The sequence below is a fragment of the Rissa tridactyla genome, chromosome 1 (genome assembly GCF_028500815.1).
Source record: "Rissa tridactyla isolate bRisTri1 chromosome 1, bRisTri1.patW.cur.20221130, whole genome shotgun sequence".
Taxonomy (NCBI): Eukaryota; Metazoa; Chordata; class Aves; order Charadriiformes; family Laridae; genus Rissa; species Rissa tridactyla.
In genome coordinates this window covers 29,597,655-29,741,833 of record NC_071466.1, presented here as the reverse complement: position 1 = coordinate 29,741,833, position 144,179 = coordinate 29,597,655, and the positions used below count along the sequence as shown (strand labels likewise).

The 144,179-nt window shown below is 39.5% G+C and overlaps 3 protein-coding genes and 1 long non-coding RNA gene across 9 annotated transcripts; 2 read left to right on the top strand and 2 right to left on the bottom strand.

The window, feature by feature from the left end:
- Nucleotides 1–51,281: 51,281 nt before the first annotated feature.
- LOC128915832 (uncharacterized) lies at nucleotides 51,282–60,222 on the bottom strand. 3 transcript variants are annotated; one of them, XR_008468767.1, is made up of 4 exons: nucleotides 59,891–60,222; nucleotides 57,560–57,675; nucleotides 56,314–56,365; nucleotides 51,282–51,364 (listed from the first exon to the last, which is right to left on the bottom strand). It is a non-coding gene; the product is annotated as an uncharacterized LOC128915832 (long non-coding RNA). The 3 variants fall into 3 exon arrangements; XR_008468765.1 differs by lacking the exon at nucleotides 51,282–51,364 and having other exon boundaries at nucleotides 55,951–56,365; nucleotides 59,835–60,222; XR_008468764.1 differs by lacking the exon at nucleotides 51,282–51,364 and having other exon boundaries at nucleotides 55,951–56,365.
- Nucleotides 60,223–60,386: 164 nt separating this feature from the next.
- Nucleotides 60,387–95,972, top strand: SUPT20H (SPT20 homolog, SAGA complex component). The gene is made up of 24 exons (XM_054188199.1): nucleotides 60,387–60,508; nucleotides 62,019–62,116; nucleotides 63,362–63,397; nucleotides 64,550–64,608; nucleotides 64,693–64,759; nucleotides 70,985–71,111; nucleotides 71,850–71,953; nucleotides 72,476–72,592; nucleotides 72,717–72,770; nucleotides 73,679–73,818; nucleotides 74,890–75,046; nucleotides 75,133–75,189; nucleotides 76,237–76,308; nucleotides 77,253–77,410; nucleotides 79,721–79,753; nucleotides 81,840–81,957; nucleotides 84,132–84,240; nucleotides 84,472–84,633; nucleotides 86,405–86,717; nucleotides 87,817–87,971; nucleotides 90,374–90,429; nucleotides 91,874–92,173; nucleotides 94,096–94,201; nucleotides 95,725–95,972. Exons 2-24 carry the CDS (start codon nucleotides 62,114–62,116, stop codon nucleotides 95,829–95,831), a joined length of 2,610 nt encoding a protein of 869 aa, XP_054044174.1. The 5' UTR covers nucleotides 60,387–60,508; nucleotides 62,019–62,113; the 3' UTR covers nucleotides 95,832–95,972.
- Nucleotides 95,973–96,214: 242 nt separating this feature from the next.
- EXOSC8 (exosome component 8) lies at nucleotides 96,215–108,060 on the bottom strand. 2 transcript variants are annotated; one of them, XM_054189335.1, is made up of 11 exons: nucleotides 107,978–108,060; nucleotides 106,644–106,680; nucleotides 105,493–105,556; nucleotides 103,032–103,105; nucleotides 102,404–102,449; nucleotides 101,269–101,374; nucleotides 101,136–101,181; nucleotides 100,787–100,883; nucleotides 99,670–99,790; nucleotides 96,925–97,031; nucleotides 96,215–96,427 (listed from the first exon to the last, which is right to left on the bottom strand). In XM_054189335.1, the coding sequence occupies exons 1-11, from the start codon at nucleotides 107,992–107,994 to the stop codon at nucleotides 96,312–96,314; spliced, it is 831 nt and encodes a 276-aa protein (XP_054045310.1). In that variant the 5' UTR covers nucleotides 107,995–108,060; the 3' UTR covers nucleotides 96,215–96,311. The 2 variants fall into 2 exon arrangements, with proteins under 2 accessions (XP_054045310.1, XP_054045312.1); XM_054189337.1 differs by lacking the exon at nucleotides 96,925–97,031.
- ALG5 (ALG5 dolichyl-phosphate beta-glucosyltransferase) lies at nucleotides 108,061–140,036 on the top strand. Of its 3 annotated transcripts, XR_008464586.1 has the most exons (11): nucleotides 108,135–108,215; nucleotides 109,293–109,464; nucleotides 110,618–110,664; nucleotides 111,342–111,410; nucleotides 112,654–112,746; nucleotides 114,317–114,430; nucleotides 115,737–115,796; nucleotides 119,109–119,260; nucleotides 128,604–128,689; nucleotides 129,891–135,582; nucleotides 136,219–140,036. XR_008464586.1 is itself a non-coding variant. In XM_054189334.1 (10 exons), exons 1-10 carry the CDS (start codon nucleotides 108,150–108,152, stop codon nucleotides 130,001–130,003), a joined length of 972 nt encoding a protein of 323 aa, XP_054045309.1. In that variant the 5' UTR covers nucleotides 108,061–108,149; the 3' UTR covers nucleotides 130,004–134,313. The 3 variants fall into 3 exon arrangements, 1 of the variants encoding a protein (XP_054045309.1); XR_008464585.1 differs by lacking the exon at nucleotides 112,654–112,746 and having other exon boundaries at nucleotides 108,061–108,215; XM_054189334.1 differs by lacking the exon at nucleotides 136,219–140,036 and having other exon boundaries at nucleotides 108,061–108,215; nucleotides 129,891–134,313.
- The last annotated feature ends 4,143 nt before the right edge of the window (nucleotides 140,037–144,179 follow it).

Sequence of the window (144,179 nt, the reverse complement as noted above, 5' to 3'; positions counted from 1 at the left end):
CAGCTGAACAGGTTTAAGTTGTGGCAGCTCAACAAAATGCTGCCCCCTCCTGCCCACCTCACCATCATGCCAGAAGCTGTAGCAGGTGCAGAAGGAAATAATCACTGGCTGCTCAGCCCCTGTCATTCAAAAATCTGAGGTTTAGCCTAAACCATAAGCCTTTCACTGGCTCTCACAGACTTTCAAGTGCTACTGAAGGTTACATAGAAAAAGTTCTCCTGGGGAAATGGTGGACTTTTTGAGTGTCATTAGTTCCTGCTGGTTTTATAGTGACCAATCCCAGAAGCTTGTAAGTGCCTCTGGTGGAAGAGTCAGGAAGATGATTACAAAATCTGTGAGGCTTTCTTTGGAGTCTCACATTTTCCTTTTGATGTTGAAGGCATGACTTAAAGAAAATTTTTTCTCCGTTTTTGGTAACAGTTCATTTCCATCAACTGAGGGAAAACTCTGAGGACTTTTTAGTCACGCTTTGTAGCCAACAGCATATAATCACAGTTTTATTTCTGGGTACATCTGCCATATAATTGTTTTAGAGCACTGATGTCCTGAACCCCCAAAGAAGCGTGTAACAGACGATGCAGGACTGATTTATTCCAGTGTTCTAAGAAAGGCTTATTTCTCTCTAGTTTATCATAATCTGTTGCCTGAATACTGGCAAGCGACCAGGAGAGTTCTGACACATGGCAGTCTTTTATGCTGTCATATTTGAACATAAATAAAGGACTGAAAAGGAGAACAAGGAGAACCTAAAGGATGGTGCATTTGGTTCTTCTTTTGAAAAAGTTCTCTGGCAGCAATACAAGAAAAGCCTGTGCCTGGATCATGAGCTGCAAACTCTGAGTCATTTGTCAGATGAAAAAGTCAAAGGGAGGTCAGGATGGAGCAAGAGTCAAGTTCATCAGAGCCAGTTGCAGAAACACAACCCAAACCCTACTGCAAGCAAATACCTGAAACAGTCCAAAATGCCTAAACCAGAAAATGGAAACACTGTGTAAATAGTACAACAACCAGAAACTTGTGTTCACTGGTCCCCTGGCATGTCTGGGCAAACTGTACCTGTTAGGAGCTGTTGCTAAACACAGCTGACCTGCACTGGTGTGGGACTTGGATGTTCCTGTGTCATGGGGTCACAGGGACAGTTGAAGGCAGACCTGAGTGTAGCCCGACTCTACAAGGCTCCATGAGATTTGGAAATAGCCTATGTTTCTGGAGGTAAAACTAAAAAAAATAATTCTCTCAATAGAAATGAATCCTGCACAAATGTCTCACTGCCCAGTCTGGACACTTGACAGCTATGCAAAGAATAATTGGGAAAGGAAACCCTCCACCTGCGAACTAGGCAAACTAGAAATGCTGAGCTAAGGGAGACACTCAGTCTTCCCTAATGCTTATGGAAAGTGTTTTATGCCTGACTACCAGGTACATGACAAGTAGTCCAGCATACTAAAAGTAAAGAGACTTGAGAGTACACAGTACACAAAGCTCAAAATCAGAGTCCAGAACAAACAACAGTTTTACATGCCGTGGCAAATAGCAAAACCAGGAATGGCTCAGTCACTGCGAAAACAAAAGGAAGAATCACAACACTGCTTGCAAGAATTTGCCAATGCCATCACAACAAGACAAAAAAGATGACAGGAGAAGCACAAGAAAAGGGTGGAAAATCTTTCCTAGTGCCAAAAAAAAAAATTACAGCTGGGAAGGAATAATCAATATAACCACAATTTTAACCTGGGCATATATGCATCAGTCAGTGAGGCAAGAGAAAAAGGAAAATAAGCAGAGAAAGACAGGGCAAAAGCAGAAGGTATAGAAGTAAAGCTATGGACTTAAAGCATCCGTTTGGCCCTACTAAAGGAATATAAGAATTATGTAAAGGAGTAAATAGAAAATTAGAACAAATACAACGTCTAATAGTATCACTAAACTGCTAAGAATATGTTCTGCTTTTGTTGCTGTCTAGAGGGAGTACTAGGGATGGAGACAACATTTTTAAGAAAGAGCTTTACACGTCTTCATGATATGGAAGCTCCCAACAGAATACAACATAGAGTAGAAAAACCCAGTAGCTCCAGGTAACAACAAGAGGAAAAGATAGCACTAAAAGAAGAGTTAAATAAGCTGATTCCTCCAGAAATCACAGCCAAGCAAAACAGCCCACAGGTTTGTATTCTTCCATGATCACTGTAGGAAATAAATACATGAAACCTATCATATAACACAGACTGTAAAAGTTTAAAAATATAGAAAAAAATAGTGTTTTCCACTGAGGCAATAAATGTTTGCATATTTGATTTTTTATATTATATTGATAGGAAATGTTTCCATGTTTCATAAATTGAAAAGGTAGTAGAAGGCACCTATAAAAAACAGTGATCTTGTGCAGTCAGAATACCCTTTAATATATACCCTTTCTTTATATTGTATCTGAGGAACTAAAAAGTTTCCCTGAAAAATATGAAAAATGTTCCAGAGTAGACAGTAAGTACTACATACAAAAGCATGACTAAGTCTGTGTGTTGCTTTCAGAGGACATATGCCACTATGATCTCACGTCATCTTAAAAAAATAAAAATCTATAGAAATAAAGGCACAGTGAGTAATGTTGGGCTTGTTACCCACATTCTATGGATTGGACAACATTGCTTCAGATCCGTCTTGCTCAGACAAGGATCTGGGGTTGTGTGTAAGGTATGAAAGTTATGTGACTGGTCTGTGAAACAAATGCAAACAAAAGCATATACATTCTCACCATACAAAAATGCAAAGTGGAAACGAATGCATCTAATAAATTACCATTAAAAATACAACCTATTTTTCAGCTGATTGATTGTAAATGAAATTCAGTATATTGTACAAGACAGCCAGAGATTTCTTTTAAGAAAAAGTTAGGTTGCTTCTCATTAAAAAAAATATTGATTAAGACATCTCTAGACTATTTGAATGCAGTGAAGCAGAGAAAAATTGAGAGCTGTAGGGGGAAGACTTCAGATTTAAAATAAAATTTGTGTTTTCTTGAGATTCTTCTGAAGAAACGTGAATAGAGTCATTCTGCCTGAGTCCTCGACTGATAAGGGAACAACTTAATAGGCCTCTAAAGCTTGTGAAGATAATAAATGTGAATGCAAAAGATGTTAAAAGCTCACATAAGGAGCCAAGATAGGACATGCCCTGGCTCTAGATTCCACTGTGCCACAGAGCTGCACGCATTGCTGACTTGCTGGGGGTTAAAATATCTTTCCTTAGTGTTCTGTGATTATAAAATCGGAGAATAAATTAACCATTAAGCATGGTGAATCAGCCCATCCTTCCCTTAGTAATGTCATGTTCAAAATCAGTTGCTTACAGTGGTAGCAACAACACACCTATATGATGGAGGTTCATTCGCTTCATACAGAGGTTGCTATTCATCTCATAGTTAGGTTTTCCCCAAATATTTGAGCTCACATCTCACAAGACAACTCATCATCTGGGAATGGTGCTGATGATCTCCCCCACATACATACAAATGTATTCTAACAAATACACTGTAGAACCTGATGCAGCACTTCAATTTATTCAGTTAGCATATTTATTTATATTTTAAGGATAACAAAGGCCCCAGCTGGAAGAGCTACTGTGCAATGATATGCCTTAAAATAGCCTAGGTTTTGCCTCCAACTGGCCATTCACACACCATGGTGCTGAGCAACACTCACATGAAACCCCACTTTGTTGAACCATTAAGGAATTTCTGTTTTAAAAAATAGTAAGAAAACAGATAAAAACTTCATTCACTTCATCCTCCAATATGGATATAAAAATAACATCTAAGTATATATGGAGCCATAATCCTCTGAATCTTTGCACCTACTCTAATTACTGAGGATTTCTATGGTTAATATCTACAACTGTTAATTATTTTTTATTAATGTATTGAAAACAGAAAATGTTATTGATTTCTTAATAGCATATGTATGGTTCCGGTCCTGACTATTCTTTTTCCACTGGTTAGTTACCTGGTATTTAGTTCTCAAGTGCAGTGGTTGATTTCTTATTGCATATGCCTTGTGTAATTATTTTGGATATTTGTCCATATTCACACCTTTGACCTTCTGGGATTGAAGGAAACAGCAAAGATAGAAATATTGTCTGAATAAAGCTGAGAAGGCCAATCTTATCAGGCTTGTGGATGTGAACAGAAAATGATGCCATGACACAGGAAAATCACAAATTTTCATTCTAAGCATTACTAGGGGAATACTAAAGCTAACAGTCTGGTGACACACTAGTTGGGATAACAACTGTCTGAGTCCTCAGCAGAAAATTAACTTTCCTTCAGGTAATTCCTTCCCTCCTTCAGCTGGACCCCATTTCCGAGACTATTACAGAGCACTCATTCAAGTCTGTCTTCTCCCATAAGCAGCAAAGAATGAGGCATGCATGGTCCATTAACTGTCATACATCAACATTAAACATTTGGAATTGCTACTAAGCTTATTAGGTCTCTGGCCATGCCTAGGCCCACAGCAAGAGAGAAACAGATGCTTCTCTTCCTGTTCTCCAACTCTCCTTGCACTGATAAGAAACTTGGACACATTTCCCCAGTAAGAGCTACGAGGTCTTCCAACAGATGAGTGTGGGTGTGAACTATGCTATCTAATCCTCTGCTTAAAGTCTCCAGCAATGACCTGTGCTGTTTATGCTCTAACTGGAAGGATGATAGAGAAAAGTTGAATCTAGCCCTTGGTTTTACTTTCAGTGAAGGGAAGCTGCAGAGAGCAGACTTTAATTACAAATCTGGCATGTTTTTATGGACAGCGGGAATATTCTTTAAAATAATGGATGTGAATATAGCTGACAGGAAAAAAAACCTTGAGATAAACACTGGAAAGACCTTTAGCTACTAAATATTTTATAACCTGTGCATTCAGCACACCTTCATTTAATAAAAACTGCAATGTAAAAAGGAAAGGGCAATTAAAAGCAAAGTCTAGTCACCTCAAAAATGGCCAAAATCCATCTATGGCTATATCTTCATCTACTCTCCAGGAAAGTTCAGAGCAACTACTTAAAATGACTAGTCACGATAAAAAGAATAGAAAGTCTGACCAACATATGTATCTTACGCTGTTTGGAAGGTCCTCAGCAACGTGGAGATGCGATGTACCAAGTTAATGCAAAGTACTGGTCATTAAAAACAAAGGACACATTGCAAAAGTTGGAACCAGGTGTCATAACCAAGGAGCAGGACAAGCTCTTCTAGTGCTCTAAAAGTACGTAAACACCCGCGAGCTCATACTGTGTTCACAGTAGAACACTTTCAGTGACAGCAGAATTTGTAATAGGAGTAAATGTAGCCATAATCATAGGCAGAGCCAACAACAGGGGAAATTTTTTTTTTTAATTAGCTGCAATAGAGCATGAAAAGAAATTTTTCTCCCTTGGAAATCACTTCTTTAAATAGGAGCAGGACCAAATACTGACACTTCGTTTTTCGCCTGCCTACACCAGAGTTCATTCAGAGTAAAACAGAACTGAGCACCAAACCTCAAGGGACCCTGAAATTATTATTTCCTTTAGGATATAATGTATCCCAGAGATAATTTCAAAACATTGTGCTTTCTTTGAACTTTTACAAAAAGACTGCTAAGTTGCTAAAGTTCTTGGAAATTGATAAACCAGAGAACCCTAGAGCCTACATCTGCTGTCTGTACAACTCAGGAATTACTGAATCACTGAAACTGAGATCATCAGACTAGCAGAGGTGAACAAGGGCCTATGTTGTCCATTCTTCCTCCTTCTTTCACTAAATCAAACCTATATTGAGGATAAGGGCATGCATATAAAAAAAAAAATTACTTGGTCATAATGACTTTTCAAGGAAACAATGACTTTCCAACAAAATACTTTTTCGCTTGTTTCTTTTTTTCTCTCTATGTGCATACTTATTTTGCTCTTTTTTTTTGTTTGGCTTAGTCACAATTCTGCATTTGCCTAATAGTATGCAAGTTTGAAAAACAGCATGCTAAGACACAGGCAGATGTTTTCAGAGGCAGCCTGTTCTTAAGTAATTCCAGCAGATAAAGGTAGCGAAACTGTATTCCTTCCTGTGGTGGGAGAAAAGAGCTGGTAGTGGTTTTGACAGGAGCTAAAGTCTAAAAGGAGTGAGGGACATTTCTGAAAATATCAGGGAAAGACAATAATTATGAGAGCCCTCTATTATCAATTAGTTTTGAATGACCAAGAAAAGGTGTGAGACTAGGGAAAATACAGGAGGTCTTTCCCTGGCATTTTCATCGCTGATCAGCTGAGCTGGGCCAGGAGGACCCACACAATCCGTTTCAATTTACCATCTGTTCCTGAAAATACCTTCATTTACACAGGCACAATCACAATTGTGTGTATGACCAGGCACACATAGCTCCTCTTCCCACTGTTAGTCAGGCCAATCCACACATTAATTTCACATTTGTCTTATCAAGTTATTATAGTGGCTATTGCAGCTTTTCTCTCAACTATTTTTTTCTCCAAGATCTTCAGGACTTATTATAACTCTTGTGTTCCTGCTTTGCTATATTAACTAAGTCTCCATGGCCTCATGCCTGTGTCTGCTGCCTTCAGCTCCACAGAATTTAGCCAAGGACGTCTATAGAAGGCAGACAGAAGAATAAATCATCAACAACATTTCATTTCATATAGTGGAGTTAAATTATTTAAAGAATCCCTGTACTGCTACCAGAACTATTAGTATTACTATTTTAAACAAGCAAAGAAACAAGGATTTACAAATAAAGCCACTTAGTTTCTCTTAAAAGTTTTGATGTTGACATAAACCACATGCTTGGGCAACTCATTCATTCACACGTTAAATTCAATTGCCTATAAATTCTGACATTTTACAATGCATTTGACTGTTGTGTCCCTGTGACCCATTCAAGCCATTTTTATGACTCTCTGGGTTTTATATTGCAGTCTCAAGTTTGTCATGGCACACTAAAAAATGGGGGGTTTTGTGTAATGCACAGAGAGGATGTCCTTTGGCCCTGTCTGAGTCAACATCTGTTGCAGGCCTACACACAGATTATAGCACAAAAATATCCCTTTGCTTGCAACTCCTCCATTCATTCACTTAGTATGGTAAGTCGCTGAATAGCTGATATACAGTAGTGGCATTCAGCAGTGAAGAGCACACCATGAAGGGAACGAATTTGGGAGGATATTGTGATGGGAATAGATGCTCACTGGAAGAGATGGAAGTGTACTTCCATCTGCAGGAAAACTGCAGAGGTGGGGCTCCTGAGGCATGGAAAGAGAAGGCTGTTGGAGGATGCAAGCAAAATAGCCCACTACACACAAGGATCTGTCTGTATTTTCATAGTATTGGAGCAAGTATTATTACTCCTATATAGTGTAATATTGATAGAAGAAATAATAGAATACATACTTCATGAAAACAAAATGTAAGTATCAGAATTATTCGAAACCATATGGTTTCCATTGTGGTTTCATATGAAATCATAATGGTTTCCATTAGTGAAGCATGAGGTGGAAATGCACCATATTTCCAACATGCCCTTCTAACCTTGTCAGCAGAAAACCCCACCAGGGCTTTAGCTTAAACTCAGTGAATTAATTTCACACTCATTCAACTGCTACAGAAGACTTCTCAGCTTTGACAGTATTGGTGTGCTTTTTTTTTTTTTTCTTCATGTTTCACAGTGTTCCAGCATAATCATATACTTCAGGCAACTGTTCTTGTACAGAGAGAATACAGCTCAAAATGCTTCAGAGGAACTGTAAGGAGAAAAAGCTGCTGATTAACTTTAGGTTCAACAGAAATGCTTCACAATGTTTTTGGGTTAGTATGTGGTGAACATCACACAAATGCACGCATGCCACGGATGAAGGTAGCTTTCTCACTTTCTTCAGGCACATACTTTCACTCACACTTATAACAAGAATAACTTTGAAAACTTCTGCCAGATTCCCTCAAATGCATTCCTGCTATTCCCTGACAACATATGGGGGACCACATCTCCAGCTGGTCTGAATCATAAGAGGTTCACCGAAGAATATTAATTTTAGAATAAATTAACTCTACAAGTTCAAAGTAGCACATAAAATTTTAAAGGCACTTTCCCAATTTTCCATGGCATTTAATCTGCTAGAAACTGTATCTGTACAGCATACCCTATTACTCCAATCTACTGTGTTAGATTTGTGGCCTCTTTTGTGTCCTTACCTTGGGGAAATTTTCACTTTCTGATAGCACTGTGCTACTGATTAAATTAGTACAATATTTTAACAAGCCCTTGAAAAACTTATTCATGGATTTTCTCCCATTCTGAAAAACCCATCAGACTATACAAATCACTTCCAGAATCTGCTATGATCAATGAAGAAACTTCTTGTGAGTTCAGGGAACTTGAGCAGGCTCCTATGTGTGTACCAGCCTCTTTGCCAACTACCGAAGAGCGTGTGAAGATGGCTCCTACCAGGCAGAAGAAGGGTGTTTTTGAGGGACTCATGAGGAATTCAAAGAATGCAATCTTCCTCAGAGAATGAGAGAAACGTTTTGTATGAGAAACCAGAGAAAAGCCACTCCTCTGATGAGAAATAGAAACCATCTCCTTGTTAAATTAAGTAGGTAGTTTTGAGACAATTCTTGTGAGTTTTCCTGGTTGTGATAACACACACACACACTCACACACACACACAGTATGGAGCCCAAGAGGATAGAGGCAGGACTAATAAATAGCATGGAGTACATGAGCGCCTGAGCAATGCCTAATAGTTACTGTAAAGGAGTGTCAGCTTCCCAACTATTTTCAAAAACTCTGACAGGCTCAAAGCCTTTAACAGCTTTGTTTATGTTAAAAATAAAAACACTTTCTCTCAGCTGAAACTGTTCAGGTCAAGAAATACAAAAGCAAAGAGAATGGAAACAAAATCAAAGATCTTCCCAAGTCAACAGATTATGCATTAGTTAAAGGGACCTGTTGCAGGTCTCTGTATTTTCTTTCTTCTCCCTATAGTTGTAACTGAAATCCATAATGTATGTTTCTGTAGACCATGTGCCATTTTTTGTGTAAGGTTAGTCCTCCCAAATTGCATGGTCATAGAATGATAACCAGGACCTTTTGTGTGAAAATGGGATCTTTCTAAGAGGTAAGTTTTGAAAGAAGTCTTATGCAAAGAACTCTCCCATACAAGAAGGAAAGGCATGAGTAATGAAACTGAAAAGCAATATATTTTACAGAGGGGCCTTTTACATGACATATCATTAAGCTGTGTGGGTCATTGGTACTGGCATTGGCCAGCAATAAAAGTAGAATTAGGCATTCATATAGATAATGAGAACATCCAAGGCTCTTTTTGCAAAGATAAATTTTAAAGACATATATTATTCTTACCTTAGCTCACAAACTAGTGAAACAGCAGGCAGGAGGAAGAACCTTCTGAAATGCAGGTTTTGCCCTTAGCTATCTGTCTGACCTTGCATATATCTTTCTAAGATGCTGACTCTGCTAAGACTGGATACTGAACTGAATGAGCAATTCTTCTTAGCTCACAGATAAATAGAGTTCTTGCAATTATCTCTGATGTTCTCAGGTATTTTCCAGAGGCCCCTTGCACATATATTACATACTGTTACTTACTGCTGCACCACGCCATTCCATGTGGCTCCTGAAGACTATGTACGTCCAAGGGTTTCTCAATCTGTCAGCTGACCCTGGAGATTCCAGTGAGTGGTCCATAACACAGAGCTACACCAGTTGTTATCAACTCAGTCTGCAAGAGCTCATCCTGTTTCTCCCCTGAGATCTCAGAGGGAAGCACTCAGCAAAGCAGTGTCTGCAGCTCTGCTCGGCATGGACAGAACTGAACTGCATGGCTGCTCAGAGGAGCTTCTCAATGTCTGATGGACACCAAAGCACACCACAGAGCTGCAGTCTGACAGAATATATAAGCATGTCCATGTTAAGGAAATGGGGCCAAACCAAAGCTCATTTGCAAACCACCACTTGTGGAAAAATAAGCTCACGTGCAAATGACCCCTCTCTTTACCCCAGACTGAATCCAAGTCTCGCTGTAAGGACCTCTAAGAGTGGAAGTTGTTCAAACTGGGATCTGAACCAAACGTTGTGGGTTTATGTTCAATATTTAGTCATATTGTGCTTACTGTATCATGGCTTGAAGGTCAATACTACCTTAGGGAGTTTCTTTTTTTTAATTGGTCAGCATCACACTGTTGGATGGAAAACAATATTTCTATATCACTGAGATCTCTGGTTTTCAAAATATTTTTTTCTTTTCCTTTTTTTTTGAAATTAGAATGACCAAGCAAAAGGCAATGCTTTCATTAAGCAAACAATCAAAATGCTAAGTTTTTGTTTCCTAGAGGAACAGGAGACTGGAAGCCTGAAAGATGCAGTCACTAGTAACTTAAGCTACTACAACTCCAGGAGTATAGAGTTTTCCAGCGAGGGAAGCATGGGGCCTCTCTGTACACACACAGGCCATATCCTCCAGAGGAGCTTAAACTGCAAATGCCAACAAGACTTTCCCAGAAACAAACTGTGCTTCATAGCAGTGTTCCAGACTGCAGGAGGGACAACACCAGAACGCCAAAGGAAAATGAGCATAATGACCCAGTGAAGTATAGCATTCATCGAAGGCAGTGTTATTACAAAATGAGGAAAATGTCTCCTTTTTCAGCACTCCAGTCACTTGGTACAATGTAGATGCCAAAACCTCACACCTTTGTATGCAGACCTATGATTAAGAGACATAAAGCAGAGGAAAGAGAGTTACAACTGGGCTATGACGAATGCGAACAGTTACGTCCAGCAAAATCTCTCACTAGTTATTTTGAAGAATAGGGAACAAAGTAAACTTGTTCCCAATCTATGCAAAGCACTTTTGAAACTTTTCACCCTGCTGTGGTATTTAGCAATACAAATTTCTCTCTCCCACTGGCATAAGCAAGTAGCAGCGCAATAGTACTGACAGGAGCAATGAGATCCGCAAATACTTTGATTTCTGCTTCACTGCCTGCTTTTTCTCTGTTGATCCTCTCCTGATAGTGGGAGGATTCTTATCTATAAACGCTGTTAATGCTGTGAGGTTCTGTATTATTTTTTAATTGCTTTCAGTGCCAATTCAGTAACTCTGCAAAGCAGCCTTATGAAAAAGATTCTAGAAACGTCCCCTAACCAACGAACTGTGCTGCTCCCTCAGGTGTTCCCTCTTGCTTTCCTGAATAGGAATGTACTGACTGTCTACACCAAGTTAGTTATTTTGGGCTGAATGCACTCAAAGTAGGTCTTCTTGCCTACTGAGACTTGCATAAACAAGAAAGCAAATCACTGCCAATGGTCAAAATGGGTAACAGGTAAACCGAGCTCAGGAGTGAAGGACAAAGAAAAACTCAAAAGCCCACAACTTGCAAAGCCGCAGAATCCACAGACCCACATCCAAACAGCTGGATAGACCACAAGAAAAAGGAAAATTATTGGTATATAAATTCATGCCCTTCATGTTAGAAACATAATAAACCACTTTATTTTCTAATCACTTCCTTTGGCAGTGAAAAAGCCACTCTTGGCTGTGTGTGTTGCTGTTCAGGCTACTGGCTGGAACTGAAAATATGGATGGGGAGTATCAGAGCTCACCCTTGGAAATGCCACTTTGTGCTTCCAGGTTTGTTCTGCACTTGATACTTAAAACATAAAAAGAAATGGATTGCCATATCAGAACAGAATGCTGATCCAACTATCCAGTAAACACTTGTGGGATAACCTATCCAGAGAAGGAATGTCTTGCTCACTCCAGACAGACAGTTCTTGAACTACATTCTGAAGTCCAGGTATTTATCCAAAACTAATTCAATGTTCCCACTATATAAACATGCTTAATCTCTTGATGTCTGCCAAATTTTGTTCCAACAGCTCATACTACAATCAGCTAAAGTAAGAATTTCACCATAAATTTGGATGTTTCAGATCCTGATGGGTTGTCCAGACTCAGATCCTGATGGGTTGTCCAGACTCATCTCCAGATGAAAAAGCCTATGAATAATTAGTTCCAAAGCATGAGTTAGCATGTTAACATACAACAACAGCATAAGAAAGCCTGCTAAAGAGGCAATAGGTAAAGCATTAACTCTTAATCAAATAAATGTTTCTTAGTGAATCTGAGCGTCAATGGAGTGCAGAAAGAACAAGTCCTGATTTGCACTTCACTTCCAACAGAAAATGGGTTACTGCAATTACGAATGTGTTTCAGACATCTGGTATCACGGATGCAAAATTGCATAATAAGAACTAAAGAGATACTCAGCTTGGATTTCAAACCAAGAAATTCTGGCAAGGTTAGTATATTAGTATATATTAATGCATATATTAACAAATATATATATATATATATAAAAAAGAGAATAGAGCTGATCGCCTCTCACTCATTAGTCCAACTACTGCTCAAATGAGTTATGAGAGAAAGCTGTCTCTCTCTCATAGAAAGTCTATTCATTATGTAGGATAGGATAGGATAGGATATTTCACTTTATTTCACTTGGAAGGGACCTACAACGATCATCTAGTCCAACTGCTCGAACACTTCAGAGCTGACCAAAAGTTAAAGCATGTTATTAAGGGCATTGTCCAAATGTCAAGGCTTGGGGCATCAACCACCTCTCTAGGAAGCCTGTTTCAGTGTTTGACCACCCTCTCTGTAAAGAAATACTTCCTAATGTCAAGTCTTAGCCTGATGTCAAGTCAATATGATACAGCACACATAATCAGGCATCTTGGATTCCTCCGCAAAAGCCAAGTTTTCACACCACATTGAACTTGGTGCTATATATCAATACTGTGATAAGCAGAAGAGACCATCAAGTCATGCACATAGCAATACTGACCAGATAGCTCAGCTGCCTATGTAAAAGAATAACCACTCCCCCTAGGTCCCCTGGGAAGCTCTCTCCGAGGCTGGGATTTACTTGATGGGAAAGGAATAGGATCCGCTGCAACCTTCCACTGCTTTGCAAGAGGAAGTAATGTTCCAAGCTTTCCAAGAGACCTTTTATATCCATAAAACATGCTTTTAGAGGGCAGGAGATGCCAAAGAAAATCTCTGAGGTGCAGATACAATGTTTGAGTGCTGCCATATGTCTGTGGGGTGAGATTCCTCAAGAGACACAGTGCCAGCAAGTACAGTAGTCTGGGTAGTTGATTCCAGCAGATCTACTTTGTGTTTACTAGTAAAAAGCACAGTTTATTTTTTTAGGAAGCAGTTTTGCCTTCCCCTAAAAAATAAAAAATAGGTTTTCTGAAGATGTCCCTCCCTTCCAGTTTGCATCTCAGGAGCATTTTCATAGGAGGGGTGATCTGATGCTAAGAAAAAAAAATACCTAATTAGCACTTCTGCTAGCAGGCAAAGCAAAGAGGCCAGCAGCCAATCAAACACTGCATCACTCACCGCTCTGGGCAGAGCAGCAGCATGGAGAACAGAGCAGTTCGTGGGTGAAGAGGCACCCATTCCCCCTGGAGCTGCCAGTCCTGAACCTGTTTGGACATTCAAGTCCCACCATCTAGGATTAGTCTTCTGCACCTATTTTGCATTTTCAACATCTCCTTAGCAGTTTGTCCAAAGGAGCTACAGAACCCTGTAATTTTAGCCCACAGCATATGCTGTACAGATTTTCTAAGACACGACTAACAAACCCCCAAGAGCTGTGGAACAGAGGTGAAAAATGCCACCATCCACTTACAAATAAGTAGATAATGGCTACCCTTTCCTGTAAGGAAAGCCTTACATGACGTTATTGCATTAATCCAAAGACTGGGGGTCCAGACTTCTCAGAGGAGACATCTTTCACAGCCATAGTGGGCAGGCTCTACTAAGGAAACTCTCCCATCCATGACAGACAGAAATAAATACATTAACAAATTAAAAAAACACAGTCTTTTAACTGGCAGTTAAAAAAAAGATCCTTTAACCGCCTTTTCCAAATGCTCACTTTGGAGCTGTATACAGGGAAAAAGAATAATCGTGTGCTATTTAGCACCACCTTGTGCTCACTTGTCTGTTGGAAAGGAATGCAGTCAAGGGACAGAAACACATTCAGTCTTACTAACAAACAAATGCATAAGGTACTGGGTAGAACATTTTGGTGTTTGGGCTGGGTTTGTTAGATTGTTTTTTTTCACGCCAGCATTTTCAGAGTATAATTATTAAGAGCAAAAATTGCCATTCATTACATTATAGTATTTAAAAATGAAACCAAGCAAACAAAAAAACCCCATACCTATACAGGCAAGAGTACATTTAAGTGTGTGTTGATCAGAATAAAAGGCATTTTTAAAAGTTTATAGTTAATTGCTACAAAGTAACAAAGCAAACAGATTATTATATTTACTATACTACAGATAGTCTTGCAAAGCTACCTCTAGCCTAAACCATTACAAGAAGCAACTAGTTAAATTAGAAATATTAGCTGTGTAGAAAATATGACTTTACTTAAATTAACTGTATTTGGAAAAATGTGAGAGGGAAAAATGTGGTTTTTAAGTCTGCGTGCCATAGGGTTAATTCACGAGGGCTGCAGCTGATCTCCCTGTGGCCATAGGGTTATAGAGTCTGCCCACCTCTACCACAGCTCTCCGAGGTCTTAATACTGGTGCTTACAACCCTGCTCACAGACAGACATGCGCATCTGCTCATCCTCAGAGCACCTCTTTGGAACAGGAAAATGCTATCTCTCCCTGTGCCAAAGAGGGTCCTTTGCTTTAGCCTTTGCCCAAAGTTGTGTAGCACAGGGCTTTTGGACGCAGAACTAAGGTTAGATTTCACCTCCACGACCCCTCCTGCATATGCTGCTGGTATTGAACCCATTTATGGACATTGTGTTTAGATACTCCCAGCTCAGGGTAAAAGGCCCAGTCTGAAGCCTGACAAAACCGTAGTAACATTTTCCAGCTGCTTTCTGTGGTTCTTGGATTAGATGCTATGAGAACAGGTGAGATTTCATAAAGAAAAATTTCTCAGTCTGCCAAAAGCTCTTCTCTCCCACAAATAAACCCAGAAAGAAACCATTTCAGTGTTTTCCAAGACTCAACTGACACCTCAGATCTTGGATTTTCTAATAATTTTAACATGCAACCTTTACAAAGCCTGTGAGTAGTTGTGAACTGCAGCAAAAAGAAGCCTTTTCCCTTATTTTGCTGCATAAAGTCTGCACACTGCAAGCCGTCCCTCTGCAGAGAGCCCTCGCCCCGCAGTGGCCCCACCACAGCACCCCCCTGCTCCCCAGTCCCAGCTGGGAAGGGCAAAGGAGTGCTCTCCTGGATAAACTGTAGTACAGTCCCTAAACAAGTGCGTAAGTAATGTGTAGGTTAAACAAATGTTGATCAAGGCCTGACAGTTGAGGCGGCTTGCAGCTTCTCCGCTTACCTCCTGGAGGAGGTAGCCAGGGATTTCATAGAATCATAGAATCATAGAATGGTTCAGGTTGGAAGGGACCTTAATGTTCATCTAGGTTCAACCCCCCTGCCATGGGCAGGGACACCTCCCACTAGACCAGGCTGCTGAAAGCCTTATCCAGCCCGGTCTCAAACACTTCCAGGGATGGGGCATCCACAGCTTCCCTGGGCAACCTGTTCCACTGCCTCACCACCCTCACAGTAATGAATTTCTTCCTAATATCCAATCTAAATCTACCCTCTCTCAGTTTGAAACCATTACCCCTTGTCCTATCACTACACTCCCTGATGAAAAGTCCCTCCCCATCCTTCCTGTAGGCCCCACCATGGTCTGCCTCAGAGAGAAAATTCACTCCTGGGACTGGCAGAGGTTTGTGGAAGGAGAAAGCATAATTAAATATTCTCCTGAGAAAAGTTACATTTTCCCTGTACATTTGTAAAATGAGTGCTGCAATGAAAACTGCTGAAGACAGCGTGTGACTTCTGATAACTGCCTGTCTCCTAGAAAAACAAATAATTTCGTGTGCTATCAAAAACAACTGGCATGCACTGCATCCCTCCTCATGAAAGAATACAGCGCCTCTTCAAAGAACAGTGGGCAAAGCAAAAAGAAAAAAAAAAACACACCTTCACCACGATGAAACAAAAAGCAACTCGAATTCAGTAGCATTTACATGGGTGTCCTTGCAACCTGCATGGATGCAAAACACAATCTGTTTCGGAAAGCAGTGGTAATAAAAAGGGATGGAGCAAATGGCACTTTACTTGTTGCACTGCTGTGAGTCCTTGACTGTGATAAAATACACCTGTGAAACTGTATTGTTCAGGATGCTTTATAAAAGGAAAAATGAATATCATCTTCAGTGTATTCAACAGTCCAGAACAGATTGGTAAAATGAAGAGGTTCACTAGCAATTAATTCACAAATTGAACTATAATCATAAATCATTGATAAAGATAGCAATACAGGTATATCACTCATTATCACACTTTGGTTGTCTTCAGTTACATAGCTGACCTTATCTAGGGGGTTTGTACCTGATAAGTGTCAAAGAGAAGCAGTGAGACAGCGATTGCTCTGAGACTATATCTAAAGAAGTTTAGACACCACAACAAAGAAAATGGTTTTGTGATCAAAATTTATTAAAGTAAATACTTCCTTTGGTATTTCTACCAATTAAATTCTGTCTTGCAAAATCTACAATGATCTGAAAACAGCCTGTGCAAAATGATAACCAAATAAAATAAAAAGAAACAAGTAAAGGAAAGATGGATTAGCCTATAATTAGTTTAAAGCAATGTCTCTGCATTAGGTACCAGGCTGTAAAACAGGTTCAACGCACCATTGCAAGTGCAAGGAGATAACTGAAGCTGAAACACAAAGTTTCTTCGACCAGATGAAACTGGGAAGAATTATGTAAATCTACTAATTCTGGCCTGCATAAACTCCATTAAAGACAGCCTTTTGAAAAGAGTTTCTTTTAAAGCCTTTATTACTCTTGGGTGTAATTCACAATGCACATCTTGACTGCCTGTCTTACACATTCAGTTCACTTGATGTTCAGTGATATCCTCTGGGAAATGAGTCAGACCTCCTAAAATTAGTACCCAATTATGCTGGAATGTCAGGGAAGAGAAGCAACAGCTCCTGAAGATCTCTGGAGGGAGATCCTTCTCCCCTGTTCTGCATTCATAGAAACTGATACTTAGATTCATTTTGGATACAGCCTACCTATCTTTCACCTGAAGGACTAAGGACTTGGCGGCCACATCTCCCACCTTCTGCAGAGTAACTAACTAGGAAGAGCACTTGTGATGAACTGGCTTCCTTCAGTCAGAAAAGGTTCAAACCTACACCTTCCACAAGACAGCCCTGGACTTCAGGAGTGCAGATCACTCAGGAGTGGTGATCTGCTCCAGCTGTGTCAGGTTCCTGTGAGGTAGGACATTCAAGAGCCATCAGGCTTTTGGCCTGATGAGCAGATAAGGGGGAGTGTGATTTAGAGGCTGGCAATAAGGACACTCAACTGGGAGACAATGAGCGTGGAAAACTCTTCTGAGGGTCAGCAACAGAACTTTTGGGTTAGGTTCCCCCCTTTCCTTTATCTTTTAAATCACAGGTTGCCCACTGTACATTGGTGAACAAATCTCTCATGGTAATATCTTTCTCTTGGAAGCCATCAAGTATCTTTGTTGATACAGAGGTTTTAAAATTCTTAGTATCAACAAGAGACTTTATGCTTGAATGTTTAATTAAAGAGGTATGTACTTTCAGCGGAGTGATTCCCAGCAGATTTACCTACCAGTACTTTTCCCACAGCACACCCAGACCTATTTACCAATGCTACTCACTTAAGAGTCACCATAGCCTTCATTGAGTGCAGTACTTTAATGAAACAGCTAAGATTTCCTAAAATTTAAGTACATACATGACAATCTTCCCTCGTACTCCAGTAAATCCAGGCACGCTGCAACTTTTCCCCTGGTTTGCTGAATAAGAGTTACATCTTAGCAAAGTTACATCTATCAAAGTATTCTGCAACAGCCTTGGGATGTATGACAGTAAAATGGAATGAAGAGCCTGATTCCTTGCCTGCAGAGCCCCAGGATCTGAAAAATATTTGTTTTGTTGCTCCTGTATTTCCTGAGTGCATGATGCCCTTAGAAATCAGTGTCAGTCCACTACAAGGTGCCAGGACAAGTACAACTTATTTGGAAAAGATAATTGTTTAATTAAAACACAGGCTCTCTCTGTACCAGCAATTATCCATCCTGTGTGTTTGCATGATGACTAATGTAATGGGAGCTAGACTCTAACGTAAGACCTCAGGCAACTAAGGAAGCATAGAGATAAAAAATTATTATCAAGGAACAGTCAGTATTAAATCACTTTCTGTGTTCTTTCTCTTTAGTTCAAATTCCTCTCAAGTTTCCCAAAAGGAAAACTGGTCTCTCTAGTATGAAGTGTGTATTGTTCAATCATAAGGCTTCAGCTCATTTTTGAATGATGAGGTTTATTGCAGTGATTTGCTTCTGTGTGATAAGCTGAATTGAAACAGTTGTCTTTACAACCTTTGTAAAGAAATTGAGTTGCATGGTCTGAAGCTTGAATATAACCTGGAATTGGTGGGTTGGGGAGTATGGGGAAGAATAGCTTATTTTTCATTTGAAAAATGTGTTTATGAACATAAAAGTTCTTACATATGCACAAACATCTTCTTCTGCTAGGAAGTCTGCTGCCTCCCTGGGGCACGGGTCAGGGATGTGTTGGACAAACTTCTGGCCCTAGTAAACTCCTCTGACTATTACCCCCTCTTAGTATTTCAGGTAGGTAGTGATGAAGTGGGTAGAAGGAGCCCAAAATCGATTAAAAGAGATTTTAGAGCCTTGGGGCAGCGGCTTAAGGGATCAGGAACACAAGTTGTATTCTCCTCTATCCCTTCAGTAGCAATCATGAATGAGGAAATTAACAGGAAGAGGCATCAGGTTAACTCGTGTCTCCAGGACTGGTGTTATCAGCAGGGCTTTGGGTTTTTTGATCACAGGCTGCTATATGAGTCACCTGACCTGCTGGTGGCAGGTGGGAAGCACCTGTCCCAGAAGGGGAAAAGAATTTTGGGGCAGGATTTAGCAAGGCTCATTGACAGGGCTTTAAACTAGATGTGAGGGGGGAAGGGGAGACAACTGGGCCCATCAGGAATAAACCCAAGGGAGGCATGCCAGGGCTTGAAGGATGGTTGACTAGTGAGGACTCTCACTCTGCCATTTCATTTGAGAGAAGGGACAGACAATTAGAAATCATGGAAGCACCTGAGAGGGGTCTGGTGGGAAATGGGGCCCACACTCACAAAAAGGTGTTGGAATCGTTAGCACATCTGAAGTGCATCTATACCAATGCATGCAGTATGTGCAACAAACAGGGGGAGCCTGAAGCCGTGATGCACCAGGAAAACTATGACATAGTGGCTATCACAGAAACGTGGTGGGATGCCTCACACGACTGGAGTGCCACAATCGATGGCTACAAGCTCTTCAGGAGGGACAGACAGGAAAGGAGAGGCGATGGAGTGGCCCTGTGTGTTAGAGAATGCTATGAGAGCTCAGAAATCAAGTATACTGATGATGGGGTGGAGAGTGTTTGGATTAGGTTAAGGGCCGATAAAGCTGATATCGCTGTGGGAATCTGCTATAGACCTCCCAGCCAAAGCAGTGAGGCGGATGAAGCTTTCTATAAGCATCTGGGGGAAATCTTGCGGTCACTTGCCGTTGTTCTTGTGGGGGACTTTAACCTCCCGGATATCTGCTGGGAATACAACACAGCAGAGAGGGAACAATCCAGGAGGTTCCTGGAATGTGTGGAAGATAACTTCCTCACACAGCTGGTAAGTGAGCCGACGAGGGAAGGTGCCCTCCTGGACCTGCTTCTTGTGAACAGGGAAGAACTTGTGGGGGAAGTAAAGGTTGGTGGCCGTCTAGGGCACAGTGATCATGAGGTGATCAGATTTCTGATTCTTGGAGAAACAAGGAGAGGGGTTAGTAAAACTGCCACCTTAGACTTCTGGAGGGCAAACTTTGACCTGTTCAGAAGACTGCTGGACAAAACCCCTTGGGAGGCTGCCCTGAAGGATATAGGAGCCCAGGAAGGCTGGACATACTTCAGGAGAGAAGTCTTAAAGGCACAGGAGGAGGCTGTCCCCGTGTGCCAAAAAACAAGTGGCCAGGCTACATAGGGACCTTTGGCTGGACCTCAAGAACAAAAGGAGAGTCTATGACCTTTGGAAGAGGGGGCAGGTCTCTCATGAAGACTATAAGGATATAGCGAAGCTATGCAGGGAGAAAATTAGGAGAGCCAAAGCGCAGCTAGAGCTCAACCTAGCTACAGCTGTTAAGGATAACAAAAAATGTTTCTATAAGTTCATTAACAATGAAAGCAGGATTAGGGAAAATCTCCCTCCCTTATTGGATGCAGAGGGAAACATAGTCACAAAGGATGAGGAGAAGGCTGAGGTGCTCAATGCCTACTTTGCCTCAGTCCTTAGCAGTGGAACTAGCTGTTCCCTGGGCACCCAGCCTCATGAGCTAGGAGACAGGGAGGGGAAGCTGAACGAGGTCATCACAATGAAAGAGGAAGTGATCAGTGACCTGCTACGCTAAACTATAGGCCTGTCAGTCTGACCTCGGTAGCAGGGAAGGTCATGGAGCAGATCATTTTGAGTGCCATTACAAGTCATATAATGGACAAGCAGGGGATCAGGCCTAGTCAGCATGGGTTTATGAAAGGCAGGTCCTGCCTGACGAACCTGATCTCCTTCTATGACAAGATGACCCGATTATTGGATGAGGGAAAGGCTGTGGACATTGTCTACCTAGACTTTCGAAAAGCATTTGACACTGTCCCCCATAGAATTCTCACAGAAAAACTGGCGGCTCATGGCCTGGATGAGCATACGATCTGCTGGATCAAGCACTGGCTGGATGGGCGGTCCCAAAGAGTGGTGGTCAATGGAGTTAAATCCAGCTGGCGACCGGTCACAAGTGGTGTCCCTCAGGGCTCGGTGTTGCGATCATTTCTGTTTGACATCTTTACTGATGACCTTGATAAGGACATAGAGTGTATCATCAGCAAGTTTGCAGATGACACGAAGCTAAGCAGGAGTGTTGATCTGCATGAGGATAGGGAGGCTCTACAGAGAGACTTGGATAGATTGGACCAATGGGCCAATGCTAATGGAATGAGCTTCAAGAAGGCCAAGTGCTGGGTCCTGCACTTGGGCCACAACAACCCCATGCATCGCTACAGGCTTGGGGAAGTGTGGCTGGAGAGCTGCCTGGCAGAAAAGGACCTGGGGGTTCTAATTGACAAGCGGCTGAACATGAGCCAGCAGTGTGTCCAGGTGGCCAAGAGGGCCAATGGCATCCTGGCTTGTATTAGAAATAGTGTGACCAGCAGAAGTAGGGAGGTGATTGTCCCCCTGTACTCAGCACTGGTGAGGCCACACCTTGAGTATTGTGTCCAGTTCTGGGCACCTCAATATGAGAGAGATATCGAGGTGCTGGAGCGAGTGCAGAGGAGGGCAACGAAGCTGGTGAAGGGCCTGGAGAATAAATCTTATGAGGAGCGATTGAAGGAGCTGGGACTGTTTAGTTTGAGGAAGAGGAGGCTGAGGGAAGACCTCATCACTCTCTACAACGGCTTGAAAGGCCATTGTAGAGAGGTTGGTGCTGGTCTCTTCTCACAGGTAATTAGTGATAGAACAAGAGGGAATGGGTTCAAGCTGCAGCAGGGTAGGTTTAGGCTGGACATTAGGAAACAATTCTTCACAGAAAGAGTGGCCAGACACTGGAATGGGCTGCCCAGGGAGGTGGTGGAGTCACCATCCCTGGATGTGTTTAAGAGTCGTTTAGATGTGGTGTTAAGGGATATGGTGTAAGGGAGAACTTTGTAGAGTGGAGATGATCGTTGGACTCGATGATCCCAAGGGTCTTTTCCAACCTAAATGATTCTATGATTCTATATAACCATCATTTTTTTTTCTATAAAATTGTCAGAACTGTAGTTTTTTTACCACATTTAGCAATTATATACAATGAAACATAAGAGTTCATTTCATGTCCACAAATCCAGTTCAAGGCTACCTACCCCCAGCAGTAGTAAGACTGCCAGATCACCAGCAGAGCTGTGAAAACTGCCATACTTGAGAATTTTCCATTATTAATTTATCCTGAGGCAGCTGGATTGGGGCTACTGATTCAGGATCCCTCCTGCTCCACCTGGGCAGATTTCAAGCTTCCCCCAGCCAAAAACCTAGTACTTTTTGTTAGATCATGTCTAGACCATGCCCAGTCCCCACAGACAGGTACACAGTACAGTTCCCAGGCCCAGATGTCCATATCCCATCTTCTCATCCAGGTGGATGTGCCCCTGCCTACACCCCTCATCCTCCCACGTGCCTTGTTTTTCTTGCAGAGGAAACCCATGCACCTGCCTTGGACAGGCACCATGCAGCCTCCACCAGCTGCTGCAGATGCATGACTGAGAGGCCAGGACTCTGGGGAGAGTTGGTGTGGTCAAGGTCAAGGTTACCAAATCTGACTCATGAGATGCAGGGAAAAAGCAAGCCAAGGTGATTCAGTTGTCTGAACACTGATACCTAGTGTCATTTTCGATTATGTACAGTATTGAAGACACAAGGCAGGCAGGTATGACAAGAAGCTATGGATGACCCATGCACTTCAGGAAAGGCAGCTGGAGACCAGGCAGCACACATTAAGGCCCCTGCCACGTTACTATAAGAGTCATATCATAAATGGAGAAAGGTGACATGCCACCTTTTTTTTGTTTTTTTTTTTTGAAGACTAGCTAAAATGTTTGCAAAATGAACAGTGAGTGCAGAAGGCATATCTGAAGTAGTTTATCTCCTCTAGCTTGAGCTGACTTCCATAGCTTATTCTTGGTTTCTCAAACAATCATACCTCAAACATATCAGTAAATTTTTCTCCCATACTTTACCATAACTAACATGCACATAATGTGCAACCCAGACACTTTTTTTTTTTTTCATTCAGTAAGTCCATAAATATCTATCTCCCAGTGTCTTTGTAGACCAGCCAAGACACACCAGGTCTTTATATCCAGCTCTACACAGACAAAGAGCAAAGCATTCAGCATCACATGTACTCCCTTCCAGTAAAAATGACTAAGCATCAATGCCCAGCTTGACTGTGGTAAGATATGTGTAAAGCACAGCACCTATGATGAGTAAAATTCAAATTCTGTCCCTCTAACTTGCAACAAAACAGTCTTAACATTTTTCAGAGTTGTGTGCATAAATAGGGCTACATTCACAGACCAACCCCAGGTGCTTTCTGCTACTCCACCAAAGTAAAGAGACCAAAAACTGTCTTAGCCATCAATTACTTGCACTAGATCAGATTTATCAAATGTTACTAATCAGAGCACAGTGGAATCTAGCACAAAGTGTAGAATGGTGTTACTGGTATTTATCATTAGGCTTCTCCTGCTTGAGCCAGGCATCTACTCTTCTTCTTTCATACTGTCAGAGCACTGTCAGTTCAGCCCTAGCTGTTGATCATTTATCCCCTGGGAGTATGCAAAGCCTTAGCAAAATACACATACTTTTTAATCAAAATTTGAAATGACTGAATCCCAACTTGAGGCTATACTGCAGATATTTAAAGCAGGGTGTTTTAAATTTAATTAACTGTGTCACAGCTTTTTTCAACATAAAACAGAAGTCCAAAAATCTATACAATACATACTGTTTGCTTTATCTTATCAATGACAGTTTTTTATTAGAAATGTTTTCTACCTGAAATACATGCAGAGAATCATAGAATCATCATGGTTGGAAAGGACCTTTGAGATCATCGAGTCCAACCATACGCACACAAAAAAACCCCAAACCCTACAATCTCTGCCACTAGAGCATGCCCTAAAGTGACAAATCTACATGTTTCTTAAACACCTCTAGGGATGGTGACTCAGCCACCTCCCTGGGCAGGCTGTTCCAGTGCCTGACCACTCTTGCAGTAAAGTAATTCTTCCTAATATCTAACCTAAACCTCCCCTGCCGCAACTTCAGACCATTTCCCCTGGTCCTGTCATTATTCACCTGGGAGAAGAGGCCAACACCCACCTCTCTCCAACCTCCTTTCAGGTAGTTGTAGAGGGCAATGAGGTCTCCCCTCAGCCTCCTCTTCTCCAAGCTAAACACGCCCAGCTCCCTCAGCCTCTCCTCATATGACCTGGTCTCCAGACCCCTCACCAGCCTGGTAGCTCTCCTCTGGACACGCTCCAGCACCTCAATGTCCCTCTTGTACAGAGGGGCCCAGAACTGAACACAGGACTCGAGGTGAGGCCTCCCCAGTGCCGAGTACAGAGGCACCATCACTTCCCTACTCCTGCTGGCCACGCTATTCCTGATACAAGCCAGAACGCTGGTGGCCCTCTTGGCCACCTGGGCACACTGCTGGCTCATGTTAAGCTGGCCAGCCACCAGCACCCCCAGGTCCTTTTCTGCCGGGCAGCTTTCCGGCCACTCTTCCCCAAGCCTGTAGCGTTGCTTGGGGTTGTTGTGACCGAAATGCAGGACCTGGCACTTGGCCTTATTAAACCTCATACAGTTGGCCTTGGCCCATCGATCCAGCCTGTCCAGGTCCCTCTGTAGAGCCTTCCTACCCTCAAGCAGATCAACACTCCCACCTGGTTTGGTGTCATCTGCAAACTTACTGAGGGTGCACTCAATCCCCTCATCCAGATCATCGATAAAGATATTAAACAAAACTGGCCCCAAAACTGAGCCCTGAGGGACACCGCTGGTGACCGGCCGCCAAGAGGATTTCACCCCATTAATCACAACTCTCTGGGCACAGCCATCCAGCCAGTTTTTAACCCAGCAAAGAGTACACTTGTCTATGCCATGATTTGCCAGCTTCTCCAGGAGAATGCTCTGGGGGATGGTGTCAAAAGCCTTACCAAAGTCCAGATAGACAACGTCCACAGCCTTCCCCGCATCCAGAAGGCAGATCACATATTCACAGAAAGAGATCAGGTTGGTTAAGCAGGACCTCCCTTTCTTAGACCCATGCTGGCTGGCCCTGATCCCTTGGCTGCCCTGCACTTGCCGTGAGAGCTCACTCAAGATGATCCTCTCCGTGATCTTTCCTGGTACTGAGGTCAGGCTGACAGGCCTGTAGTTCCCTGGATCCTCCTTCCGACCCTTCTTGTAGATGGGCGTCACATTAGCCACCCTCCAGTCATCTGGCACCTCCCCTATTGACCAAGATTGTTGACAAATGATGGAGAGAGGCTTGGTGAGCTCTCCCGCCAGCTCCCTGAGCACTCTTGGGTGAATCCCATCCGGCCCCATAGACTTATGTGTGTCTAGGTGCAGAAGCAGATCATTGACTACTTCCTCCTGGATTATGGGTGGGTTGTTCTGCTCTCCAGCCTTATCTTCCAGCTCAGGAGGCTGAACACCCTGGGGATATCTGGTCTGGCTATTGAAAACAGAGGCAAAGAAGGCATTAAATATCTCAGCCTTCTCCTCATCCTTGGTTGCAACTTTCCCCCCCCCGCATCCAGTAAAGGATGGAGATTCTCCCTGGCTTTCTTTTTGTTGATGTATTTATAAAAACTTTTTTTGTTGTCCTTAATGTTAGTGGCCAAGTTGAGCTCCAGCTGGGCTTTTGCCTTCCTAATTTTCTCTCTGTATAATCTAACAAGATCTCTGTACTCCTCCTGAGTTGCCTGTCCCTTCTTCCAAAGGTGGTAAACCTTCCTTTTATTCCTAAGTCCCATCCGAAGTTCCTTATTCATCCAGACTGGCCATTTTCCCCACCCTTTAGACTCGCGACACTTGGGAACAGCCTGTTCCTGGGCCTTTAAGACTTCCTTCTTGAAGAGCGTCCAGCCTTCCTGGACCCCTTTGCCCTTCAGGACTATCTCCCAAGGGACTCTCTCAACCAGTGTTCTGAACAGGCCAAAGTCCACCCTCCAGAAGTCCAAGGTGGAGGTTTTGCTAACTCCCCTCCTTACACCGCTACGAATTGAAAACTTGACCATTCATGATCACTAAACCTGAGACGACCTCCAACCACCACATCTCCCACTAGTCCTTCACTGTTTGTGAACTGTAGGTCTAGCACGGCACTTCCCCTGGTAGGCTCACCTACCAGTTGTGTCAGGAAGTTATCTTCCATGCACTCGAGGAACCTCCTAGCCTGCCTGCTCTCTGCTGTGTAAACAGCAGAACTCTCCAGGTAAAACCAATGTTTCAAAATTACATCTCATTGACACACAACCTTGAATTTTTTATTCATTGCTTGAAGATGAGAAAATTAAAGCAAAAGAGTAAACATGGAAAGGATGTAAGTATCAATATAAAACATAAAAAATCTAATGGTAAGAATGCTTGGTATTAGACCCAATTCAAAATTGGCCCACCAGCCTCAGCAGATTCATAACTAAGCATTTGGAGCCCCAAATAATCTACATTATTTCATTAGTCCTATCGAGCAGTGAAGAGATGTGATGTGAGCGCCCACATCTCACATCCCCACATCAGGCCACACATAGGAATTCAGTTCCTATTTGCTTCCCCAGACTGGGTCTGGCATTATGGCTGTGAACATAGTCTGAAGCTAGAGACAAGTAAACATTTTCCATGCACTCCTATTCCTTCTTTCTAGTGTAGGAGGAGCCGGAGAGACACTATAATGGCATACAGCTGTTAGGAGACTGTGAGCTGCTGACACAGCAGTGTGAGAGCTGGAGAAGGTTCGAATAGGGACAAAAGACATCTTATACCTGTGGTAGACCCACATCTGTTTCCAGCACTTTTAAGGAATTTAGAGTTTAGTTTTGAGGTGAGATCTCCACCATAGGAATGGAGCAAAATTCCCTGTAAAGATCACAGAAATTCATTTGAAAGATGGCAATGAAGAAGAGAAGGTACAGAGATACTGCCATAGTGTTCCAGCATAAACCCTTTCCATTGCAAACTATCCACGAGGGACTAGGAGATAAGGTGTTAAATAAGCTCCAGCTGACAATTTACTCTTCTAAAAATGTGACTATCCTCTGTGAAAGCTATTGTAAAATAGCATCACATGGTTCATGATTATTGGGCCAAGCACATTGCACATTGACTGCGTACCGAATATATGTAAGTATTTTTTTCCTATCACAAATGCAAACAACTGTGCAACTGTTAATCAAGCTACATTAACTGGAGACTGGAAAAAGGGAAACATTGCACCCGTTTTTAAAAAGGGTACAAAGGAGGACCCTGGGAACTACTGACCTGTCAGCCTCACCTCTGTGCCTGGGAAGATCATGGAACAGATCCTCCTAGAAGCTATGTTAAGGCACACGGAGAACAGGGAGGTTATTTGAGATGGCCAGCATGGCTTTGCTGGCCTGACCAACCTAGTGCCCTTCTGTGGTGGAGTGACTACATCAGTGGACACGTGGACTTCTGTAAGGCCTTTGACAAGGTCCCCCACAACATCCTCCTCTCTAAATTGGAGAGATATGGATTTGATGGGTGGATTGTTTGGTGGAGGAGGAACTGGTTGGATGGTTGCATCCAGATGGTAGTGATCAACAGCTTAATGTCCAGGTGGAGACTGGTGATCAGTGGTGTCCCTCAGGGGACCATACTGGAACCAGTACTGTTTAATATCTTCATCAATGACATAGACACTATCCTCAGAGGAAGCTGATATGATGCAGATTGTTGCTTTTCTTTTCATGTTCCAGCAGTGGACTATATACTTATATCCTCAGAGTAGAGTCATTTGACACCATGTCAATTCATTTTACTTGACTATCTGGCCAGATAGTATTAAGACCATCCTTTCTACAAACAGAATTGGAAGATAAAATGGGTTCTGTATTTATTTCACAATACAAAATCTTGAGATATATGCTCATGAACAACATTGTAAGAATGTAAGGCTCATGAGTTACCATAAAGAAAAGTTAAATGGCATAACGAACTACTGCATTTGCATTTTGTATCTGCAGTGGACTTCCAAATCTCTCTGCTTATTATTGCTTAGAAATGAATGAAGGAAAAAAAGTTATTACTCTGTTTCACTGATTTAATATCGTGTAATATGACTTGTTTTGGCATAAACTGTGACATCTGTTTGGTTTTATATTTATTATCCTATGTGATTATTACAGTACAATCTGAGCGACTGTCATTTGGACAGAAAGGGGAGCATAATACTATGCACTGTTGTGTATTTTTCTCATCAGTTCTCCAGGACCAAAAAGATAAAGGAGCCAGAAACAGGACAGCTTTGTCCTATTGCAATTCAGGTTTTATTTGGTTTGATGTTTGAGTTTTACGAAGGGGTTATTTGTTTTCACATTGTATTAGGTTATTCTTTAAAACACATAGTCACATGTATTTGTCTTAGAAAAAGCCAGTATGAAAGAAAAAAAAAATATGCTGAGATTTGTAATGATCCTTAGTTCTCCAATGACTTCTTTCCAGATCCTCAGACTTTGCCAGGAAAACTTAATGAGTATTGCATTGTGCAAAGAAGAAAATCATCAACCTAGAGATTTAGGACTGCTTTTAGATATCCTTGACCTGAGTCACTTGGTATTTTGATGTGCTCTTGAAACTGATGAAAAGCACCGTAGGAAGCCAGTTTGTCTGAAGGACAAGTTTAGGGACACAGTTTAGTGATGGTTTTGGCAGTGTTATGTTGATGGTTGGATTTGATGATCTTAAAGGTACCTTCCAACCTAGACAATTCTATGATTCTATGATTCTAAGTTTGATGTTGGCACCTGTGTAACTGAGAAGAGATGCAGTAGTAAACTGCCTTATTTCAAACATCCTAAGAGCTAAAAGACTCATGCCTAGCTAAATTACATTACTTTAGTGAATACAAAATATTACAAAGGCATGATTAAGTACATTAACATTCAACTACCTTAAGGTTATTACATGATGTAACAAATATGTCTGATGCAGAGAGATTTTTCCCCTGGCACATCTGTCCAGCTGCTGGCAGTCAATGGTTTAGTGTCTCCCTGAACCAAAAGTCACATCTAGATTGTGAAGTTTACTTGTCAACTATGGATGTATCCTCTACAAAGTAGTTGAACTATTTTTGACTACTTCTGACTTAGGCTTCTGCTGCCACAAAAGTTGCATGATTTAGCTGTTCATTATGTAAAAGGCACTTCCTTCTGCTTATCTTATCTTCAGTTTATCAACAACTATCTCTTTAAAAAACCTCATTAATGAAATTAATTGTGACAAGTCGTTAATAATCATTCTTTATTCACCTTCTCTTTAACAGTCAGTCTACGGATTGCTATCAAATTCCCTTAGTTAAATCTGTTTCAACATTAAGAATTTTAGTCTTCTGTCTTGGCATGGATGCAGTTTCATATCTTTCATCTTCATTCTTCTCTGTACTTTTACCTGTTATAGTTGATAGGATGACCTACCTTAACATAACAGAAGAAACCATAGCTACTTCTAAACTGCAGACTAAATTGACCAGACACATCTGTGTCAAAATCTTCAGACACATAAAAACAGTCACGGTGATTCTTTCAGTGGTCTTGGCCTCTCATTCATCACTGACTTGTTTTTCCTCAGCTTCAACGTGCTGAGTGCACCAACAGGTTCTGCAGCCTCTTTCCTCCTGCAGCTTTGGCTGCCAGTGCTCAAGACCAGCTCTGGCATAGTACAGCTATAACCTTGGGTGCAGCTGCTGGGAAAGAGCTGTGTGAAAAAGAGCCAGGAGAAGCCTTGTTGGGGGTCTCCCCCAGGCTCAGGAGCTGCTTTTGTGCTCAATCCTGGCCGTGGTCCTTGTCTGAGCTGTATTGTAGGGATACTTGTGCCTGGCCTTGTGCTATGCTCACCTGCTGACTTGCCTTCCTGTCTTGGCTTCAGACCAAGTCCATCACCACAAACTTGTCTAGCAATCATGGCCATTGGCTGCCCTGGTTATCCCCCAGACCTGTTCTGCTCCTCTTGTTTGGGCACCATGGGACAGAGCTCTTGTCCAAAGGTCTCTGCCCTTCGCTCTGGGCTCACTTGCCCTTGCAGAATAGCCCCACAATCACTGGTCCCTGAGAGGCATGAAGATGTTGAAAGTGAAAAGATAACATCACAAGTGCAAGATCAAATGTTGGATCAGCAGGCCTCTTTCACTCCTCAGAAGATACATCTTTCAAGGAATTATTTTAGTACACTACCCTGGATATTACCTCTCCTTCAGACAAGATACCTCATCACCAATACTGTTGAAAGCTTCTAAGAGATCTGACAGATTAGCATGGATATCTGTCCACTGCTCATTGTTAGGAAAATCTATCATACTTTTAATGACAAAAAGATGGAATCAATTCCATAAGCCAAAGTGACAATGGGGTAAAATATAAACAAATATTACATGGACATGTAAATGCCATTTAGCCAGCCACTCTGTTATAAGGCTCATCAGATGGCTAGAACATATATAACTAAGATAGGTTTCCATAGCATTTTTTAAACAATTCCCAGTCTTGCCACTTTTTAATCTTTCAGCGGGGGAACCCTACTAATAGAAGAGCTTTTGAAGGAGTTCTTATAAAAAGTTAAAGGAAAAACTCTTGCTGGAGAAGCTAAATTATCATAAATTCAAGACCCTCCATCCTGATATGGAACTTTATCTAAGTGAATAGTTCCACAATATAATAAAAATCCAGTGTAAGGCCAGGAGAATTGTCTTCCTTTTTTGGTAACCCATCTATAATCCAGGTGGAATATAGCAGATGCAAAACAAGACCTAAATACTTAAGCCCCACAAGAATCAGTACAAATATATACAGTTTATCATATATTTTAAGCAAGGCAAAAAGGACTGCTTTCAAATTGAAATTATTCATCTCAATGCCCAAAGCTCCATACTCCACATTGCATCATAAAAAGGTAAGGAGGGGGGGTGGGTCTGTGTTTTTTGACAGCAAGTTTCCATTATTATTCTTAGCAGCACAGAAGCAGAAAAAGAACATTGTTGGGGGGGGGGGGAGGGGGAGAGGGAAAAATCACATGAAAATATTCCCATTCACATTAGCTTGGATGTCTAGACAGAAAATGTGATAAGTTATCGGCAGCATATTAACTTAACACATGGCCTTTAAAAATTCACATGCAAGCAATGAACTTGTTTTATATTTGTTCCTGGCACCACTCACTAGCATTCTAAGCCAATAGCTGTAGATACACATCAGGTTTGCAAATATATTTAGCATTTTCACTTTACTTTTATTGCTTGTCTGCTTTTTATCCTGCTTCTCCCGTTAGGAATTCTTTATGCTTGTGGAAACTGAGAACTTTCTCCATGAATTCTTGCCTTAATTCTGAACCAGGTATAATTTAAGAAGCTACAGACTATACTTTTCAGGTGAGACTTAGTGGAGAACGTACAGGTTCTGGATATCTGAAATAACAGGAAGCTTGCCTAAGTTTGGTTTTGGAGATTTTCTGTTGGTAAACTAGCCATTGACAGAATTTATGTATTGTAACTTCCCTGGGTCCTGAAGAGATAGATAAACTAGGAAAAAATTACCCAAAAGGAATTTTATAAGTAAATGAGGTAGAGTATGCTGAGCTGGAAATAGCTGTCATAGTAATATGGGGAGAATATGGCAATACAGGCTCTTTCCATCACATGAACACACACAATGCATGTGGCTTTGTGAAAAAACAAGGAAGTGAGTTCTTTATAATAAAGCTAAAACTTTACATAGAAGTACATGGAATATAGTAGGGCTAAAGGAGAAAAATTACTTGCTGCAAACATCCCTTACATTTATATGAAACTAATATTTTCTTCTCTCTTGAGAGAATAAACATAAATCCTTCAAACAGACACACATACTAGTAGGCTGTCAGAAAAAGCAGATCACAGCATATATAGAACCTTTGCTCACATGATGAAAGTAAACTGGAAAAGGAAGCGCATAAATTAAAGCTCCTGTTCATATTGATGCCTATGCCTGAAGTGTAGGCCAGGACATCAAAGCTTCAGCTTCTGACTTTCTTTGCCCTCAAGACACGATACTTAACCCCATAGAAAGGGACTTACATACATGCCTTATTTTGAAGGAAGCTGAAATGTGGCTATCCATTTAAAGACTTACTCAAATTGCAGCACCCAAACAAGTTCTGTTTCCCTTTATTTCATTTGCTCACATAATAAAATGTTGTTAAAAACATACTTACATGAGTTAGTAAAAATCAAAGTTTAATAAGTGAGGAGTATAAAGTTTTACTATTACAGATTCTCTCTGCATATTTTCTAAGGCTTTATAGCAGACTATCTTAATGGTGTTTTAAATGTCTTAAGCAAAGTGGTAGTCCAGATGCCTTAGTAAAAGGTTAACTGCTTTTGGATTCACTGCTGTAGCCTGGCTAGGCCCCAAAGTAGTTTATGTAATACTGAAGGAGACAGGCATTAACTTCATAATTAGGAATCAAACTTCTTAGTCAGAGCTTCATGTTTTACTGGAAAATGTGGGTTTGAGTTCATAAGAACTGGAATCTGGATTGATTCTGACATCTAACTAACACTGACCAATTCTCATGTAAGTATTTCACTCCCACCTTCCTTCCCCACCTCACCGCCTTCACTATTGACTGAATTAGTAACACAGTCAGACTGTTGTCTTACCACCACAAGTAAGCAAAGTTTTTTAGCTGTAAAAAAGAATAATTGAAATTATGGGGGCTCATTAGGTTTCCTCCCCCCCACCCCACCCCCCCAGTTTACTTAGGCATATAAATATTTTAAGAATGCAGACATTTGCTGGGATTATTTTCAAGGGCATAAAATGCAAAAGAAATCATGCAAGAAAACAAATATATAAGGATGACTCACATTAATTTGGAAAGATCTAGGAAGTCATGAAACCTCACTGTTCCTCCCTGATAAATATTTTGTGGTACTTCACACTCATCTGTCATAGTAAAGTCAAAATATTATAACTATGAGCCACAACCGCTTCTTAGATGCAACTTATTTAACCTGGAATTAGTCAGTATTTGAGACCAAATACTTGCTGCAAATATCCCTTAAATTTATATGAAACTAATATTTTCTTCCCTCTTGAGAGAATAAACATAAATCCTTCAAACAGACACACATACTGGTAGGCTGTCAGAAAAAGCAGATCACAGCATATATACAGTCTTTGATCACACAATGAAAGCAAACTGGAAAAGGAAGTCCATAAACTAAAGCTCCTGTTCATATAAATCCCTATACCTGGTATATAGCTCCCATTGCAGGATACACATATATGCAGCTGTATTCTCTGCCTCTTTAACACCACTTTTCCACAAAATTATGTTAGCATCTCCCGATGGGTCTTCTGGGGATGACCAAAACCGGGTGACATTGTCTACAATGGGGCATATCCCAAGCCACATTGTTCCACTCTATCCACAACTGGAAGTTGAGCATTTGGAAGACGTCCTCCCATTACAGAATAAACCCAGCTCAAATTTTGACGGTGAAAGTCTTCACGTGTGAGTCAGCTTTGCAGAAAAGGGTCACTCCCAAATCCTGCACTTATGCTTGTTCTGAAAATAGGCTAATGAAATCTCTTAACAACTACACAGTTATATATTGTCTTTTCATAATTGCCTGCAGATGTTCACTAGCTTGTTATGATTCGTATTATCACAGTGATTGGAAATCCCAGGCAACGTGAAGTGCCTCTCATGGTAGATGACACACTAAAATGCATTATGAGTCAAAACACCTGCTTTGAAGAGCTAAATTAGGATAGAAATGTTCTGATTCCTGAATGGAGACATCATAAAACAGGGCTGTGGATGAAACTTGCACCCTAGAGGTCCACCTTGTCTCCAGTGGAGGGAAAAAACACATGTGCTAAACTTGTTACAAATCACCCTCTGAACTGGTCTATTAAAGACTGTGGTATTTAAGGCAGACAAAAACTGGTGGCATTTTATTTAAATCATGACACTGCAATTTTGTCGCTTCACCAGTTGATAAATAGCAAGTTCAGCTGTCCTAACATGAGAGAGGGTGAAAGGAGAGGGAAGGCAACATCATTAGCCATCCCGCTTTCTGCTCCTTTCCTCATGAATTGAAGCTCAAAGCAGAACAGACTGACAAACAATGGGATGGAAGGTGGTTTACCTGCAGACTCACAATTAAAGATAATATTTTGAACCCAGATTTTTAGACTGAAATCTCAGCTTTGTAGCAGAGGATCCTCCTTTAGCATATGGCATCTTTATAAATCAGTTGGTGAAAATCTAAGTTCTGATCTGATTAGAATTATAAATAATACGAGGACATGATGTGCACTGTTTCAAACTACTGAATATGCTTATACTGACTTTGGCTGGACAGAGTTAATTTTCTTCATAGTAGCCTGTAGGGGCTACTATCCCCACACGAGGGGAGAGTGGGCGAGCAGCTGTGTGGGGCTTAGCTGCCTACCAGTGTAAACCACAAAATACTGTAACTATACTCTTCAGCTCAATGTTATATTGCCTTTTCCCCAGAAAACTATGCCAAAAAACCCCAGACAAACTAAACGAGCAGTAGGAGAAAACCTGATGGGATAAAGAAAGCCCTGTGTCTCAGGAAGGAATATCACTGGGGTTACAACAGTTTAAAATAATTTTGTTGTAATATTCAAAAAAATTCAATAATGTTTTTGTTTAGCAAGGTGAAATGCAAAGTCCTGCACCTGGAGAGAAACAACCCCAGGCACCAGTATATGCTGGGAGCCACCTAGGTGAAAAGCAGCTTGTCAGAAAATGACCTGGCTGTCTGGTGGACACCAAGTTGAGTGGACACCAGCATGAGCCAGCAGTGTGCCCTTGCTGCAAAGAAGGTCAATGTTATCCCGGGCTGCATTAGACAAAGTATTTCCATCAGGTCAAGAGAGATGATCGTTCCCTTCTGCTCCGCACTAGTAAGTACAAGACAAATCTGCAGTTCTGTGTCCAGTTGTGGGCTCCCCAGTACAAAAGAGATATGAACATACTGGAGAGAGTCCAATGAAGGGCCATCAAGATGATGCAGGGACTGGAGCATGTCTCCTATGAAGAGAGGCTGAAAGAGCTGGGACTGTTCAGGTTTCAGAAAAGAAGGCTCAGGGGCATCTTATCCATGTGTATGAACAACTTAAGGGAAGGCTGAAAGAGGATGGAGCCAGGCTCTTTTCAGTGGTGCTCAGTGGCAGGACATGAGACAATACACTCAAACTGAAACATAGGAGGTGTCATCTGAACATCAGGAAACACTTTTTTTACTGTGAGGGTGACCAAGCATTGGCACAGCTTGCCCAGGGAGGTTGTGAAGTCCCCATCCTCAGAGATATTGAAAACCCAACTGGATGCACTCCTGAGCTACTGGGTTTAGGTGACCCTGCTTGAGCAGGGCAGTTGGACCAGATGACCTCCGGAGGTCCCTTCCAACCTCAACCATTCTGTGCCTCTGTGAAAATAAGCAATTATATAAATATTTACAAGTGCATGCTCATCTGTAACTTGTTTAGTTATTTTTTTTTATTTCATCTTTTATAAAGTAGCTGCAAAGAATGAAATGCAGAAGAGACTTATCGCACTACACTATTACATAGCCCATCTTGTAGATACTTAAAAACTTTCATTTTTGTTGACCATAAGTCTTGAGTACAGTAAGACTCTAAGATACTCTTTAGTACACTAAGACACTAAGGATTCATCTTACTTAACTCTATTTCCCTAGGTAACTAACTTAATTATTTGTCTGGGCTTCTGCTACAGGGCGTTCAGTTCATTCCACTCATTGTTAACTGTGGTTAAATGGGTGCTTTTACGCAACAGAAACCTGAACTACCACCAAAAGGGTTGTTTCCACATTCCCCATGCTCCTGCATCCCTCTGTGGATACCAGTAGTATGCTGGACTGTGACCCTGCTTATTCCAGCAGCTGCTGAAAGAGACACAAAAGGAGCAATGGGTGAACAGGGCATGAGGGGACACTTCCTTCAGCAGCAGCCCAGAGGCATGGTAGCTTAAAGTGGGCCTCTGACCATGACTTCAGTCTTACTTCTCTCCACTAGCTGTAGAGGAATTTTAAAAAAATAGTTCAGATGAGGCTGTCTGCTAGACAGAAATGAATCTCTTCCGCTGTAATTAAATGCATTTCAAATTAAAGCTGATCAACTCAGCTACGCCCCAGCCACTGGCAAAACCCTACAACCTTCAGTCGTTCAAAATCAAGCCTTGTATATCTGCATGCAGTTCCCAGTGATGAAAATATATGCACAAAAGAAAGGTAGAATTCTATTTTTGTTACTTTGATCAGACACCTTTAGGTCAATTGTTGGTATTTTAAATTTACTGAGAGTATGAATCAAAACTCCAGTTACTGAGATCTGCCTAGTGCTATATCCAAGTGAATGCAAATGATAAAGCTTCAAAAAGTACCTACCTAAAAGTTCCACTTACGTTCATGTAGAGCATGATAATAACAAAGAATAATTATCAGGAATTATACTAAAACAGAAACACTTTGTGATAATAAGTGATTCACAAAAACTGTCCCAGAAGGAATGAGATCAGATTCCAGTCATTTTCAACATTGTCATTTTTCATCTATTCATTAGTCTAATTGCTTCATCATTTACAATTACATTTATATTAAGGATTTGCATATTTAACTCATTGGACATCTGTCTGTTGTTTTCAGTCTAGCTTGTCTGACACAATCATATAAATGTTCCCATATGTCAATGACTTCATTCTAGTAAACACAGAAAAGGGATGAGGATGCCAATGAATATTGCTAAGCTTCTTCCATAACTGAATCACTGTGGCAAAAAAACTCAAATACTATAAAAGCATTACTAGGAATCAGTCATGAGAAACAGCTGCATAGTTCTCCAGACTGGATTAAAGCAACATAGCTAACGTTGGAACCTCTGGGGCTATGACTCAAAGGAGAAACAGACTGTTTGTGAATATTGAGGCTACTTCTCAGTCTTTGCTTTCAGTGTTACACAGCAATACCCTGCCATCCTACTGCTCCAAGCAATGACCTACTGACTGTTGTATGTCCAGAAATTCTAGAGAAGTGTCAGCTGCACATGTGCAAATCTGTTAAACATAAACACAGTCAGTCTAATGCAGGGGACGCAGGAAAATATTAAGCTTCTCCAGGTTTCTAAAATTTTCTATCCAAAGTTCATTCCTGTTCAAAAAGCAGGCAAAAAGTGAGCCTAAAAAAATCCTACCAGAAATGTTAACACTTGTCTGCCAGAAATATAAACATCTGCATTAACATAAGCGAAGAAAGCTGCAGAAGCTATGCAATACCTTTTTGAATACTAAATTCACTGATTCATTACAATGTTTGGCAATGTTCTCAATCTATGTAAGCCACTGTGGACTTTTGTGTCACCAGCTTACTCTAGCTTTCCTTATTGAATGTTAATTTTGTAACAAACATGATCGTCAGAAACAGAGGCTAGACATGGGATCCATCTCACCTGACTTTAGATCTCTATACAGAAATATTAACATTATGGTTAAAAAATAGATACTTCTATGGCATGGTTCATTGCTCTATCTTTGATGAACACTGCAAAATCACTTGAACCCTTTCAGGATTGATTGTTTCATACCATTGAGCAGAGATTTATCTTATTGTCTTTCATTTACTCAAAAATTTACAAATCTGAACTGAACAGCAAGGCCCCCTCGACAGTCACCAGGGAATCTCCAGATGGCGATCCAATTCTGATATGGACATCTAAGACAGGGACAATGGCAGGCCATGGAAGAAAGTCACATCATTTGTTAGCTTCATCATTCCTCCTAGGAGCAGAGCAGCCTAGTGTGAGAACATCTTTCCATAGTTATATATGAAGTCAGGTCAAAATGCAAATTATTCCACTACTTACTTATATCAAAGGCGAACAAGCCTGTCTTGTAAGGTTTTCCTCTAAATGTAAAGAGGAGATAAATATGATAAATATGATGAGCAAGACTTGCAAATTGGTAACAATAGACAAGGCTGAGGTACTCAACAACTTTTTTGCCTCAGTCTTCACTGGCAACCTCTCTTCCCACACCTCTCGAGTGGCTTGTTTAGTTCAAAAAAAGACTTTCTCGTGATCACCCCGTGCCTGTTTGCTGTTTTTTCACATCATGTTCCTTCATCATACATAATACAAAGAAATACAGAAAAGTATGTCCTGCAGCCAAAATAATTTCCCACTAAGCAAGAAAAGACTAAAACATGAAAAGTCAGGGAGAAAGTCATACAGTGACTCAGCAAGAAACATGTAAGACACAGATGAATGTGAGTCAGAGGGTTTATTGACAGTATTGACTGCTACGCATGTCTCTGGGAGATGTATGTCAAACAGTGGACTCTGAAACAACCTACTCTCACACTGGAAATCTAAAATAAAGAATGATATTTCATTCATAAGACAATCTGCATGGATTTGAAAAGAAAAGTGTAATGCTAGTTAAAGCAGGTATAAATGCATAAATAAAGTGAGGACAGTGTGGGAACCTAAGAACATAAGAACTGCCCTTCCAGCTACAAAACCAAGTTCATTTGATTCCGGCAGTGGCCACTAGCACCTGATTTAAGAAAAAGAGCAGGGAAATGTAAGTATAGATGGGTCTTCTTTTAAAAATATTTCCTCTGTTCCCCACAATCATCAGTCCAGGGACATGATAAGCCAGAGTTTGTACCTAGACCACCATTTCTAACTGTTATGCAGACCATCTTCCACCCATTTGACTGATCAGAAATGCCCGTTTTTGCTTTCTTTGCATGATGAGAAATTGTGCAAAGTCATTCTCTTACTCAACCTCTCTACCAAAAGGTATTCAGAAAGCATGAAAATTAATGACTGGAAATGTCTTTCCCTCTTTTCACTACTGAATACAAATGAGTTAGTAAAGTTCAGAACTTTCCCCCTGCATATCAATATATTTTCTCTTTCTTCCTTTTCTTTTTTGCCATTTTATCATTTTTCCAATGAAGAGGTTATAAACCTTACAGACAAGTAGAAGGGGGAAAAAAAATAATAAAGCAACCAAAGAAAATAAAGAAAAGAGCACAAATCTTAAATGTTATTCTATTTCATTCTAAGACAAAAAGGAACAAAGGAAAAAGTAGTGGTGAAAAAAGAACCCTAAACCACTCTTGCTGGGTTTGCAAGATAAATGCAGTTGGAAACCCTAGCTAGACTATCTTCCAAGCTATGTGGTTTTATCATTTATCTGTCCAAAGTATATCTACTATATCTGCTGTGCAACCCACGTGCCATTTGCACTGTGTTATTTGAGGGAGGCAGGAAAGGAAAATCTATCAGAAGCAGTTCAGACATATAATAAGGGAACGACATAATCTGTTTTTTAATGAAATCTCTCCCATTCTTTCATGCAATTTTGGGCTTTCCATTTAAGTGCTTGGCTAACTGTCTCCACCTTTACAGAGGTTGCTCTTTTTCTTAAAGTGTGACTGATTGGAAAGTATGGGTTCTTTTCTAAAATAACAACTGGAAATATGAAACAATTATTCCTTACTGGGTACATTTTCAACTGCTTTTTCTTTGGATAATCAGAACAAGTCTGAAGCAATGAAATTAAGAGGAAAGCTTAACTGGTCAATACTATTAATTATGAATTTATGTGCCATCAACCAGTTACAGTAATCATATTTCTTTTACCTTGTATTTCAGTGCAGGCATTTCAGTATCGCTCAGCTGTAAAAATAAAATACCTTAAGCTAATAAAAAAAAGGTCCTCTCTATGCAACATTTTTCTTACACAGGACTAGCTATGTCAGGACTAGCCTAACAACCTATGTGAGGAACAACATGTGACATTGATCCAAAGGAGCTCATGGAAAAATTATCATGAGGATCTCCAAATAAGGAAGGAAGTATTAATGATAGCTGAACAACTTTTTCTCATGCAGTCACATGGGCAATTGTTCCTGACTGTAATAATTAATACTGATAAAATTAATAAAGTACCAAATAAATTAAAGTGTGAGGAAATGTGAAAATAGAGTCATAAAATCACAGAATGGTTTAGGTTGGAAGGGACCTTAAAGATCATCTAGTTCCAACCCCCCTGCCATGGGCAGGGACACCTCCCACTAGACCAGGCTGTTCAAAGCCCCATTCAGCCTGGTCTTGAACACTTCCAGGGACGGGGCATCCACAAATTCTCTGGGCAACCTGTTCCACTGCCTCACCACAACCACAGTGAAAAATTTCTTCATGATATCTAATCTAAATCTACCTTCTTCCAGTTTGAAGACATCACCCCTCGTTCTATCTCTACATGCCCTTGTAAAAAGTCCCTCTCCAGCTTTCTTGTAGGCCCCCTTCAGACACTGGAAGGTCGCAACAAGGTCTCCTTGGAATCTTCTCTTCTCCAGGCTGAACAACCCCAACTCTCTCAGATGGTCTTCATAGCATAGGTGCTCCAGCCCTCTGATCATCTTCCTGGCCCTCCTCTGGACCCGCTCCAACAGGTCCATGTCTTTCTTGTGCTGAGGACTCCAAAGCTGGATGCAGTACTCCAGGTGGGGTCTCACCAGAGCAGAGTAGAGGGGCAGAATCACCTCCCTCGACCTGCTGGCTATTCATCTTTTGATGCCGCCTAGGATATGGTTGCCTTTCTGGGCTGCAAGCGCACATTGCCGGCTCACGTTGAGCTTCTCGTCAACAAACACCCTCAAGTTCTTCTCACAGCTGCTCTCAAGCCATTCTCCACCCAACCTGTATTTGTGCTTGGGATTGCCGAGACCCAGGTGCAGGACCTTGGACTTGACCTGGTTGAACTTCATGAGGTTAGCATGGGCCCACATTGCAAGTCTGTCCATGTAATCCATGTAATATTCACCAAACAATACAACATGTAACACTTTTCAAAAAACTTCTGTGGAAAAACATCTGTGCTTAAAAGTGCATTGGATATACAAGTGAAACCTGGCACTTGTTTGAGGCTGGTTTGCTGACATCTGGAGAGCAGACTTTCCTTAGCCAGAGTTGCCATCTTGCAGGAGCAATGCTTTGAGATAAAACCCACAGTCAGTGTGGCAGTGAAGATGACCTCAACTACAACATGATTTCTGATGACCAGATCATGTAACCATTCATTTTCTATCAAATCCAATGTTACTCACTCCGCACACAGACCACCAATGTGCAAATGACCAGCTGTTTAATGTTTTGTGTACTCTGGGTTCACTGTCATGCATTATTCATTTTAGGCTATTCAACACTGCTCTGAAGACAAAACTGTATGTTTCTGGGTAATTTTTCATGGTTACTTATGGCAATTGAAATTGTATTTGTCTCCCGACTGTATTGAGCATTACGTGACACTTCATAGGACAGCTCCCATTGACTTCCATCCAGCTGCAAGTCCTTAGCACTTCTACAAATGTAACCCTAAGATCTCAGACTGGGCAGCCATTTATTGAATATTTATTGGCCACCAGAAAATTACTTTTCCAGAAACATAGCACAGCCATGACAGAAACACAGGATTCTCCAGGGCTGCAGTCATACATATAACTAATAAAACTAACTCTTTTCTTGCAAATATTTACTAAGAGAAACATTCCTATTTCAGTAACAAGTTGTAGGTCCTGAAGGTTCCTGCAGATAAATCCAATTCATGTCCAAAGTAGGTGTATTAGTTTTGTATGGCAAGGTTTTGGTACCAAGGGGACTGCAGGGGTGGCTTCTGTGAGAAGATTCCAGAAGCTGCCACCATGTCAGACAGAGCCAGTTCCAGCCAGCTCCAAGATGGATGCACCACTGGCCAAAGTTGAGCCGACCAACAATGTTGGTAGCACCTCTGCAATAACATTTAAGAAAGGGTAAAAAATGCTGCGCAGCAGCAGCTGGGAGAGAAGAGTGAGAAAATGTGAGAGAAACAACTCTGCAGACACCAAAGAGGGGGAGGAGGTGCTCCAGGTGCTGAACCAGAGATGCCCCTGTAGCCTGTGGTGAAGACCATGGTGACACAGATTGTTCCCCTGCAGCCCATACAGGTCCATGGTGGAACAGATATCCACCCTGCAGCCTGTAGAGGACCCCACACCACAGCAGGTGGATGTGCCCTGAAGGAAGCTGGAGCCCACACCAGTACAGGCTCCTTGCAGTACCTGCGACCTGTGGAGAGAAGCCCCACGCTGGACCAGGTTTTTGTCGGGACCTGTGACCCCATGGGGGACCCACGCTGGAGCACTCCATTCCTGAAGGACTGCACCCTGTGGAAAGGACCTATGCTGCAGCAGTTCTTGAAGAACTGCAGCCCATGTGAAGGACCCACATTGGAGAAGATCATGAAGAACTGCATCGCATGGGAGGGAACCCACACTGGAGCAGAGGAAGAGTGTGGTGAGGAAGGAGTGGCAGAGCCGAAGTGTAATGAACTGACTGCAACCCCCATTCTCTGTCCCCCTGCACCGGTCAGGGGGATGAGGTAGAGAAGTCAGCAATGAAGTTGAGCCTGCAGAGGAGGGAGAGGTGGGGGGAAGGTGTTTTTATATTTGTTCTTATTTCTCATTATCCTGCTCTGTTTAATTGGCAATAAATTAAATTAATTTCCCCAAGTTGAGTCCATTTTGCCCATGATGGTTAATTGGTAAGTGATCTTCCTGTTCTGATCCCAACCTAAAAGTTTTTCACCATATTTTCTCCCCCTGTCCGGTTGATGGAGAGGGAGTCATAGAGCGGCTTGGTGGGCACCTCCCAGCCAGACAAGGTCAACACACCACAGCAGGACAGGAAAGCATTGGAAGATTAGGCGTATATAGCATGTAAAGTCCCACAGCTATTGAATAAACCTTTATTTCTTGTGACTTAGCCACAAGAGCAGTGTCCCTTCAGTCTTCCTGTTTGCCCTGTCAGGAGTCTTCCTACAATATCTTGGACTGTGAGTGATACAGCACTGAGACATTATTTGAGTGTTATCTGACATGAGTCAACCAGTACTGAACCACATCTTCAGTAAAAGGTTAAAATCAAACCTGAATCTAAAGGTTTCTCTTCTTTATGAAGAAACACAAACCTAGGCCCCACATACTTTGACCACTCATTGTAAGTCTCTGAAGTCCAGGAAGGCACCCCTAACACCTGGATAAACTCTAATTGAGGTATTTCTATTTGTTCCTTAAAATGCATTCTCACTCATTTACTGTAATGAAATGTTGTATACTTTTTCATATATTATGTAGTAAAAGCTGCATTTGAAAGAGGTAGCTGTCTGAAATGATATAAAACTTAGTTACTGTAGAAGACATTAGTTTCAGACAGAAATCGCAAAAGGCAATGCCAGAGAATTCTCCAGCTTACAGCTGGACCGACTTCAAAAACTGATTTTTTTGTCTAGCAATTCAGAATATTTTCTGTTGAGAAGAAGAGTGAGGTTTTATAATTAAGGCTGTTCATAGCATCTGCAGAACTGGATAGTTGATGTCTACATCAGAATAATGATGGAGTTGCTTAAAAGATGAGGTTATGGAGTCAAGAGAAAGGACATCCAGTATTTATAACCCACATCATTAGATAAATTGCATTGGTGGTAAAACCCTTATTTAAAGTAAGTAACAACGACACCAGTGACACTAAATCAGAAGGATCCCAAAATTGCAATTAAGAATCACTTCACAAATAACTGAAATACAGCACAGAGTTACACTTGAAAAATTAAGTTCTACTATTCATAAGGCATTTTGTAAAGAACATAGTTACACAATCTCTGATTTAAATTAAAAACTTTATCAGTAGGTTTAACTGTCTCAGTAGTATAGTGAACTTAAACGAGGATAATTTACACGACATAAAATAAAGGGTAAAACATTAATGCCCAACCAATGCCCAGTACTTTGGGCATGACACAAAAATCTGAGGTAGATTAACAGAAAGGTGATTAGCAGGACAGTGAAGGACAAAGGCTGGAATCAGTTTCAGATTTTGATGATGACATTTTGATGTTCCCTTATCAGGTTTAAGGTGGGATTCAGTGGCCTTAAGAGAAATTTCCAGTGTCATGGACGATCCAAAACATCTGCATAGAGCTAGCAGCTATGTCACAGGACTTGTAGGAAAAATGTGGGTCAGCAGCTGAAGTCCAGGAACGTACCCCTACCACCAAAACAGACACTAAACTCACTAAATCTTCCTCCAGCCTATATAACCAAAGAAGCTAATAGAGTTATCAGTTTATCTCAAAAGGGGCACCTACAAGTGATCAGCTGAATAATCTTAGAAGACTGTTGGGCTGAATTCAGACAACTAAATCCCACCTTGTTCCCTGTATTGATCTCTCTCTACTGTATCAGCATCTAAGGCACCTCGTGTGAATGTGGAAACTTCTATTGAGACACAGAAGCTCAGGTGTGTGGACATGATCCTGGACATGAGTGTGTGTATACACACGCTTCCAGGACTGAAATGTATGCCGTAGGAAAAAGTCCTTAGAATCATGAGGAGTAGGTGTTAGTATTGATAAAACATTTATTTTAACACATAAACAGAAATTACAAACCAACTTTTCATTACCATATGGAACAAATTGGCTCTGTTCATGTAAGAAAGGGCCAAATACTCTTGATTTCAGTATCAGTTCAAAGTTTTGGATTTATTTATCATTTATAGCATACTGTATAACAATAATAATACATGAAAGAAAGAAAATAAAAAGCCAAAATGAAAAGGAAGTAAACTCCCATGGGAAAGCTGCCTGGATTCTCTACACAAAAAGAAGGTGCAGTGACTCTATTCTATCTAGAAAGCAACAAAAAGAAAATGGCTTTGAGTCAATGTTCTTCTTAACAGACACACTTGAGGCCCAATAAAGCTGAAAAGCAGAGGCTGCCAATAGCTGGAAAGAAATATATATTCTCAAACAAAATTATGACCTGATATATAAGATAAAGTTACATCATAAGGATACTTGGCCTTCTCAACAGGTGATTTTTTCCATGCTATGTCAGTTTAGCAATATTTAATCTGACTTCTTTTCAGAACTACTTCTTCATAAAAATAATTTTATTTATACTGAATAGCATTTTAAATTGCCTTAAACCAGACGCATATTGAAAATTTTAAAATTTTGAGGCATGCAAAGAGAAGTATAATGTAATGGCATTCTTTCTGGCCTTGAGAAAAAAACCAAAAGGCCTTGCTTTCAGATATTTCATTGGTCAGTTATTAATTTTATTACAGTTAAAATTAGTATTAAATAACTTAATCCAGATTTCCCTTAAGTGCCTGAGTCTCACTGTAGATGAGTCCCAACTGCCACGTTAGGTGTGTTAATTCCAAGTGTGGCCCAGCAACATCACCATTTGGTATGTGTTCAATCCAGAGGGACATAAACTGTGCAGCTGGCCAAGTTTCTGATACCAGAGTTCACCTGATGCCTAGAATGCTGCACCTGGGAATTCTCAGAAGAAATGTACTCCTGATAGCTCTGAGAAGCTCAGCACCTGTTTCATGCATAAACCAGATTAGGTGTTCATCCAGTCCCAAGCTTGTTACCTTAAGACCTCAATTCCAGAGGCATGTTCAGAGCATACGCAGTATATCAATCTCTCTGTAAAGGAGAATGAAGTGTCCGTCTTTCTGACGCTAGTGGTTGTACAATGTTTACTGTGATTACCAAAGATGCAGATGATGGGCATTTAAGTCCACTCTTTGCTTGAGTGATTAAAGATATTGTTCCTGCTTTCTCAAGGAATCCCCTCCCCACAGCTTTAGGATATTCAGAAAAATGCATCTTTGTAGTATAAGACAGCGTGAGGGAAGAATGAAGGATATTTGAACTAGTTTCGATAGCTCCATTTAAATTGGGTCATTCATCATGGATAAGAACACGTTCTTCAAACTAGATAAAAGAAAAGAACATGGAAGTGAGGAAAAACTCCAGAGGAAAGACAGATAAAATGCCTTTTCACAGATTGTCTTTTGAGAGAAAGGACTGGTGCCCCCTCAGTTTTGTTACAAGGGCTCGACCTTCAAAGGAATTTCTGGGCAGTGATTCTGCTACGGAGAAAGGTGGGAAAAGTTATGACTAACACTGTTGTGTTAGTTTGCTGTTAGTTAGCAATAGCTAAACTATTGCTGTTTTCAACAGTTTCAACAATGTGGCATATATGATTTCCCAAACAGCATGTTGGCATTCATGAAACATCTGTAGGTGCTTAGCTCTGCCTAATTTGGGCATGACAGTATGTTTCCTCTAGTAAAATGAACATGCCAAAGCACTTGTTCTGACCCTCTGGCAAGCTGGCATAGCATGGTGTGCATCCAGGCTAGTAAACTCACCACCTTCTAAAATAGACAAACCTTGTGCCGGATGCCAGTTAGGTGGCAGAGACCCAGGCACAGAATTTACCTTTGAGCTTTGAAGTTACATACACACCTCTCCAGAAGGTCGCACACACCCTCATCTGCCCCAAACAGTGGATAACTTCAGACTCAGAGATGATCTCACATTGAGCTCACTGTGTCTTACCATGCTGTCTCTGGACGCTTATATTCCCAAACCTCCTACTGCTTTGAGTTTTTGTTACTTGTATCCATATCAGACAGCCTTCCATGCTTTGTCGGCTTGTCTTCTTGGCTGGGGCTAGCAAAACTGTTAGCCAGCAGAGGCTCCACAATGCACTCATCCCATGTCTGGTTCTGGGACTCAGCAATACACAAAATAAAATTGTTATTGAGGCCCAGACTTCCCTGCTCTCATGGTTTAACCCCAGCCGGCAACTAAACACCCCACAGCTGCTCACTCACTCACTCCCTCCCCAGCAGGATGGGGGGAAAGAGAATTGGAAGTGTAAAAGTGAGAAAACTCGTGGGTTGAGATAAGAACAGTTTAATTAAAATAATAATAATATTATAACAATAAATAATAATAATAAATTGTAATTGAAAGGAAAAAAAAAAAAAAGAGACAGAGATAAAACCCAAGAAAAACAAGCAATGCAAATGAAAACCAATTGCTCACCACCAATTGACCAATGCCCAGCCAGTCCCTGAGCAGTGTCCCCCTGGCCAGCTTTCCCCGAAGTTTATATGCTGAACATGACGGCATATGGTATGGAATATCCCTTTCATCAGCTGAGGTCAGTTGTCCTGCCTGTGTCTCCTCCCAGCTTTTTGTGCACCCCCAGCCTACTTGCTGGCGGAGTGGGATGAGGAGCAAAAAAGGCCTTGACTCTCTGTAAGCACTACTCAGCAATAACTAAAACATCCCTGAATTATCAACACTGTTTGCAGCAGAAATCCAAAACATAGCCCCTTACTAGCTACTATGAAGAAAATTAACCCTACCCCAGCCAAAACCAGCACATCTGCCAAGGTCAATAGCATCAAGGAGGGTCCAAGTCTGCTACACGTTACCTCTTAGGAGAAGGGAGGTCTAAGACCTGAAAGACCCATTGGCAAGATTACATTGTGCTATGAGTGGGATGACGAGCAATGGATGAAGAACTTCCCCATACAGAGGGCCACCTTTGAAACTCTCCATGGAGAACTGGCCCTGGATATCCAGCCTGAGATCATCACAATCCATCAGCCTATCTCAACGGAGAAAAAGATTGTCATTCTTCCTTCTTTAGAGCCTCACTACCCCAACTCTTGCCAAATACGGGGTAACCAAATTAGTTTCAGAAAGCTTCTGACATGCAAGAAGGTGTATGAGGTTGCTAAGGCTATCTGCTACATCATCTACACATGACTACTATGCAGCAGCAACACTTGATATTTACTTTGGCATTTATTTTGGCATAAGTAGTAGGATAAAGATGCAATGAACAAGTAACTCAAATTAGGTGTTCTGAAAGACAGTATCATGAGAAAAGTAGTATGTGAGAGTCAAAAGGCTTAAAGCAACTGAGGTTTCAGAGTGGCAATTTGGTCATACTGAGACACCAGGCAGGCCAGACAGGCCTGGCAAAAATCAAAAGAGATGATCCTGGACTGCCAGTATGCTATAGCAAAAGTTGAATAAACTCTATGATACCAAATAATCAATCGGTCAGTGACTCTCTGACAAATCACCTCACTGATTTATTCATCTTCCTTGTCTACTGGAAGGGCAAACTGTATTTCACAGACAATGCTGTATCATGCAGCTGTTTCTCCTTTGTGGGAACTTGTAGTGAACAAGCTCCACATACAGCATATCAAACTATATACTTAATCCCATAGAATTCATTTTAGAGTGCTCCTCATGAACACGTTACAGAAAAGACCCTCTGCCTTTTCTTGTCACAATATATAGCACCCTTCATGCTGACAAAGATAGCTACGTTTGTTCTGCACCATCTTACAGTTCTGTGAAGAATTTAGAAGTGTCCACCTTGCTTTTCCCAACTTCAGTTCACTAAGACAAGGTGAAAATGGAAGGCTAACAAATCCCAACACAGCCAAAAGGTTTTCTTTTGCTGCAGATTATTGCCAAATGTGCAAATCCATTACATTACATTCTCACACAAATATTGTTATCAGAGCTGCTCAGAAACATGATAACAATTTCCATTGTTCAAATTTAATCAAGTTCTATAAATGTGACATTTCTAAAAGAATAATTAAGCCAAATATCGTGGAAAGAATCTTAGTTTTTCTGAATAAATACACAACTATGTATGTGAAATCTTAAATCATTGACTTTTTCGAAAACTTAGGGAAGGAGGGATGTTTCACCCTATGAAAAATATTAAAAACAAGTACCAGCAGACCTGTCAAACCTCTCACACTCAGTTTAACATTTATCTTCTGGCTCTGCCATGGTCCCTTCAGTTTGTTTTTTGGCAGCTTCACTACTCCAGAGCCCCACATGTCAGATATCACATGTCACCTTGATGTGGGATTTCCTGACTACTGATCAGCCAAAATGGCTACTGGGCTGGTAGAATGGCAGCAAAGCCAGGAGCACGATCCCACTGCATGGCCCAGCAAATCCAGAAGCATGATCCCACTATATGGCCCTCTGCATTATCAGCCCTTCCCCGCGGCACTCCCAGCGCACATCCATAGATCGCACCTACTCCAAATGCAGGGGTACATCCCTCCTGTGATGTTACATGCACAACAAGGAACTGGTGCTGCTGTCAGTCACCCCCACTTGCAGGCACACATCCATCATACAGGCAGACAGCAATGTGACAAACTAATCTTCTGCATCTGAAGTCTTGAGACTTGAGAGAGATGTTTTAAATGTTTTAGATGCTGATTTCATAGCAAGCAATGCCAAAGGAATGAGTGTCACTACTAGTCTCAGGATGAATACTAATTTCTCATCTGTTCAGGTTTCCTTTTCTTGTCACAAGGTGGAGCTAGCTATCTTAGGCTTATAGTCAATATAGCAGGAAAAAGAACGACTCCTTTCTCACACCAGAAGCACTACCAAGCTCCCCTGGCTGCCTTCCCTCGGCTTTGATATATATTGATGCTCCCTCACAGTTATGTGGTCAGAGTAATTAACCATTTGTATAGATTTACCATGAGCCTTATAGCTCCCTTTTACTTTAGCATGCATGAATTTTACAAAAAGGACACTATTAAAGAGCAGAATAAAAGAATGTTAACAAAGTACTGACCGTGTATTATGTTTTATTCATCCATAGCAAGATGAAATAAGTTCTTATAACTGGCAAGTAAAGAGCAAAAGTCCCTGGACTGGGTGTCAAGCTATGAAATGTTATATCAAAGACCTTGCCCATCCTTTAGATTACAAACCATTACTATTGTAACCCATTCCTTCAAAATGCAGCTGAGAAGATTACGTGACTGGAATTAACCCTTGTTCTACAGAACTAAGAAATGTCCCTTATATCTGTCCCTGATCTTCTTTAAGTAGACGCTTAAATAACCAGTGTATAAAATGCAATCAAAAAGGTGGAAATAAAGTTTAAATAGCAATTAAATACAATTTTAGAGATATATGGATTAAAAAACGTATTAGGGTTTGTGGCTTTTTTTGTCATTGCTTCATCAGGTTATATAGTTTTATAATAACCATGGATCTGCCAAATGAGCCTACTTCACCAGTATTAAATACAATGGATTATTTTAATATTAACTTAATAGTTTATATCACATCTTTTAAATCTCTAAAATTTAGAAGCCTCTGACAAAATTTTCACTTCTGGCAACATCTTAAGAGATTTCTTCCTAGCTGATTTTTAACCATCTACCTTAGCAGTACAGCCCTGACCTCTAGTGGGTTGAGTGAAACAGTCATTGCAGGCAGGATAACATGCTAACTTGGATTCATACATAATTTAATTGAAAGCTGTAAAATGTAGAAGTTCCAGCAAAGCCATATAATCAGCCAAGGACTAGCTATTTTATTAAACAAATGAAAATTAATTACAAGCCAACAACAGTACTATGTTCCTCTTACACCAACATCCATCTGATTGATGAGGTGTTCATGAGACTTGGGAGTCTCATGAATGCTCATTCCTGTTGGGAGCTCTGTATTAAGTAAATACCATTATTAGTCTCTTAGCTATCTGCATAGTTTGTTTGACTTATCTTTTTTTTTGTTAACTTACCTTTTGCCCAAGAGATATCTATCATTGGATTCAGAAAAACAAATAAGTCAGGTTAGGGATAAGTACATTGCATTTTTTTTATAACCTAAGAATACCTGATTGCTGCAAAGACTTATGAACCCCTATTACATTCAGTGAAAACTTAACACCTCCATGATACACTTCAGACTTCAAAGATTAAGGATCTTAGGTCTCCTGTTATTTTTGTCTCACAGTGAAAATTAAACCCAGAGCTCTGAAAAGATTGCTGCAATGATTTTCCAATGAAATATGGGAGGCTACCATATGAAGACTACAGAAAATATGCAAGACATAACATTAAATTTATCTGTCTTCATCCAGAAGGCCAAAGAAAGACTCAAAGTGATGGGAATGAGGGCTGTCTCTTTCAAATTCCTTACACAGGGTAAATGATATATGGACAGTCTTAACAGGATAGCTATAGTTACTCTGCTATGCTCCTCCATATATATCTTACAGTCTCTACCACAAAAGTGCTAATGAAAGCACTCATACAGTTGATTCTCTTAGTCACATTATGTACCTACATTAATGTAAATGATGTTGTTCTGATTTACCATGAACTAAGCAAAAGGGAATAAGACCAAAGTAGACAGACAGAACATAACATAACAGGCTATCATTATTGGAATAAAAAATAATAAAAAAGTAAAATGGAGATACCTCTTCCAAAGCGTCACAAATGTGCCACGCTTTCATAGCATCTGTATGTTTGAAATGCACGTATACAGATATGTCTTCCAGACTGAGTACTGCAAAAGAAGACCAAAAAATCTGTTGCTTATGAAGTCTGGAAAACTTAGGCAAAGTAGCTCATCCAAAAATTAATTATGTAGAAATAGTACATTTCTTTGCTTATTTATTACAGAAGCATCTCAATAGAAGATATATTTTTTAATCTTTGAAGGAGCAGAAAACATCCTTTTCTATCATTATTATAGATCAATTAACTCAATATCCATATTAACTTTGTTCATAATGGAAGTATGTATATGTTTTTTGCCAAATAATGAATAATTTGACAAACATTTTTAGGAATTCTTGAGGCTGTCCTAAATTTTGTTATGTTGAGATTCTTGCATTCAGACATAATTGCCTTAATTAGAGGGCCCCATTTTATTGTTCCAGCATGGTTTGCCATGGCAACCTCACTGCTATGATCCGTCATGCTGTACCAACTGGTACTGGACAAATTTTCTCCCCTAAAATACTTAAAACGTAAGAGATGGCTTAAAGGTAATCCTCCCTTCAAATGCTAGCGTGCTACAGTCCATTACATAAGCTTGGCATCATAGACTCAAATTTTCAGTTGCATCTATATCACTCTAAGTTCTCCTTGAAGTGCCCTAAGTGCCAAACTCCTCCAACCACAGTTTCCCCAGCTTTTGGAAAGAGAATGACAGCTATCCTAACTCCAAACACAAGCAAGTGATTGACCTAGCATCATGCCAGAATCCTGCAACAACATCAGTTATTAAAAGCATGCTTTGGCATTCTCATAACAGTTTCTTATGTAAGCATAAGGCTGGAAAAAGGCCAGCCAGAGCGACCTTTCTGTGTAAAGTATAACCTGGACTGCATAGCCTCCTCTGGCCCTAGCTAACCCTGACTGCCTGCCTCCAGATCATCAAGGAGCTGATCTACTCTGACCATTCTCCATCTCCCCAGTTCTCACTTCCTTCTCTTGCCATTTCTCAAAGAAACAGAAAAACTGCATCCAAAAATCACTCCTAGTAACCTCAGCCTCTGGTTTACACTCTGTGGCCCATGATATTTCAGATTTACATTTGGTCTGCTATTAAATCTTCTTGCTTTATTTGCTATCCTGAGGAGGATGTTAGCTCCTAAATTCAGCCTCTAATTTCCACATTTCTGTGTACAGAAATCCCAGCAAGTCTTCACCCACTTCATCTCCTATTGACCAGTTTGTGCTGTGCCCAGTAGGAGCTGTCAAGTTCAAGCAAGGGGGAAGCAATGAATAAGGGATAGCAATTAGACATTCTAGGCCAGGTTACCCACCCTGCTCCTCCTGTGGGCCCGTGAGATGCTGGTTTGGAGTTAGGCAGTCTTCTATATAGGACTGGGAAGTGAAGTGTTAGAGGTGCAAATAAATTCAGGTTAGAGCAAGATGGAGATGTTGAAGGGTTGAAATGGTCTGTGGAACAAAGGTTGTCTCCAGGTGTCCCATATATCTGCATCACGAATGCCCTCTTAACCCTCTTAAGGATGAACCTTGCAATGTAGGCAAGGTAGTCTAGCTTTAGGTAGCCTCACTGCAACTGCCATCAGAAGAGAAAATTCGAAATAACACATGTTGTTGAAACTGAGTAGCTTATATATCATAAATAGTTTGCAATGATAAATCAATTTCTTTAGCCATCCAACCAGAAACCCAACAAAGATGCCTAAATCACTGAGCGTAAGTCAGAACATTCTGAAAATTAAGGCTTTTTTTAAGGTGTCTCTGGCCTAGTATTCCAATACTGATGCATGACAGCTCTTGCAGACTCATTTTGAGATGGAGGCACCTAATTTTAGATGTCTACATGTGTTAATGCTCCCATAGTCAGAGGAGATCATCAGTGCAGACAAGAAGTCCAAGAGAGTGACCTGGTTGACCAGCCAGAGGCTAACTAAAGACTCCGTTAGGTAACCTCTCCAGCTGAAGAATACAGATCTCCCTCAGGTTGTGTGTCATATTTGCCAATGTCGAAGATACCCCAAGGGCATCACAAAAGGAACTAGATACTTACCTTTAAACAGCTGAAGCTTATCCAAGATAGAGAAGAAGCTTATCCTGATTTAGAGTTTGCTGAATTGATTTCTAGGCTTTACTGAGTATAATGAACACCTATGCTCCCAGCTCGCTTATAGTTACTTTATGTGTATTAATTATGTACTGAATTCTACCCCAAGCCACTTCAGAAGATTTACTCCATAGTATTTCATGTTTTCTTGACCTCTACTGCCTGAAAATAAATGAAGGGTTTTCTCTGTAACTTTCTGTATGTGTTTTCACGAAGGAAAATTAAATGTTCAGACAACAAATTGACCATAAAATTGAATAAGAATGTTGTTCATCTCTATTTGCCAACTGTAAAATTCTATTTAAACAGTCACATGAAAAATATCTGCCTACAAAAGAATGGTGGCTGTACTTCACAAGGTGTGTATGACCTTAAAAATAAACAGAAGCTGTGGGTCTTCATCATGTCTGCAAATCATTTAAGTCCTAAATACGGATGTACACACCCAGGGTAGGAAATGTTAGCCACAGGGATTTATAACTGCCCACACAGAAAGTCAATGACATAACTGAGTTAGAATTCAGGAGTTCATGGCTCTTTGCCCTAAGTTTCATTGACATGCCCACAGTCTGTCTGACTTGAACAAAGAGCTTCCTACTTGTAGCATGCTGTCATTTCTTTTTTCATCTGCACTCAAATGAGAGGGACCATACTTGAATCACTGTCTCAGCCTGAACATATAAATCTGACTCAGATTCATATGCCTGTGTGCCGTTTAATTTTGAAACAGCACAGGAAAATGAAAAACAGCTTTGCAATTTTTATAGAGACGAGTGTACCACTATGGTTACAGAACTCTGGTACTCTGTTCCCATGAATGCATCGAACACACTCATGCAAATCTGTTTATAGACAGATAGATATTATGAATGAAGATTTGTTAACTGTTAAAGAATAATCCAGTTTTGGTAGATTAACAATAATACTGATTTCTCACCTACATAGAAATGTTTAAAACTTAAAAAAAACCCCACAGTCCCATCCATTTCTGGTTTGTATTTTAAATCTAATAGGTATCACAGATTCAGAGTTAGTCTTTGACTGATCTTATTATAGACAACTGTTCCTTGTAACCTATGTGGTTTATAAGCCAGAAGACCAAGAGGCATAGCAGGCTTCACAGCAGCCGCTGTTAATCTTTTATGCAAAACCCATTTGCTCATCAGATACTTCAAGACCTGAAGAGTCCAACCTCCTGTCCCAAGCAAGACCAGCTATGGGGGCACACCAGGCTGCTTAGCGTTTTGCCCAGTCAGAACAACAGGTAGGTAAGAAAGGAAACTGTCAGTATTACAGAACAAAACCAATTTTGCTGACCCAAAGCAGAAAAGTCGTATCACACTACAACTGAATGGGATGAGGAAAGGATGAACCTTAAATGGAAATCAGTTTAAATATGAGAACTCAAACTCATTGATCAACAAAACTGTATTATCTTTACAGATTGATCGAAAGTCAAGTGGAGATCCATGTAAGCGACAGATGTCCACTGCAGAGCCCTTAATGTAATAAAGCAAATTGGCCTATAGAAGCATGGGGTATGCAGAGCCTAATCTGTTCATCTGCTACAGCAGATAAGGTTCTTGACACAAACAGAAGAAAATCATGTTTCTTACTGAGGTCTGAAAGGGGCATGCTGCTATCAAGAAAAGGAGCTTGGGAGACTAAGTTATGGACAGACAACAACTCTCAAGTTGGATGACTACAGCCTGGGAGCAACTGACAAGACTGTAGAAGTTGCATTTGCTGGGGCCCATCTACAGAGGACCCCAGAGAACTCAAGGCTGGATTTAGAGACTGCTTTAACATGGGGTTTTAAGAGTAAATAAGAATCAAATGGAAGGAATAAATAGCCTGTTTCCATAGGGAAGCGGCAAGGCTCCACAGGAACCTGTAATGGACTTGGGCTGTTCAAAACATTAAGAAACCATCTGGGTAAGTGCATGAACAACAAGGTGGCAAAATTCTACAACATCAAACTGTTCGGAGTAGTAAAGATCAACTCACGTCTGAAAGTGACTAAGCAGTAAAATGGCAGGTGAAATTCAACATAAATAAAGGTCAACTTAAACTCAAACTCACAGAGTCTGAATCTGAAGGAGAATCCTACCCTGACTTTTCAGAAGTTGAAGGTGCCACACATGAAAATTCTAGAAAGCCTGCTCTTTAAATTCACCCATTGTCCTGCATTTATCTCACTAATTTGAACTTACACCTTGTTAGTGCTAAGAGTAGTATAGAAAATGGTGGGATCTTGCAGACATGATAGTACAGAAAAGTTAATGCTAAAAGGGCTTGTGGAAAAGGCAATGTAGAATGCCTGTTTTCCCCAAGGCTTTCCCTTCATAGTGCAAATACAGTAAAGCAAAGCTAGAGGCAAATCTGGGCCCACAATATCCATGCGTTTAAAGTGACACAGCCTGAAATACTGTATTGGGGCTGTTCTCAGCTGACAGGTTCCTGAGAAAAGGAATACAAAAACACATGTATGAAAAAATAGCTCAATTAAAGCACAGAAGAGGTGGGGGGAAATGGCTTTAATTATTTATTGTCAGCATTCCCTGTTCTGAAGGAGAAAGCACACTCATTGTTTGGTAGCAAGAACTTTCAATTAAATTTAGTCAGTAAACTGCAAGATGGCTCATAGCATAATTTTTTGGACAGCATCTATCTTCAAATGTTCTGCATGTGTAGGAGGAATGGTAACCAAGGAGTTTTAAAAGATAGCTTTTTAAATTACACACGCTGCACAAAGAAGAAAATGAGAAGATGAACAAATTAGAAAGACAGATGGAACAAATTGTAAGTCAGTACAGATGGACTACCAACTCTGAGGACTGATTTTCCAGTTTTCTCACTGGAAAAGTCAGTAGGTTCCCAGTTCAGTTCTGTACCTCCAGCCTTGTTCCAAAACCTGGGTTCAAAATCTTCAGGCTTTTCCACATTCTAGAGAGCACAGAGAGAACACAAAGACAATTGGATTAATTGGATTAAGCTAACTGAAATCAAGTACGTATGACTTTCTGTAGGAAATCTGAGTCTAAAATTTCCAAAAGTATGAATAATTGGGGAGGGCAGGCTTCATAATGAAGTGCACTGCGGTCGTTTAAGTGGGAAAAGACTATACAGGAGTTCATATTTCAAATGATGCTCAGAATTCTTCAGAATGGAAGAGAGTGGTGAGGATGTTCACCCAGCACGACAAATGGCTAAATGACCAGGAAAGCATGTCCAGTGCTCCAGTTAACCACTGAACTCAGAAAAAACAAAAAAACCCTCTAAATTTAAAGCCTCCTATTCTGAGCAAGTATAACAAAAGCCAGAAATGTATTGCAAGATTTGTAACTCCATCACCGATCTTCCCTATCCCAAAACCATCATCACAAATCCTGCAATCTTTCTAGGAGCATAAGAACATGAATAAAATCTCCCAAGGGATTCTTGCTACATATTTTTAATAGAATTTTGAAGGAATGAATAGTTTTTATTTACACAGATGCTTTATAACTCTAGCTTTAATCATCTTGGGTGTATTATTATTGTCATAGACCCAATTTTTAGCTAGTTAGTTCCAATGACAAACTATCTGCAGTGAAAAGACTAATTTTCAGTAAAATACGTATGACTAATATATGCCAAGTCAAGAAGAAGGTAGAATGACCATAATAGACTTAGAAAAGACAACAGCAAGCGTTCAAAACACCATAATTACAATACTCTTTACCATTATAATCATTGTGTAAAAATTGGCCATATGTTCATCATTTATTCCATCTGTGTACAATAAGGAATACATATTTATTTGTTTCCGGTAAGGGGACAAAGCGGGCATAAAAAGAGTATACATTTAGAGAACATGCAAACCATCTGTGATCCTAAGACATGTAGTTCCTCTTTTGAGAAGAAAGCACGTTTCCAAATCCGACACTGAGATGCCTTTGTAAACAAAGGTTCACACAGAAGTAACAGGAATATGCTGTTTCTCACCCACCACAGTATTTCGTTAGGCAAGGTAAAACCCACACACAAATAGGTAGATTATGGCCAGACTCTCCAGCTCAGATATAACCTAACTTGGAGGCAGCTCTGGAGGAAGGTTGTAGGCCCTCCAGAAGGCCAAGCATAGCACAGGTTACTTACTGTCTAGGACTGAAAAGACATTTCTGCCTTGGATACAAGGTATTTTTGGGAGTCTTCAGGCAGATCATGACTATGCATTACAACACTCTTGAGAGGCCGGATCTCCTCATTCCAGTCTGAAATGAAATGGGGAAAAAAGGTACTCAAAACTCACGTCCTGGTGGTACCAGCTAAGAATACAGCTCAAGTGTCAATCTTTAATTTTCTATAATGAATAGTTGAGAGCAAAGCAAGAATCTTTTTCACCTATTGATAATTGTTTTACGAAAATGGTCAGGAAAATGGAAAGGACAGTTATCTATATTAACTAAGCCCTTGGATAGGAGGTCTTATGAAATGTGTAGCTCTCCTGCAGCTACTCTGGTTGCCATTTCTCCACTGCGAATCCCTATGGGACTTTATGGCATTCAGCACATTGGCACAGAGCAGCTCTCAAAGGCAGCACCACATGAGCCAAGCGAAGGCTTGCTCAGATGGGCACTGAGCAGTGACACAATATGCAGTCAACTAAGGGTTGGCATTGTGGTCACCAAGCTAGACCGTGGCAACAAGAACATGTTAGTGTGTGGGTCCCTCAAAGGGGATGATGATGTTACTGGGCAGAAAGAGGCTGCCTGATTATCCCAAATAAAATATAACAGAGTTTAAAAACACAGGAACTTTCAGCACATTGCCACTCTGGTGGTGGGCCAACGCTCCACAACATTGCTCTAGGCATCAGATTAAGCTGAGATGAAATGAGACTAAATTTATGTCTGCATTTTGCCATGTTCAACTCTAACTGTATTAAAATACAGAATGTTACAGACTTAGGCAGAAATAAAAAATAAAGTAAGTAATCCTTTTGAAACAAAGCCTAGCTAACAATGTAGCACTCTCACAGTCCTTCAGTTCACAGAAAAAAGTGACCAAAAATGCCTTTCATAATGACAATTATGAATGTTCTGATAACTTCTATAGTTACTGGGTAATGTGAAGCAGATGGCATACAGCACAGAACTATAGAAAAAATTAGGTTGAAAAGTAGTCCAACTGACTGCTCAAAGGTGGGCTAGCTTCAAAGTTGGATCAAATGCAGTTGCAGAACTGCTATACCATGCATGTATTTATGTGCCTGGACAAGTCCAGGAAGAACTGACACCTGTTTCTGAACCAGTATAAGAACCTGGTCATCTCATCTCTCTCTGGTGTTCAGGAACAAAGGCATTAAAGGGTAGTATTAGGTGTGGTCTTTCATGTAGGACTGGCTGCTGAATCACAGTGTATCACACTTGGCTCATTGCTATGGACAAATAAATTGTGACTCAGCCAGAAGTGCTAGAAAGGCCTGGCAGTAACAGACAACATGTAGGGTAACTGCTGTGCCCAGGGACAGTATGTGCAAGGTATAGTGCGGATGTGCCTGGAAGAACTTGGAAATACTTAAGAATATGGATACTGGGAGCGCATCCCAACCAGGAACCCTCCTGCCAGGATGCCCATAGCAGCAATCCAACACAGCACTGCAGGCATCTCATTTGAACCCAGCAGTAATTTATTTTAGCCACGTCCTCTCCTATCCATGCTGAGGGTAGGTAAATTTAAAATATTTTTTCCCAATTCTTTTTCTTTTAGGAACACAAATCCCACTTTAAACTTTTTCCTAACATGTTGATGTTTCAATCCTTTATCACAAAGATATTTTATCAAGTAATCCTGATATTTGTTAATCTGTAACAACACATTATTTAACTTTGCTTGCAGACAGATCTGATCACTGTTAGACAAATATCCGCCAAAAGCAATACAGACATTATCTAACCTCTCTGGAAGGAGAGATCACAGTAAATTTCTTCTCAAACTGCCTCCAATCCCTTTGTTGTTGACCATGTAATTAAAAGAAATTTACAATATGTACATGGACATATATATGCCAAATCTGCTCTGCAGTTCTTCTTTATCTTTTTTGTCTGATTTTACAGAAAAGTGAACATTCCAGAAAAAAACCAACCAACCCCCAAAACCAGGCATTTTTGCACTTTTCAAACAGTACGCCTTTAATGCAATTTTAAAATTAGCTTTTATCACTTCAAACTGATGGGTTTTTTGCATAATTATCTGATGAATCACCTTACAGCTCAAGCAAGTTACCCAGAAGCAGCTGCTAAAACACTCACAATAATCTGTTACACAGAAAAGAAGCTTAAATGTTCACAGTATCATCTTTAGAACAATTCCTGTATACCCCAAATGGGAATGATGAAAATACAGAGCATTATGATTGATTAAAACTTACTTTAAGGCACTGAGCTTATACTAAGCAAAGTTTCCCCATCCACGTGTCCGCCCTACCTTTCCCAACTAATCCTCTATCCTTGAATTGACGTGACACCACCCAACCTTTCCTCTCTGCTCAGAGACACCAGTTTCCACGCACAATGTGCTGCTGCCCGGGAGTCACACACCAAAAACCTTCAACTGTCCGTTATGGCACCCCTGAGACAGGAGGAAACCTATTCAGATCTTCACAACGGCGTTAAACCTTTGGCCTGCAGAGGTGTCGAGGCACTTCATTACAGCTAAACCCTACGGAATTCCCGGTCTTGGATCAGGGCCTTCTCGCCGCCTCAGTCGCCTCAGCGACCAACGGCTGCTCCCGCCGCCAGCGGGGCCCGCAGGCCGCCCGCGAGGGGGCGGGGCTTAGGGGCTCGCCCCCCCCCCGCCCCCCCCCCGCCCCCCCCCGCCCCCCCCCCGCCCCCCCCGTCTCTATGGCGACGCCGCGAGCCGCTTCCCGCCCTCAAACCTAACCCACCTCGTCGCCATGGCGACCTGCCCCCGCCCCTTCCGGCGGCCACTCGGAAGCGGCGGGGCGGAAGCGGCCGGGGGCGCCGCGGTGGGCTGAGGCGGGGGCGGATGAGCGGGCGGCGGGGGCGGCTGTGCGGGGCGCAGGGCCCCGCGGGAGGCCGGCAGGTAACGGCGATCGGCCTCACGGGACTCCCTCGCCCGCGCCGGGGAGGGAGAGGTTGGTCGGGTAGCCCACTGGGCCGGGCCGGGCCGGGTGGGCCGTGGGAGCTGGGGGCCTGGCCTGCGCCCTTCGGCCCGGCCGCAGCGCGGCCTTGCGGTTTGGCCCGGCCTGGCCCTTTCCGGCTGGCAGCTGCGGTCGGTGGCTCCGTGCGGTCGCTCTCCGCCCTGGCAGGTAGGCCCCTGTCCGCGGAGAGGGCGGCAGCCCGGAGGTGCGGTTGCCCCAGCTGCTCGCCCGGCGGTGCTCGGCGGGGCGGTTATGGCAGGGCCTGGACGGATCGGACTCCACGTCCCTCGCGGGGTTTGCACCTGCGCCTCCCTCGCTAGGCCCTCCCTCGGCCTCCCACTTCTAGGACCTGGCTTCAGCGTGGGCGGGGAGGCTGCTCGGAAAGCAGCTGGCCTGTAGGAAGGCACGGATGGACGCCCCCCTGGGCCATCCTGTGCAGGCTCCTTTTCGCCCACCACCTCGCCATCTGCCAGAAGCCAGCAGGTTTCAGCCTTGCGGGGAGCTATGAGTCATTGTCTGTGGGTTTTTTTCCTATTGAAATTGTTTCCACGCTGAAACAGCTGAGTAAGGTTTGGGGAGGTGTGAGGTAGCAGGCGTATGTCATCTGAGATCTAGGAAGGTGTTTGCCAAAGCCGTGGCTGATGGGGAATGTAGCTGCAACAGAAATGTTTCCACAAATTAAAATTACGTTTGGTGGAATTTCTTAAGTGAACGTTTCAAGTATAGTGAGGTACTGTGGTGTTCAAATGTGAAAGCAAGATTTACTTGAATTTTCACATCTCACTGGGAATGATACTAAAGATTTAAGGACTGGAGGTTTTGAGCTAGTGAGTTTTTTTTCATACAGCTATCTAGCTGAGTTTAAAAATGAAATGGCATAGGGACATAGTATCAGAGGGCAAGGACGTCTAAGGAACATGCTAGTGCTGTGCAAATTTTATTCACTTCGTAATTGACAGCCTGATGTGAGTCAGTATTAAACTAACATCTCAAAATAGTGCTAGAAGGCACTGCTACTGGAATTGTTGTCAATGGTATAATACCTTCATAAAAGCAAAACAAAAAACCTAATTGGGTATACTAAATGTTTTGGCTCCTTGTCATTAGATATTCTAGCCTTCTGTGCATCTGTGGATGTGATGTTTGGGCTGTCTAGGTAGACTGCTGCAACAGATGAGAGTATTTGGCTACGTAATTGTAATGATATGCTTGTTGTTACTTTACTGTTTAATATAACTAATGTAAAATGATTGTGCAAAGTAGTAGTAGTCATTAGTATAGGAACTTCTGACACCTCTGGCTTCATTACACCGAATGGAACTTTTTTGTTACTACTTTTGGAGGAAAGGATACTTCAGTACAATTAACCACTGAAAATGTTGTGTTTAAGTAAAATGCTCATTTAGTTTCTTAGTGATATTTTTTGCTCCTAGATTACTTTTTTTTTTTCAGTACCCCAAGTGTGACCATAAAATATGATTCTTTGCCTGCTGCACCAAACTTCTTAAGTACTTTTTTTGCCATTTGGTCACCTGGCTTCAACTACAATGGTAAGTTATGATTCAGGTAATCTATTTTCAGGTCTTTTCACTCTAGTCTGTTAGCTGCCTGGCTGATGAGGAGAATGCCATTAATGTTTCTAATTTTCTTTAAAAAACCCTGATACTGCTTGTGACTTCTGAGTTATGATATTTCTTTTTTTAGGGATGTCTTCATTCATAGCTTGTAAATACTTCTAAACAAATACTCGCTGTCTAGTGCATCACAAGAATTACCATATAAAGCTAGTGGCGTGTTTTTAGTCATGACTGGTGTTACGACAGTTGAGTACAAAGTATAAATCCTGCTTCCATATAGTATTCTAGCCACAGGTGATGATATTGCCATGGATTTTTACCTGTTGTCAGTCAGTGAACTGAATGTCTGAAATCGTGCAGTTATCCACTAGACCTATGCAGAAAACATGAATATTTGACATATTCATATAAACACCTAAACACTTTAAGATTTTAATGTTCTGCAGTGGCAGGTTCTAATGTCACATCAAGTGCTTTTCTTTTGATAACAGGTAAGAAATTTTGTATTAGAGACACTGTAGGTGAATGGTAAAAAGCCTCATTATTTTTGCTGTATATTTCTTCACTGTTACTGTAGTATGCTTTTCTCCCCTGAATTGTGTTCTAATGTATGAAATAGCTGGTACTGCTATGTATTGGACATGGCTCATATGCCATTTGTTCCTTGAGGTTCAAGTAAAGTTATTTGCTTTCATGAACCGTTGATAGCAATGGGTTAAACTGAGGAAACAACACAAATAAATAAATGTGTATATATACGTATATATATACACACATATATGGGAAGGTGTACCTATTACAAGTGTTTCAAAGCTTTACTGAAGTGGAAGATTCTCCAAAACACTTCTTTCTTTTTTGAATAGTGTAACCTAGACTTTCTACTTGTCATCTCTAATTGCTTTGATTAGTATTTGTTATTACTTCTATTAGGTGTAATTTGTGTTCTACTTTTAATTAAAATTGCCTGTCATTGTTCTAAGACTTCATAATTTAGTCAAAACCTTGCAACTGTAGATACTTGGTAGTGGGATTAATTACTGTTGATGCACTTACATGAGGTTTCAGCTGCTAAGTTTAGTATGTGCCAAAGAATGTTTGAGCCCATCTTCTAACAATAAATTCATATCAGTAGTAATAGAGTTTTTGTACTGTATTTTATGTATGTGGATGTGTAAACGGTAAATGTACTTTCTAAAAATACCTTTGTCATTTTTGCAGCAACAAGCTTTAGAACTGGCGTTGGATCGTGCAGAGGTAAGGAGCAGCTGCATTATTTGCTTGCACGTAATATATTGGTCTCGCAGTTACAAAATTACTGTTGTATTTTTATATTTCTTTTGAAAAGCAGTGGAGGAGCATGTTATCTAAATATGTGCGTGTGTATATATATAAATAATCACCCATACACGTAACACTGATTTTGCAAAATTGTCACTAAAATTGATGTGTTACATATTTGTCTCTTACCTGTTGTACTGAGAACATCCTCAGGTGCAATGATGATAGACTATGCAAGACTTCAGTTTTCCCCTTTTAAACCAGTGCACAGAGCTGTACATGACACAATCAGAGCTGTACAGTGGTGATTCAGAGAGAGCTGGCAGAAATATATTGCAAAATCCAGTTTGTGTTTTTAAGGGTAGCCCAGTTAGAACAAAGAGGCAAGTGACTTCACATTCACGTTCTTTCATGCTGACATCTGGTATAACGGTTACCTTGAACCCTACTATGGGAAATACATGTTTCTGTGGGAGAACCTGTCTTCATTGAAATTCTGAACTAAGCTGTTAATCAAAATACTTTAGACAAACAATAGAGACTTGGAAAAACCTTGTTAGCATATAAGATATATTTAATGTAGGATGATATCTTTCTTCCTCTTTTTCAATTCAAATATTTAAGGTACATGAATTCTATTTATAATACATAGCTCTATAGAGAAAACTACTGTAAATGCAAGAAAAAAAGGGAAAATTAGACTTCCTGAAATTGGTTATGTTGAGGAGTACTTGATTTGTAAATAGTGTCGAGCCAGTATGTGTGAATTTGATTGTATCTTAGCACGTTAACTTCAGTAGTGTTAACTTAGTACAGTAGTGTTAGTAACTACTACAGTAGTGTTTACTACTGTAATTACAAAACATGAATGTAAAAATCAAGACTTTGCTTGCAACTCATGCCATAGCCATGAAATGCTGTGTTTCACAGCTAAATTGAGATGTGTCCTTGTTGATGGCTGTGACATACACTAGATCATGTTTGTGCACTTTTGAAACAGTCATGTACCATAGTAGTTAATTACTTTCTGTACCCATAGAACACTGGTAATGATCTAAAGTTGCATGGTAGCTAGAATTAAATTTCTTTGTAAAATATGTTATTTTTTTGTTTACTTTTCTCTTCTAGTATATCATTGAAAGTGCCCGTCAGAGACCTCCCAAAAGAAAATATTTGTCCAGTGGAAGGTAGTAAGAGTTTCAATATTTAGTTTTTAAATAGCATTTCTTTGTTTTAATTTTGGTTACATTTTAAGCTTTTTTTAATTTCAGAAAATCTGTATTTCAAAAACTCTATGATTTATATATAGAAGAATGTGAAAAAGAGCCTGAGATAAAGGTAAGTGGAAATTTCTGAGAAGCTTTTCATTGCTTTCTGAACAGGCAAGTTCAGAAAATACTTCTTTTATTTCACTTTAATTCCTTTGTTAAAAAAAGAATAAATTCTGGTTCCTGTATTAGTTATGTAAGTCTAACACTACAAGGAGAAACAATTGTTATGACTTTTACAGACTAAACTGTGTAACTTAATAGCATCATCTTAGTTCCGTTTAAAATAAAAACTGATGGGTGATGGGAGGAGCAGTGGCTACCTGGTAACCCTAAATCTGTTTTTGAAGGTATTAAGGTTGAATGCTGGCAGGGCATTGTAAATTTTGTGCTCGAGTTGCTTTTCTTTATATGAAAAGAGAGAATTTCAAAAGAATGGTCTAGAATGCAGAGGTGTAGCTAACAAGTTTAATAGATAACAGTACTATTAAAAGAACTGAGTGATATAATATGAACAGTAAGGACTAGACTGGCTTGAGCAACCTGTTCATTCTGACTTAGTCCTGCGTCACTGCAGTCAGTTGTGGTCAACTTCAGGGCAAATGTCAATGCCACGTGCATTGTTGTCAGTATCGCTGTTTCAGAATCAATCACCTAGTATGACTGCCATGGGAAAAAATACAGACAGTTTTTTAGAATCTGCACTTTGTTTTAAATTCAGATTTGTTTCTTGAATAACTGATGAACTGCTAAGATGTCTTCTGAAATTTTTTTCGTAATGTTAACAAAGAAGCTCAAACAGGCTTAGCAACAATAAAGGTGTAAAAAAGCACAAGCTGCTTTGCTGAACTGTGACTATCAAATGGAATGAGGAGAAGAAAAAGTGTGGAATCTGTTGTATTGCTGCTTCCCAAGGAAGCAAAAAGCTATGAGAAGACAAATGTGAATGAGATGTTAGTTACAGAGCACCTGTAATTCTTTTTGATGATTCTGATGTAGTTGGTTTTATTTAGCATATGATGCTGATTCAAATAACAAACGTGAGTAAGTTGTTAAGCAAATTACATACTTGAAAAGATTAAAATATCAATAGTGAATGAGTAACAAGATATTTGAGCAGCAGGGAGATGATTTGGCTTGCTAGACATCTGGGGAAAAAGAGTAGATTTTCAATGCAATAGTTGTTGCTAAACTAGAAGGCACTTGGCAAATTTACCCAACTATAATAAAATTGAAGCAGTGAAGAGAGTTATCACAGTAGATGAAGTGGATTATTGCTGATCTAGATTTGAGTAAAAACTAAAGTTCTTTGTTGAAGACTTGAAAGCTTATTATGATAAAAAAAATTGTATTTAGAGCCCTTATTCATTGAGCTAAGATGTGGATAGTTAATAGATATGTTGGTCTTATGTTATGGATTATGATTCTTGAAAATGAGAAGCTCAAAGATCAAGGTGCAAAGGTTAGAAGATAATCCTATTGTGAAACTTCATCCATGGGCATAGGGCTGCTTACTTGTATATACATTTGCACAATAAAACTGAAGAAGGAAAGTATATTCTAGGTAGAGTTTTGCCAATTGTATCTTAAATGCATCTTGAAGGTTTTAGTGTGCAGGACTGTCAAGGTTTCTATTCTAGTATTGTACCATTTTTATGGTACAAGTTGTAATTATGTTGTCCACTCGGCAGCAATTCTTAAATCAGCACTGAATATTATTCTTCAGTCTTAACTTTCTCCCTTTATCTTAGCTCTTGTAATACTGCATTTCTCCTATGTTCCTATTTTCTACCCTGCAGTTTACTTAGTCACTCATATCCTTCTTCTTGTGCTCCTGGGGAAGACCAGATTTTCCACAATAATTCACAAAGGACTAATTAATTATTCATCCTCTATTAGTCCAGTCTACCCAGCTTCATTACTTCTCAGCGTCTCTTCTGCATGTGCCTCTGCGCACTAGAGAGAGAACTAACTGTGCTGAGGTGATTATCTAGAGTAATTTGTTTCTAGTGTGCAGCATTCCTGTACCTAAAAGTTGAAAGAAATAAAAATCAAAACAATAATTTTGGAAGCAGTCTTAAACACGAATGTAAAAACAGACCTGTTGTGTGGACTGGAAGGATCTGTGCTAGGCAGGTATATCTGAGGGGCTCCACTACAAAAAAAAAAAATCAAAAAAAAAAAATTAAAAATCACTGATCAGTCACCTATTCTCAGTGATGCCTTCTGAGAGCTGCACATGGTAGCATCAGTGTGCAAGCATGAAAGCGTCTCAGAGTAATGAAAGTTTCAGAATACTTTTAATGAAAGTCACTTCAGTTCCACGTTGGACTAGTGCAAAAATAGTAAAGCATATATCTGCTACTTTGCTGTAGAAGTGCTTCTGAGAGGTACTCTGGTAGCTGTGGGCAATGAGTAATTACAATACATGAATAAACAAAATAGTGCCAGATAACAGTGGGATTTTTTTGTCCTTGATTAATCTCTAATGGTGATAAGTGATACGCAGGGTTGGATGTATTTGGGAAATTCTATAAAAAATCGTCTTCCGTACATCTTTCTGTTCTTGAACATGTAAGCTAAAGAAACAATTGACTGTAAGAATGCACTTTAAAATAAAGATAACCTCATTAGGGTGAAACAATCAGACTTTGTTCAGACCACAGTATTCCTGAGGTTTGATCTGCAAAAACTTACCTTAGGTGTTACTTATGAAACAAATGTTTTCTTGCTTCCACTACAGAGGCTGCATGGCCTTTGTCTTTATGAGCTGCGTTAATACTAGTCTCTATTAAAATGTCAGCCTAAAGATTGACACAGCCAGTTACATCCTAGTGGAGGTATACTTAATTATGAGTTGCAGTCTTCTGTTGGGATCTGATTTGGTTCGGCTAGGTCATAGACGTCTTTAGGCTTGAGTTTATTCCTTGTATTTTGTAACCAAAAACTGATGCTTCCTCAAGTTGTTTTATCGAGTTAGGTTTCATTTTTCAGTCAATGTATAAAAAACTCCACTTTGTTTTTTCTGCTTCCTAAAAGAACAATGTTTAGTGTTGTTCGTGAAGTTAGTTTTCAAATAGTTAATAGTTCTATTGAAGTGAAGACAAAATTGTACCTTCTAAGGTGCATCTTTTATACCTTTGCAAAGTGGTGCTGGGATTAAGGAAAAGTGTTAAAGTCAAGGGAAGAACCTGGGGTAGTTGTTTTAGACTTCCATTTCACAGAGATGTAGTAAATAGCAACAGGAGCTTTTTTATGGAGGTGACCTCTTTATTTTATGTTTTCTAACCAGCTTTTCAGTCATAAAGGTGAGTGGGAAAAGTGATGTAAGATGCTACAGTGAGGGCCAAGAAAAGCAGTCATGGTAAAGATAAAATCGTAATTTTGTGTAACACTGGTGCACTGTTGGAGGAGTAGGTATTAAAATTAACATTTCACTTATGGCCAAGGACAGAGGAGTAACGAACATAGCATAAAATCACTACTTCAATCCTTTTTGGCAGGAGTACTCAGTATTCTTTATTCAATGGTAGTCATCAGAAGTCACTGGGAGTGTAAGAAAGCGCCTGTGCCTTCTCCGTGCTGCTTCCCAGCCATCACACAGTCACTGCGGTGCGTGTTCAGGAGGGGGAAGCGCTGCTTTTCTGTGTATGAAGTCAGAGAGGGTTAGGAGTTTTAGCTGGTGTAACAGAGCGGTATAACTGGCCTGGTTGCTTGGTGTCTGAACTCTTGCGATATACTGCAATGAACACTTAAGAAATGTAATACACCTCAGGCTACTCCTTGATCTTTAAAATCTTTCCAGACAACACCTGAGCTAATGCTTAATATCAGCTCTGAGCTAGTATCTCTAATAGCCAGCTCAAAGGAGAAAGCTGATTTTTGTAGTCATAAAAATTTTTCATGCTTAGTTAAACGTAACTTTACCTGCTTATTTAAATGCTTGTACTTAAAATGCCAATTTACTCCAGTGTCTTAGAGAGGCTTTGTATTTTAAAATGTGCTTAGAATATGTCTTAAGAAGTTCAAGTCATATGAATGCAGTGTCAAAAATGTTCTTAGGCCTGTGTTATTGTCCTCTCTTCTTTCCTTTACCTGTCTTCCCCCTTAAACATCCTAACCCTTCAAAAAATGAAACAAGCCAAAAAACACCCCAAGCCATAACTGGCCAACTATTATTGAACAAAACCTAGAAGTTAAAACTAACATGTCATTCACCAAATAAGTTTAAACTAGAGAGTGATGTGAATAACATAATTTAATTACTTTTACAATTGAATTACCATTATATATTTTACTTATGAGGTGTTTAAGGAGCAGAGGCCTTCCATAAAAATAAATCTCATGGCTATTTCTTGCATGTGTAGACAAATTTCTGGGGGAAAAAGATGAACTGTTTATTAAGAAATTCTGTGAGTGGTTACTAATTAGTATAAATTATTCAGTGCCTGTATTTTGGATGGAATAATGCCCTTAATTGAATAATCCTTTTTCTTCAGCTCATGAAAATAGAGAAGTTGAATTAGAAATGTTAACAGTATTATTAGTAACAACTTCTAGAAGCAGTATTAGTTCTGTCCCAATGATAGAGGAATGGAATTGGGTTGTGCGTGTTTTTATTGCTTTCTTTCTTATTTTTAAATATAACTTTAGTATAAATAATTAATTTCTTCTTAAACTCTGTCACATAACCTGATGATCCTTTTTTCAATCAACTCTTAAAGAATTCTCATATTCCTTTCTGTCCTCCTAATGCCATTGCATAACTAAATATGAAAGTATTAATCTATCCAACACTGAGAAAGAACTTTTCCATCAAAAGATGACAATATCTCAATTCTTAAGAGAAAAGATGTCAGAGTAGCTGAGTGTTGACTTTGCTCTCCAATGGCAATTACTGTGTTAAAGTGAAAGCCCAACAGCTCTATCCCCTACTCAGCAATGTGCCTGAAAATTGAAGCAGCGCATGTGCAGTCTCTTGTTTGGTGGTAGATGTAGGGTGTTGTTAATAGGACTATTAACATTTTGCATAATGGGCTGCATCACCAGAGTCCTATATGAGGAACTGGCTTTCCTGAGTAGTCTCTACCTTTACTGTTGACTATGGCTTGTTTTCTTATTCTCCCCTGCTCCTCCAGCTCTTTCCTCATTAATTCTCCAGGATTTATGTGCTACTTTGTCCTTTTCCTTGTGTTTATTTACACAAGTTCTAAACTGTAAAAGGCGGTAGGATGTAGTCACCATAGTTCATGATCCATGGGGAAGAGTTAACTTTAGGCAATGGTTCTGAAACAATGTAGCAGGAGATGAAAAAGATTTTCCTCCTTTTTTCTGCATACCTGTTAAAATGATCTGCTGCATTATATTGCTGTGGGATTTGGGGGTTTGTTTTCAATACTTGTCTCTTAGGAACAGTTCCCCTACAAGTGATGATTCTGCTTTCTGTCTTCCCAATATCTCTAGAAATATAAATTTGTTCAGAAAGAGAGAGCCCACTACTACTTTGTTGGGTGTATGTGAAATGTGTAGTTGGACAGTCAGTGCTAGAGTTACCTTCCAGTGAATGGCTCCACCTAGACCTGTTATTCGGCTATGAAATCTATCCTCCAACCAGAAGGTGTAAAATTATCTGCGGTTTAGAATTCATTGTTTTAAGTTCTTGGGGGACTTTTCAAATGTTTAAATTTGTAGGGTGTACATGGGGTCTTTGAAACGTACTAATTAATTTAAAAAATCTGTTCTCATGGAAAAGATCACTCGTACAATTAAAAAAGGGAATAGTCTCTGCAGATGCTGGATCAGATCTCAGCAAATACAGACTAGGCAATGCCATTAAGAAAGCTTCCAAATGCTGTAATTTAGTATTTTGATCCTGGAAAGAAACACGTGCTTCTGTTAAGAATATTTGAAAGTACTAAATATTTTGTTGTTATAAAACAATGTATAGGGGTATAACTGATGGTATGAATGGTGCTTATAGAAATGATAGAAATAATAGTGCACTGTAGATTTACAACATTGTAGCATAGGGTGATTCTTGTTAACTGTGTTGTCTGTGGACTTATAATTCAAGGTTTTCTTTTAATTTAAATGAGTTATTTTTTTAAAAAAAAATCTGTATGTATAATAATACATAATGAATCTACTCTGCTGAATACAATACAATTAAATTTAACTGGGCTTGTTGTATACTTCAACATTAATCTAAATAGTACTCATATTCTAGCAATTGTTTTTATTGCTACTAATTACTTGATAGTATTATGTTCATAAGCAATGTTTACTTTTAAAGCAGAAGCTGAGACGAAATGTGAATTTACTTGAGAAGCTGGTTATGCAGGAGACGTTGTCATGTCTGGTAGTGAACCTCTATCCGGGAAATGAGGGTTATTCACTTATGCTCAGGGGAAAAAATGGTTCAGGTAATATTTTTGCTATTTATTTTTAAAAATACTCAGAATGCTCTATTAATAGTTAGAATATATTGTTGCTTACCTTTAACCATTTCACTTCTAACATAATCCCTTGTGGAAAAAGAACCCAAACACAACTGTACTTGAACTAAAAATTTGCATAAAGATGTGAGGCGCTCAGAAGCGATCTCTAAACAGCGTAAATCAGTAGATATGGGTCTTTTTGAGAGCCTTCCATTCTTTTCTTCCCCCTTGGCTTCCTGAGTTGCTTATCTGAGTTTCTCTCGCTTCAGGCTCCTGCTAAATTGTTTCTTTCACTGCTTTCTCAACCTGGGTTTGACTAAATGCTAGTTGAAGATGTCCCTGCTCATTGCAGGGGGTTGGACTAGATGATCTTTAAAGGTCCCTTTCATCCCAAACTATTCTATGATAAATGCATCTGTGCTCCAGTTAAGTTGCATCTTCATGCTACTGGTACTACGATGTGCAACAAGAGCATATAGTGTATCAGCTGGGAGCAAAAATTTTGTCTCATTGAACTATAAAGGCGTGTTGCCTTCTGGTACAATAAGAGCAAAATCAAGCCCTGGGAACAGAAATGGATGTAAAAAAAAAATACTATGCAAATAAAATTGCCTGTTTCCACTGGCACTGCTTTTTCCTGTGGCAAGCTTGTTTTATGTTTCATGTTGTTAAAATTTGAATTTGAAAGGCAAAAGAAAAGCAGTATGTTTTGTTTAAATTCAGATTCTGAGACCATTCGGCTGCCTTATGAGGAAGGAGAGCTGCTTGAATATTTGGATGCAGAGGAGCTACCACCTATTTTGGTTGATCTTTTAGAAAAATCTCAGGTTTGAAAGTTTTGTTTTCAAAATGAATTTATGTTTTGTACCCAGATAAACCTTGACTTTTTGAATGCTTCAATTAAGTGATTCCAACCATAAGATGTAAAATACTTGTGCATTTGGAACTGTAATACTTAATATGCCAAATAAAAATTTTATTGATATATAGGAAAAAAAAATGCTGGGGACAAGGGTATAGAATAGAGATTGCTATGATAAAGGCTGCCAAACAACTTCTGTGTTCTAGCAAAATATCTTCTGTTCTTTGTCATTATGAAATACTTGACATGGGAATTTCTTAAAACTACATTGCTGGCATATGAAAACACTACATTTGGAGATTGTGTTTTAGGTATGTTTATGTATGTAGTAAAGACCACTGGTCTGATTAAAATTAGTGATTAGTGTTATTCGTAGTGTCGCTGAATATTAAATGATATATTACAAACTTGGTTTTGGCGGCAGGGGCTGAGGCAGATTGGTAAATGTTTGTTTACAAGGGTTTTTTTTGTATTTTGTTTCAACTAGGTTAATATTTTTCATTGTGGATGTGTCATAGCAGAAATACGTGACTATAGGCAGTCTGGTAACATGAAATCTCCAACGTACCAAAGCAAGCACATTCTTTTGCGTCCTACAATGCAGGTAAGAACTGGTTTAAGTCATTTCTCACTGTAACAGTAGACTGGATATGAGCTGTTACTGAACATATGTTAAGAAATCCTATTATTTAGTTGAAAGCTAATTACCATTATGTCTTCCTCCTCAGACTTTAATTTGTGATGTGCATTCTATAACAAGTGACAACCACAAATGGACACAGGTGGGTTAGTAGTTATTTTAAAACTTTGCGGTGATGTGGTAGATACACAATAAAATAAAATTTCTTTAAATTATTAATTAATTTCTGCAATAAAAGCTGATAAACAAAACTGATCATATTTTTGTTTAATTTAAACTGTCAGTGATGTGCATAGTGCTGCACAGGATATGCTACCGAGAGTTGCCAAAGTAACTTGTTAATAGCATCTACCCACAAGATGCCATAGAAAACAATAGGGTTTGCTAAAAGTTTTGTAGAACCAGACCTTAATTTTTTGTAATGCAGAATGATAGTATTGGAGTTACTCTTAACTAGGTTACCTTACTTCATTCCTCTTCAGCATTTGTCCCCAGAACAGCAGCTGGAGTCTAATGACGCAATTGCTCCTCTAGCATCATTTTGCTGTTGATACTGTTACAATAAAGAGAATCCTAAGTAACTACAGTTGTACAGTTATAGTTAGTTAAATGCTGAATAGCATGGTGTACTCAATGTGTTTGTTTGTATTTCCTGTTCAAATACTTTTGAAATTGTAATCTAAAGTCCTGGGTAGATCATCTTTATGGCACTGACTGACAGGCCATCAATATAAATCACTGACAGAAAATGTATTTCATTGCCACTAGTGTACTGTGTTTAAAATGAACAAAGAGAACGCAAACGAAAAAAACAGAACATGCCATCTATTTTTCAGAAGGATTTCTTTTCCTATTGGAAACCCCACCCAAAGCTCTGTAATTCAAAATAATGGTTAGTGATACTTGACTGTTGAATATTTTCTTTTGTTGACTATCCCCACACAATTTTTTCAGTTTTCTTTAAGATAATGTGCACGTATGCATAGGTATATTCAATTAATGTGAAAGTCTTCATATTTTTACATTTATTAATAGCTGTGTATATTACAGGAGGACAAACTCCTACTTGAGAGCCAACTTATTTTGGCTACAGCAGAGCCTTTGTGTCTTGATCCTTCAATAGCAGTGACCTGTACTACAAATAGACTCCTATACAACAAGCAGAAGATGAACACTCGCCCCATGAAACGGTAGTTTTCAATGAGAAGTGTGTTGAGGCTTCCTTTGAAATTTTATGAAGTGTTTCAAAGAAAAATATAAGCAATGCTTTATGTGGAAAATTTTGTTTCTCATATGCAGTGCTTAAAGTAATATCTACTTAAAAATTAGGAATATGAGTAACAGTCAAGAAATGATATCTTATTTTTAAGTACTCAATATTGAACTGTATTAATAGTAGATACTATAATATGCTTATTTTGGTATATCAAAAGAATGTGTGTATATATATTATTTTCTTACCATAATACAGTATTGCAGTTTTGATTCTGGTGGTTTGTTGGGTTTTTTGCATAATTCAGGTGTAAGATGACTCAGATGGCTGCTCAGTAATGTAAAATATATAAATGGGTTATATTGGTCTCTGATTTGTTAAAAGCTCCTAAAAGAGTTGCATTCACTCTGTAGAATGAAAATGTACTAATGGCCTGTCAGAATTACTGAAATATTTAAAACTAGCTTTGCATTGAAATACTATGCTGATGTACAATCAGTGGTAATGTCTAAAAAAGTATAAATGGTGAAATTGATCAAGCTGTCCTTAAAATTAGAACTTCGTGGTCAACAAACTTTCCACTAGAAAAATAGGCAAAGGTGTTAAATGGATGTCCAGAACAGCATTAATGTACCAATGGGTTTGGCATGAGACAAAGAATGGAAGGTAGTTACTGTGTTTATAGTTACATAAGTAGAACATCTATCTTTTGACAGAACTGAAATCTATGATAATACACAAATATTTTTAGCCTGGCAACTTTTGAGTTAATTACTCATTTTGACAATGTACTTCAATTATGCATTTCAAAAATAACCCCATTTGGATTGCTGAAACACACAAACAGAATACTAATATTTTTAAAAAATATGAAATCAAGAGTTTGAGTTATACATTGTAATCCAGAATAGCAATTTTGAATTCATATTTCAAAACATGACTTTTAGCCTCAAAGTAAGCATTTCCCTGCATATTTTTGTGTTCGTACACAGGCCATGGGGAATTTCGTTTTGATGCTTTTACAAGCTTATCTGTCATTTTACCGTAGGTGCTTCAAAAGGTACTCAAGGTCGTCTCTGAACAGACAGCAGGAAGTAGCTCACTATTCAACTCCACCTCAGCTCAGACTACTTGACTACTTACAGAAAAGAAAGGAGAGGAAAGGAGCCCAGCAGTATGACCTCAAAATTTCTAAAGCTGGAAATGTAAGTGTTCTGAGACATGGGTGGGTATACTTCTAACTATTTATTTAAAACATTTAGTACATTAATACTGCTTTTTCATCTTCCAGTGCGTAGATATGTGGAAACAGAACCCTTGCTATTTGACTGCACCTTCTGAAGTGGATGTAAGTCCAGTTGATACTATTAGCAATCAGTAGCAATTGTATTGAATGTTGTATGGTATGAAGAAGTGACTAAAGAGTATCCAATATCAAAGAATGACCTTTAAAAAGTGAGAGTGACTTTAATGTTTAAAATGGGTTTTCTGTACTGTAAGGTATAAGCTCAAGCCAAACCACATTGGAATACATTGCCACTGTAACATGATAGTTTGGATGAGATGAACAGTGCAAACAGACCTTAAATATTGTTCATCTGTGGGTTCGATGCACACAGGTCTATTTGAAGTTGTCTGATAATATAACAAATAGAAAAAGAGATGAGGTAAGGAAATTATTTAAAAAGTAGTCACTTGTCAGCTTGGTAGCAATTCCTCTTTTTTGACATGTTATGATACTACAGGACATAATATTTTCAATAGTTTAATTTTTTATATGAGAGTTCTAGTTGTGAATTCTTCCAATCACTCTGCGTGCATTCTTCTCTTAAGGACTCTTCATGTTCTCAGTTTCTGGCACTGCCAAAACGCATAGTACTAGCATAGAGAAGGGACTTAGTAGACTAGACAAGATTGTAGCTTTGGACTTAATAGGGCTGGCCAGAGTGCGCATTACACATGAAATAATGTTGTAAGTTTGTACAAACCTTCTCTCCCTTTGCACTTCAACAGGGTTGTACCTGACCTAATCAGAGTCTTTAGGCGTTACTGGTGTTGTGAAGTTTCTTAACCATTCCACATTGCAGGCAGTGATTTCAATCTGTAATCTTAAGCCGTGCTTCACACTCTTGTTAAGTTTAACATAGCAAATATGGTGTAACAGAATAAATTTAGTAAGGTTCTGAAGGTTCTCCAATTCAGTTTTTCTGAATGCATAACACAAAGGGGGATGTTATACAGAGTATCAAGCTATCCTTGTCTGTTTCTTGCATTTGCTTTTAAAGGCTGTCATGTGAGCCACTGTTAAAAACAAGAAACTCTGCTAGATTTGTTTTAACTCTGGCCCAATATGACTGTTGTTCTCTCTTTTTTTGATATCTCCATTTCCTTTAAGGTGGAAAAATATGCCAAAGTGGAAAAGTCTATCAAGCCTGATGACTCGCAACCAACTGTCTGGCCAGCCCATGTGAGTAGTTTAGACCTTTGGCCAAACTTCTGTGTCTCTAGTATTTCATCAGAATTAAAGTAATGTGGGAATAGTCTTCCCTCCCCCAATTTAATTTTCCATGTGTTATATAGACACAGAAAGGTTACCACAGACACTTGTAATTTCATACAGTGCAGTATGCATGGGATCAGTCGTGTAATTTCCTCAGGTTTTCCAGAAATCCAAGGAAAAGCAACTTTAATCTCCCAAGTAATATGTGCTGTTCCTGTATAGCCTGTATAGTAAAGAAAGCATAATAAGTTATGGAGGGCAGTACTCTGCTCAACAAATTGCTTTCTTCACTCAAATGCTCAAAGATTGATTGAAAAGAGCTTCTGTTAAAATATTAAATTTGGAAAGAGATTAAGTAATATTAAATACCTCTTACAAAAAGCTCTTTCTGCAATGTTTAAGTTGAACCTTAAGGTTTTTGGCACAAATTACATGATTTGATAAGTAGTAGTCATTTAATATAATTAGCCATAAATCAATTTGTAATAACTTTCCTCTGAAATGACAAAGAATTAATCTTTATTTACAGCATCTATCACAATGTCTTTGTAGTTTCATATTGGCAAAAAGTAATACTTTCCCATAGAACTTAATCTTCATCTCCAGTGTTCTACTTGCAACATTTTTTTGCATTGTCATAATTTATATAAAAATTTCTATATATGTTTACCCAGTCTGCCTTTGCATATCTAACATGATTGCATGGGGTTTGCAATATTTTTGTGTTTTAAAAGCTGGTAAACTCTTTTTCTTCTCATCCCTTTAGATATTCAAATCACTTTCATTTTAGATAATGCACCCATTCTTACAGAGTTTTTCTTACTGTATTGTGTAGAACTGGCGTACTTTACTAGCTATTTCTGTTACCACTTGTTCAAGACGTATTTGGTTATTTTGTTCTTTCTTTTTAGGAAATAAAAGATGATTATGTGTTTGAATGTGAAGTGGGTAACCAGCTTCAAAAAACAAAACTGACCATTTTTCAGTCTCTTGGCAATCCCTTGTACTATGGTAAAATTCAGACACTCAAAGGTGATGAGGAAAATGACAACCTATTAACTCCATCACAGTAAGTTGCTTGTTCATTTGAACTGTGCTATAACCTAATAGATGAAGGAAGACAAACATTACTTATCACTTTCAGTCATAAAAATACTCTAGAGCTGGAAAACTGATTTAAGAGGTTGGGTTTTTTAAATTCAGCTAATGAATTTTTTTAACCAAAAAAAAAAAAAAACATAACAAAATGTGTTCAAGCAACCATCATATCTTAAATGTACTTTTATGTCAAACCTGCATGTTCTTTTAGAGATATATTGTCTTATCTTTTAAAGATATATTGTATAAAAAACAAAACAACAAAAAAAGCCATCGATTTTAAAAAAAACAAACAAAAAAACCCAACAGCTCAAATAGTGGAGACACCATAAGATATTTTTATCACTCTTTCAGTATTGCTTATTGTTTTGATTATTGTCAAAATTTGCCTGATGCTGTGAAAACGTAAGACTCCATTATATTATGTTTACTCTTACTCAAAAAAATTTGGGCTAAATAAATCTTGAATTAAAACCTGAGCTCTTAAGAAGCTTTGTCATCTTGAATTGTTTTGGACCTGCTGCTGTTGGCTGTTGTTCTACAGAGATTCTCTCTTCTGGGCTATTTTTGTTGTGTACCAGATTCTTTGTATGGAGGAACCTGTGCAGCAGAATAGACCCTGTAAATTTCAGTAAGGCAAGGAGCAGTGAGCCTGAGCAAACTTTGGTTCTCTTAATGAAAGTTAATTTTATTGTCTAGTACATAATTCCTATCTTATTTTTTCTTAAAATCTTCTTAATACTCAGGATGTTTTCTCCCTAGACTGAGCTATTTACTGTTTGTTTCCACACTGTCATGGTTTAACCCTAATTGGCAGCTAAGCACCACGCAGCCACTTGCTCATTCCCTGTGCCCCCCCGTTTCACCGGTGGGACAGGGGGGAAGAGATTTGTAAAGGTGAAAGGGAGAAAACTCATGGCTTGAGGTAAAGACAGTTTAATAGGTAAAGCAAAAGCCGCAAATGCAAGCAAAGCAAAACAATAAATTCATTCACTACTTCCCATCAGGGTGTTCAACCATCTCCAGGAAAGCAGGGCTCCATCGTGTGTAACGGTTACTTAAGACGACAAATTCTGTAACTCAAAACGTCCCCCCTTCCTCCTTCTTCCCCCAGCTTTTTATTGCTCAGCATGACGTCCAATGGTATGGAATATCCCTTTGGTCATTTGGGGTCAACTCTCCCGGCTGTGTCCCCTCTCAACTTCTTGTCCATCTTCATTCCCCGCCCCCCCCCCCCCCCCCAGCCTGCTCATTGATGCATTGGGGTGAGAAGCAGAAAAAGCCTTGACTCTGTCTAAGCACTGCTCAGCAGTAACAAAAACATCCCTGTATTATCAACACTGTTTTTAGCACAAATCCAAAACATAGCCCCATACGAGCTACGATGAAGAAATTTAACTTGATCCCAGTCAAAACCAGCACACATACTTAGAACTGATCTTCCTGGAATAGCAGTGCTACCTTACAGTTGTGTAGTAAGTCTGGGAATTAAAAGGATCTACAGGTGTTAGATGCCTGGGTTTTTTTGGAAATCACGGCTCTAGTCCATTATTTTTAAGACATTACCAGTTAAAGTTCATAAAAATCTGGATAATTCCTCAATAGGAAACTACATCATGTGAAGTAAAAGGTGCAGAAGACATTTTTGTTGTTCTGCTGTAAAATAAAACAATGTGCTTTTTTATTGTTTTTGAGCTAGGGAAACGGAGAAAAGGTCTGTAGTGTTTAAAAAAAAAAATCACTGAAGTAATGAGTTTGCAAGTCATAAGTATTACGCAAAAGAGAAACACTTATTTAGGAGTTCTGGAAAGTCATGAGGAATCAGAATTTGTGTAAGTGAAATTAAACAATGGAAACTAAATATTTGTTAAAATTTTAGAAGTAGGGCTGGTTTTGACATACCCACAGGACACTTAGGTTTATATTTCAGTGTAAGTGTTGATTTATATGTAACTTTTCTCTTGTACTTGTTACAGTAGCAATTTTGTAGCAGTTATTCACTTCCATTTTTTAAATAATATGAAACTTCCATATTCTGTATTTTGCTTTTTAGGCAATTTACTCTTAAAGGAGACCATATTAGACCGTGTGTATATTGTATTTACAGTTATGAAGCCAAATTTGTATTTCAAGTACTAAATAATACAGGATACAGTATTGTATTTTCAGCAGGTGTGAAAAAAGAGCAGCATTGACATTCATTCAAAATTTTGTGATTATAAAAATATGTTCTTTTAGTTTGATTCATGACTGAAAATGTATTATACATTTTACATTTCAGGTTCCTTATTGGTTCGAAGACTGATGCTGAAAGGTAAATTAATATAGTAATACAACCATTTGGTTTGGTGCCAAATAATGGATTTTGTTCTTTTTAGCCATTACGACTGCTCACGTAGTGGTTGAGAAACAGATGCAGTCAAATGAGGAAAATAAGAGGAATTCATCATTATACCAGGAAGTAGGATAGAGTGTGCAGTTTCTATATTTAGTAAGTAGGGAAGAACAGAGGAAAGTAAATATGTGAGTACAGCTTGTCCCACCACCTAAATTTCAATCATGTTGTTACAGTTACTTGCACGATTATTCTTGATTACACAGGCAATAATAAAATTCTGAGAGCATTTAGCAGGAATTTCATCTTGACGTTTTGTGCGGTAAATTAGCAATCATGTAAATAGTTCATTTGAACTTTGAGTGTAATCTAGGACTTGTAGATATACAACTTTGTTTTGTGTGCTGTGCATTACTTGATTCAGCTTTCTTAGAAAAGCAAGTAACAAAACAGTTTTCCAGTATGTATTAGTTGTAGAATGAGTAGCAATTCTAGGATAACTGAGGCAGCAAAATAACTATTTCTTCAACTGTTTGTCAGTGTGCATCACGTTACAGATAACTGTGTTTCTTTGTGAATGTGAGCACAGAACCTTTAAAAAGCAATCTCTGTCAAAGCCGCTTGTGGTTTTGTGCCTTCATAGGAGACCTCGAGGTGATGTACATGCCATAGCTCTTACCCCCTCACCCTCTTCTTATGTGCTTGGCAGGGAGACGAGTCCTTGATTTGGTCAAAAATCAATAATGTTCTTTGTTTTAATAGATAATTTTGATCAAGAAACTCTTTGCTTATATTCTCTCCTGCAGGCTGATAGACTCTTGCTGTTTGTGCTGAGTTGGGGGATTGGTTGGCTGAAAACTAAAACAACAATAATACAAGGGTCTAGTTTTAACTGGGATGCTTTCCTCCTCATGTTTGCCACTGGGTTGCTCAAATTCCTCAATCAGAATAAGCAGTTGGGTTTTGGGGACTAGGACAAGAAGAAGCAGTAGAGGAGGAAGGAGGGAAGGACCACGTTTTTGAATACTCGGCGTTTTATTAATCTGATTCCACTGTAATTTTAAGGCAGGCTAAAACATAATTGCTGAAAAAATTACACCGCACACTTTTCTCTGCTGTGTATCTTGGGACCCTTGCTTGTCACATAGCAGCATATTGAATCAATGCTATACCAAAATAAAGTATAATTCATTGCATTTAGGTGTAAGCCAATGGAAATATTCCAGCAGTTTTTCATTGAGGTTCAGTCTTTTTAGAGTATAAGCAACAACAGGTCTTCAGCTTGATTTTTCAAGTCTGCAGGGTCACTTTGTATATTCTGCTCAACTTAGTTCTCTCAAATTAATAGAGTTGTAGTATTTTGATTTGGTAGAACAGTATTTTAAAGTTGTTTGCCTGATGCTGTTGGTGCTTTAAATTCCTGGATACATCGCTGCTTGTTAGTCTCATAATGTAAGACCTGTCTATCCTGGTACTCAGAGAAGTGTGATCATTTCTGATGTGATAACTGGTTCTTGGATGTACATTCAGTATGGACCTCATAGTTCATCCCTTGCTTTCAGAGTCCTCATCTGACATAGACCTCAGGTTAAAGATGACTGCTCCATGGGGAGTATAAGCAGAGGACACAGCTTTATAAAGGATTCTGGACCTATGTGAAGGGAATGGGATCCCCATTGACTGACATCCCAAAGAACTGTAATTGCTTTTGGGAAGGAAACTGTTGTGTCTACTGTTTTGCTTCCTCCAGAACAGTGTTTGTTAAACTTGTTTCTTAAACAGACTGTGTTTTGCGTTTGAAAAAAAGACAGTGATTAAAAGAAAAGTTCAAGTGGAGTAAATCTAAGGAAAGAGCCCAGGAACATAAAGTAGAAGCATATATAGAGATATGGGTGTGGTTTATATATGCGCATCTCTATTTTATATAGATATATACTTATATAATATATACTTACGTATAAAATAAATAATATATCTCTATGTAACAGAAGTATATTTAAACACATATATCTACTGTAGAAATTCAGAGTTGTTAATCTTTTTGTGCTCTCATTGTTTGTTTCAGAGTGGTGAACCAGTATCAGGAGTTAGTACAAAATGAAGCTAAATGTCCTGTGAAAATGTTTCATAATTCAGGTGGATCAGTGAATCTTAGTCATCTTTCTCCAGGGAAGGAAATGGAAGTGAGTTTATCAAGCCATACGTTTCTTTTATTTGCACTTGATTATTGTATTATTAGAATAATTTTTGCTATCCACATTTAAAGGTAAAATAACGTAAAAAGTTCTTTCTGAATGAATTTTTAAAAGCTTTGTTGTCATAATCTTTCAGAGTGAATATATGGGAAAGTTAGAGGAAAGCACTTTTGTTTTCAGTGCTCAAATGTTGTGTCTTTTAGCCATGGTTTGTTTGTTGGTTTTTTTTTAGCTGTGTATAGTATAGTTAGCTCCAAGGTTTTGCAGCATTTTCCCCTGTTCAAGTGAACCTTTCACAGAGCAGTACAATAAAATGCAGCTGTGCATTTTATTTTACAGATCAGTAAACACAAAAGCAGATGTAGTGGTTGAACTATTCTTTTACCTTTAGAAATCATTAAAATTATTTTTTCTGTAGTTTGAAGATGAAAACTTAAAACCAAACAAACAAAATCAACACCAAAACCTTTATAATGCATATGTTTGTATGCAAGCATCCACTAGAAATCCCAAATTCTCATGCCTGTTGGCATTTCCTTGTGTTTTTCTTGCTGCTTCTGGCTTTCTTGGTCAGATTCGGTAGTGTAGTGGTGAACTGTATTTAGGCTTCTACCAGTAAGTGAATTTTGTATCTGTTGCTGTATTTCCTTTGCTGCGTCTTTCCCCTAAATACCTACTTGTAAACTGCAACACCGTTGCTCTGAAAGAGGTAGTTCTTGGTGGCAGCCAGAAGAACAGCATGTAGAGATCTCCTGGTTTGGGCCAGACTGGCCACTGGAAGCAGCTGCAGAAAGGAGTATGAGTTTCTGTATGTGTGTATAAACACACAGACATATGAATGCACATGTGTGTATGTATCCACCATATGTCGACTCAGATCTCTTTTATGTCGACTTGATGTCACCTGTTGTTGATGTCTATTGTATGTTGACTTGATAGCGTCTGTCGTCTACCTCATATTGACTTTATATCATCTATCTGTTTGATGTCATCAATCATCTATTTTATATCTATATTAAAATCATAGAATAACTTAGGGTGGGAGTGTACTTCTGGAAGTCATCTTCTCCAGCTGTCCAAGCCCTCACCAAACGCTGGACCAAAACTACTTAAAGATCTAGTCTTTATTTTCAAAATGAAGAAAACAATTTTTTAATAGTAGAAGAGAAAGGTAATCCTCATAATTTTCCTCAAAAGATTCTTTTTTATAAGCAAGGAGTTAGAAACATGTGCATCTCTATTTTATCTAGAGGGGAGTGTCTCTTCTTTCTGAGAATCAGTGGAAGCTAAGCTATCCAAAAAGGTTGATTCAGCACAGTGGTGGATGCTCTGATTTTTTTTAACCCAAGCGCATCTCATTTAGTCTCCAGCACTGAAATATTCCATTCAGTATATTGAGAGCCTCATTTTCTAGTTCTAGCAGTTTTTGAACTGTATGTTTTTTTAGACAGTACTTTCATTTATGGGATACCTGCTTTATAGGTTGAAATATATAGACTATAATTGTAAATGTGTTTCACTGTGGAGTTTTTTGATGGTATCAGCTATTGGAATTACGGAGTTAGGGTCTGTTGTGAGTGACTGAGAACTACAGACTTGATTAGCTGAAGTTAATTTGTATTCAAATAACCTGATAAGCATGCTATAAGAACAAACAGCAAGGGAGCACCTTTCATCTAAAAAGATTAGTGAAGTTCTGATCCCACTGAATTCAATGGGATTTTCCTGAGTGTATTTAAATTTCTACTTCCAGAATCAGGAAATCTGATCCTGCTCTCTAAATCCTTAATGGTTGCAGATGGTGAATGAATGAAATGATGTACTCTTTCAACTAAGACCAAATTGTCCTTTTATTTAAAATGTATCTGTCACTCTTGCATTTGTGAAAAGTTACTAAGAAGGATTTCAGAATTATGGAAAAAAGCGAAGCGCCTTAATTTTTTTTTTTTTTGCTTGGTTTAAATTTTACCACCACTTTCAAGCTGCTTCTTGATGGTAAGCATTTTATCTAAAGACAATTGGTCATAGACTGTGTTTTAAAAACAAAGACAAATCTGAAATGTTTGAAGGGAATTTTATCTTGGTTTTGAGAAGTCTAATACAAATTAATTGAATTGTCTCGCATTATTGCTGTGGTAGTGTTAATTTCTCTTTCCTCCTAGCAGCCAGAAAGTATATCAGGCTCTGTTCAGTCTTCAGTATTGGGGAAAGGTGTAAAACACCGACCTCCTCCCATCAAATTACCTTCAAGTTCAGGAAGTAGCTCTTCAGGTAATTATTTATTGACTTGGGCATCTCCTTTCTATGTGTTCTGCCTATTGTAAAGTGACATGATATCCCCTTAGTAAAGATATAATTTAAAAAAAATAATCAATATCTTCTGTGTGGAAAGAGCATCATTTTGTTGATTTCTGATTGTATTGTTCACAAAATTGGATCCTAACAAATACTTGAGTTAACATGTACTCAGAGAACAATAATGTTTTATTTATGCTTTTTCAGGTAATATTTTTAGTCCACAACAGTCAAGTGGCCATCTAAAATCCCCAACTCCTCCTCCTCCTCCTTCTAAGCCTCCTGGTCTTTCTCGGAAACAATCTATGGATCTTAATCAAGTTAGTATGCTCTCTCCAGCTGCCATGTCTCCTGCGAGCTCTTCACAAAGTGAGTCACGACCTAAATTCTCCATTAAATCTTAGGCTTTTGCATAAATGCTTCCTGAGATAAACTTCTTAACCTGTGGAATGATGAAACTTAAGTGTACAGTGTACCCTAAATTGTATAAGTTGTGCAGCTTTAGGCAGGTCTCTTGTTCACTGTATGTATTTTATGTTTATTGTAACTGTGTTCGTTTTTTCTGTATATATGTATGCACCCTCTGTGTATACGTTTTAATACATTTTATGCAATTAGTATGATCTCCTCATTTATGAAAGGCTGGTAGATGATGTGATGAGATAAAGTTCCAAGTGTAGATATTTTTTTTTTTTCCTCTGGTGTAAAAACAGTATGTTAGATCAGTTTGCCTTTACATAACTTAAGCATCTGGTTTTTTAAATGTTATAGGAGCTGGTGCAGTTGTATCTCTCTGTATGTATATAATCTGATCAGTCCCAAGGTGGTGATACAATAAACGATAAGATGGTTTTTTAAAACACTCCTACACTGTTTTACAAATCATTGCTGATTGCAAGTGTGGTGGTGATGCTGATGACGATAGCACCATATTCTCAGGTGTTAAAATGTAAATTTCAATAATAAGTGACATCCTAGTTTAAGTATTTTCATTAACACTGACATTGTAATCATAGCTATAGATCATAAACATTTTTTAAAATATGTATGCGTCTTGAGACATTTTGTGACCAGATTTGTTTAAAGAGAAATCATAGCTGCAGTTTTTCAATTTTTTTATGAATAATTGTATACTGCACGTTCCAGTATCCTGCACAGTATTATAACACACATTTTACATTAAATAATTTAAAATCTGGATAGCTCAAGAGGTGTAACTTTTCTGCCTTCTTGTTTTGCACAAAGAAAAAAAGAAAACTTACAAAAGTTTTCTTCTAACATATTTACTCTGTCTTTATGTTAGTGGTATGAATTGTGTAAATCTGCTGCATGCAGTTGTTACTTTAAGGCTCTGATCACAACAGCTGGACGTTCACATTTATTTCCTTTCTTTCTGCAGGACATGAAAGCTAAAAAAAAAAAAGGGAAAAACAACAAACTACCTCAAGCTTTTGGGGGGTTTGGTTTTGTTTTCTATTGATAAACTGTGCTTACTGCATCCACAACAAATCTAGCTGTACATGCTACATTTAAGCAGAAGGAAATACACAGTAACTCTTAAAGATGCAGTATTATCCTCTAGTTCTTAAATACTAAAAAAATATTTTTATATGATCAAAATTTGGCAAATGGGAGTTTAGCTATCTGATGAAATTTAAATCAACCCCATGATTATTGAAATAGTATATGTTCTTTGTTGAATCTGTTGTTTCCCATGATACGTTTTTAACACGATGCTATTGTGCAGGCAGTGCATATATAGTCTATGTGTTTAACATTTTAGGACAAAAACATTAATTAGGTTAACATGGTCACTAAGAAATTGTTTTATTTTGGTTTAAGTATTTCTGAGTGGAGTTACGACTTAATGTACGATAAATTATGGAAGGACTTAACGGAGGATACAAATTGGTGTATGGCTTAAGGAATTAAGCATGGAGAATGGGTTTTCTGTGTGATTATACTGCATCCTTAACAATGAGTGCGTGCTGCAACACTCGTGTCATGTAGAAATTAACACTTGCAGTCTAAAAAATGGAACAAATTATCAGTGCTAAATAAGATTCCATTAACCTTATTATACAAAAAAGGACTGGCCTTTTATAACAAACTAGCACTCTTTATTTTTCTCAATGAGCAGGGTCTGGAACTCCTAAACCATCTACTCCTACTCCAACCAACACCCCTTCATCGACCCCACACCCTCCTGATGCTCAGAGCTCAACTCCTATTACCCCTTCTGCCACCCCTACTCCCCAAGATTCAGGCTTCACCCCTCAACCCACTTTGTTAACCCCGTTTGCTCAGCAGCAAATGTCTCTGAGCCAGGCACTGCCTGTAATGACCATTCCTCTTTCCACCATGGTAACATCCATTACTACAGGAACAACCTCCACCCAGGTCATGGCAAACCCTGCAGGACTTAACTTCATCAATGTAGTGGGCTCTGTGTGGTAAGTTTTTTTTCGTTATGATGGTTTCTTAATTTGCCCTGGGTGGCTTGATTGTTGGGGTGGTAGGGTGGGGAGAGTGGGAGTGCTACAGGACTGTCCAGCATCCGTTAGGATAGATATTTTTCAGGATCTGCAATACAAAAAGATCACTCACTTCGTAATTATAAAGGGAAGAGTCACTAGGAACTATTTGTATTTCTCAAATATAAAGGCCCCTACTATCAGAATATTGAAAAGGCCTATTAAGAAAACTTTATTTTCAGTTTTTTGCATGCATATAGTTGAATTTCATAAGGCTTAACCTCAGTTTAAGTGGTTTCTGAGGTTTTGCTCTTGGAAGTTTGAAACCTTTTTTTATTAATCAGAGAGGAAGTGGAATGTCATATGCAGACTGCTCTAATGAAAAATGGAAAGAGATTTGATATTAAAGTGTCTATGAATGAAAGGTTGTATGTAGAATACAAGAAAACAACAAATTGATCTTAACAATTTAATCAAACATCAGGGTTAAACTTTCTTTGATCCTTAAAACTCATTTTGGTGTTTAAAAAAATAATAAATGCTGCTGCCAAGAATAGATTGTGTGATATAATGTGAACTGCTTTTTAGACTAAATGAAATTTTGTGATCAATGTAAGATGGTCAGCATAAGACATGTAGTGTGCTTCAGTACAAGTATCAGACACTTAAATCACTCATCCAGGGTGTTCAGCAGTTGATCACTGTTGATTAATTAGAGAGATATTCTTTTTTTATAGGGCAAAAAGAAAACACAAACCTATTCCTTTCCTTTTTGTTATGATAGTACATCCATTTTGAAGACTGTTGATCTTTCAGTATTTCTAGAATAAAAAAACCTCTTGTGTTTTATTTTCCATAGATTAGACCAAAGAAAAAAAATAATCATATATACTGAGAATATGGATTCACATATTTGTTATACCCTAGGCATAATGATTTTTCAAGATGCCTTGATGCTTTATCTGTAATCCCATTTACAGCAAATGATTTACTTGTCATGAGAGAGAGGGCAAAAATTCAGTTGCTCAGATTTGCTTGTACCACTTGGGTTTGATGTCTTGTCTTTCCTCTTCTACAGTGGAGCACAGACACTGATGAGTGGTTCAAACCCTATGTTGGGGTGCAACACTGGTGCCATAGCCCCTGCAGGTATAAATCTGAGTGGCATTTTACCATCAGGAGGTCTGGTACCAGGTGCGCTGCCTGCTGCAATGCAGTCTGCCTCTCAAGCAGGTTAGTGTGAATAAGTTGAAAAGCCACCCTTCAGATAGGGACAGTGTGAGAACATATTGGAAAACGATGGACAAAAGTGGCCATTGTGTGACTAGATTGTGTATTCGATGGCTGGAGCTCGGGAGCATCATACATATTTTGGCATTCAAAGTGTAGGCTATGTTTGTGATTGTTTGAAGTTGATTTTGAGGAGCTAGAATGGGGAAACGTACTCTAAACCTGGCTTGTTTGGTATGCTCAGTAGGAAGTTTGAGAGAAACTCCTAATTCAAATGCAACATTGATAATGATGGCTGCAAGAAAAAAGGCATGACTGGACATAGAAAGAGGCATCACTTTTTAAATGTGCAGGGCATTTTATTTTGTCACTGGTACTGCTTTAGTCTAGTAGGACAATTAATTAGTTCCTTATTGCCTTCAAATATGACTATATAAATCTGTATGCCTCAATATTCATTAAAGCAGCATTTAAATTCTTAATTTTTTTTTTTCTGAAAAGACAGTAAAGTCCAAAAAAACTCTAATGTATGATTATGGAATCAGAAATATAGAAGAGACTTCAAGATATCCATCCCTTACACTGAGGCAGAGTCAAATCTGTCTGAACCAATGCTTGTCTAAACTGGCTTTAAATACCTTCACTAAAAAAGATTCCAGTCTCCCTTGGTAGCTGTTTGGAGTAATTCATTATCTGTACAAAATGTTTCCTTCTAATTGCAGTGCATCTTCTTAATTGTGAATTAAATGATATTTTTTTTCTCCTGTTCCTTGCAGACATGAAAAATAGTTGTTCACCCTTCCTCTTTACCTTCTAAGTATCAAACATGCTGTCATGTCCCACATTTGTCTTCTCTTCCTGATAGGTCGTATTTTTCAAACCTTTCATAATCCTGTCACTCTCTTCTAGACTGTCCAATTTGCTTACATCCTTCTTAAAATGTGATAACCAAAACTGGACACAAGCCTGAGCTTGGCTGATTTACCACTGTGGAGCACAGCAGAATAAATGCATCTCATCTCTTTCACAACATTCCTGTTAACATTTCCTCAAATGAGGTCTGCCTATTTTTTATTTGTATTTTTCGCAACAGCATTACGTTAACGTAAGAATGGCTTTACTGGTTTAGGCCAAAAATCCGTCCAGTTTATATTCTGTCTCTGACAGTGGCCATTAGAGGATACTTAGGAGAGAGTTTAATATGAGGCAAAAGTGTGAAGTGCAACATCCCTTATATACAACTGTACCTCTTCTGGCAATCCACAGCTTTGAGACTTTCTCAGCTGAAGACTATCCACGCGGATCTTTGTGCTTAATATCCTGTGCTAGACTTCTAGTCTGTGGATTTATCTAATTGGTTTTTGAATCCATTTGTATTTTTGGCATCTACAGCATCTTGTGACAGTGAGTTTTATAAGTGTAAACTGTGTGAACAGGTTCTTTTCTTTTGTGTGTTCTATAGTTTGTGATATGGATGATTTGGATGTTTGTGACTTGCTGTAACTTCCCACATCCTTTCTTGCTGTACAGACACCAAGCTAGTTACTCACAATTTTGTACTTGTTCATTTGTCTTTTTTTTAATTCAATGTTATTGATTTTTGGACCCTTGTCTTCAGTTCCCTAGGATCACTTTTATATTCTAATTCTGTCCTTTTGAGCACTATCAACCTTTACCAGTTTGGTGTGTCAGATTTTTACGTGCTATGCTGTCACCCACTTTACAGATGGGAGTAGTGAGCTGAGCTAGGTCAGTGGCAGACACCTCTTGGGGGATTCTGTTTGACAGCTGCTGTTTTACGGGAGCATTTGTATCCGTTCTATACCCAGCTCATAGCATACTACATACACATCTTTATTAGCGTAGCTTTGAAGGGTGCCATGGGTAATAATGCCAAAACCTCTACAAGTCACATATATCTTGCCAGAAGCCCTTGGGGGGCAGGCAGTTGCTAAGATCTGGGGTGGGATTGTTTTCTGTTAATGACTGAGAAATTGAGAGCTTGTTAATTCATTGAGCCCTTGGACATTTCTGGATTTACTGTACGAACAGTAAAGCTTTTTAAAGCCAGAAGAAGAACCACTGAAGAATAATTGCTGTGACTTTCACCACGTTCACCTTTGTGTAAATGCGTTACCAGGGTATAGGTTACCGGGTGCAGTGTTTAGCAGCAATACAGTTTTCTTTTGTTTAGTCAGCTCTCTTTAGCTTTGAATCTGGAGAACGGTGAACTGATCAACATTATGAAAAAATGCAGCATTGTATTATGTATAAAATTTAAACTTGCCAGTTTTCCAACTACCAAATGTTTAGAAATTATCCCAGTGGAGAGGTGTATTAATTGCAATACACATATATAATTAAGTAAAGACTTCCTACTAATAAAAAGATGTTTTCTTTAACAGGCAGCGCCTTTGGTTTGAAAAATGCATCAAATCTTCGGCCCTTAAATCTTCTACAGGTAATTGATATACTTGGACGCAATAATAATGATAATTTCTTCTTTAGAGGCGTGTTTAGTGCTGCTTACTGAATTGCCCTCCACAGATCTTTGAAGCCAGTTGATCAGATGAACCATTTACTGCAAATTATAATTGCTTATTTAAAACACTTAGAGCAAGAGAAAAAGCTACTTCCATAAATATAGCAGGTGGAAATTATAGTCTTAGCTCACAACAAAGCAGCTAGTTTTCAGTAACAATCCAAAAACGCTGACATTTGAATTCAAGAGATTAATCCTAAAACACAATCTTCTGTTTTCAGGATTTGCCTAAGCTTTTATTGCAAAACATTCTTTGAACTGAAGTTACAATTATTTTGAAAGTACAAAACACTACAGTAGAATCACTCAGGCGTTACACATACAAGGCCTAAAAGCTGAGCTGAACCTGCACAGGTAGGTGCAGTAATAGCTTTAAAGAGCTTGTGGTAATGGAAATAGACATTCACGTAAGATAGGGAGTTTAGAAGGTCTGTACATATTTTCTTTCCACTAAGCACACATACAAATACAAATGTGAGCAAAAGTTGCGTATTATGTCAGAGCTCCATTTAAAATCAGAGCAGGGAGTGTTTGTGGAACCAGGTGTAGTTCCTGGATCTTGAAGTCAGCTGCAAGTTACAGGTGCAGACGTGCAGCTTCAGCATTCCACGAATGTTGCACCACGCTTCAAAAACTAATACCAGTAGAGGATGAGCTGTAGCTCTGCTACCTCCTCTTCCCACTCCAGTAACACTCCAGAAACATGGAAAAGGGCAAGTACAGGGGGCAGTTATACCAGAATAGAGCTCTTCTATAGAATTTAATGCTTGTATTGGTGTGATTTGGTGTTAAATTACATCCTTTCAAGCTACCTCTGCCACTTGTGTAAGCCAAGAATCGTTTGCCTGAAATCAGTGCAATTAAAGCTGGGGTGAGGGAGGGGAATCAAGACTGTTTTGCTTTAACATTTTTTTTTTTATCAGATCTTGCAGGTTGTTGATTGGAAGCATCTATTAAAATTCAGTGGAATATTCTGAAAGTGAAAATAATACACAGTGATTTTGAAGGACTAGCCCCTTTTAATTTCCAGTATCAGTACAATCTCTACTATTTAAATTAGAATAATAAAAATGTATTTTCCTGTGGAAATATCTCGCTCTAATTTAATGCAGGTTTGTTTTCTGAGCATAAGGCTTCTTCACAAACAACAGCTATTGTAAAGTGATTAATTTTAAAGGATTAAAAAAAAAAAAAAAACACCCACCAAACCTCCAAGGAGTACATTATTATCAATGTCATGTTCATCCTAGGACAGCAGGAAACTCAGGAGTTTGATTGAATTATGCCTTTTGTTTTTAATTTTCAGCAGCTTCCAGGTGGTTCACTTTTTTTTTTTTTTTTTTTTTTTTTTAACCCACTCCAGCAACAACCGCAGCAGCAATTTCAGCAGCCTACTACCTGTAGTCCTCAGCAACAGAAAACAGGCATGTGCTTACAGCCCTCAGGCTGGGGTGCATGGGTGAAACAGTTTCTCCTGTTCTCCCCATCTCTCCAAGTAAATGAGCCTTTACGCAACAGATGTGACGCAGAGGGGGAGGAAAGTCTCACTGCAAAGACTGCAGTGGCTTTGTTGCCGTGGCTGGAGCTGGGTTATACTCCTTTTATTCATATCCTGTGTAGAAGAGCTGTAGCAAAACAACTGGCTAAGTATTCTCTTACTCTGGCATGAAGAGAGCCAGCCCGCTGTAGGAGTGGTGTAAAATCAGCTTAGTGTTGTCCTGTTTATCGTAACTAGCAGATACGTCAGACATCAGATGAACAAAGAAACACAATCAGAATTACTAGAGTAAATAAAATTTCTAAAACTTCTTCCTTACACTGCTGTGAGTTGGCTTATGATCCTCACTGCTGCCGTTCAACAGAATGGTTCTCTTTGCACGAGAGAAAGTATTAGTTGGCTTTAAAGCTCTAATCTTAAGATTAATAATTAGCTCTACTGCTGCCTGTAATTAGTGTTAAAGGCTTTAATCACTGAAGAAGTCTAAAGTCTTGATAGAGACCGATGTGTCCTCAAAATGACAGATTTTGAGTGGTTGGTTCATTCTACCTGTGCCTAAAAATCCTCCCAGCACTCGTGCAGCGATTTGGGGAAAACCAGCTGCTCTGCTTGTGTGTTCTTTATCTTTTGTCTTCCCTGACATGCAAGACTTCTGTTTACCGAAGAGGCTCTACTGGATACTCAAGTTTGTCATAATAATTATTCTTTTGCAACTGTAGACTGTTCATAAATAAGATGCCTCTCTTAAAATGTTTTTATGGTGCATAGTCTCCTGTGTCACAGGCCTTGTTCTGGAACGTGCCACAGTTTAATGGGAGACTTTCAGATTTATTCCCAGAATCCAAATGTCAGTTACTAGGTGAATTACTAAAAATAGTTCATGCAAGCTCTTGCTATTGGGTTTTATTTTCTAGACATTGAGCTTTAAGGGCATTTACAAAAAGGCTGATGCAAGTCTAGTCCTTCTTGCAGCAGAAACTTCTTCTGGAGCAAATCAATCTCTCTGCATTGCCTAACGTGCCCGAAGGAACTTCTCTCTTACCACGCATGGTAGAGTAAGACTAGGGTCGTTAGCTAAAATGAGCTATTAGGAATACCAGATTCCTTAGCTTTCAGTAAGGACAAGAATGTATGTGTTCATGGTGCTTAGTGGAAAAAAACTAAGCTCCAAAAGACCAACAATTTTCTTCATTGCCAACAGAATATATACATTCTAGTCTCATACTTAGGGTTTTCCCCCAAATGTTGGTTCTGTGACTTTGTAAGTCTTTCTTGGTCATCTTCATCGAGATGGTGATGTCGTCTTAACGTGCAGTTTTTTGGTCAAGTCTACCTAGATCTTAGTGGTGTTACATCACATGGTTATTCTAAAAAAGCACTGCACCTCCTGGAGATGCCCTAGCTCAAAAGCTTTTTTTCTCTTCTGACTGATAAGTCATGCGGTTTGCTTGAATTGCATTTATATTACTTTATTTTCCCACTTTATGAATCAATGCATAATTTGAGTTCTAGAAAGAGTCATAATTCAGTACCCTTTGACTTCAGTAGACACTAGATCAGACTCCACTAATTCCATTTGAGTGATTACTGTGAGAACTACTCTGTTCTGAAAATAAAATTTTAAAAGCAGGTTTGGGGTTTTTTTTAATGAAATTAAGGAGTGTGGGGCAAAGTATGAAGATGTAAGTTTCAGACTCTTCATATTTTGATTGATTAGGACCTTTGTACATGGAGGCTTTCAGGTGTCACCTGAAGACTTGGGGGTTGGGACAGGAAATGTCCTAAGATCACAGCCATAAACTGTAGTCTGTGCTGACTGCAGGCAAGTTGACAACGACATGGGATTTGCGCTGGGTAACAGGCATAATACCATTTCTGCCAAAACAGAGCTATTTTGGGGCATTTAGCATTTGTTCGTTCTACTTTAATGGTGACTACATTATAGCCTGTGTCTACACACGCTGGAAGATGTAGAATTAAATGTTTTTTAAATGGCACTTCAAACGTTTGCCTTCACACTGGCTTTATTTACTTATTCATTGATGCCGAAGTTTGGTAATAAGGATCAAGCTTTTCATTTTTGCTAGGGGTCTGACCAAGGTCCATCCAATCAAGATCAGGCATTATCTGCCCAACAAGCTGCTGTAATTAACCTGACTGGAGTAGGGAATTTTATGCAACCTCAAGCCACAGGTACGTGCTTGCTGAGCCTCCTTTTGTAGCTGAGTGTGTATCTTGATAAATTCACACTGAAATGAAGTTTGGTCTTAAAGAAGTCTTACGTTAGATCTGAACAATTTACTATTTATTATCAGCACATGAGTTGTACAAGAAACACTGGACTTTCAAAGCATGCACTTTCCTGCTTTGTTTGGCAGTTTACTAAATGGATAATATCACACAAAAATAAGGGAACAAAAAGATACAGAAAGAAAATCCAGGGAACTTCCACACCAAACTTCATTGAGGAATGTTTCTTTAACTGTGTGCTTAACATCCAGTACGAGAAACCTCTTTGTGTCTCCACAAGCACTTCATAATCTAATTATGATCTAACTAACAGAGTACGTATATCACGTATACTTTATTCTGCACTGTTTCCAATTTGACTCTGAAACTAATCCTATTGATCCCCCTTTTCTGTTACACTCTATTCCTATGTCTTCCTTGCCTGACCCTGACAAACTTGACCCCTTTGACCTGCCTGCTTTCCCCTTCTCCTTTCTCAGTGTTGTCTCAGCTTGGCTCTGCCGTGAACAGACCTGGGCAAAGCCTTCCTCAGCAGAGACTCCAGCTCTCTTCTGCCCTACAACAGCAACAGCAACAAGCCTTGCAGCAGCAGCAGCAACAGATACAAGTAATCCAGCAACTTCACTCTGACTGTGTTTAAAAATAAATAAATACAGTTTAAAAAATACAATTCTCGGCTCCGAAAACAAAAATCTTGCCCCTTTGACTTTTTTTTTTTTTTAAAAAACTAATGTCTTTATGGTCTCACAATGAAAAACAACATGAATTTTGGCAAACTGTATCATGAAAGTTTTGAAATCTGTGGTTCTCTCAGCTTGGAGCACTGAATTTATTTTTATTCATTTAAGCCATCCACCTTCCTGATTTGCTAACATTCAAGGAGTGCTTGTGGCACATATCTAAATGAGCTCTGCCAGGTGCCAGTAGATTTCAAAATAGCATGAAATGTAAGCACCTGTAACTTCAAATGTAGCACTGCTACAGTCAGTACGTCAGAGCAACACCTCTGGCAAAGCATTCCTTTAGCGTTCTGTCATTCAGATGCTTTATGAAAATATTTTAATTTTTTTTTCTTTTAGCACACAGTCTCTTCTTTGTGATACTTACAGAACACACACACAATGCATACACTGAAAAGGTATTATGTTAAAAATGTACTATGTAACCCAAACATTCACTGAAGTTGCTGAGTTACTGCAGTTACTGCAATGGAGAGAAAGGGGCAAAGAAACAAAGCTGTCCAAGTCCACGTGTAAAACGTGAGAGATGCCCTCAGCAGGCTTCTGTGCCACTGGTGCTGCTTGACTGTACCCATTGCCCCAGTACATGGTGTGTTCCTTTTGTCAACCTGGTGCTTCCTCATTATTATTTTTTTCCCCTCACCTTCCTCATTCTTCCTAGTGTGAAACGTAGCTTTATAGTCAACACTAACAAGCTTTTTCTCCCCTCCTTCTCCTTCTTGGCAGCAGTTGCGATTCTTGCAGCATCAAATGGCTATGGCGGCAGCAGCAGCAGCAGCACAAGCAGCTCACCTGCATCAGCAACAGCATTCAGGCAGCCACTCAAAAAGTAAAAGGAAAAGAGGCACACCAGCCCCTCCAAAATCCTGAGACTTGCTTTTTTTTTTTTTTTAACCCCTCTAAATAAAAAAACAATTCAGAGGGGATTTATTATTTTTTTTTTCAGATTAAAAAGGAGAAAGCTTAAAAACAAATCAGTGTTTTACATTACTGGTGGGAAAATGAACTTTTGACGTTACACTGAAATAAGTGAACTGGTTTTGGAAGCCAGTCCTACAGAACTTAGAGATTTCATCTATAAAGCAGCTAGGGTCTGATTTCCTTAAGTCACTTAATTTTTTAACAGAACCTTTTATCTTGTATTTTTTACCACTCAGCAGCACTGTACATAGTATAAGGACGAAAAACATTTTAGAAAAAATGAACTTTGTAAATGTAGTATTGGTATTTGTTTATTTAGTATAAAAGGTTTGTGAACACTGTAACAAATACAATTTTTACAAATCCATTTTCTAAAAGATCTCTCCTTTTGTTCACTGGGGCTTTATACTTTTTATTACTTTATCTATCAGCTTCTTTACTTCTTTGTGCCTTGTAATTGCTCTGGTGATACAGTCCTGAAGCTTGGCTCCTGTAAGAGGACTTCCACCTAAAAATTAAAGGGAACACTTTGATTTTTCTATTTCTACTTCAGTTAAGTATCTCTAAATGTGTTTTCCAAATGAGAGTATTAAGTAACACAGTAATTCTCATGACCCAACACCTTTCACCTGGGGAGCACACAGCTTCCCCAACTCAAGCCTTAGGCAAAGAAAACAGAAACAAACTAGAGGTATAACAGAAGATGTGCTCAAAATATGTCATTTGCTGTATGTAGGTCAAGCTGTGACTTCTTTTTGAACTTGGAATAGAATCAACTAGACTATTTCAGCTGGAAGGGACCTACAGCGATCACAGGGACCTACAACTTCAGGCATGCCACCTTTTTCAAAGTGAATTTCAAAAGCAAGTCATTTCATAAGTACTCAAGCAGACAGCCAGTTATCATAAAGCACCCACTTTTACGAAGAAGAGCAGGTACGTGACATCTAGGTCAAGAAAATATTATCATCTCCGTAGTTTGCTGTATAATAAACTTGGAAGTACCTGGTTTATGGACAGAACATAGTCTGTCTTCGTCATCAGTTACAATAGTTACTGTTCCAGTTGCTAAGTCCTCCTCTTCAGCAGTTGGATCAACAATGAGTAAGGTACTTGTGAAAGAAAACATACACAGACAAGTTACTATCTGTTGCTCCATTAACTTTATTGCAAAGTAGACATAATTTATTTTTACTGTAGTCTTACAGAATACTTGTAGTCGACTTAGTGCTCAGGCCTAAGTCCTTTGGTAAGAAAAGATTCTTACCAAAATGCACCAATTTAAAAAAAGAAAAAAAAAATACTGAAGAGGGAGATTCCACAAATTCAAGTGCACGTGTCTGTTAAAATACTAGCTGTTGAAAATACAGCTTTATGCCTAAATTTCACGTCATGCAACAAAAATGGCATTGTTTTTTAGGTGTAGGCTGCACTAATCTCTACTAGACTTTAAGGCAAAACTCATTTCCAATGGTAAATTCATCAAAGTACCTCTAAGTTTCTTGTCAGAGAACTCTCAACACCACTTAGACTGGGAATAGTTCAGAATGGATTTACTGGGCTCCTTAAGGCAACCAAAATAAGCTGTCATACATCACATAATGTAGATTATTGAAAGAGATTAAATATTATTATTTTTGAACCATTTAATAAATTAAAAATAGAGCAAACTAATGGAAAAAGAAAAAAAAAGAGGATCTAAAACCATAAGCCAACTTTGCACAATGAGACAAATTTGAACTTAAAAAAAGCCAAACAAGCACCATTCAGCCTTAGATTCTTTAAAAAAAAAAATAAAAAAAAAATCACTACCATTACAAACATTTGGCTGAAGTGCAGGTATCAGGACAGGAAAGACTTTAGCTGAAGTTTTCATGAAGCCTCAGTTTAGACTGTTAAAGTAAAATTTAGTATTGATGTAATCAAACTCAGTGGAGCGGCTGGAGAGCACCTACACTGAGTGATGCTTATGACAAGTTTGTAGGGCGGAAATCAGTAGCCAGGCTATATAGGAGCCGATTACACAATATAGATGGAAGGGTAACAGAACTTTTCAACTGGAACTTGTATGCAATGCATAATTAATATCCATGCTATCTGGGTAATTTAAAACTTCACCAATAGTTTCAGATTGCCATTTGATAGCAATAGTGTAATGAAAACATCAGTCTGTAGCCACGCTACTCAAAAATACTTTTATTAACTCCATCCCTGTGCTCTGTGCAGCATCGATCGGCCCTTTGCATGACACGGGGACCTGGCACACATGGAGAGTTCAATGCATCAGATTTATCATTTACATACAGGCTGACTCCACAGGAGCCAGCTGTGGAGCTGCACCATGCTCCATGCCAGCGTTCCTCACCCATGGCCATGCTACTCAGCAACCCAGAAGTTTTATTTATTCAAGGAGGGCTTTTACGCAGAAGAAAAATGTCTCTGGAAGCCAGAGTATGTAAAACATATTATTTAGAGGGCTGTATCAACAGCTGTAGAAAAACTAATAGAATTAAAAAAAAAAAAAAAATCCAAACCACCCAACACAGGCACACCCCCCCTCATTATTTAGTTTTAGGAGCAAAAGGGAGACTTAAGTAACTTGTTAGATGGAACAGTTGGTTTCAGTGAAGGGAAAAAAGCCCAACAGACTGTCACTGAAAGCTTTCTTCCAAAGGCAACTTTTTTGTCTATTGGCAAGTATGCGTGATCTGTGTGCAAATAATACCCTACTGACAACTGTCTGCCCATCACGCTATCCAAACTCTCGCTTTCAGTCTACCTCAAACATCAGACCCGCAAAAACTGCTATTAAAGCAATTAACAAAAGCACTCTAAAAGTACTGATAACTTCCTGCTTTGATTCATTTTGGTAATCACTCAGTCAACATTTGAGTTCGATGCTCCCCCCACCCCATCTCATATTTGAATGAAGGATCCTGTTAATCATTTCTGCAAATACAGATCAATGTGCCATAAACCCCTGATGTCTCTAAATACACCTAATCTTACATCAGACTCATAGCACAGCGAGCATCATCTCGTTTGTCATCTTCTACTCTCCAAATGGATACCACCTTAAATAACTGCATTTCTTATGAACAGCAGCAGAACACATACTTAACATATTTGGACTAATGAAGAGATGGTAAAAAATTTCAGGTGAGGAATGAAGTTATGAGATGTGATTATTTTGAATTCTCATAATGAGACTCTTTACCTACATGAGCAATGACTTAAGAGTGCTGGTCATACTTCATTGTGGGTAATTATGCTCTCAGTTATCCAGATGCTCTGTTGTTCTAACTGGACCATTATTCTTACTTCCCCTGTTGACTAAATCCTTGGTATAAGGATTTAGTTATTATATCAGTTATCTACATAAACTTCTAAAACATTAATTATATTGGTAACATTCTTTCATCTCACAGATACTGCAAAAACATAAAACAACACCTATTCCCGTACTTTTAGGCATATCTTTTAGTTTGGAAACTAGTTCTGATTTAAGTCACAGGAAGAAGTTGGACAAACTTATGTTATGTTGTGCGTACTCATTAACATCACAGAACTACAGCTCAGTTCAATAAAAGAGACCACGGACTTAAGATGAAGTGAAACAGCACTGCTGGAGACCGCATGGTCTCGCTAGCAGAGGCGTATAAGGGCAGAAACATCATTGGTGGCATCCTGTCTTTCACTTCTTTAACACACACAGTTGTTTGCATAAGTACAAAAGAGTTACGAACTTACTCATCAAATATAGCAAAGGATGTGGCAACCGGATGCTTTCTGATAATCAAAGGATTCTTCTGTTTTAAATTAACTTCTGATAAACCAGTTTCTTGATTTATAGTAACTGATGGCAATTGTACTGAAGAGATGAAAAAATTACAAGGGTATAATATTAACATTGCTGGTTTAGGTAGGCCTAGAGATGTCAAAGACTACTGAAATATTTAAGTTGTTCTTTTACCATATTGGTAAACCACCAAAAACAAATCAGAATAGAATTTTGGCTACATTAGTGGTGTTCTGTACAAAAAATTTCTTGAATTTGAGGAAAATATTTAGCTTAGAAATACCCATTCAAGAAAGTATTCTCCCCAAGCTAACATTCTGCCTTACACAGAAACATTTCTGCTTCCAAAATGCCATACAATTACATTAACTTTAGAGTCATACTTAACAAAAACTACTTCCCCCAAAAAAACCTACTGGACATATAAAAATCAATGCAATCTGATCTTCAGATAACTCTTGCTCTGACAACCCATACAGTGTTGGAGACAAGAAAATCAGCAGCAAAGTAGCTACAGGAACTCAAAGGCAAGCAATTCTGTTAGAAAAGGAGGACTAGCTGCAAGCTTGCCTTTATACTGCCTCCTACGTGCATTTATAAGCTGTGAATAATCAGTCCGTATGTTGCAGGCATTAAACCAGGTTTTTCAAACTGCATTAAGCTGGGAATATTCTGTTGTGACAAATAAGCAAAGCCCCCAAGAACTTATTCCGCCCGCACAAAATACATTAAAAAGGTAAGACCCTGACCTAGACATTAAAGTTGTTTATAACCACTGCTGAAAGATTCAGATCTCTGACACACAACGACACATGGCAGAATACCTATTAGTCTTGTAAGAGAGCAATAATACGCATACAAAAAGATCCTGCTCCCTGGTGTTACACATCTATGGCATCCGTACTATCATTTCCACTTTATATTTGCATTTTAGTAATTTAGCATTCAAAAGACAGGAAAAAAAAACAGTCTTAAGGAACTGTGAACCAGTGTCATGTGATTCAAAATTAACAAATTTTTCCAAGCAACACTAACGAGAGTGCGTTTCTTGCTCTAAAGAAGACTTACCATTTTTTAATGCTGCTAACAAAGCAAAGGTACTGGCATCCAAAATGTTTCCATCATAGTCCAGACATATGATATCACAGTATAACACCCAAGCAAGCTATCGAAAAAAGGTTTGCACATGTGAGATAAGCAGCTAAGCAAACGGTGCAATATCTAAGAAGCAGCTGGACACATGAACAAAGATACTTATTTCTACCATATGATTTTTACACTTCAGATGTAAACCAAGCTATGAAGACTAAAAAGCAAAAACAACAATGAAACAACCTATAACCCCAAATACCTTCTTTAACGTCTCAACACTGTGACCTTGTTAGTACATCCATCTTCATTTTGAGATACAACTTACCTTGCCATTTGCAATACATAGATCTTCTTTCGCTATCACCTGTGAACTAAAATAGAACGAGAGAGTAAACCAGGAAACAGAAAATTGTCTTGCAGAGTTGTTTGTGTTTTAAATGCATTAAGGTGATTCTTACTTTTCAATCACATCTGCGATGAACTGGCTTGCTGCTTGAGCCTCTTCACCAGGTGGTCCAGAGCGAAACCTCGTTGAACAGAGGGATGGCAGTTCTACATTTGGAACTAGGTAGCAAGAATCATTAGTCATTAACTACAGCAGGCAATGGATATCAAAAATAGAAATAAGACAACACACACTCAATGCCATTTTATGTACTTCAAATGAAAGGCAAGACCAAGAATTTTTCAGTCAAGCTTTCCTAATTCTCCCCTCAAAAATGAAGTTGTGCATGAGTTTGTATCAAAAAACTTGTAGTACTCTGTACTCAGAAACTGTATATTCCACAAAGAAGCACAGACTCCTAACTACCGTTTTCTGTTTGTAATCCTGCTATGAGTATCATGACCCCACACAAACTCACATTAAGCATTCTTAAGGAGATCAAGAAACAGCAGCATTTTCATCCCACTGCCTGACTTTACAGGTATACTATCTGCTTTTCATCAACCATTAAAACCTGATGCTTTAGACATGAAGTGAAAACGTGCATAAACATTTGTGAAAAAAACCTAAGCATAATCAAGTTCACTGCAAACGACATACTTTGGAGATGCCGCATAAAAAAGGGATTTAGTCTAAGCTCACAGTTCCACAGAACTATTTTATTTCAAAAGAAACTCCAAACAGGAGTAAGGACGTACCCCTGGGACTTGTACAGTTGTTTGAAAAATTAACAGCTTATTTCAATGGTTTTAAGAGTTCAATTTTTTGCCTACTGGGACTTCCAAGACAAAAGTTAATGTGCCTTTCACAAACTTGCATGCCACAATCTTTTATAGATGAACTGCCTTCCCCCTCTCAACGCACATACTTCCCCCTGCTGAAGGTTTCTTTTCAGCCAGGCCTGGAATTGGCAATAAGGCAGCAGCTTTACAAGGAAAACTCACAAGCAAAGCGGGGGGAATTCTGAAATTTCTGAAGCACCACTACCTGTATGTCAATTTGGAAACTGATTTTAAGGAAAGGAATATAATTTTACCCAAATTCATTATTTTAAGAAGTCTTCAGAACGCACTCAACCTGTCCCATCATTACAGCGTTTTAGCTGAAGCACTACAAGATCTGAGTAAGATCCATACTGAAAAGCTTACCAATATATCCCTTATTAGCAGAATCTACCGCAGGTGCAGCAAGTTCCTGGAGAAAAAAGAAAAAAAAATACAAAAATGAAGAGCTGAATTTTGTACAAAAAGATTTTCCAGCTATTCTATATAAAAATGGTCATTTTCTTGCCAGTTATCATTACAATGAGATTTACAAGAGCCATTTTTAATCAGTCCCTGCCTGTATTTTTCCTATGAGAAAATTCAATACAGGGACATGAAGTGATTTGTCCCATCACTCATGGCAGGCCAGCAGTAAATTGAGGCTACAAGGCACTTAACAGTCCAGCCAACTAATTACCAATGCACTTATTGAACAATACTCAGTAACTCTTCAGTTATGTAGCCTTTATCTAGAAATAACGAAGACTTTATTTTTGTGTATATCTTTCCCTATACACAATACACACCACGAAAATACCTGTTCTCAGACTATACAGGTAGGATTAGACAATCCAATTATATACTAACTTTCACATCCAAAAGTAACTCAGGTGAAAGACTGTTATTGTGTTTGACTGGCATATTATTGTAACTCTACCAGTGATTTAATCATTCTGAACACAAATGCTAACAGTTCAGCTAATAGCTAAATTAAAATAAAAAGCAACCATACCGCTTTAACTCCACAAATCACCGTAGTATTTCCTAACTTCACCAGGGCAGAACCATCTGCAGTTGTAATTGAACCTGAAGAGAGAAAGTGATGTTCAACAAAATCTATTTTTCCATTCCAAGAGCCTTAATTAATGTCCACCTTGACAAAGTGTTTACTTTCCATCATTTTATACTGAACACACGCTAAATAAAGTCCTGATGAATCCAGGGTGGGAACAGAATCTATTACAAGTCTCTATCATACAGAACAGGTGAGGCTGGAAGGGACCATTGGAAGCAAGTCATCTGGTCCAACTCCACTGCTCAAGCAGGGCCACCTGGAGCCAGTTTCCCAGGACTGTATCCAGACAGCTTTTGAGTACCTCCAAGGATGGAGACTCCACAACTTCTCTGGGCAATCTATGCCAGTGCTTGGTCACCATCACAGTAAAAAAGTGTTTCCTCATGTTCGCAGGCAACCTCCTGCGTTTTAGTTTGCGCCCATTGCCTCATGTCCTCTCACTGAGCACCACTGAAGAGTCTGGCTCTGTCTTCTTAACACCCTGCCTTGAGGTATCTAATTACATTTAGAAGATTCCCCCCTCAGCTTTCTCTTCCCTAGGCTGAACAGTCACGGCTCTCTCAGCCTTTCCTCACAAGAGAGATGCTCCAGTCCCTTCATCGTCTTCATGGCCCTTTGCTGGACTCTCTCTAGTATGTCCATCTCTCTTGTACTGGGAAGCCCACTGCTGGACACAGCACTCCAGGTGTGGCCTCACCAGTACTGAATAAAGGAGAAGAATTGCCTCCCTCAACCTGCTAGCAATACTCTGCCTAATGCAGCCCAGAATAACGTTGGCCTTCCTTGCAACAAAGGCACAGTGCTGGCTCACGTTCAACCTTGTGTTCACCAGGTCTCCCTGGCCCTTTTCTGCCAAGCTGCTTTCCAGCTGGGTGGCTCACAGCATCTATTGGTGCCTGGCGTTCTTCCTCCTCAGGTGCAGGACTTTGTGCTTCTCTTTGTTGAACTTGATGAGGTTCCTGTTGGCCCATTTCTCCAGCCTGTCAAGGCCCCTCTGGTGGATGGCAGCGTGACCTCCTGGCACATCAGCCACTTCTTCCCAGTCTGGTGTAATCTGCAAACTTGCTGAGGGTACACTTTACCCCATCACCCAGATCATTAATGAAGATGTTGAACAGGACTGGACCCAGTATTGATCCCTGGCATAATTTTTTAATCCAGAAATCATAGACAGCTAACGTAAGCCCACCTCCTGGCTGATTTACAGCAAGACCTAATGGAAGGCAGCATTGTACAAAGGAAAAGACCTGCATTGTCAACTTTGAGCAATAATCAGCAACTGGTACACTTACCAATATTTTACTTTTAGAAATTACTAGGTGTAAGAAAGGCAAGTAAGGTGCTGCTGCTCACTGCATAAAAAGTATCTTGCCTCTGCTTGAGACAGTTGCTCATCAAGCTTAGAACAAAGCAGAAGCCAGGAGTCACTGCCTGTTTCAAGATGCTAGGACATCAATTTTGTGTTGGTCAGGATACACCTAGACACTGCCTTCAACATCTATAACATACATTGCTGATCTTAGAAAGGGACAAGCTTCCACGACCACCTTAATTGTGCCATGCATACCAGTCCAGGAGCAGAACTGGTGGCCAGCAGGTCAAGGGAGGTGATTCTGCCCCTCTGCTCTGCTCTGGTCTCACCCCACCTGGAGCACTGCGTCCAGCTCTGGAGCCCTCAGCACAAGAAGGACACGGACCTGTTGGAACGGGTCCAGTGGAGGGCCACAGACGATCAGAGGGCTGGAGCACCGATGCTATGAGGACAGGCTGAGAGAGTTGGGGTTGTTCAGCCTGGAGAAGGCTCCGGGAAGACCTTACAGCAGCCTTCCAGTACCCAAAGGGGGCCTATAGGAGAGATGGGGAGGCACTCTTTATCAGGGAGTGTAATGATAGGACACAGGGTAATGGTTTCAAACTGAAAGGGGGTAGATTTAGATTGGATATCAGGAATAAATTCTTTACTGTGAGGGTGCTGAGGCACTGGAACAGGCTGCCCAGAGGAGTTGTGGATGCCTCATCCCTGGAAGTGTTCAAGGCCAGGCTGGATGAGGCTTTCAGCAACCCGGTCTAGTGGGAGGTGTCCCTGCCCATGGCAGGGTCGTTGGAACTAGATGATCTTTAAGGTCCCTTCCAACCTAAACCATTCTATGATTCTATGAACTGAATAATTACATTGTGCACAACAGCCCAGGAGCAGGACTGAATAACAATGCTCAAATATATTACTGTACCATTCATTCTCTTTAATGCTTGTTGAAACTATAAATCTAAATCCTTTCTCTTTCTTGTTTCAAAATGTAAGAACCAAGAAAACTGCTCAGCAAGTCATTAAGGTCACTATTATAATCTGAGATTAATAATACCTCCCCCATTATTATTAATCCAAATAAGCACTTGCCTATGTTGACGGTAGTTGCCCGGAATTCACCTAACTCCCTTCCATCGGGTCGACAGTTCTCTTTCTAAACAAAAATTACAAAGTTCAAATTAGAAAACATATTTTATTAAATAACACACCAACATTTATTCCATAGGCGTTCATATAAAATAGTATTCTCTTCTTTCTAGCAGATATAAGCAGCTACAAAAACGTCAAGGAAAACTGGATCGCGTTCTAGCCAGTTTGTCATCAACTGATACGTAGTTTGTGATTGTAGACCCGCAAAAAAACCATTTTTTTAAATTTACCATAATTTACTTAGTAAATAAATATAACAATAGATTGATCATCTCAAGAGTAAGTACTACAGGCTAGATTCAGAATATCCTCCAAGAATGAATACTCACTGATACCTTAAAATGAGAGTTTCTACCTGTCTGCATTGTAGGCAATTTGCCTCCGCCATCCCCACCTAGTGAAGCTCTTAATGTTAGAGTGAACTAAAGAAGAAAAAAAACACACAAGTCCCAAAAAAAACCCCACATTCAAATACTGTCAGTCAGAAGCTGTACAATACCTTAAGTTAGAAACTGCATCAATTCACCATCACGTTAGATCTGAATTAGCATTCATCACAATTTCAAGCTTCTCAAAAGTAAATACTTTTCGTTCAATTATGAGAACCAAAACTGACTGCAATAACACTGGACCCATTTCTAAGTTGATACTACCTTAGTAATGGATAGACTAATTCAATATACAAAAAAGTCAGTGGTTTTCCTTCACAGTTACGGTTTGCATGGATAGCAGTAATATTGTCTATTATTTATTTTTAGTAGCATCTAAAAGCCTGGTCTGACATAATTTTGTACTAGACACAAACCTGCATCACCATCTTGGTCAAATTTAACTCGCGTTCCTTTTGAGGCCAACGGAAGCATTTATTTACCCAAGTTGAACAGACACACAACCTGTTGCAGCATTAATGCCACAGATGATAGATGGAAAAACATGTTCTGAAAAGCATCACCATTTTTGCCCCGCTCAGTGACTTTTTTGCTTTTCCCTTATACTTTCAGCTTTCCATACAGACAAATTAGAAAAGCAGAAGCAAGCAAGAAAAAAACCGATTGCGAGCAATTTATACACGCATATCATGTTTTACTCACCAAAAATCTTCTGTAATATTCCAATGGTTCCACCGTTCTACAACAAACAGAAAGATAAGTTCACACGAAAGCTCCCAAGTAGATAAGAGACAGCAAAGAAGATAAGAACAAACCTACAACAAATAATCTGAGAATCAAGACAACAAGGAAAGCTGCTAAGCAATATGTTACAGATAGATGAGGAAACTCCAAATTGATCTGAGAAAAAGATGTTTTGCTACGTTCACTTCCAAAATGCTTCTTCCTTAAAAGGAACCCGTCTGCATATACATCTAACACAACCTACTAGCTTTCACCTCAGTAACCTTGACTGTTAGTTTTAATTCAAAAGGAGTGTTTATTGAGACAAGGATGTAGAATGTTTTTGAAGAAATGTAGAAAGGGTTATTGTATTACAGCATCTGAAATATTTCTTAGTTCAAGGACCGCATACAGACTTACAAAATGGTTTAAAACAATTTTACAGCCTTGAATGGTTACAGTTTTTCCTTAGAATCTTTAAGAAAATATAAAATAAAGAAATATGCCTCACACAGTGCTTCAGTTGAGAAATAATTAATGCTTATTATTAATTATATGTTACTAACAGTGTTTGTGTTATTAGTATTTTAAGCAGAGAACTTTAAAATAAAAAAAAAAAAATCCTAAAAGCGTCACTAATACTTGAACAACGCCTTCTCAGTTTTATTAAAATAAGCACTTTTTTGTGAGGGGAAAAAAAAGTGGCAGGGACACCTCCCCCTAGACCAGGCTGCTCAAAGCCCCATCCAGCCTGGCCTTGAACACTTCCAGGGATGGGGCATCCACAGCTTCCCTGGGCAACCTGTTCCGGTGTCTCACCGCAGAGTAAAGAATTTCTTCCTAATATCTACTCTAAATCTCCCCTCTTTCAGTTTAAAACCGTTACCCGTCGTCCTATCGCTCCACTCCCTGATAAAGAGTCCCTCCCCATCTCTCCTTCAGGTACTGGAAGGCCGCTCTAAGGTCTCCCGGAGCCCCCTCAGCGCCCCGGCAGCTCCCCCCGGCAGCATGCCCGCACCTTTCCCGTACCGGGATGCCCCAAAGCCGCAGATCAACACGGTAGAAGGAAGCATCATCGTAAAGATGGTAACGGTTAAAAAGAGAACACACTGGAGCCCCCTCCCCTCCGGACCCACGCTGCTGGGGACGGCGCAGGGCCGCGGAAGGGTAAAGGTGCCGGTGGCCCCCGCGGCGCCGCCTCAGCCCTCAGGAGGGGGCAGAGAGGAGCCCGCCACAGGGAACGAAGAGCGGGTGGGACACCCCAGCGCTGCGCAATGGGGAGGGGGACAACGGCCTCCAGGGCCGCTACTTACTTGAAAGCTGTCGCCATGGCGGCGCGGCTGCCGTCCCGGATGTGCTGCCGCCTTGTGACCCGGCAGGAATCGGAGCGCCGGCCTTGACGGGCCCCGGCCGCTGGGAGGCGCCGGCGGCTCCCAGCCCCGCTGGCCGGGCGGGCGCTTCCGCCTCGCTGTCCCTCCGCGGGCTATGGCGCTCTCCCTACCCGAAGCCGCGGCGCTGTTGGCCGCGCTGGCCGCCTTCCTCCTTCTCCTGGTGAGAGCCGCGCCGCGGTCACCGCGGGCCCGGTGGGGGCCGCCGTGTCCCCGTCGCCGCTGTGTGGGGCGGGGGCTGCTGAGGGGGCGCGGGGGGCTCCGAGGGCCCGCGGAGGCGGCTGTGTTTGTACGTGGTTTTATGTGGGGAATGTGTTTTAGGAAGGCGTGAGGTGCAGCGCCTTCAGACGGGGTTAAAACGGAGCGTTTCATAAGCAGGGCCGCGTTTTTGCGAGCTGAGCGGCTGTTGGTTTCAGCGGCTCCGTGCGGGGTCAGAGGCAGCGCCAGCTCCTGTGGTAGACATCAGCTGGCCAGGAGGCAGCGGGGCTTGGACCATAACTTTCACAGAATTAGATCATCTAGTCCAACCCCCCTGCCAAAGCATATTCACCTAGAGCAGGCTGAACAGGAACGCATCCAGGCGGGTTTTGAAGATCTCCAGAGAAGGAGACTCCACAACCTCTCTGGGCAGCCTGTTCCAGTGCTCTGTTCCCTCGAGGTAAAGAAGCTTTTCCTCATGTTGAGATGGAATTTCCTGCGTTCCAGCTTGTGTCCATTGCCCCCTGTCCTATCATCATGCACCACTGAGAAGAGTTTGACCCCATCCTTTTGTCATCCGCCCTTTAGATATTTATAAGTATTGATAAGATCCCCTCTCAGACTTCTGCAGGCTAAACGGCCCCAGGTCTCTCAGCCTTTCCTCATAAGAGAGGTGCTCCAGTCCCTTGATCATCTTTGTAGCCCTCCACTGGACTCTCTCCAGCAGTTCCCTGTCCTTCTCGAACTGGGGAGCCCAGAACTGGACATAGTATTCCAGATTTACTTTGGAGGCATCTGTATGCTTTGTAGTTGAAAACAGCAACAAGCCAATGACGCTGGCAGCGGTCAGAGTAGGTGAAATGGAATCAAGTGGCATGAGAAGGTTTTGGTCCCATGTGATTTGGTCAGTGGATGGTAGTACTGCACTGCTGGCCCACCTCATTACTGAAAAATGCTTGATTGCCCCTTGTAGCACATTCAGCTGTTACGTAAACCTTTAATAGAATGCTCAACGATTTTTCTCATTTCTTTTTCATCACAGATTTGTATGATTGCTTATGTAACTGCCGTAAAAATGCCAACCCTTCACCGACATGAAGAAGAGAAATTCTTCGTAGATGCTGAAGGCAGGAAAGAACCTGTACCAAGTATACATGATCCCTCTACGAAGGAACTCTCTGTTGTTGTGCCTTCATACAATGAGGAAGACCGGTGTAAGATTTTTCTTGTTTTGAGAAAAAGAAGAAAATCTATCTGTTGTTACTCTTAATAATGCAGAGGTCAGTTTATGTTAGCAGTAGATTCTGTCAGGACAGATTATGTATCTGATTTTGGACACAGTTTCCAGAAACCAGTCCAAGTACACTGAATTTCAAAATTAAGACACTATGTAACTTGATTTTTGCTGCTAAAAATAGCATGGGGCACTTGTAAGAATCCTCTTTATTTTAATGAAGTCCAGCAGAATGGCTGTTCATTGGCTCTGTAAATGCTGTAAAGCAAGAAGTAGAAAAAGACTTAAAATTGATTTGAGGGCTTCCCACTCTGTAAACAAGAGCAGCAGCTTCAGATAAGCAGAAAAAAAGGATGATCTCGTTGGTTTCTCTTTGACTTTTGACTTGGCCATATGTATGAGTACATGATACTAAAAATTGAAAGCTTTCAGATGCGATAGAAATAATCAAGCTCTAAAGCTGTAGTTGGGGCTGACGTGGTAGCAAACATTGTCAGCAGACATTTTCTTGGTGAGTGAAAATGCTGAGCTGTTTGGGATTCCTTTAAGAGAGATGTTGACAAATAAAGTGTATCTGGGCTTTCTCAGGTCCAGTGCATTCCTCAGTCCTGGTTCTCATACACCTATTTTCAGTAAGCAAGGTCTTAATACACCTCAGGTGAATGCTTTTCTAAACTGCAGATAAATCAGCTGCAAAAGTTGTATGTGTTAATTGGCTGAAGCATCGCGGCCAGCAGCCTTAGTAAGAGAAGGCATGTTACTGACTAGTGTTAGGAATATGTCTTGTTGCCTCTCTGTCAGCTTGCTTCAATAGATAAAGTCAGTGCTGGTTTGCACGCTCAGTCATGGAGAATGTTTTGGTTTTTTTTTTCCTTTAATATTAAGTAGAGAGTTACATATTTCAAAATGGAAAATTAATGCTTTAAAAGAAATATCTTACATTTGTGATTTTTTTCATTGTTCTTTTTGCATTCAGAAAGGACAGGAGTTGCAGGTGCTAAACTTTACTGAAACTAGTGTTGTGTGAATGAGGCAATTTGCTCAATTTAGCTTTGTGGTTGTTTTCAGCTTGCTTGTGTGGGTGCTTTGCCTGTTATAATCTACTAACCTGATCTCTTCTACTTTTTCTGTAGTACCCCTTATGATGGATGAAGCTTTGGATTATCTAGAAAAAAGACAGGTATTTTCATTTTGCATTCAAAATTCATTATCTATGTATTAAGTCTAGTAAATCAGTGATCCATTCACTTTGTTATTTTGGTATGTGTTAAAACAGTATTACTTAGCCACTTAGAAGTAACACTTCTGTCTTTTATCAGTTATTTTTAGATTGAATGCCGGAAGGTATTTTTAAATTAAGTAAAAATTTAATATACTACTATATGATGAAAAATCTTTGTATGCGTGATATCTCTCTAAAACAGAGATTAAGGGATTAACTGTACATTTATCTAAACTAAATCCTGGTTTGTTCCAACAAGTTTTTTAAGCATCTCTTCTTCATTAGGATTTGTTCTATGGGTAAGAAGCATATTGTGAAGGTTTGTGAGTTTTGTTTTGTTTGGGTTTTCTTAACAGTGATGTTGTTCTGAGCTTTCATCCTTTACAACTAAATTGAGTTTTCAGTTCTAGGTGGTAGCTGAGGAAAACTATGACGAGCCAAACAGGGATCAAAATATGGTAAAATTGTTTAATCATAATTACCATCTTAACAAAATTACTACATCATATCGGTGCCTGTTGGCAAACATGAAAGAGTTAAAATCTGCTAGGGAGAAAAGAATGCTGATGTTTGAAAGACCTACTGCCTACTTAAGAAATTGGATGAAATGCATTATTTCTGTTTTTATTTTCAAGAAACGAGATCCATCTTTCACTTATGAAGTAATAGTTGTTGATGATGGTAGTAAAGACCAAACCACAAAGGTAAGGAGAAGAGGTGTTTTACCGGGTAATCAGAGGTATGGATTTTTGTACTGCATTTGTGAAATATAACATTTTGCCATTAGATTTCGGTACTTGAAGTAGTTGACAATTAAAATTCATATTTCTGAATACTTTCTGTCATTGTCCTATATATAGTGTGGATGTCACATACATGCATGCACATACATATGATTCTTTTGCAGATACTAGTATTCTTGATTGGCGGCTGTGACAGCCATTTTCCTGCATCTGAGATTCTAAAAACTCTAATCTTAACTTCAACAAATTTCTTATGAAATATTCTACATGTGCAAGGCGTGAATATAAACTTGAGGAAGCTAAAAAGCCCTTTAAAATAACTGATTCGTACTGTGATTGACAGAATGACTGATGCGTCGCATAGCTCTTTCCCATACCATTCATGGCATTGTTCAGTTAAAAATCCCTGTGCCAGTAGTAGTATTTTCAAAATAGTTCTGCATTCTTCTACTCCAACTTTGATGTATGTCTCTGGAAAGGAAGGCTGGCCAACTTGAGGGGTTTTTTATTACTGCTTGGAAGACGTTTGAATCAGCTACTAAAATGAATGCTGCTTTTTCATTTACTTCCCTTAAGTTTGTCCATTAAGAACTGCTCATATCTATTTTTTTGACTGCTTTGCATTCCTTCCAGCATCATTTCTAACTGAACACACTATAGGCACGGGCCTCTGGACTTTAAACAACTTTTAGAAAAAATTAGAGGAGAAAATTCATAATTTCACTTCCCCACGACATGGAACAAAATGTGCACATCACTGCACTGTGAGTGGGATTTTAAATCACTGTGAATTTTTGTTTAAAACCACAGATAGCAGGAAGTCAAGTGAGAAATAGATAGCAGTAGTAGAAAATTATTTTTCTTTGATTAACTATTGGTGTTGGTATAAAAGGTCTGTAATAGTGTGATGTAAATTACATTAATATTGAGGTTTTTTGATTGGTGTGAATGGGGTTTAGTAATGCTTGGGGGAATATTCGGTTCTTACTGAACATGACTAACTTCTTCAGTCTTCTTCTGTTGACTGTGAACTGGTTTTTATTTTCCCAAACAGATTCCAGCAAACATTGGCAATATATTTGTGCCGACTGAAGTGGTTATAGCTCTGTGCTATTAAATTTTTTTTTAGAAAAGGGTGAGCAAATGTAAACTTCTATGTTGATTCCTGGGTTTGTTTTATACTGGTTTTTTGTGTGTCTATCAGGTTGCAATGAAGTACTGCAAGAAATATGGAAGCGACAAAGTGCGAGTGCTTTCTTTGGTAAAAAATCGAGGGAAAGGAGGAGCAGTCAGGATGGTAATTGATACTTTCATCTCCTTCTCTGTCTGAACTACCCGTGCCCAAATATGCAGAAGATAGAGCTGTGCTGATTGATGTTTTTAATTCAATACATTAACAAATTTATTATCAGAAAACTGAGTACAGGCTCTATAAATTAGGGCAAAAACTCTTTTCAAAGTAAGCTTATTTTAGATCTTGGAAACAGTATTTTCTTGCCAGGAAGATCAATAACAAAGATTTATTTTTTTTTAATATGAGAATTCAAAAGGGGAAAAAAGAAATGTTAGACTTGAACTTCATGTTCCTGTTAGTTCCACTTAGACATAGGCTTGCATTTGAAAAAGCCGAACAACCAAAAAAAAAAAACCCTTTACAGTTAAAGTAAAGCTTTTGTAGAGAAAATACAGTTAAATTTGCAAACGTTGCTTTCCAGGTCATAGTTGTGTTTTTAAAAATGGCTAATGAACAAACACAGCAAAGTGTGTGTTTACCGAAGCCTGCTGCTATCATTCTCATTTGACAGTAGAGCCAGCACAATTTATACTTTCACATATTAATTTGCACATAGTTATTATCATAAAATCATCATGTTCTAAAAATAAAAAAGCTGTTGCACTTTCAGAAGGAACATTTTTTCCCTAAGATTTTTTACACTTTTTATGTAAAAGAGTGGCATCATTTATGGGTTATCAATGACTGTATCTATATTTTAAGCTCTGTCTTTAACATGTCAGTTGAAGTTTTGTATGATACACAAATAACCATAGCAAATGGAGAAAACATGAAATTACAAAGTGTGGAGGGGTATACTTTTTAGAAAAGGAAGAACGAGAAGGAGAACGATTAGAGAAGGAGAACGATTCTCTGTGTAATGTAATTTCACACTGCAGAGTGTGGAGTGGGTGTGTATACTACTACTTCTTTGGCAGGTTTTTTCAAAGTCACACATACTTGGTTATGACAGTATGTTTGTCAAACCCACTGCTAATTGTTTTTCTCTCTTGGACCCCTTCAAAAATTGTCAGATATCTGTGGCAAAACAAGCTGTAACACCTGGTGTGCATCACAAATGTTTTGCAGTGATATTGTGACTCAAGACTTCTCAAAACTAATTTAGGATTATCTCTTGAATTCTCTTTAAACACTGTTAGGAAAAAATAGTACTGCATCCTCCTTTCCATAGCTCAAATGACAAAGAAAAGCTATCCAGTGCAGTGGCAGCTGCTAATTACTGATGCTTTGTGCTCCCCTGTATAGCTGCCTGTAGCAACTTTTTGTCTCTCACAATTTTAGTTTGTAAAGCTTTTAGTTTGCAAGCTTCTCTGGAGAGGGATTGTTAACCTTTTGTGTTCATGCATTGTCTGTCACTGTGGAACACTACTCAGTGTGTGAAGTCTCTAGATGTTATTACGGCATAAACTGATAAATTGTTGTTAGTAGCAAGATTAAGATTCATCTGTTGTGTTGAATCTTTAAGATACCACTGCTCCAGTTACTACACTAGATTTTTGCAGTGTCTTGCAGCTAGCTTGTGACAAATACTGATTTGAAAGGTGTTGATTTTTATTGACTATTTTGATTGCAGGGTGTCTTTAGTTCTCGGGGGGAAAAAATTCTTATGGCTGATGCAGATGGAGCTACGAAATTTGCAGATATTGAAAAAGTAGAAGAAGGTCTAAAAAATCTTCAGCCGTGGCCTGTGAGTATAAATTCTCATGTTTTTAGCTTAATACACATGCATACAGATTGATTTCTATAATTCTCTTCAACTTGAGTTCTTTGAGATCCAGCTGCAGATCTAGATGTAAGTCTGAAGACCCAAGCGTAAGCTTAGAAGCTACAAGAGTGGGCTGTCGGGAGGTAGCTTCCGCAGAGTTCTTACCTCCTTTGCATTCACTGTGCCTATTTCAATGCAGTACGTAATGTTCTGTTTACCATTCTTCCTTTGAAGTTGTTTTACTTTGTATAAATACCATGTGTTGCCTACTCAGTTAGAAAACAATTTTTTCTTTGTTAACTGCTTTGTATTTTCTTTTTATCTGATGTCATCCTGTATACCTTTAAGGATGCATCTTAATTTCAACGTATTTTATAGAGGTTCTCTTTTCTCGGAGTTGTTAGTTTAATGACACTATTTGCAAGAAGTTTTATTGTAAATACAAATTCAAAAACCTGTGGAGCAAGAGCTCCTCCCTGGATAGTCATTCTCTTTTGCGTGCTTGACTTGAAAGAACTGAGGTTTCATTTCTGTCTAAATGCAGAACAGTGATGTATTTGTAGCTAGTTTCCCCAAGTGCCAGAAGCGATGTGCAGCCTTCCAGCAGGAAGGTCTTGGTCTGCGAGTGCAGGACCACAAGAGCGGGAGCCGCCGGGCGGCGGCGTTTCCCTGACACTCTCCGCTACCCAGACGGCAGCAGCTGCTGTTTCTCCAGCATCAGTCCCACACTCTCAAATATAGCAGATGTGAAAGATTTCGTGTGAGTAGTAGTAGCGTGAGAATAATTTAAAACCTTTTTTTTTTTTTTAGTCATGTCTTTTGATTTAATTTGAGATTATACTTTTGGCTGATACCACAGCGTTTTATTTGTTTGAAGGTACATCAGTGCAACAAGTACTTTATCCCTTCCACAGTGCAGTATTTAAGGAAAACATACATTATAACATTAAGTGCCTAGGACTGCCAAAAGCTTATCTGTGCTGTTTAACACAGTTACTGCGTGCATACCTCAGAGGAACAATGTAAGCTAAACTAGACCTGAATAAATCGCAGCAGTTTGTATGCACCATATGCAAAATGTAGTAAACTTTAAATGATCTGTTAATTGTAGAAAAGGCTGATTTTAGCCTCAGAATCTAGCAGTAGAAAAAGTGCAGCTACAGGAAGCAGAAAAGTATACTGCTTTGAAAGTGGTTTTTTTTTTTTTATACATTTCTCAACACAAGATTCCACTGATTCAGAAAATTTTCGTTTAAGTAATAACTCTTGAATTTGTATTCCTGTGCAGAACCAGATGGCTATTTCCTGTGGTTCTAGAGCTCATCTGGAGAAGGACTCAATAGCAAAGGTTTGTTTCCATTTCCTGCTATGTACTAATGCTCAAATACTTCTGCTGTTTGATTCCACTCTAAGATTTTGCAATTAGATAATCAATATTTGTAAAAGAATGGAAGCTAAAAGCTAGGAAAAGCTTGTCATAAGTGTAACATATGCTCCATCTTATGCCAAGGGTGTGTTCTAGTTTTCAGGCACTTTGAACTGGTGTCAGTTAGTGTTCCAATTTATGGATTTAATTTTCATAGTTGAGAACATCTTACAAGCAGAGCTTTTGATCCCTGACAGAATTGGTAGCTAGTACCCAGGACCAGTGCTGGGGTGGAAGGCAACTGATGAGTTCACTGTTATTGATTCCTTTCCAGTGCAAGAGCTTGATCTGCTGATATTGAAACTTGTTTAAAATGAATTAGGGTTAACTAGCAGCAAACTGAAGAATATCTCAATTTGTGGGGAAGTGCTGTAACTTTTCTGTATTACTCATAGTAAAATCTTTGAGTTTTGAACATGCAGACAGTACTGTTCTGCGTGTGGCTCTTGTGGAATAAACAGTGATGCAAAGGCGTACAGTCTTATCTTGCATCTGGTTTTCTGATGTCTTGGCAGACGGTAGTTGACAAAGCACAGGCATGGAACTTGTGTTGCAACAGAGGCATTGCTGGACTAATTTTTTCAGCATCGGTGGATGGGTTCATCATGTTGAATGTTCTCAAGAGTAAGCTTTGTTTATACTGGTGTTTAATACTCGAAATCATTCTAAAATATATACACTACTAAAATAGTTACAAAAGTTCAGAAGAAGTTACACTGGTAATACTCAGCCCCTGGTAGATCTCTAATTTTTTCTTCTGGTTTGTCAGGTAGTATTGGAGTGGTTCACTGGGAAGAGTTCTTGTAAATACTGCTCTCTGTGTGTTAGCATCCTCACCAAAAAAAAAACCCCACAAATCCAAAGCCTTCATCATTATCAGAAATTAGGATAAATCTTTGACGTGGCACTTGCATGCTTGTAGCACACAAAAAAACCCCACAAATCCAAACCCGTAATCGTTACCGGAAATTAGGATAAATCTTTGATGTGGTACTTGCATGCTTGTAGCATAGAGTATACCATTGGCAGTTATTTGTTAGCTCTGCAGCCAGTGTATCATGGAAATGTTGCTACTACAGGGAGACCATGTAGCTGATAAATTTGAGCCCAGAAAAAATGCTTCGTTGTGTGGTGGTCAGGTACTGAATATAAATAATCTTTCTTCAGTGCATTCATATTTCTTTTCATCTTTGAAGGTCTTGCTACCAGAGGGAGAGGAATTGTAACAGGACTGTATCTTTTAATGCAAAAGTACAATCTTTAGGATGCGTCCATCCTTTGATTCCTGTTTCTCCCCATATTTCTGACTTTTTGATAAAGGAGTCACCAACTGGTTAGGTAGTACTGCTCTGTTTGAAATATGTAGCACATTTTGTCATCCAGCTGTCCCTAGGCTGGAAAGGAAAGACTGCCTTAACCACATTGGGAAGAGACTGTTGTATAGTGCAATAGATATAAAAAATTTGCAGAGCAATCTTTGAGAAGTTGGGGTTTCTCTCTGAGCTTAGTGGCATCTAAAACAGTAGAACAAAACTGTGATAAGCAGCTGTATGGGATTTCTTAAGACCAGAATTTCACCTTTAAATTCAGTCTCAAGACATCAAGAATTCTGTTCCGCCTCCAGAGTTGTTAATGTACTTTAATGAATCCATAGTATGACATGCATAAATAGTCTTGGGAGTGATGACCGTAACCCAGGAACTCCTCTCTGTGAAGTAAGTGCAGTTTCACTGGCTTACAGTCATGTAGCTTCTTAGAGCTCCCATTTTGGGACTTGTGTTCTTGGTCACACAGTGGTTCCCCTTCACAAAAAGAGCCAAAGAATCCACACCAGATCCACCATTAACCTGGGGCTAGAGCACTTTTCTAGAGTCACAAGCTATGAATTGAATTTCCTTAAGCCAAAGGCTATCACATAATAAGTTGAGCAGCTTCTCATTTTTCAAGTGAGGTTTGAAATTATTAGTTTTAAAGGCATCTCTTATCACCCAGAGATGCTTACCAGTTAAATTGTTGGCTCCTAAACATTTTGCATGGTATTTGGCTTGCAGTCTTAGATACAATCACTTAAAATGAGCTTAAGACCAGCAGCGAGTTCAGAAGAAACTTGTGGATCAGAGTTCTAGTTGTTTAGGAGCTATCTTGAATAAAAGACTAGTAGGGACATCTGCAAGCCCAGAGTCCAGCCTCTGGATTCCATAGACAAACTTATTGGTATGATCATGTCAAGAACGAGAGTGTAACCAAAGAGTAGGCTTGGAGAACATTTACCAGGAACATAAAATGTATTTGTGAAAGCAAAAGAACTAAAGAAGTAACCATGTAGCATTGGTGGAAATATAAAATGAAATATTGTCTTGCACAGCAGCTGTTACTGTAGTCCTGTTTTCATTTGGCCCATCATATACTGCAAAAAGGTCTGTTCTCTAATTGCATTCCCTTAAGTGCCTTAACATGGTGTGTGCAAGCTCTGGAGATCATTGAGTCTTGAATGAAAGGAGTGAGTGACAAATGATGAGAGATGCTCCCATTTGGTTGGTTGTTTTTGGTTTGTTTTTTTTTTTTTATAATATAAGACTTTTTTTAAAAAAATTTCATGTCAGAGTAGAAGCTGGAGCCTGTTTAGTTTTTAGTGTGTATTCTTAGGAGTAGCAGTCTTTATGCAGTCCTGCTAGCTTATTCTCCATTGTTTGTCCTGGTAACTTTTGAATTTGTTGGACCTGTTCAACCAATTTTTAGGAAACAAGAGGACTAGATAGAGGGGAAAAAATAGCTTGTAAGTGTCCAGTGGAGTAGAGCGTGTGGGATGCCACCCCCTCCTCCTTCGCCCTTTTTTTCCTGGGGGAATTCCCAGAGAATCATGCAGAAGATACTATGGCCGTCCCACTCAATAATTGAAATCCAGGTGCAGGTTCCTGCCCACTTAATAAGGCATTATCCAGAATGAAAAGCTGCTCTGAATTAGGGAAAGCAGAAAAAAGAACTTGGATTTATCATATCCTAGGCCAGTGTACTAACTATGCACTTGACTGGCGAGTCTTTCCTTTTCAGCTGTAATTTTGTTTCACTGTAACAATTGAATAGTTATTAGTTTCATTCCAGTACAAAACAAAAACAGTTTACAAACTTTGAAAGCTATCATGAAGCAGGATTATTGTCCTGTAAGCCAGCTCTGTTCAACATTTCACTCATCACTTAAATGAAACCATCTAACTTATTGCCTTTTGTCCACAGCGCTCTTACTTTCGAACTCTTCTTATGTATGGGTTCCACTTCCTTGTATGGTTTCTCTGTGTCAAAGAGATCAGGGACACGCAGTGCGGATTTAAACTTTTAACTAGAGAAGCTGCCTTGCAGACTTTCTCAACTCTTCATATTGAACGCTGGTAAGTTGTTTTTTTTTTGTTGTTGTTTGTTTGTTTGGGTTTTTTTGTTCCTAATTGAACATGGTTTTGAAAAAGTAATTTCAGTATTTCAGCTATTATGAAGCATGTGATGTCTGTGTATAAATCGTATCTGCTCAGTTTAACCAATTATAGTACTACTTGCATGGCAATTAAGATTTATTGTTATGCTAAAATATCCTGGTAATTGCTAAGAATTCTGTTTTATTTTTAAGATATACTTCAGAAAATAGTTGAGTATTTAATTTTATTCTTCTCGTGATGATAGGGAGAATGGGCTTACCAAGTTTTGACTTTAAAATAGTATCCAAGGTAAACAGCAAGAACACTGTTTCCACACAAATACCATGATTTCTGTAAATTTCCTACACCACAACTGATGCTAAAAAGGATGGCTTCATTAAGCATAATCAAATCTTTTCAAACTATTGCCTTCATCCAGGAAAGTCCCTCATGGGCTACTGCTTGCTGACAGGGAACAGAATTACTGAACAATATTTCCATACAAAAATGTGTGTAATCCTACAGTCCTAGTCAATTCCAGTACATCTAGTTTTAGGTTGAGCCTTGGCAGTGATAGTTGAGCTATATTGCTCCTCCAGAATGGGGCTGCAAAGGTAGAGTTGAGGAATGTAGAGCTTCTGTTGAATTGAATCTGGAATTGTGAGCAGTCAGCATTCGGAAAATCCCTTTCCTAGCTGAGTGGTTTGCTTGTTGCCCCAAAGAAAACTATTACTGAGCCAGAAGTATGATTTGTCCTGTTGCCTCCAAAACCAAACTTGATCTATAAAATTCTGTAAATTTCATATACAGGAATTTTCTTCACTTTATAAATTAAGTGCTTCAAGAAGGAATACTGAAAGAAATGAATGAGGATAATCAGTTTAATCGGTAAAAATGCAGTCTTCAATCTTATTCTATTTTACATTGAAGATTTTGAATATAATTGCACTTACTGGTCAGATGTATTATGTAAAGTATTCATTTTTTAATTAAAATATCTTAACAAGCTTTCTTCTGCCACTCAGATTCTCTAGCAACAATGGAATGAAAGAGTAACAATAATTGTGCTGTACCCCATTATTCATGAATACAGGCAATGAAAAAGGAATATTTCTAACTTATTTTATAGTAATTATATTGCTGGTATGGAACACACCAGATCTTCATGTCTTTGTGTGTCAGTTCATTGTGCTTATATGTGCTGCTATGAAATTAGCCTTCCATTCTTTCTCTTTCTATTTACAGTAATCTGTAAACTAATCCCCTGAGTGTTTTCTTATTTATATGAAATGTACTGGTTAGTGATGAAGAATGTCTGTTTTGTTTGTCAAGAAAAGAATAACTCAAATTCTTCCAATAAACAGCTCTTCAGATAATTCCAAGTCACAAATTTGCCTAAAACAACAATAGGGTTTTTTTAATTTGGTTTAATTTCTGCCGAAACAGGCAATATATTGTCTGCTTTTATCCTCATCTGTCCTTTAGCAGTGTCTGTGCTTCTCGGCCTTCATTTTCATGCTTACTGGCTAATTTGAACCAAATCTGACAGAACAGTAGAGATCTCAAGATCAAAAGCTTTGGCAAATTTTGTGTGAACTGAAACCCTTGTAGAGGAGGGAAACTCAGATTTTTGCCACTGCTGAAGAAAAAACTGCAATAAGGACTCAAAGGTTGCTTATCAGTTTCACAGCTAGCCATTTAGCATCTCTAACTGGAAGATAACATATCAGCACACAAAAGAGCATACTGTCGCTTTCCCAGTTAGTGTTTATAGGATCTGGAAATAAACTGGGAGATGGGGAGGTATAAGTATGCGAGGAAAGTGGGTATATTAAAGGAAAAGGTAGTTGTAAGTGAAACGTCCAGACAGTTGGGATAGTTGCAGTTGGAAATTATATAGGGGTATCAAACATTGATCCCACAGAACCATACAATAGATTCTTTTGTTATGTAAGAATCTGAAGTACCCCAATAATGGAAACTTCTTATTTTAAACAAAACTAGCCCCTGATACCTTTCCATTGCATAGCATGCGTGTAAAAAAGAAAATAAAAACTGGGTAGATGTCGTGCCATGAAGGTTCTGTACATATCGTGAGTATAAAGACATAAGAGGAAGAAATAGTAGTCAGTGTTCTATTTCTGCTGACCTGGAACAAGGGGGAGTCCCTAACTGGGTCACAGAACAACGCAGTCACACTGAGACCATCAACAAGGGCTTGCAGAGAAACCACTATCTTGATATTGGCCAAGAGGCTCTGAAATCTGAGTTTATTACTGCTTCTGCATCACTGCACTGGGGCTATTTGACATCTGAAGAAATCATTTCATTCTTTTTGAATCTTAAAATCCCATTAGTGAAGTGCAGGTCTGTTAGGTATTGAAAGAAGAATTCAGTTCAGTTTAGTATGGTCAGTGCTCAGATATTCTGGTAATAATGGAGGAGAGTGCTGGAGAATATTCGACAAACAAGCAGCATTTAATAGGATAAAAGCCATCTGAGAGGCAGCACCCTAGTCATTGCGCCTGTCGAGGGCTCCCCCACCGCTGACCTGGAGTGTGTGGTGAGCTGTTGAAGAGAATGAACACAATTCAGGTTTTGCAGAAGCCTCATCTTGTCCTTTCTGCTCAAGTTTTGTCAGGCTCAGATTTTTCGAGGTACTACAGTGTAAAGGGAATTCTTCTGTGAGGACATATAATAAATATTTAGACTAAACAGTAATACGTAACATATTTACTCATTATGTTAATATAAAATTGCTATAAAACTGGCTGTATAAGAATTCCTGCATGGAACTGTTAAGCTTACTGCTCAGTTAGAATATAAATACGCACACACAATGGATGGGATTTGCTGCATCACGTCTAGAGTGCATCTACATGTCATCTAGCTTCCCTTCTTAGACAACAGAAGAAGGGACAATTTTAGGGTATAATTCATTTCATCCTAATATAGGCCTCTAATATATGCCAGATGAAGCGGCAGCTGACAAATGCTTGTTTTGTGCCCTCAACTATAAAGATTCCAGACAATTTGTACAGGAGCAGCTCTCTCTCCTATAGATGACTGAAGCTCAGCAGGGTAAATTCAACTCATAGTGTAGTAATGTGTAGGAAAAAACATGCGTCAGGTTGCTGGTGCCTCCACTGCATCAAAAGTATAAACTCCTCAGTAAATACTGGAAGTAGTGGGTTAGAAGAAAAACTACTGAAGCAATTTTGTATCAAAGGCTTTGTATCAAAACCCACTTTCTGGGCTGTATAGGCAGCACCCATTATTCCTGTAGAAAAAAAGCCTGGAGAATTCTTCCCTTCAGATAAAGGAATCCAGTAGTGTCTTTGCCTACAAGAGAGCACCGAATTAGCACTGGGGAGTAGGGGACTGCCCTGAAGTGCTGGATGTTGTCAATCCTGCTCCAAAAGGCAGAGCAATACAAATTCCAGAAATGATACCGGTTTTATTTCTGTGGCTTTCAGTTGGAGCGTGTCCAGAGAAGGGCTACAAAGCTGGTGAGGGGTCTGGAGGACAAACCTTATGAAGAACGACTGAGGGAGCTGGGGTTGTTTAGCCTGGAGAAGAGGAGGCTGAGGGGAGACCTTATCACCCTCTACAACTACCTGAAAGGAGGTTGTAGAGAGGTGGGGGCTGACCTCTTCTCCCTGGTGACAAGTGATAGGACGAGAGGAAACGGGTTCAAGTTATGTCAGGGGAGGTTTAGATTGGATATTAGGAAACATTTTTTCACTGAAAGGGTTATTAAACATTGGAATAGGCTGCCCAGGGAGGTGGTGGATTCACCATCCCTGGAGGTGTTTAAAAAAAGGGTAGATGGGGCACTTAGGGACATGGTTTAGAAGTGGCTTTTGTCAGGGTAGGTTAAAGGTTGGACTTGATGATCTTAAAGGTCCCTTCCAACCTCAGCGATTCTATGATAACATACGTCACTCAAAGAGCAAGTGTTAGGAGCACAGTCCCTTTCTTGGAAGCTGAACATCTTACGCTCTAGTAATAGATACGTCAGCGTAAACAACATAGCTATCCTGCTGCTAGGTTGGACAGACTGAAAGATTTCTATGTTTCTGTACTTAAATAGGTATCACAGACCCCAAAAGTAAATGCATATGGTGTTTTCAGTTCACCAGCACCACCAATAAAATGACGTCTTGTGTTTCCATGTTTACCTTTCATATGAAAAAGGGGAGGACATCAAGACATCTTTATGTGATCTTACGTGCATCTTTGACAGTTTCAATATTAGTTCAATCATAAAGAAATAACCCAACATCATCTGCATTAAGAATGAAAAACTGATTGCTTAGACCTTCATTTTTTTCTGCTTTCTTCATGCTCTTTCTATACCAGTTGACATTGAATTGAATATCACCTCTTTAATGTTAAAAAATTCTTGAAAACTGAGACCACAGTTTTCTTCTTGCTGTGCTGAATTTGATTTATAGATGTCTATATTTAGGAAATCTTAAAAGCAAACTGATATATACATGGAAAAATGCTGTTCTATCATTATGGTGATAAGTCATGTAACACTTTTAAAAGAGACACCAAGATATTTCCTAGAATATTTTGTTAATCTAACCCTAAAGTTTAGAAAGCATTTGAAAATTAATAGGTACTGGAAACTGTTTATATCTTTGATACTAAGAAATCGTGCTCCCATCCTAAACTAGCTTTTTTTTTTTTGGCGAGTATTCTCCTTGACTTTTTTGTTTAACTGTCCTTTGGAGAACTGGCAGTGTATATACGAATACAAACCAAACATTCTTGAAATTTACTTTCTAAACAGCAAAGTTTTGACATTAGTTTGAAATGAGAGCAACCTTTTTGAACAGAGAGCATATGCTTTGCATTTTAGGTTCTGAATCTGATTACAACACTAATCTATTTTTCAGAAATGGATGGAGCACATTTTATAAATTAAAACTTAAAAGAAAATTAAAGGGGATATTTTAAAAACGTAATAGAGACAGTTGGAATTACTCACTTTCAGACTCCAAAATAAGCTCTAGTTCTGCATCTCCAGTCTTGACCTGAGAAATGTAACTGTTTATGTTAAATTTTAGTGCACAGGAGGAAGACTGGAAAATGAAATGGTATTACTGCAGAATTTTCCTATCCTAAATTTCGTCATTGATTTCTTCTGACTACAAAAGAAAAAAAAAATCGTAAATTTTCTTCCAGTCAGAATGTCTTTCCTTACCTAGGAGAACTAGGCATAGCAGCGGTTACTATCCTACCTGGAATATTCGTAAAAGGAGGGGAAATTCAAAATCTAATTCTAGTCCTGGTTTGATTGACATACTTTTGTAAAGTGGCAATTTATAATGATATTACACAACTCAGCAGATCACTGATTAGATCAAACTGTAGCTATTACTTTTGTCCATAAAAATTGCCCTGTGTACTGAACAAGCCATGCTGTTTTGCATTTAAAACTTGAAAGCTCAATGTAAAAAATTAGTGTTTGTTTCTCCAGTTTGTCACTAATCTCTTAAGTGTGAGTGTCTCCATAAAAATCTCAGAAAAATAAGCACTCATATTGGTACAGGGATTTTTTTTTTTCCACTCCTTTGGCATTGTAGACCAACACAAGCGGTGGAATTAATTGTCTTTTCCTGTTTTTGTGCACAAGTAGAATTGTTTGTGAATGTCTAATCAACGCGAAAATATTTTGGTGTTATAACTATGTCTGTTTTGTCTTGTAAAAAATCCTGCTTCTGGCAGACACATGTGGACTTTCAGAAGCCCCAGTGCAGCTGTCTAGCCCTCTTGACATCCTATTTCATTCTTAGACCTCTTTGGCCATTGAAAGTTTTCTCTGCCCATTAGGAGTTTGCTGGAACAACATATCCTGGATGTAGAAAAGTCCTAAATTCCAGTTAAAACACTATAACTGAAGGCCTGATTTTGATACTTGAAACACTTAATATTGGACCAGCTAAAAAAGAGTCCTTGTGCAATTTTAAAATACAGAATAATTTTTCAGGATATATATTTTATAAGATGAAGCATTTTAAGGGTTCTGTTTAAAAGGGTTGAATTCAAGTAAACACCTACCAACTTGGCGTTCAACTGAATTTTAGCCAGCATCGTCTTAAATTGTAACTTAACCAAACATACTCCTTAGCATAAACACAGCCGCATGGTGAAGCTTTTCTATATTTTACACTTCATGTTTGTGTTAATTAACACATAATGGAGCCACTGTTAGAAATAGATGGGGAAATTGTATGCACTATGTATTTTTGGTCATCTAACTTTGGGTACTTAGATTGGAGCCTGAATTCATTCAGGCTGGAGCCAAATCTAGGTTTCTGAGCTGTGTCCCCCCACCCCAGAGGCGCCTACTTTCACTCTCTGCAGCGGGATCCGGTGAAGTACGTGGTGTGAATAATTCCCTGCTTTTTTGAAGAGCGCTTCTGTCAGATGTTAACTAGTCACAAATGGCTTCATGTCAAAACACATGTATTGCACTCACCAACTCATCCACTGGTGTTGCTTTGATCTCCTCTAGGGTAGGCTCCAGCTGACATACCCACGCTTAAATCCTGACTGTGGAAACTTCTGTATGGTTCTTCTCTACCATCTGGATCTTCTAATCTGTAGTATGGGTGTAATGCTATCAATGTATTGGATACACTGTGATCTATAGTCCCCAATTAACTAGTCTAGTATGTGTATGATGTGTACTGAAAGGTGGTGGGGAACAGGGGAAGAAAAAAGGTATTCCAGCAGTATACTGCAAAAGTCATTCTCCTTTTAGCTTTGAACAGGGTTTTTTTTAATTTCAGGATATGTTCACTGTCACACGAATGGCAGCCACATGTAACAATATTAGTGTTCAACCTGATTAATTCCTGTGCTTTTAATCTTTTACGTTAAGTGCTGTAGTTCACCAAACTACTTAATGTTGTTGTACTGTGATGTATATGCTGACATTCCAGTAATCGTTTGTCCATAGGAATTGTTGCAAATAACTATTAGTTCACTAGGCTAATACTTTATGTAGTAATATTTTTAGAGCAGCTCATCTAGTATAATTCATCAAATAATTATTCTGTGTCTCTTAAGATTTTTAGTCAGTTAAGTAGTAAGTATTACAAAATTAGATTTAGTCTTAATACATATGACTCATAAACATTCAAAGGTGAATACATGGGTTTTTTGGCTTACAAATGTAAAATGTCAGCAAAAAATTAAATAATACAACTTCAGTAGAAGAGACCATGGCATAATTAATAAAATAATATTCAACCCTCATTTAAAGAAAACAGTGAAATGGCAAGGCTGCTTGGAGCAGATTCAGTTCACTTGAGGTAAAAAACCCCACATTTATTCTGTAGCATTTTTTGTGACCATTAGAAAGCCTGTGTCCTAATCAAAATAGGATTTACAAAGTGCTTCTAAATTCTCTATACACAATAACTGTAGTCTCTGTGGATGACCTCTGTTTATGCTGCCTTTGCATGTTTTAATGCTGTCCAGAGTGACATCTGTAGCTCTCCTGTAACATCCACGGACAGTGCGAGTTCAGGTTGGTGCACGTTCGGTAATGCTTTCACTAGCAAACCTGCGTGCCGGTGTCTGTGCTTCAATGGGAACCTACATGTATGTGTCATACCTGAGTGCACATTTCAAAATGAACTTCTATTGTTGCTTTCATTAATAGTTTTGCAGAAATGCACTGCACTGCTTAAAAGGAGAGGGTGGCTTGAAGTAGAAGGAAATAATATCTGAACTTGGTTAGCAACCTGCTGAAGTATGTCTTTTTGCCTGCTCTTGCTCGCCTGTCTGTCCCTTTCTACCCTTTCTGTAGTGATAAATGGGACTACCAATGACTTGAACTCAAGCAACCCTTGAAGCATGAACGAATATTGTTATTTTTTTTTTATTGTATACATTTTCTCCAGTGGCAAAAGATGGTTTTTTTTTCATTTAAAAAAAAAATTGTCTTGGACTTAGCAATCAGAATTTAAGGAGATTCTGAACTTAGGAAGTTATTGACAGAAAACGTAGACTAGTGTTGAGTTGTACTTAACTGCCCTGCAGCCACATTTTCAAGACCTACGTAAGCTGGTTTGGAACATCTTGTTCTGTTGACTTCAAACGGGAAACCTTAACAACAGCTTGGCTAAAACTTTTACAGTTCCTTAACCTTCAAGGTTTAGTTCCCTGGGAAAAAAACCTCTGCATTTGAATATGTATTGAATGTAGTAGAAGTTGGGTGTGGGTGGCCATTGACAGTTTTTTCCAGTACAGAGTAGTATTTTTAAACAGCTTTTTAATTGGTGGAGCAGGGGACTGTTTAGCTTAAATTCCACTTCCTAGAACTCATTTAAGGAACAAGAGCACCCCTACTGGCATTTGAAGACTACAGAGTGGGGGTGGGGGGAAGCCAGCTATCAATAAATCTAAGAAATGTAACCAAAGTCACCAGAATCTTCATAATTGTGATTTGCACTCACCCTTGTCAGTAGTAGCTACCGGTAGCTTCATATGCTGATATCTACATGAGCATCACGAGCTGTAGTTGCCAAAACACTTTTCTGATATTAAGAGCCTCAGTGTCTCAGATCCAGAAGGACCACTTGAGCACGCAGTTGCAAGAATGAAACACACAATTCTCTGTGCAGAGAACTGAGAGGATTAAGGTGTATTTTAGACTAACTGGCCAGGGAGAGGCAGCTGACTTAGAGTAGGATCGCTTCCCCAGTTCATTTTGCTACACAAACTGCAAACAATTGTGCCAGCAAAAAACACAGGTCTCTCAAGAGGGTTTTTGTGTTGTACGTTAGGTGGTCACTGGGTAAAGTACAACTGTTGTTCAGGTTCTATTATGCACAGTAACATAAATCATTTCTTGTTTCTGTGCTGCTGCCTTTGTTCTTGATTTAGAAAGTACAAGGAGAAACCATCAGATGAGCGTAAAGCAGTTAGTTGTCCCCTTTGATGAAACTACTAGAGACGTAGATTGACACTGCACATTTGACTGCTTGGTCTTTAAAAAGGTTTAAATCATGATTACGGCAGAATGAAAAGTGAGCAGTGGTCTGAACACAGTGTGACCTGTACCTTCAAAAACAGGACACAGTGAAGTATCGTTGTCTGCGTATTGGCTATGTTCTGAGCCGCTCAGTCAGGGAAATTAATTTCCCTTTCATGTGCATCTGACCTGTAGAGCATTGGTATCAACTTCATAACTGAACACTAACCTCCTTAAATCAGGCTAGGGACGTAATTAACAGTGCCACCATCTTTCTTCTGGAAATAAGTGTGACTGTATTTGCTATTTCCTGTTCTTCTTCAGGGCGTTTGATGTGGAACTTCTTTATATAGCTCAGCGCTTGAGAATACCTATAGCAGAAGTTGCTGTCAACTGGACTGAAATTGAAGGTAGGAAAACTGTTTATATTCTTGTGAGATTCCTTACGTGTCAATCCAGAATAAAATATTCGAGGGTCTTCCTGTATTTTACCCAGTTTTGATAACACGCAGCCTTCTTTCCGTACAAATTTTGAATTTCATGTCCTTGACAGTCTTCTGCCATGGCATGGTACAGGAAGAGTAGGTGAAGGGGTATCAAAGGAGAGAAACTGCACTCCCACTGGAGACAAAACTAGGGAGTTACGCTGCTAGGACAAAGCACTACTTTAGCACATCCTCATGCTGTAATGTGTCAATAAAAATATTGCAATTGTAAAACACTGTGTAGGACGTCTGACTGTCGTTTATTGATTCAACTCCATTTCACTGTGTTTTGCCTCCCAAAATTCTCAGTGCATTTATTAAGGCCTCCTCTAGGGCACCGTCTCCTCTTAAGATGTGCTTTTCTTTAAGACCTGTGGGGAGGTTTCTGTTACTGGGTTACTGGAAGGTATAGCTCCATACATATTTCTTTATAGCAAAGCCAGCTTAAGAGGTACTGCTTGCTTCTGCTCACTTCCTCCCTCCCATCAACTGCAGTTCCTTCTTTTTTTCCCTTTCCTGTTTTTTTCTTTTTTATAATCTGAATTTCTCCTCCTCAAAAGAACCCCTGAACAACAGAAAGTATAATGAAGTGCAGTGGTGATGAAAGGTGCAAGTAGAGAACATCCTAAGCCAACTTTACTAGCAATGTTTTCTTTCTATACAGTTCCACATGTATATTGCACCTAACACAAATGTTGGCAGAGATGAAAGAGGGCTTGGTTTCATAGTGCGGGTTCCTTACCTTGCCTGAAGATTGGCACGTTCATATTATTGCTGTAAGACAATGTGGCAGTCCTCTTCTCCAAAGTCGCTGAGAAGTCAGTTGCTTAATTATTGGTGTTCAGGTTTCTATTTACTTGAACAAAGTCCTGTCGCAGAGAAGACTATGCATCTTGTGACATACATGGAATTACTGTGCTGCTTGCAAACTACAATATCCTACTTAATAATGTAATTACTATAAAGCAGTAACTTTCACACTATAAATTTTTATTAATGTTAAGGTCTAGGTTGTGGGTCTGAATGTGCTGAGAATGCAGAGGCTCATGACTACTTAAATGCGTGTCTTGCCAATGCTCATTTTTTCTAACAACGTCCTTCTGATTTTCTTCTTCATTAATCACAGGTTCTAAGTTAGTTCCCTTTTGGAGCTGGCTGCAGATGGGCAGGGATCTTCTTTTTATACGACTGCGATATATGACTGGTGCCTGGCAGCTTGAAACAAGAAAATGTAATTAGGTTATTTACATTTTCCAAATATATTATTATACTTAATGGAACATGAGAACAGTTTCAATCAAGTGAAGTGGTGATGAAAGCTGAGGTAATTCTTCATTGCTCCTGTTGTATGTTTCATTTTTGCAGCATGTATGTGTTTTATAAGATTGTCAGCAGGGAATTTGTACAATGTTTTGAAACAAGAAAGCATTACCAAAATATTTTCTTATCTGGTAATCAGGTTTTTATTTTATTAAATAGTAGCTTTAAATTGTCTTATAAATTCACTCAAATAAATGTATCTGCTTTTGTCTCTTTTCAATTTCCTTATACATACTAAAAAGAGGTACTCTATTCTACATTGTGCAATATTGTGTTGTGAATGATCACAACCATTTGTTTCTGTAGTATCTGGAAATATATGGCCGTATTGCAACTTGGAATTATCAGTCATGGTTTCTGGTGATGCACGTTTAGATTCAATGTTATGGGAAACATTAATGGGTTTTACTGAGTTACAACAGTAATGTTCATAAGGCTGTTCTAAGAACTTCCAGTAGTCTCTTGACATTCCAAATGTTTTTGTTTGAAGCTGAAATAGTTAGTCTGAGATCAAACTGCAGATCATCTCCAGACTGTAGAAGGTCCAAGAGAAAGCACATTTCATTTAAAAATGTTGTCTTTTATAAGTATGTTTTGTTCATATGTACTAATTAATACTGCATGCTCGAGGCTAGGAGACCTTGGCATCTACAAATCTGTAGTGAAAAGGGTATGGAAAGCTAATTCAGAGCACACAAAAATGAGACCCAATGTACATTGGGGGCCTGCGCATTAGCAATGCCAATTTGACGGTGTGCTTCAAATGAAATCAGAGAGGGAGGGGGGAGTTTAGAATCTTTCTTAGGAATGTCGTACTCCATTACAGTACACAGGTTTCAATAGCACTTTCAAAACAGTTGTGGGTTGCCAATAAACTAAGCCAATCTTTCTTTCGGAAACGTACAAATTTGAACAGATTTAAAGAATGAATGGTATATGGTTGTACTTTCACATATGATTTCACTGGTGATTTTTCTTATTCCTTCTGCAATGTTGAGTTGAGTTTTGCTCCTGTTAGGGTTACCTCAGTTTTCAATAAATTGAAGTGTTGGAATAAATTCTCAAAAAGTATCTTCAGTTTGATTTCGCAGGCTTTATTCTCTTGCCTTGTCCACATGCATCTCTATCACTTCTGCAGAATCAATCACGTGACTCCTTGTTGCCATTGCTAGAATAAAACACCAGCTTCTCAGTTTTTCTAAAGTGAATTTCCCTGATCAAACATGGACAATGATACCTCTGCCTATAATTAATTAAAGTTGCCAACCAATTCTCAAAAGCAGATTCTTCCTGTCTTACCTTAAATTTGAGTTTATTTGAAATTTTAACCAAAATAGTTCACCTTTTCCAAATGATGAGGCTTAGGTCATGCATTATTTTCTGCAGATAAGTAAACATCTGGTGACATCTTCTTTAAAAAAATTCAGCTTTTGAATTGGATGCCAAAGCTTGGAAGGGAGGTGGTAAATTTATGAATTTTTTTTAATTAATCTGAGCATTTTCTACAAAGTTTTTTCAAAATTTTGTAGATAAACTCTCCAGTAACTCTCTCCTTATTGAGCAGTCTCCTTTAGCAACTGTGCATTTGTCAGTCCAACAAAATACTTGATATCCTCCACCTCGGAGATGCAGAAGTCAGGCTAGATTTACCATCTTTGAGCTGTGTGGGGTTGTATGCTAGAACTTGTTGTAAGGGAATTCTCTTATGCTTTCAGTGGATTTAAACCATGGATAAAGGTCACTATACGTCTTCATAGTCTGGAGTCTGCTCTTTGGCTCTGAGGTTGGTAGGCATGGTGCTGGTCACATCCGTATGCCTACGTCTCCCTTCTCAGCTGCCTTTCAAAGAAGGCTTGCTACATCTAACCTGTCTGGTGGAGATAGTCCTTGACCTGCACTGACTGACACACTGTGCCCAAAAATATTTTGAGAGCAGTGATAGACAGCTGTGGGACATCTGGCACAGTGTAGTTTGCTTGTATGGGTGTAGCCTGAAACATGTCGTTGCAATAGGGATGAAAGATGAACTGAGACAGAAGGAGAATGGAGAGAAACAGAAAAGGAGACTGATCTGGAGCTGAGATTGAAAGCCAGAGGGTGAAATGGAAGGTGGGAAGTACTGAGACTGCATGAGGAATGGAGGTGGAACAGCAATGCTCTTGTCAAAGAGACTGGAACAAGGGAAGGGGGAGAGAGACAGATGAGTTAAGGATGGGAAAAAGGAAATGTTGCTAATGAGGGAAGGGGAAGCTGAAGTGGTTTACTAAGCCAAGTCTTCCACAAGAATAGGGTTAGGACAGAAATTGGCTAAAACAAGTTGGCACTGTTTTAGACATATAGTGATATTCAGAGTCTGGGCTGGAATCCAGGATCCCTTTTTCAGTGTTTCTCAGTTGTTATTTACCTCTACAAAATCCTTTGGCAAATCATATCTCATCTTTCTGTGCCGGTCCATAAAGAGAATAACTGGCTACCGGTATCAGTTATTCTTTTAGCCCTGGTCACTGAAATCTGCAGGAGATCTACAGGCTCCAATTCTGAACCGCGTGAAGGAGCAATGGAATCTTCCACAAAGATGTGGGAGATGATGCAAACCAAGTTCCAATGAAAGCTCACTTCTCAGAGTTAGGAAGCCAGGTATGAAGAACATAGGAAACAAAAGTAGCCTTTCTGACTTGTTCCCATATTTTGTACACGTGCTATGAGAGAAGATAACTGCTTATGTAAGGACTACTTTTCCTAAAAGACATTATTTTTAGTGCATGGGTCTGATTCAGGAATCAGTGAGTTGTACGGCAAAGGCAACTGGATTGATTTGCCTTCTATTTAGAAAATGGAAGTTTGGATAGAGTATAAATGAGACAAAGGATTAAAGAGAGGCAGTATATCCTCCTTTATCAGATAAAGTTAAAATAAGACAGGCATATGGTTCTTTTCCCTCTTGCTCAAATGGTCAACAACCAAATGGTTTGGCCCCAAATAGTTCAAGAGGGTGTTAGAGGTAAAGATTCAGTTCCTCTATGGTTTAAGCCCACATCCAAGCCCACATCTTAAGAAACGGTGAAAGAATTCCCAAACGCTTCTGCACATCTCTTCAGAGGGATATTTGGACAGTTCAGTGATGCAGATATAGCACTATCTCTATCTTTCAGCAGATCATAGTTAAAAAAATTGAGTTCCAAGTCTGCCATAGTGTGTCATGGGGTTGAAGCGTTATCGGTTGCTTTTCTGAGAAGTGTTTTTCTTTGTGTGGAATGATCTCAGGTCTAGAACAGTTACCTGCACTTGAACCAACTGCTTCAAGCTTTCTCTGAAGCAGAGCCAGCAAAGGAGAGTTACGTTAGTTGAGAAGGATGGTTGGCTTTGCCTTTTGTCACTCAGGTAGTGATCAGAAGTCTTCTGGGTAGCATACACAACTCCTTCTATTTGCAGATAATGAACTACGAGACACACAGGCTGTCACAGGAGACCGGGACTCCACCAGGCACATACTCTAACAGAAGGTTAGACTCATGCTTGGGTGTAGGCTTTTGCTCACAGTCAGTTATCAGCATTCCCCTAAATGTGTGTTGGGCAGGTACCCGTAAACATCACACTCTTGAAGCAAAGGCGCACCTCCTATGTGCATCCTGACAAGGAGAAAATAAAAGATAATCAAAAAGTGGCTTTTCTCTGTCAAAACTAAAATGCATATGAGCCTGTCCCTAGTGAAATTTAGTACACCTGAGAAACTTCCATGGCTTTTACGTATCTTCAGGTCAGGCCCCAGCAAAACAAAGATTTTGAACACATTTCAGCTTTGGGTCAGAAGTCTTAAGTCCACTTGTGTCTTGAGCCCTGTATCAATACGTCAGTCAACATTAACTTAATCCAAATATTTACTGAACGCAGAGAAAAGGGAGCACAATGACAAGTATGCACTGAAAACTATTAAGCAAATATGAAGGATAATCAGATATTTTGAAAAGCAGCTACGCAATGGCTATAAATTATTTAAATAAGAGGTGACCACATGGCAGAGACCCCAAATTACCGTATTAATTACACAAGCAGCAGTTGACACTTTATATTTTACACTAACCTAAAAGTTTTATAGAAATGTCAGAGGCAGAGCGATGGGAAACATAACTCATTTAGAATTGCCAGAAATCAGATCCTTTAAAAATTAAGAACACATCTAATAGAAATCTGTAGCTGTCAGAGACCAGAGAGGGCCTGTTTTTTTATGAAATATATATCCTGACAGTCATTCACGTCCTGATCTCCCCCAAGCTTTTACCTTAAAAGGAAGAGTTAGCTGTGCTTGTTAAATCCATAAATTTGTAGATACTTGCTAGTTACTCTGTTTAGTTTATTTCCAAGTTTATTGAATTTATTACCATTACTTTTCTGTGTAGCTCTCTGAACCAATGGGAAGTTTGGAATCACGTATCTTGATTTTCCCACAAAGATCACATCAGGTGACAGAGGTTTTGGACCAGACCCAATATGTGACTTCAGAAGTTAAGCATCAGGTTCCCGAGTACCTACGTTTAAGGTTATTGGAATCCAGAATCCTGAACGAGGCACATTTTACCTGCCTGAAATACTACTCGTCCCAGGCCAACCTGCTGGCTTTAGTCAGAGTTGTCTAACGTCAGCCTGTTCAGCATGTAGGGAGATCTCGCTCTGCTCATTGCACAGCCCAGAACCCTTTTCTTAGGGTAGGAAGGAGTAGAAGCCTTTCAGGAAACGGGTCTAAGCTTTCCCTTAGCAGAACAGGAGCCTGCTTTTAGTCTACCGACTCAAATCTGTATGTAAGAAATGGAAGACCAAGAGCAGATTCACACACTTGGTGGGAGATCAAACCCATGTGTCCCACGGGGTGTTTTCTACCTGCTTTCTATTTAAGTAGTTCCACTGTGCACTGACGTGCATAAAGCCCAACAGTGAAACATAACTCCATCTCATTTATTGTGGCACTTACCTGAGGATGAGGAAGAACTGGGTTCCAGCCCTTCTTTTTGGGATATTTACTGTCTACTATGGATTTACTATACTTAAGATACCAGGTGATTGATTTCTTGAGAGTGCTACTCTCCTCTGTGTGCCTTCAGGCCCAACATATCTTGACTGTTGCACAGCAATCCCAGAATCAGTGGAAGATTCTCCCAGGTACCATTTCAGAAGCAGCTGTGCTACTTTAATTGCACAAAGCCATAAAGAGGAGCATTCCTGCTCCCTCTACACCTGTTCTGGGGCTGCTGGAGTCTCCCTCAAGCCAGTTCAGCTCACTAGAATGGCAGGATGCCATCTTCCACTTATTTGGTTTTTTTTTTTTAACTTTCTTTTCTTCTGAGACAGTTTTCTGCCATTTCAGTGATTTCAAATGACTCAGTGAGTGGTCTGGCAGGCACAGGGTGCCGCAGCAAAAGGAGGACTTCCCCTTTTGACAGCTGTGGATTCACCACAAGCTTGAAGAATGACTTGTCACTTGGAGGCTAAGACAGTTTTCTAAGGTAGGAAATGGGAAGTATGCTTTCTGTGCCAACTCTAGCAGTTAACTCAATATCCCTAACTGGTTTCAGTGACACTGCAGCATTATCACAAAGCAGGGTAACTCTTAAATGAGTAATAACACAGTTTTTATCAGTTTTAATCTATACAAAGTACTCAGAGATGACTACTATGAACTATATGCAGCCAAACATAGAAGACAGCTCCAGTTCATTCTGCAGAATTGTGTTCGGTAATACATCAATTTACCACTCCCAGAGCTTCTGTGCAGACCTTTCCACCACCACCACCACCACCACCAATGCAGAGGAGTCCAAGTTAGTTTTTCACCATGGGAAATGAAAGTGTATTAATATGTATAAGCACAGAAATGTCTCCAAGCCATTGAATAGTCCCAGCCAGTATTTAACTTGAATCCTCTGCTAACGTTTAAGGCTCTGGAGATCTATCCATAATTATTTATGTACCTATTGTCCAAGTGTTCCTTGAGTTCACAGTCATAATGCTGACTGTAAACTAAAAATAGTCAAAATGGAGAGACAGGCAAAGACAGAAGGCTGCAATGAAGTTTCTGTATCTCAGTGTTTATTACTTAAAATAACATCTAACCTTATTTACGATCCGTGTATGTTTCTTAGGGATGCAGTGGCATGTCTGTTACAGCTCAAGGGGCATGAATTAAAGAAGTGTTCCAGCATTGTTGAAGGCTGCACCCTGGCAGCTGAACCATAAGTTATCTACCTCTTTGGGATAGAGATTCATAGGTTAAGAATTGGATGCTACTATGTCGTGCCTATTGCGTTAGCCAACAGCACATAAGGGAGTCTCGAGCACACTAGCCCAAGGGGTCATCTAGGCTCAGGGGAGAAGCTACAGGCAAACCTTTGTTTCTTACTGGAAAAAAAGATGGTATTTTTATATGACCTAGCTTAAGTAATAGTTGTGAGATCATAGCTGAGAGGGGTGCGCTAGAATATGATTTCATTTAATAGATCCATCAGAAAAGAAAGAGCTAACTAGATGCATTTTCCGGGATATTTTTTAATCCATTTTTCTTTATACTGTTCATCGATCTGTTCAACTGCCCTAATGGCATAATTAGATATTTCCCTGGTGTAAAAAAAAAATAAAAAAACCAACAACAACAACAGACTTTTCCAGTCCTGCGTGCTGGGTGCAGTCTTCCAAGCAGCAGTACGCTTCTGCAGGTAACAGTGAATCAGTCTGTAAGTTGTCTGTCTGTCTCCAAGATGCTTATACTACACACGTAAACACACACAGCCTTAATATGTGCACATTAGTGCAAAGGGTAAATCTTTTTTTTGCTAAAGCAATGTTCTCCATGTCTCCCTTTCTGTAGAAGGAGGTAAACTCTTGCTGGATGTGGAATCCACTGGTAATAGCACTCCATACCTGACAAATGTAGGACACACATTTTGAAAGAAAGAAATTAAACTGCCTAGCCTGTTTCAGACCAGCAGCCGGGTCAGCAGTAGCTCTGCAATGCACTGTAAATGCATGACTGCAGTTATTAGAAATAATCTGATTTACTTGAGGCAAGCTGCAGCAGCACAGGGTGTGGGTCATCTGGGAGTGTTGGCCAACTGCAAAGTAAGCATTATTACAGCAGTTCACCAGGCCCAGGGGAAATGCTTCCAGCTTCTCTTGAGGAAAGCCACACTAGCAGGGAGTACTCCTCTTCAGACTTCCTGCAGCTCCCAGGTATTGCATTACGGCCTCCTAATTCTCATACCTTTTCTAAGGACACAGGCTACCATCAGTGAGCAGTGTTCAGTCATAAGCTCTCTAACAGGTGGTGGGCGGTTATCGTTTGTCTACATTTCCTCTACCAGTCTTCCCAGCACCCCCGTGCAAGCAGCAAATTATATAAATAACTTACTCATACTCGCAGTCACTTTCTACACGTCCACTTAGTATTCAAGGAACAGCTGCAGACCAGAAAAACATCCTCCCAAAATGGCTTAGCCACAGGTGATCCTTCTCACCTACATGAGCTTAACTCCTTCTCGGGTCCATGCCTTTACATCAGTCTGGCTCTATCTTCCTTGGCTCTTCGTGTTCTGCTGTCAAGATCACTTTCCTCCTTTGAACTTTCAGCAGTTTATTGTTTTAGCAGAGTGAACTTCAATATCTAGACCGAATCCAAGCCTTTGTTGCTGGCATGTTCTATACAATATTCTTTACGAATGAGGTGACATTAACTCTGGAATTCCCATCTGTTTTTTGCCATGTACTAATGTTTCATCTGGGGTTATTCTGAAGCTGTTTAAAGATCCCGTTACAAAACAAAGGGAAATATTGAGTGTCAGCTTTTGGACTGGAGATCAGAAGAGCTGTTTGAACCACAGGATGATGAAGAATCATTGAATTCTGCAAACAGTTTTGGCAAATTCACTTTGCATGGTCTTTGGAAAGCAGCCTTCCACATGTGGGACAAATCTTTATCTTCCTATCTTTGTAGAGTAGAGAAAGGTTTAGCTAATCATGTCAAGGACAGGCTTCATCCTGTAGCCACATTACAACCTCAGTTGCACAGGCTGTCATAAACTGCCCCGCTGCAAACTCTCAATCATCTGCTGTCAAACCAGGAACTAGGTCAAAACCACAAGGAATTTCTAACTCTTTTTGGCTGACTAGGCCTGATACCATTTAAGGGCTCAACAGCAGAACTGCTGATAACTTTCATATCTTGTTGCCAAAAAAACAAAAAAACAAAACCATATCCATGGCCATCTTCCAGTCTTTAAGCCAAGTCATAAGTTTTGGAAACGGTGTCAGCTCAACTGTCAACTGTGTCAGCTCTTTGGTAGTTTTACAAGTCTGGCTAGATTCTGCCTGGTAGAAGGTTTCGTGATAATGAGAGCTTAAGCACAGATGAGGTTAGAACAACCTTTACTGTTTTTTAATCAAACGATAAAATTCTGGTCTCACAAAAATGTTTTCTGATGTTATGTCTAATTTTACTATTCTTGACAATTTATTTTCTCAATAAAATGCTTCACGAGAACAGGAACAGAAGAAAAATAACCAGTTTTCTGCAGGAGTACTGCAATGGGACTACAAAAAGGACCAATTAGTCTCATAAAGGAGACGGCAAGCAATTTCATTCCAGTATTTGCTAGAAAGCTAGAAAAAAAGAACGGTTGATACACAAGAATATATTAGATTTAAGCAACTTCTCTGTGCACTACTCACACTGTCGTGCATTGCCTCAACTTCCATGATACTTCTGTAATTCTTACACCCGTATCTGCGTATAGTGCAAGTGATCCTGTGGCAAAAATAAATCTGGGCCTTTTTAGTTCACTTATTGAATTAATTACTGGGAAAAACTGTTTACCAAAATGAATAAATACAGCTAGACAACTTACCAGAGCCATTCATCTTTAAGTAGTAAACAAGAAATAAGGAATGCTGTGATTTGTCAGACCCTGCAGAAATACTGCAGAGTGGAGATGTTATTCACCATTTTGTCTACATGTGTGATGTTTGTCTTTCACATACTTGCCAGTGCCTTCCTAAGCTTCATGTTAACCAAGGAAGAGCTAACTTCATATCCTGGACGTTGCCTTCTGCAGACAATAGAAGAAGTCATGGTAAAATCCCAAATACAGGTACCCTAGAAATTAATCACACCTGAACATTCATTCAAAGGAAGGAGAACGCGGTCGCATCTTGCACTGAGAAAACTGAAGGAAGGAAAATCCGGTGCAAGGCCCACTCCATTCCCTGAACCCATGGATGCTCTGCCTCTGATACTGAAACAGTTTCTGAGAAAGCAGTGAGGGAAGGTTGATCTTGCTGCATGCACCCTCCCCCATCACGAAGGAATTTCAGCAGTGGCTTGAACAGACCTGCATGTTTAAGGCAATCTAATTTTACATGTACTGATTTCTCTGGGTTGTAAAATAATGAAGCATTCTTTCTATTCCTGGCTACTTCTGATTTACTCAAGATTATACAGTACATCAGTCTAGCCCTAATCTCGAAGATGGGCATGATAATTTATTTACCCTCAAAAAACCCCTACTGAAATTTCCAGTGATAGGGCAAAAGTTTTAATATGTCAGAACAGCAAACATTCAGAGGGGAGTATGAAGTGATTTTGTTGATTATCTGGGACCCCAGTTACCCTGCCTGCAGGCTTCACTAAAAATCCTGGGATTTTAGCTCCTTTCCTCCTAAGATATTCTCTATTAATGTAAGCATTATGCATATAGCTCTGTAGGCGTGCAGTCAACACCAAGCAATTACATTCCCCACTTTAAAGAAGTTTTATTATGCACAGTGATTACTTTGGGGAGAACGCCATCTTTGCTACTAAGTTCAAATCTAGTGCACATATATAGTTGCACAAGTTTGAGCAAGGTGCAAAAGCTTTTATTTTTTCCATCAAGCAAGATTTTTGGGGAAAACATCTGCGGAGCGGTCATTTGTAAAGCCACTACTGCGCTCAGTCAGATATTTAAGAATTAGGAAAAAAATCAGCAAGCATGTAGACTGCTATTCTCAGCTGTGCCTAGATAATAATTTACAAGGACCCTAAAAGCTTCTTAGGAAACTCACATTCCTAGCTCTGCAAAAGGTTTATTCTTTCCATGTTTCTTCTGCAGGCTTGTCAACATTTTGCCCCTACTTTAATCTGTATTTATACTCCCTCACACCTGAATCCCATACAGTCCTTCTAGATAGGACTGTGTCCTCTATAGGTTAATTCTTCATTCTCAAAGAAGAGGACAGATCAAAATGAGCAATGCACCTAAGATGGCTGTTGCCTTTGTAGACAGTGAGACACTAAAGAACTTCAATATAACTTGGCTCACATTTCCCAAGGCTTTGCTTACTGCAGCAAAAAAGCTTATAGGAAACATTCACTGGATATAAAGTCAGTTGCAAACATTATCTTTCTTTTCAAACAGATAATGTAATTAAAAAAAAATGAAGATGCAAACCCGACATCAAAATATTATGTGGCAACACACCATTTAGGTTTGATAAGCGCCACTAAGTCAGAGGGAACAGACCTTCACATGGAAGAAGGGTTTGCAGCATAGAAGAAGTTTCACACCAGAAATTCAGCAAATACCGGAACAGATCCACAACGTGGTAGTGCTACCAGTATTTTGTTTTCTGTTGCGAGGCATTATACGTGCACATAGTATTTCAAATATAGATGTCATTTAGGGAATTGATTACATTAGTGCAAGACTGCTCAAGTTTTATGATGCCATGGCTTTCTCAACAGCAGGGAACAGTCACTCTTACAGATCTACTACATTTTTGCCAGAAAATAAAAGGCTAATGACTTGAAATATGAATGCCACAGTGAGACACATGATTAATAGCCACTGAGTAATAAAATCATTGCTGACAAAATATGTCCAATGAAAAGTTTAAATCTTTTCCAATGAAAAGTTTAAATATCCTCTTGGGAAAGGAGTCCTCAGTCTTGTTTCCAGTGATGTGGAGGCATTTTATTCAATGGCTTGTCAGGCAAGTGTTGTGAAGCAGTTCCCAGCACATGGGCAAGAACCAAGACTCCCATTATCAGACACATTCCTCCATGAAAAAGGAGGCTGTGTACCTGTCTACTTCGGCTGTGTCCTCAAGAGTCCTGCACTCTGTGCTGAACAGCAGCCCAATTTCAACAAGAGTTCAGTGACCCCATGCTAGACCTTTCCATAGTTCAGTGGCTATTTCAGAAAGGAGGTACCACAAATCAAATTTCTTTAAGGTAAGGAGGAGCCAGAACCCCTCTGCTCCATTTTGCTGCAATCATTATGTTGCTGTGGTAACACAGTCCCTTCTTCCTACCTTCCTCAGAAGATGGTCTGGTGCTCACTCTCCTACAAGGGAAGGGACAAGAATCACAGAATGGTTTGGGTTGGAAGGGACCTTAAAGATCATCTAGTTCCAACCCCCCTGCCATGGGCAGGGACACCTCCCACCAGACCAGGCTGCTCAAAGCCCCATCCAGCCTGGCCTCAAACACTTCCAGGGAAGGGGCACCCACAACTTCTCTGGGCAACCTGTTCCAGTGTCTTACCACTCTCATGGTAAAGAATTTCTTCCTAATATCTAATCTAAATCTCCCCTCTTTCAGTTTGAAACCATTACCCCTCATCCTATCGCTCCAATCCCTGATAAAGAGTCCCTCCCCGTCTTTTCTGTAGGCCCCCTTCAGGTACTGGAAGGCTGCTGTGATGTCTCCCCGGAACCTTCTCTTCCCCAACCCGAATAACCCCAACTGTCTCAGCCTGTCTTCATAGAAGAGGTGCTCCAGCCCTGATTATCTTTCTGGCCCTCCTCTGGACCCACTCCAACAGGTCCATGTCCTTCTTGTGCTGAGGACTCCAAAACGGGACACAGTACTCCAGGTGGGGTACACGCAAGAAGTCACAGCCAGGGAAGGTGGGACAGTCCCTACTGATAGCAGCCCTCTTTTCATCAGCTGAAGACCATAATGGAGCTGGCATACACACTGCACTCACACATTCTTGCCCATTATGAAGAGCCTTCCTACCTTACACTGTGAGAATCACCTGCTGTGACCAAGCACCTACTCTTATGCTCAACAGCTTTCAGCTGAGGGGATAAAGCAGGCAGGGAGAACTGTTATAACTGCCACCAAAACTTTACCAGAAGGGGATTATACAGTCATATTGTGGAAATGAGATCCATTCCCAGCTCTTCATTAAGGCATAATTAATTGGGAAACCATTGTTTTGTAGCATAAGACTAAAAGCAACAGAATGATCAGTTACTTCTGCTAGAGAAAACTAGATTGGGAGTATCATGGGAAAAGAAAACAAGCTAAGCAAGGAAATTTTTCCAAAATATGCTCAGTCCATGATCTCTTTTCTTCATCCCCTGGAGAAACCACTGTGCAGTACTTGTTCATAGCAGTCAGTCATAAGTCTTGTCTTCACAAGACACACAGTACAAGACCCCAGTAAATGGCACCAGCGCACTGGAAGTACCAAATAACATTAAAGAAACTTTAGAGAAGAAGTTGCTTCAACCGAGGGGAATATGAGCCAGGTGACAGACTCCATGGAGTGACTCACGAAGTGGCTGCCCCCACCAGAAGACTCCTGACACTGTCCATCACATAGTCAGCCAGAACAAAGTCCTCTAAGCCAAGGCAAAGATCTGACCAGACATCTAGAGATGGGTCGTATCACCACCACACCCTGGCCCCTACCCTCCCTGTTTTCATGTTCTTAGCATCCTTGACCTGGTACCTCTCCAGTCTAGGCCCAGCTAACTGGGCTATAAAGGGGAAAGCAGCATCCAAATTTTCTTCTAAGGCTTTTGATCATTCTTGTTGCTCACATCAGCTGACCTCCTGCACCTGATAGAAAAGGGTACAACAAGCACTAAGTGCCTGACCCTCATCTTCCCTATCCATTTTTGTTCCCAGCAAAGCCCCACAAGGCTGCACCCACCCCACTACCCGTTAGTTGTAGTGCAAGCAGCCCAGACAATAATTACTGATGGCTCCTAATTGCTTTCAGTGAACCTCTGCAATGACTGTAACTCTTATTACTGGATCAAACCCACAGCTCCTGCTGCTGCTCTTCCCTCATCAGATCTCTGAGCCCCTGTTTCCCTAAACTGCAGCCTCTCAACCTGCATTCTCCACCACCTGGAGGCTGCTAGGCAAGACAGCAAATACCTCACACATGCTGGTGAAGAGATTCTTCATCGATTTTATCTAACCCTGTAGGAGAAAAGGGTAGCCCCATCCAAATACCAACAGCAGCACAGCAGGCCCTTGCCCCATTCACGTCAGAAGTGCCACCCTTCTAGGAAACCCTCTATTTCCCAGGACTTCCCAACGCAGCCTTCAAAAACCAAGTAAACCCAAAATCACTCACCCCCAGGAAGCCTTTAAAATCTACCGGGTAGGACATAAATTCCTGTGCCTATTCCTTAACACATGCAACCTAGTTTTCCTACACAGCTGTGCTGCTGGTGGTCTAGATCGTTAAAGGACCTAGATGTCCTGTTGCAGGCACATGTCAATACAGGCTAACATAGAAACTGAATTAGACATACTGCCCTTAGTACAGCAAAGGGGAACAGAGTTGTGGCACTGCTGCAGAATATATTAAATATAAGGCATCTTTGCCTGGGACCTGGTATTTTACACAGTGTTGTGATTTGTTATCCACACCAAGGCAGAGATGCCCAGGCCACATCATATTTTCTCTCTCGTAAGAGCTTAAGAACTCTGGCTTCCCTAGATGTAAATGGAGAGTTTGAGGAAACACAAGCCTTTGATGTGTGTGGGGAGATGTAATGCATTTAGGCAGAATATTTTAATTATGTGAATTACAACAGGGCAGCCTGCTCTTTTTCTTTTTTGCATGCTGAGTCATTTCCACTTGGACTCTGCAAACACAGACCCATGCACTGAGTGTTTAAGTATTTGGAATAAACTATTAATGCTGTGCTCTAGCTTTGGCAAGCCTTAAGGAGAAAAAAGAAATCACCCCTTTTTCTTCTTTGTTTCCCTGCGCTTGTTAGTGCCTCCTTTGGAAGAGACTGGAGCTGGTTGAACGTCCCAGTTTGA

Bases quoted from the DNA above. Each gene is read 5' to 3' on its own strand.
- SUPT20H (XM_054188199.1), top strand. The intron at 79,754-81,839 runs GTAAATTAATAT...TGTTTGTTTCAG, and splicing joins TCGAAGACTGATGCTGAAAG to AGTGGTGAACCAGTATCAGG. The intron at 81,958-84,131 runs GTGAGTTTATCA...CTTTCCTCCTAG, and splicing joins CTCCAGGGAAGGAAATGGAA to CAGCCAGAAAGTATATCAGG.
- EXOSC8 (XM_054189335.1), bottom strand. The intron at 102,450-103,031 runs GTATGGTTGCTT...TTTTTTCTCCAG, and splicing joins TGATTTGTGGAGTTAAAGCG to GAACTTGCTGCACCTGCGGT. The intron at 101,182-101,268 runs GTAAGAATCACC...GTTCTATTTTAG, and splicing joins ATCGCAGATGTGATTGAAAA to TTCACAGGTGATAGCGAAAG.
- ALG5 (XM_054189334.1), top strand. From the start codon at position 108,150: ATGGCGCTCTCCCTACCCGAAGCCGCGGCGCTGTTGGCCGCGCTGGCC. The intron at 114,431-115,736 runs GTGAGTATAAAT...ATTCCTGTGCAG, and splicing joins AAAATCTTCAGCCGTGGCCT to AACCAGATGGCTATTTCCTG. The intron at 128,690-129,890 runs GTAGGAAAACTG...CATTAATCACAG, and splicing joins CAACTGGACTGAAATTGAAG to GTTCTAAGTTAGTTCCCTTT.